Genomic DNA, 144179 nt, shown 5'->3' on the forward strand with positions numbered 1-144179 from the left:
CCTCAGGTGAAGACCAGGTCTGTCGGGGAGACAGCGTCTGAATGAAACAGCACCATGCTTGGAGCGTATATTTAAGCTGGGTTGGAAGGGGGGAAGGGCGCCTTGACAAAATAATTTGCATATATTACTGAAACTAATTAAGTTAATCCACGATCACAACACAAAAAAGCATTGGTCTCTAGCTTCCAATTTTGCCACAAAATGTGAATACTACAGTTGATGCTGGGATCTAAACCAGTCGAATACGACGTGAACAGGAGAGTGCATGATAATGTCATGTCCTGTGTTGGTTATTGTCTAGCCACAACATTCCAGACAACTCAAGTTACACGTTACACGCAAGACTTACTACCCAAGGCGATGCTGCCACAATGGTGTAACGGTCACCACGCTGGATAATTCAGCGGTCGTCGGGTTCGATCTCCCGGTACGGCAGTTGCAACAATGACGCAAGGTTTCTTAAATCCACCGTCCTCTGTCCACCCAGCAGTCTCGATGGGCATGCCACCGTCGCTGGGACGGGTGGGGTAAAGTGTGGGCACTCCTCACGTCTTCCAAGACGTCTGGTCAGTGTGGAAGAGTAGACCAACTATCTGCGAGGGGCTCTCTCGATATGAGCTCGTGGAGGGCTCTTCTGCCCAACAGTTGTATTGAGTGAGCGGCGTCTTCCCCATTCCAGCAACGCTCCACTATATCTATTGCCAAGTGTGTATGTGGGTCAAACTTCTCTCGCACCGTACGGACCCAACCGCGCTAATCGGAGGTGCGGAGAAGGGCCACAAACGAAACGTAACAAGCAGTTGTAAAGAGATTAAGTCATGAATTTACGTCCTCAAATCGTGTGTTTTTTTCTTGTGTGAGCTGATTGTGCTGATTTCGTGACAACTGTAATGACAGTAGAGTCAGCCTGCAGTGTGAGTGGACTGGTGGCCACGGCAGGTAATGACAGGGGAGTTAGCCTGCAGTAAGAGTGGACTGGTGGCCACGGCAGGTAATGACAGGGGAGTCAGCCTGCAGTGTGAGTGGACTGGTGGCCACGGCAGGTAATGACAGGGGAGTCAGCCTGCAGTAAGAGTGGACTGGTGGCCACGGCAGGTAATGACAGGGGAGTTAGCCTGCAGTAAGAGTGGACTGGTGGCCACGGCAGGTAATGACAGGGGAGTCAGCCTGCAGTGTGAGTGGACTGGTGGCCACGGCAGGTAATGACAGGGGAGTCAGCCTGCAGTGTGAGTGGACTGGTGGCCACGGCAGGTAATGACAGGGGAGTCAGCCTACAGTAAGAGTGGACTGGTGGCCACGGCAGGTAATGACAGGGGAGTCAGCCTGCAGTAAGAGTGGACTGGTGGCCACGGCAGGTAATGACAGGGGAGTCAGCCTGCAGTAAGAGTGGACTGGTGGCCACGGCAGGTAATGACAGGGGAGTCAGCCTGCAGTAAGAGTGGACTGGTGGCCACGGCAGGTAATGACAGGGGAGTCAGCCTGCAGTAAGAGTGGACTGGTGGCCACGGCAGGTAATGACAGGGGAGTCAGCCTGCAGTAAGAGTGGACTGGTGGCCACGGCAGGTAATGACAGGGGAGTCAGCCTGCAGTAAGAGTGGACTGGTGGCCACGGCAGGTAATGACAGGGGAGTCAGCCTGCAGTAAGAGTGGACTGGTGGCCACGGCAGGTAATGACAGGGGAGTCAGCCTGCAGTAAGAGTGGACTGGTGGCCACGGCAGGTAATGACAGGGGAGTCAGCCTGCAGTAAGAGTGGACTGGTGGCCACGGTAGGTAATGACAGGGGAGTCAGCCTGCAGTAAGAGTGGACTGGTGGCCACGGTAGGTAATGACAGGGGAGTCAGCCTGCAGTAAGAGTGGACTGGTGGCTATGGGAATGATCGAGAGGAGGAGCTTGGCCAGGCAACGAAAGAGGACGGTGGAGTCTGCCGGCAGAACGAGCGGTCTAGAACCAGCGAGAAGGTTCTGGAATGGGGGTGTGGCCTCGTGCCGTATATGAGGAGCTGTTGCAGTGGGGTTTCCGCCTGTCCGAGTGAACGCGTCTTCAAATAAAGCAACCATCTCAAGATAAGTGTGTCAAGTCGTCGTTACACAACGATGCAGCCACTCCTTGAATGTAAATAACTCGAGGCTATAGAATTATGGGCAAAACCATTTCTACCAAACACGAGTCCAATGTCAATGTTGTTAAAACAGCCGGTGGGCGGTGGAACCACACACACAGAGGCTCAGAGCGCAGATGTGGCTTCGGCGGATTTAAGTCAGGACCTGCCAAACAGGAATAGCAATCAATGTTCCAGCCGCATTAAAGCCTCTGAACGCATTCACGACTTGGCAACATTCGCCAGCACAGAACATTTCAACTAGCTGACATTCGTTGAAGAATTTGTGATGGCACGTGCCTTCACGCTCCGGAGCCCTTAATAGACAAATACCAAAAGCAACCCACGTGATTGAAGATTCCTGCGTGGCAGATTCAGAAGCACGGAGAAAGTCTCTTGAACCGCGCACCCCGCCGCTTTGCTCACCCGGCAGCACAGTTCTGGGTTCAACGCAGCCGAGGCAATCGGCAGGTCCAGCGCTCGGTGGGGTAAAGCGTGGGCACTCCCACGTATTTCAAGACGTTTGGCCAGCCGTGGAAGAGTAGGCCAAAACGCACTCTCTAGCGGAGGCCCTTCTGCCAGCGGTGGCGTGAGCAAAGCAGTTGCAGGGGCTGCGCCAGAGACGGATCATCAAATCGTCAAATAGGGCCGAACATTAAATAAATAAAAAACATTACATTGTCGGGATTGGGATCGTTGGGGATGAAGGAGGGGGTGTGGGGGCCCGGTGGGGGCCCACAACCCACCACCCCCACCGCGCATCCACGGCCTTCACCTGCTCTCCTCCAGCAGAGCCACCACCACCACCACCGCGCCACCGCCACCACCGCGCCACCACCACCACCGCGCCACCGCCACCACCGCGCCACCACCACCGCGCCACCACCACCACCGCGCCACCGCCACCACCACCACCGCGCCACCACCGCGCCACCGCCACCACCGCGCCACCGCCACCGCCACCGCCACCGCCACCACCGCGCCACCGCCACCACCACCACCGCGCCACCACCGCGCCACCGCCACCACCGCGCCACCGCCACCGCCACCGCCACCACCGCGCCACCGCCACCACCGCGCCACCGCCACCACCGCGCCACCGCCACCACCGCGCCACCGCCACCACCGCGCCACCGCCACCACCGCGCCACCGCCACCACCGCGCCACCGCCACCACCGCGCCACCGCTACCACCACCTTGGCACTGCTTCTCTCGTGTTCTCAGCGAGAGCCGCGCCTACACTCAGAGCCTTCTGGTAAGAATAAAGACAAAGATCCCCCGTGTAGTCTTAACAGACTGTTGGGGCAAGTGCTGTTAGCGAGTAGCACCTATGAAGGCCGGAACGGCACGCGGGGGGGGGGGGGGGCAGCAACACGCCCGGCCGCCTTTGTATCCCCAGTGGCGAGGTTAACACACCGCACCAGGTACTCATTCGAGTCTGAGTCGACCTAGGGGTGTGGCCCAGGACCGGTTCAGATAATCGTCACTGGTGTTGACCATGAGCGGGAATCGAACTCGGCTCGCTGGGTTCGTAGTGCAGCATAGCGCTAACCGCTCCACTAATAAACCCTCACACACAGACAGACACACACACACTGCCTATACACACACACACACTGCCTATACACACACACACACACAGACACACACACACACACACAGACACACACACACACACAGACACACACACACACTGCCTATACACACTCACACACTGCCTATACACACACACACAGACAGACACACACACACTGCCTATACACACACACACACTGCCTATATACACACACACACACTGCCTATACACACACACACACTGCCTATACACACACACACACAGACACACACACACTGCCTACACACACACACACACTGCCTCTACACACACACACTGCCTCTACACACACACTGCCTATACACACACACACACAGACACACACACACACTGCCTATACACACACACACAGACACACACACACACTGCCTATACACACACACACTGCCTATACACACACACAGACAGACACACACACACACTGCCTATACACACACACACACAGACACACACACACACTGCCTATACACACACACACAGACACACACACACACTGCCTCGACACACACACACTGCCTATATACACACACACAGACAGACACACACACACACTGCCTATACACACACAGACAGACACACACACACACTGCCTATACACACACACACTGCCTATACACACACACAGACAGACACACACACACACTACCTATACACACACACACTGCCTATACACACACACACAGACAGACACACACACACACTGCCTCGACACACACACACTGCCTCTACACACACACTGCCTATATACACACACACACACAGACACACACACACACTGCCTCGACACACACACAGACAGACACACACACACTGCCTATACACACACACACTGCCTCTACACACACACTGCCTATATACACACACACACACAGACACACACACACACTGCCTCGACACACACACACTGCCTATATACACACACAGACACACACACACACACTGCCTATACACACACACTGCCTCTACACACACACTGCCTATATACACACACACACACAGACACACACACACTGCCTATACACACACACTGCCTATATACACACACACACACAGACACACACACACTGCCTCTACACACACACTGCCTATATACACACACACACACAGACACACACACACACTGCCTCGACACACACACTGCCTATACACACAGACACACTGCCTCTACACACACACACTGCCTCTACACACACACTGCTAATATACACACACACTGCCTCTACACACACACTGCCTATACACACACACACTGCCTCTACACACACACTGCCTATATACACACACACACACAGACACACACACACTGCCTCGACACACACACACTGCCTCTACACACACACTGCCTATATACACACACACAGACAGACACACACACACTGCCTATATACACACACAGACACACACACACACTGCCTATACACACACACACTGCCTGTACACACACACTGCCTATATACACACACACACACAGACACACACACACATTGCCTCGACACACACACACTGCCTATATACACACACAGACACACACACACACTGCCTATACACACACACACTGCCTCTACACACACACTGCCTATATACACACACACACACAGACACACACACACTGCCTCGACACACACACACTGCCTATACACACAGACACACTGCCTCTACACACACACACTGCCTCTACACACACACTGCTAATATACACACACACTGCCTATACACGCACACTGCCTATACACACACACACTGCCTATACACACACACACTGCCTATACACACACACTGCCTATACACACACACTGCCTACACACACACACTGCCTATACACACTCACACTGTCTACACACACACACACTGCCTATACACACACACACTGCCTATACACACACACTGCCTATACACACTCACACTGCCTATACACACACACTGCCTATACACACTCACACTGCCTATACACACACACTGCCTACACACACACACTGCCTATACACACTCACACTGTCTACACACACACACTGCCTATACACACACACACTGCCTATACACACACACTGCCTATACACACTCACACTGCCTATACACACACACTGCCTATACACACTCACACTGCCTATACACACACACTGCCTACACACACACACTGCCTATACACACTCACACTGTCTACACACACACACACTGCCTATACACACACACACTGCCTATACACACACACTGCCTATACACACTCACACTGCCTATACACACACACTGCCTATACACACACACACTGCCTACACACACACACTGCCTATACACACACACACTGCCTACACACACTGCCTATACACACACACTGCCTATACACACACACTGCCTACACACACACACTGCCTATACACACTCACACTGTCTACACACACACACTGCCTATACACACACACTGCCTATACACACACACTGCCTACACACACTCACACTGCCTATACAGATGCAAGTGAATGCTGCTGGTGTGAATGGGACCGCTATCTCTGGCGCGCCCTGCGACATGGCTGACAGAGATAACGCCGAGACAAACATGGCACTGTCTATTTGCCTGTTGCTGGCAGACGAGGCGGCTGCACAAAGCACGGCTGACAGAGGCACGGCACAATCCTCATTGGCCGCGATGTGTGAGAGGTTCCAATCGCGGGGGTTGTTCTCCGTGTCGGCAATGCGCCGGTGTCGCGAGGGAGGGCAAGGGGCACGCGCGTGTCCATCGGGGGCGGCTGCTGCTGGGCAAGCGGTGCGCTGCAGACACCGCGACGCTCCTGCGCTTCGCTGGGTTTCAAGTTCCACTTTGTTGTCGTCGTTGTTGTCGTTGCGTAAGTGCTGTTTATTTGAATAAAAGTTGGTTGGCAAATCGCTTTATATTTTGTAAAAAAATAAAATGCAGTTTTAGAATGCGCAGAATGTTTTTTTTTTAATTTGTAGAAATAATAATAGGGGTTTACCCTTTTATCTGGCACCAAAACTGACACCTTTATACAAGGGATCATGTTTGCAATAACCTTGCAGTCAACATGCAAACAAAAAGAAACAACTCTGATAATGATATGCACTGTCCTTGAAATTGATTGGTCCACACCCGAGACGGCTTTTCTTAGAGCCTAGTCTCACATGGTGTTGGACCAGATGACTCCAAAAGACGCCTTTTCCCTTGTATAAAGGTGTCAGTTTTGGTGCCAGATAAAAGGGTAAAAGCCTATTACTATATCTTGCTACTGGCAAAGGAGGTCTCATAATTGTAAAAATAAGTTGAGCGACAGCGTCGCCCCGACGCGGTCAGTGACTGCCCACGACTCCTGCCCCGGGCTGCAGAGAGGCACCATTCTGTCTGTGTCTGCTGTCAAGGCAGAGTCGCTGAACTTTACAAACGGTGCTGTCGGGTTCTTACAGGTGTTGTCGGGCATGGTGTCCGACGTTTCGCTTCACGAGCTTCGCCATGGTTCCCGAGAGCTCTATATAGCACGGCCCCTTCAGGTTTACCGAAGAAGCTCCCCAGCACGCGGTGCGAAACGTCGGACGTTGTTCCGAGTCGACTGAGTGGGATCGTTTCTTCGACTTGTTAGGCCACCGACACAGCTGCCTCGTGGCTCTCCACGAAGCGGCGTCTCGTTGTTAGCAAGCCCAGGGCCTTGAGGGCTCGAGTCGTCATCGCCGCGACCCGGATTTCAATTCGCAAATCTTGTGATTGCGCGCCGCTCCCCTCTCTTGGCACGTGGCACCAGCCGTGCAGACAACATTCGTACATGCGGCACTTTAGAAACAAAAGGGGCGGGTGCTCTCGTGGGCACGGAGACATTCGCTGTCCTGTCCACACGATCGCACCATGATGGTCTTTGGAATGAGATGATGGCGGTCAGCAGAATCGGTGCCCCGGTTTAGGAGTTTCGGTTGTTTATGCCCAAATTGAAACTTGTCGACGAGTGCATTCACACATTTTGCAAAACATTCCATTTCCAAAAGATTAAATTGCAATGTCGCCGTAATGGGGTCTAAATGATGAAATAGTCAGTTTCTCCGTATCAAGAGTAGCTCCAGCAAAGATCACATTTCGAGTTGTTCTGTGTTCATTCATCGTTTACTCACCAGTTGCAGTCCGCTGTCAATCCACTGCTGGACGAAGGCCTCCCTAAGCTGTGTCGGTCATTGGCGTTGTTTGACCATACTTCACCACGCTGGCCCTGTGCAGGTTGGTGAAGGCGAGCTCAGGATTGGTTCGCCAGTGAAGTTATCAGTGGCCGGGAAATGTAACTGAAGGCCCCCCGGGCTCAAAGCACAGTGCGCCAACCACTGCACGACCTCTCCCCCTGGAGTGGTTCATCGGCTCCAAGAGACCACCATGTGCACGCACGATGGACAGTTTGCTACCCTCCACATTCAACACAGCCCGATCCTAAGCAGGAAATCAAATGACAATCTTCCGTTGGGTTTGATAAGCACACATTGGAACACGTTCTCTCTCATTACAATTTGCACTTCAAAGTCATCGCTGCGAAAACTCAACTAAACTCCGATGTTATTTTAGCAGGTAAGGCCCACTGGGCTATATCGTTATTTTTGAGAAGCCACCTGGCCACAAATGATAGCCCGACGAAGTAGCTTGTCATGCGGTAATTCACAGCAACTCGAAACACGTGATGTCGCTTCGAAATGCAGAGGGAAAACCCGGAGGAGACGGAGAAAAATCCACGCGACCACGGGAAGAACATGCAAACAGATATACAGCAGAAGGCATCGTCCTGATCGGGGTCGAACCCACGACCTCCTGCATGCCAGGCGAGGTAGTTAACATTTCGCTATCGTGGCGCCCGAAAGACACATTACCATCCCCATCATTGGCCACCTCGGAGTTGAATTAAGATAATAATAATGATGCCAATTCACAGCAGCCCTTGTATGGTCAAACTCGCAGCACTGGACTGTGCACACGCTCGCTTCACGTTGCGCCTGGGTCCCACTGACACCAGCGTCCCTCAATTAACCCCTTCCGTTACGTCAACGATTTGGGGGGGGGGACGGGGGGTGGAAATAGGGGGACATGGACGGGAATAAAGCTGGTAAGGGTCGCGTGGTGGGTTGATGACCGCTCGGTATTCAGGTATGTGGACCGGTGGTGGGTGGTGGTGGTGTTGTTGTGGTGGTGGTGGCGCGTTCCTCTGCTCGGGGCGTCAGGGGGTGTGCGTGCAGGCGTGAGCGCATCCCGGCCGCGTGATTGGACCCTCGGCGGAGGAGGAGACGCGCCACTTGACGCGAGGCCGTGCTCTGACAGCCGCCTGAATGGGGAAGTCACCAATCGGCTGCCCTGTTTGTGTCAAACGATTCCCCCCTTTGAACGACGGGCGCCACCGTCGGCTGGAGGACGTGGCACCACGGGGGGCGCGGGATGGGATGCCGCTGCGATGGAGCGAGATGCCCCCTGTGAGCTCGTGACGAACTCTGCCGTGTCGGCTCAGCGCTGCACGGATGGTTTCAGCCAGGGTCGGCCGGCCGGCAACCCCAACAACACATTTTTTTTCGTTTTTAGTAAAATATTTCAAGAGCCTTGTGCGAGCTCGGGAGGCGAAGGTTGCTGACTCGCGGTTTTAATAATTTTCGCGAAGCTTCAAAATTATTTTTAAAATGTTTTAGAAATACGTTATATTTGTTGTTCATACCTGCTTCTTTATATACGTAAAAAAATCGACTCACATATTTAATACAAATATTTAATATATCCTCCATTATCGCCAAATTGTAAAATCATGTTCAAAAAGTTAAAGTATGAGGTTTGTTGCACATATGTAAATGACTTATACGTTTAATCACCGAGCACACATTCAACCAACAGCTATTAAACATGCAATTGTCTAACATATGTAAATCTGCCACGTTTAAAAAAAGTTGTCGATAAGAGGCAATCACTGACGAGCGCGTGCAGCAGATGTCCGCGTGAGAGTCACCGCTCATCACACCGCGAGGCGCTCCCTCTCTGTGCTTTGTAATTAGCAGAGCAAATTCAAAACATCGATGGACATTGACTTCAACATCACACACACACACTTCACACACACACACTTCACACACACACAACACACTGGGAAGCCGCGTTGGGCAGTGGTGTAACAATCACAAACAGCAACACTCACACTCGTCACCGACACTGCCCTATAGACTAACACGTATATCATAGGCGACGTTTCAGGCAATGGGCCTCCATTCTGATCGCTGCTGCTATGAAGAAGGTCCATGACTCGAAATGTTTCCTATCGTATTTATGTTGTTTCTTGAAGGGCGGTGTTATGGACGAGAGTGTGTTGTATGTGCTTGTGCACCACAGCCAATGCAGTATCACGTGTGGACGGCTGAACGCGGGAGCGTGGACAGCAACACCCTGAATGTGCGGGTAGTTTGTGTGTCCATTGTCAATAATCATCATCATCATTCGAGCTGTCGGCAAAATCAAACGAGCCCCCCCCCCCCAACGCGAATGGAAAGACACACTTTGGAATCTTTCAAATCAAACCCCTCCCGGCAAAACCACAAAAAGCAATTTGGTCTCGAAGCGACATCCAGGAAGAGAACACGTGCCGGCGAGCCCGCGGGGTGACTGGTCAAGAGGAGCTGAAAACTCGAAAGTAAAGGAAACAAAATAAAACACCGTGATACTAACTTTACAGCATGATTAGCATGCACAACGGGGTGCAAGATGAAATATGCATGAGACTTCAAATCGACTGTGTTATGGAAAACAAAGCATAGGTTTTGCCTTTTCTGGCAATGAAACAGGTGTTAAGATCAGTTTAACACTTAGTCGGCTTTCGCGACCAATATAATCCACAATATAGGTGTTTTAGGTTAGATCGCGTAAATACATAAGTGTGTCGTTAAACCCGCCACCACCCGGGACTATCTGGCTGTCGCCTGATGAAGCTAGTTGTAATTACTGGCGAAACGTCGTACTCAGATTGTAAATGTTGTGGCTTGGCTCTCCCACACACCGGTTAGCGCTGTACTAGTGACGAATTGGCCACGTTCTGTTTACATGACAACCCTTACTAGTTGGCGGTGTCGGGTGGTGGCGGGTTTAACGACACATTTATATATTTACGACATCTAACCCAACAAACCTCTATTAAGGTGTTAAGATGTTCATATATGACACTGCCAAAAAGGTCCCATTTTATACCGTGTTATCCTTGACGTATTTTATCGTCTGTGTTGCATAATCCACTGCCAATGATGTGTTGTCTCATAGCGTGTGCCATGATCTACCCACTGCTGGATGAAGCCCTCCCCCAAGTCATCACCATCTCTCAGGATCCACCGAGTCCAGAATCCCAGCGGCTCCCGCTCACTTCGCCGCCGACGTGCCCCTCCGTGGCGACGAGCCTGTGTCGCCCAACACGTGAACTATGATGCACTTTCCCTTTGAAGGCCGCAACGCTCTTGATGACGTGTGTGTGTTGAGTTGCGTTGTGACGGTGCTGCAGCAGCTGCAGCACCGTCACCAATCAATGTGTAAATGATTGTTGCGTAATTAAATCACGTTTTGAGATGTGTTTAGCACACCTCAGCAACTCTCTAGCTCCAGTATTCGGGCAAAGCGTTGCAATGCAATCCTGAGGAATGAGGCAATTTAGCACAAACACAAGATAATGTTTACATCATGTGATTTTAGTTTTAAATGTAATAAGTCGATAATAATAATGATGATTGTGCTTCACACTTTGGCACCCCACGCCTTCATCCAGCAGTAATGTCCAGACCAATAGAAATGTAACATATAACACGTCTAAATGTTGAGACCAATGGACCAATTACACAACAAAGCAATGAGTGTTTGTCCATGTGCCGCACGCTTGGGGCAGACAACAGGGAACCACGTGGCAGGGCCGGGCCTCCATGGGCCATGTTCACGTGACCTGAACCGCGGGCCGTCTGGGATGCCGCATTCATCCCCAAAGGTCATTGTTGTTATTTACATGCATGGTATTTATTTTGACACATAAGTGCAGCCCATTGTTTTTTTTAGATCGTGCCCAATAAACGCAACGTATTTTTATACACACACACATATATAGACTCACACACATAACTATTCTCTGTTGAATTGTACTGACCTATTAGGTAACGTCAGAGTCAGAATCTTTATCGACACTGGAGGAATCCTATGAGCTATATAAAGTTATTTTTCACAGATGAAAAAGAGCTTCATGTCCAGTAAGTGCTGTCAGCGACCACCTATTTATGGTGGCACAACTCACGGCACCAGCCACGGTGTTGATGACCACAAACTTAAAAGAGTACTCATTCAGCAAAAAACGTACTGAATAAGATGTCCCTATTGAATAGCTCAAGATGGTGCTACCGAACATATTATCCTATTAAACATGTTCTTTACTTGATACAGCAATCGTGCTGTGATGGTTCCACCTATTAAACATGCTTGTGTTGCCTCCGAAACGTCGTGATTTTTTATTTTACTTTTATTAATTTTAATTTTATTTTTTACCTACGTGACTTTACCGAAAAAACCTAAGAGCATGAATCCTTGCAGTCACGAAAGCTTCAAATCTAGAACTATTAAACAGCTCTCCGATGTGTGTTTACGCTGTGGTGCGTGCTGTTCGGCACGACGTCCGACGTTTCGCTTCACGCAGCAGCAGCAGCAGTCGCTAAGGCACCAACGTGCCGTTCTGGATGTTCCTCCAGGTGCGACGATACCCCCCCCCCGCCCGAGCCCGAGCCAGGCCTCCTGACAGCCACGGCCCGCACCGTGGCGCGTGGCGCTGCGTGAGCCGCAGGCGTCAGGCTCTGTCGGGGTTTGTCTCGGATCTGATGTCGACAACTCGAGCGTGGGGCAAGGGGAGCCAGAACGTCCGGCTGTTGGAGGCTTTCGCCTGATGAAGCTAGTTGTAATTACTGGCGAAACGTCGTACTCTGATTGTAAATGTTGTGGCTTGGCTCTCCCACACACCGGTTAGTGCTGTACTAGTGACGAATTGGCCACGTTCTGTTGACGAGACAACCCTTACGAGTTGGCTGTGTCGGGTGGTGGCGGGTTTTACGACACATTTATGCGATCTCACCAATAAAACCCTCTATTATGTTGGAGGCGAGCTCCGGCACCCGAACAAGCCCAGACGTCGTGTGCGATGAGCCCCCCCCCCCCCATTCTGTGTTTGGGGGAGAGCGGTGCGGAGGGATGCCGCAACGCGCTTGATGACCTGTGTGTTGAGTTGTGTCGTTATTTGGTCACCACTGGCAGTGCCACGGTGGCATTCGTGAGAAAGTCGTTTACATCGCCGTTAACAGCGCTCATGGAAGACCACGGGAGCGCCTGGCATCACGACTCGAGTCGTAGTCTCCGGCTCAGAATCAGCATCTTCATTTGTCCTGGAGTAATCCCGACAAGCTATGAGGCTATTTTCCACAGAGGTCCCAACACAGGCCTCGTGAGGAGTCGAGCACAACTGCAAGGGGATGGCGAGCGTCGCTCGACGCGTAGCCGATGACGCAGCAGCAGCAGGAGGAGGCCAATGCCAATTCTCCATCGCATCCGCACGTCGCATCGACCGCAGCAGCGCAGCCCACCGGGGTAGATGGACCCCTCCACCCCCTCCACCGCGGCCCTCCGTGCTGGAGCGTGGCGGCTGTGGGACCCACGGACACCACGCTCCGACACCCCTCGTCTGGGCCATCAACGCACGGAGAGCCCCCAAAGGCCTCCGCCGATGAGCGGGGTCGAGCAAGGCCGACGGGCAATGGAACCCTCGTTCATCCTCTGAAATGTACATAATAATTCATGGGCCCAAAAAAAAATGTCATTGTTTTTGGGCCTATGTACGTGGCTTCACCTAAAAACCCAAAGAATATGAATTCCTGCAGTCACGAAAGCTTAAAGTCAAGATTTCGAATCAGCATATTTATTTATCCTGGAGAAATCCGATGAAGTATGAAGCGCTTTTTAACAGATGTCCAGTACACCACCACACACACTGGTCACATTCACCAAGACAAAAACAAATCCACTTCAGCATTCAGTTGCATCTTTTAAGGGTTTTTTTATTGTTTATGTACTGTTTTCACAAACGCTTCTTTCGATACAAAAACACCCAAAAACACCCATCTACACGTCCGAGGTGGTGGCGTCACAGTCTAAAGTTGTTTATTCACAACCGCACAACCCAGCAGAGCCTCACTTTCTTTCTCACGTGGTGATGCCACTGGGAGATTCAGCTGCTATCGGTATTAGGGGGCTTTAACAGAAGCACTTTAAACCCATGACCGCGAGGTTTTTTCTGTTTGCTTACATTTCCAAATGTCAAGGACCAGTACACGAGGCGCTTCTGAACACCAAAAGGGTGGCGGTGTAAATGAGGGTCACCAACACAGCCAATCGCGGTTGAGTATTCTCCACAATGTGACATTTTTATAACTGGACAAACGTGCTCTCACGCGAATCTGTTTAGGTTGACAAAAGTGCTCGCATTGGGGAAATGTTTCCTTCAACTCAAAAGGAGACTCGGCAAACTCAGAGGCCTGTCAATGATTTGAATTTTAAAGATGTTTAGCGCGCACACACAAATACATCTGGAGACACTTTCTGTCCACGATTTGGCAAGAGAATGGTGTTGGTGGCCAATACAGGTTCATATTCTCCTGAAGTACAGCAACAAGAACGTGGAAATACATTCAGTCGTAATACGTGCGTGAACATATACCCAACCACGTTCTCTTCAATGTGCCACGAAGTTTTCAATTCTCAGCGGAAGAAATGTTACGTTGCGAAATATCGCCTTCCTTTCAAATGCCAACCTTTGCAGCTACAGTTGCGATGTAAAATTATTCCGAGTTTAAATAAAATGTTGAAGGACCTTTAGTCCATGAAACTACATTTATGTAGCCGTGTTCAAGGCAGTTGTATACAGCGAGCGACGTTGTTTTTTAGATACAGGAACCTCAAAACATGATGGCCCCGTTCAGATGCACCCCACCGATACGTCTGCTTTTAAGTGACAACACGTTTGAAAAACATCGGTGCGCATGTTTTCACTCCCTCGAAATGACAAGGCCGTGCTGTTGAACGAAGACTAAACACGTTTGAAAAAAAGTTTTGCTACAGTCAAATAAGGAGAAACTCATTCCTGCTATTGCAATTGTTTACAAAAAGATAAAGTAGTTAATTTGGGAAAACGCCGTGCTTCCCAGCAACACCACACGTCCTAAAAGTCCACGAGTTCACACACAAGCCCAGCGACTTGCGTCCATAGACACGTTACTTACAGAGCGACACGGACCGTATATGTACAAGAGGGGAAATAAATAACGGCCAATGGGTTCACTGCAGTTCAACCGATCATAAATAGGGCATGTTGGCAAGGGGGTGGAGACGGAGGGGGGGGGGGGATGGCTAATGTTGGAGTGAAAAGTGATGTCACAACACTCGTGCGGCCGTCTGGAACGCTCTTCATTCCGGTATTAGGAAGAGACTGGCACTACGCACTTTCAAATTTAAAACTATTTTCTTTGCGACTGCTTTTTGCGTTTAGTTTGTTGTCCGTCCCTCGCACCGCCGATTAGCACTGTCGGCTACGAACGGTGCGAAAGAAGTTCAACATACATTAGGTACATGGTGAATTTGTCAATGTTCCTGTGTAGTGATCGTGTGAACAGCATGCCGAAACGTTAACGGACCGCACTTTCCCAAGTTTGCTTATAGATCCCGGTAGCTTATTCTACAAAACAGGTTTGTCAAACTGCCAATCGCTTGTACTTAACAAAGCAGTAATCACACAGAACTCCACTCCCTCATGGGCCCACACTTCTGATGCAGGTTTTTGTTACGGGATGTTTTGGTAAGCAGCCTTTTGTATTATATTAAAACAAATGTGTTTAAACTACATTAATACTAGGGAATGACAACCAATATCTGCGTTTCATTAGGACATGCATTCACCCAAAGAAATAAAAATAATGTACATGTTTTAACTGGGTCAGCCTTTGAGTCCATGTTCCAGAGCAGATTGGATACCACCAAAGGTCGCAACAGTTTAGTCCTAACGATTAAGAGTCAATTACTTGATAACCAACGCATTCAAAAAATGGTTATCACGTTATTCACTGTTGTTGTCCACGTAAACAAAAAAACTGAATTATGCCACCTCGGGTGGCACCGACGAGTGATGCGCCTGGTCCCAGCTCGTTGATCGTCATCTCAGGTGGGCCCTGTCGGCAAGCGGCAGGCCACGCGGCGGCCAGCGACGCCGCGCGTCCACTCGGGCCGAGTCCCCGGCTCCAGCGGCGACGCCGCGTCCGGTCGACAATCGCCGGCAGAGAGGACGTCGCGGAAGGCCGCACGCCTCGCACCGAAGCCGGGGGATATCGATCGACGGACTTGGGCAGGGTCAGGGATCACACCCACGCGGCCGAGGCCGCCAAGCGGTGCGCGTGGCCGCACCGCCGCCGACGAATCGCACCGCGCCCGAGATTCGACGAGATCCCAGCCCAATAAGTCGGTGTGTAGTACTTCACCACTACGGCTAGGCCTGTGTAGATGGCTCGAGAGGAACGTCCAACGGCAGGAGGAACTCTGGGAACACCACGATGCAGGAGGTTACGACTAGCCTAGGGATAATCCTACGGATGGGATGATGCGGTTTGCAAGGGAACCATCGCCCAGGTACGATAGTAATCCGTAGCTCCACGCGAAGTCACTAACTTTGGCAATGCTGTAGTTGCAAGTAGATTTTTGCGCGTTATCGATGGACAACACAGTGAAATGGACGCTTACGCTAGTTATAATTTGAACAGACCGAGTTGTTAAGGTAGTATAAAGATACTATGAAAAAAAACCGGTTTTATTTTCCAGATGTAGAACAATGCAGAGACGAATGTGCGTCTGCATTTAAACACCCTAATTTTATGATTCAGCACCGTATTTTACAATATGTACAAACGATACCAACATGCACGTCGACCAGTGGCTATTTTACAATGTACTAACGATTGCTGAAGGTTGTGAGCCGACATTCAAACAGTACCAACTAAAGCACAAAAACAAAATGAGCTACAGTATATCAGAAAATAAAGACCGAGTTAATTACCAAAATCGTTAAGCGATATAGTCCGTAAGATTAGAGTTAAGATACGTCTTAAGTGTATATAGAAAAAGAGCTAAACGGTTTTGTTTGAAATAGCTTAGTTAAATACTGTCTAAGGCATAGCGATCGGAGTTTATCCAGAATAGTCAAAGCACAATGAAACACTACAAGAGAACGACGCGAAAGCAGTAATTGTAGACAAAAACAAAAAAAGCCGTCTTGAGTCTTGCAATTGTGAAACGGAACTATGGCAGCAGTAAAGTCACAGATCCTGGCCAACTGTTTGATAACCTGCAGCATTAAATCGCATTTCCGCCGACAGTTGTTCAAGTTTTTTTCCGCAGCGGGGAAACTCGACTTGACGCGGCCCAGGTCGGGATGTCTTCGTGAATGCCCCCCCCGCCCCCCCACCCCCAGGCGAGGGGGTTTCCACTCCCGAAGCCGCGCCAAAAGGTCGGCACGGACGCTGGCCACAGCCTTGAAAAATTGGAAGACGATAGTGCACGGACCAAAAACATGTAATGCAGAGGTCGGCACATTTAGCGTTAAATACTCCTCCATCTGCACGTTGATACAAGTGCCTGTACGCCCCCACAGAGTATCGTTACAATTGTTATTGTTGTTGTAATTGTAAAACATGGGGCGTGTAAGCCCCTTTCACGAAACGAAAAAAAGAAAGGACGTGGTGTCTGTATGATAATGCAAGCCCTGCTAATATCAAAGTCGATAACACAAGGCTATCGTTTTCTTTATTAACTGGCAAAGCACGCCAGTTCACTACGTTTGCCTTCATTTACCAACCCACCTGCACCACATGATGAAATGAATACCGGCGAAACGAGAGTCGTGAGCTGAACAAACCTTCAAACGAGACACGATGACGAAAAAAACTAAAAAAGAAAATAACTCAAATCCTAAAAGGTAATAAGTCACGGGAATAACCGCTAACACTGTGTTACTACTACGGGTAGCTCAGGATGCCACGTGTCGAGCTCTTCTTCTCTGCGGGTTTCCAGTCTCTCTAGGGTCGCACTTGCAGCAGCCTCGCCTCTTCCTCGATTTTCAAAAGCATCGCCCGAGTCCAGAAAGGGCCGTACGGGCAAGCGGGTCGCTCAGGCCCTGCCCCATCACGGCGGCGGCGAGTGAAACGGTCCCAACGGTGCGGGGTGGGGGGGGTAGTGGGGGTCGTGCGTCACGCCCCCAAACACTCGCGCAGAAATCGCTCGCAGAGTGCGCGGTGGCGCCGCGTGTGCCATTGACCAAGACGGCCGTTGCCGTGGCGCGGGCGCGGTGGCGGTCGCTCCGCGTGGGGGGGGGGGGAGGTGCGGGATCGCCGAGGTTGCCCGGCTGGCGAAGGGAGATTTTTCCGGCCGACGTCTTGCTCGGGGGGTCCGTCCCCGGTCGGTTTGGTCTGGGATGGCTCTGGTATGGCTCTGGGATGGCTCTGGGATGGCTCTGGGATGGCTCTGGGATGGCGATGCACGGCAGGGCGGCTGGGGAGGCGGCGGGAGTTCTGTTGCTGCGAGCGGAACGGGAGTTTCCCCCCGCCCCCTTCTCAGTGGGCACCCCTCGCCTGCTGCACCCAGTCGGAGATGATGAGCCCCATGCTGGCGAACATGAAGAAGATGCCAGACACCAGGAATATGAAGGCCTGCGGGACGAGTCAAAAGCGGGGCTGTTAGGAACGCGCGCACGCACGCACCGCCGAACGGCGAGTTCAAACACGGAGGGCGATGTGAACACGCCTTGGGTTGTCATCTGCGCGCGGTTCGCTCGGTCATCGGCTTCGCTTACAGATTTTCGGACGGCGAGAATGCAAACGGCAAAAGGTAACGCGGGTAAATAAAGCGGCTACTCCAAATGTGCGTGAAGTGAAAATGTGGCTTTACTGGGAGATAATTGGTGGGCTTTTTCCTGCTCACAACGTTCACATTTTGTCGTATTTTTGCACCGGTCCTTGCACTCAACGTTTTGGCCACGCATTCTACCCCAGGCCTCGCCTTAAAATTTTTTTTTTTCTCAATGCACTCTTCGCCAATGTCCAACTATTATTATTTACTATTGCTACTACTACGGCAGGTGAGGCGATGGTGGACTGGATCATGCAGCTACATCAGTGGTGAGCAACATCCCCACTGACCAGGGTGGTGAAGTATGGTCAAACATGACCAAACAGTGTGGGGAGGCCTTCATCCGATAATGCAGTGATAATTGGCCCTACTCTCTTTTGTTACTAATTTACAATTAACACTTATTGTAACTCTGCAACTATAGCTCATTTTCAAATAATGCACATTTTTATTATGGCCTCAGTATACAAATTATCTACTGATTGCAAACCAGGTCATGGTGGTCCGAGTGTTCACTTTACCGCAGAGGTAGCAGCACACCGGCGGTATGGAACATAAGTACTCTTTATCACACTGGGGACTCGCAATTACAGAACACTGCCGACTAATCAATACCCGCTCTGCCAGCAACTTGCAATGTTTAATAAACCGGCGTTTGCAAACCGTTACCGAAGGGAGTTGCCACATACATTGCATGCGTCAAAAGGATTTAAATGAATATGAGCGTGCGTGCTCTGCTTAAACGAGACACAATAAACAAGACAGCTTCATGTCATGACGGTGGAGCCATTGCGGTTGAATTCGTGAATAAAACACTGTTAGTTTCTTTTTGGGTGCAAAACTTACTCCGATCTTCTGCTTGGACTTGAATGGGTATTTCTTGACTATCTTGATGTAAAAGGCGGACGGGAGGATGAAAATGAGCATTGTAGCAGCAGAGGCCCCTGTAAATAGAAAAAAATCCCCGAAAAGCCCAACCATCAGCATGAGTCACGGAGCGAGTACTCTCAAAAACTACAGCCGTTACGCACACGAGCGGAAATTATAGCCAGGGTTCGGTAGACTCTTCCGCTCATTTACCGCAAGGACATCCTTTCTTGTTACAAATTATATCCCAATTGCGCGTTACCTGCATCAGCGCACAGACAATGGTGGCGACAACGCAATTCGGAACACTTACATCAAGGCCACTGTGATGATGACACCCACTGACTGGCTTTCGTGCGACATCCCTACAATGGGTCTCTGTTACCAGCACGACGACAGTGGACTTCCCAACGAGACTGACGACTGGTTCCTACCCTAATGCTACATTCGCAATTTTACATCTGCCGAGCTGTACTGGACCGGATCAATCTGGAAACAAGTTTCCACGCGTTTTTTTTTGGAAAATTCAGTGATGTTGAAAGAAACTAGAACGTATTTTCAATCTTGAGTAGGCAACTGGGGTTTGAACACAGACTCTCAGTGGTGCCAACTCAAAACTTTACGCATCGTCATCATTGTCATCCTCGTCGTCATCACCATCATCTCTCCCTTCACTGCCACGCCTGTGGGGGCACCACCGATGCTGCTGCTGTCACCTCTCTCCACTTCTGCCGGTCCCTCTGCTGTCTTTGCCAGGCCTGGTATCCGCTTATCGGTCCACGTTCTCGCATTTGTCACCCGATTGCCCTGGGGTCACACCATCTCCTTTCCACCGCTGTCTAGCGCTGGGCCCGTAAGACGATGTCGGAGAGTCCCCCGTTTCGTGTTGCGTGTCCAACCCATCACAGTCTCCCTTTCCTCTACCGTTGTCCATGGTGGCGGTCAACGTTCTCCCATCAATTTTACAACCTCCTCTAAGAACCGATTCGTGCGCCCGGCGACCCCACAAGCCAATATGCATTCAACCGTCTCAAACGGACGTCGATCATAAAAAAAACCTAATCTGCGGCCAAGTATTTGTCTGAAATATCGGGCGAGTCTCAGGGTCAGCGGCACACGACTGTGGAGACACGGCGGCGTGCGCAGCGGTAGGCGCTGCGCGTGCGGATGGGCAAGACGGTCGCGTCGAAATGAAAACGTCGACTCACCAATGAAGCCGAATATGTCACGAATCGTCGGCACGAAGATGACCAGGATGTTGACGAACACGAGCAGGCACAGAGCGATGGCGATGTGGCGGATCCAGTTGAACTGCTTGTTCTTGAAGAGCAACTCCTCCACGGACGAGCGGATCTAGAGGGAGAGGCGATGACAAAGACGCGTTCCGTCACTCCGCCGTCGTCGCTACTGCTGCTACTGCTGCCACCGCTCTCAAGAACTTCGCTCAATTCCTCCCCCCATGTGGCAGATTCGGGTCACTCGGGGCGACCCCCCCCACTCGTGCAGACCTCCCCTCGGGTCACTCGGGTTGACCCCCACTCAGACCGCTTCCACTCATCAACGCCGTGCTCAACTGCGTTGCATAAAGGGCCGCATGCCGGTTCAATCCGTGCAACGTAAAGTGAGCAAGCAACATGCAATTCCTGAGATTAAAGGAATACTCTTGTTTCAACATGAATATATACAGACACAACAACAAATACCAAGAACGATAATGGGTTAGTACTCATTTCTAAATCTGAAACGGAGCACGATTGTGAATGGTCCAAAAGGATACAACTGAAAAGAATTTGCTTTGTCTCCACTCACAGTGGCTCCAGGTGTTTCTGTAGATTCACATTTTGCTTAGAATCTGGAAGGACGTGGCTCAAATCGCTCGCACGCGTTGCCGACTCAACGCGATACATTTGTTTCACCAATGGAAGCAACTGTGCTACGAAACGGATATTTGGCGTAATTTTTTAAAACGAATTATACATTCGAAAGTTCATATGTTAGGAGTGCACACTCCTGTCAAAGGCTACGCGACGAAAACTTTAAAGTACGTACATCACAACTCAATTCTTTACCAGAGTATCCAGCTGCAAGCAATTTAAATAGCTCGGGCATGCCACGTGATAACCTCAAATCGCCGTTCTTGCCATCGCCGCACCCAGCGCTGCCAATTTATTAACGCAGAACTGCATTCGCCTCCCCAAAAGCTTTGTGCAGGTTTAAACGATCGCATCAACGCACGTTTCTGCTACTTTGTTCTCAAAATAGAACGCCCGCCGTCTGCGATGGCACAACAACAACGCCGCTGCTGCCGCTGCTGCTGCCTTTCTAGCGAGGTCATCTCGGTGGAGGATTCCCGACCGCTGCGCACGACCCCACGGGATTGCAAAATTGCCTGCGGGGCCAATTTGCAAGGAAATGACCTGACGTTTGTATGCGCTAATGGCACCGTTCGCTCTCTTTTCGTGGAAAGTTTCTTCAAGGATTGAAAATGTATTATGTCATTGTGCCAGTTTATTTATTTTAATGAATGCGTTAATCAAACTGGCAGCCAACGAACAGAACGCGTTCCGAGGGTGACGTCCGCCGAGGAGATGGAGTGATGAAATCAAGTCGAGCACAAGGCCTTGGGCAGATTACTGCAGCCCAGGATCGTGAGATAATGGCAAAGGCTTTGGGGGGGTCCTCGTCCAGCAGTGAATTGATCGTGGCAATGAAGATATAAAAAATGTGTTGACCCGTCCAACAAATGGGCGGGGGTGTTGCGCTGCGTTGAGTGTGCGTAGTAAACTGTAGAGCAACAACATATTCTACACGACACGACATTTACCACTGGGACCACCGTGAAAACGAGATTCCAGATAGAGCAGCGTGCCATTTTACACAACCCATTTATTATTCACGCCAAGCGTCTTCCTGTGGCAACAGCCGCTTCGGGTTTGGCGAGTGCTGTAAATCCAACCGCACCTTGACCCAACGCCTACGTAATTACCTTGGGTATTTCTCAACCGGATCCATCTTTACCTTCTTCAACGATTTTTAGGTTTTTTTTTTCCACACGAATACTCTTTCAGATGACAACACCCTTCTGACGTTTAATGAAAGAGAAAAAAAAAACTTTAAACAAAATCGCCAATCTTCTGAAGATGAAAACGTGCCGCTTTATTTCACAAGCTCTTCCCTGCTGGTTGTTTACGAGAGGAGCAGGGCTGCAGCTGCCCCCCCCCTCCTCCCCTTGACGTCAACTTCTCCGTGACCCACACCGACAAACCAACAGCCCCAACGCGGCACAGCATGGCCGGGGGGGGGGGTGGGCGCAGGCCCAGGCGGTCGCAAAACAAACAACATCCGTTGTTCCAGCACTCTGCGAGTAAACAAACAGCTCGACTCGTGGCCTGCTCTTCATGGTGTCACGTGACACTCGCGTCCTCCTCTACTCCCAGACCGTATGGGCACCACGGTGGCTAGGAGATGTTCACTACCTCGCCTGGTCTACAGAAGGTCGTGGTGGGGGTTCGATCCTGACCCTAACGCCTGCTGTGTATTTGCAATTTGCGTGTCTCTCTCCCCGTGGTCGCGTAAATTTTGCTCCGGGTCCTCCGGTTTTTTTCTCCACATTTAGAATCGACACCATGAGTTTTACGAGTATTTGGCTGCTATAAATGTCCATACGACGACAAGCCGCTTTGTTGAGCTATTATTTGGGACAGCCAGGTCGCTTCTGAAAAAGAGCTACATAGCTCAGTGGGCCTTACCTGGTAAAATACAAAATAGTTTAGTTTTAGTTTCGGCAACGCGTACCCAAACGGCTAAGGCAAACGAGCGAGCGAGCACGCTTCATTTGACACCGCCCGCAGCACGGCGCCCCGGCGACCGCCGTCTGCTTTGTGTTACCAAAACGGGCGGCGTAGAAGGGGCGCTGGCAAAAAAAAAAAAATCGGTGAAACTTGAAAGCGAGGGGGTTTCACTCTCGCTTGGCGCAATCAGAAGAAGACCGGCGCAGCTGGTGGTGGGGGTTTTTGTTTACCGAGATGAGGGCAGAAAGGGGGGGGGGGGCCCTGGGCTGCCAACCACTGCCACCATCGCGTCCCCCCGTTTGACGGAGGAGCGCGGGGTTTTAAACTCACGCTTTGCCGAGACGCCAAGCGGCCAGTAACAAGCGGCGCACTGCCCAAGGTGTCGTTATTTTGAAATCGAATCTGTGGAGTGGTCACCGGAAGCCGAGAGTGCTCATTAGGAATCCGGGCCGAATGCGGGATCAAGATTTAGCTCCAGTGACCGGCACGAGCGTTTATTTACCTTTCAACCGGTGTTAACGCAGACAATTGGAGAAACGTACACATAAAAAAAACGCAGCGCAATGTGGTATGCAACTCAATTACAGGGGTTTGCATCAGCAGGTAACAAGATGGACAAACAACGCCTCGCACTTGCCTCGACACACTGCTGCATCGGCAACCATTTCCCAGCTCGAGAAAGACCCCGATGCATGAGAAAACCACCGAGCTCCAGCGCAACACCGCTCGGTCAGCCGCCCGGCATTCGCAGGCGCGCTGTGCACCACGAGGGGCGTTCAAGGGGCGCGGACGAGGAGGCTGTAGCGAGAGGCGGAGAGAGAGAGAGAAGGCAGGAGGAGCCGTGGCGAGGGAGAGGTGCCGGGCCTCACCGGGAAGAGCACGATGGGCACGGTGAGGGTGACGGCCACGAGCACGGCGAGGCGCACGAGCATGATGAGCAGGTTGTAGGGGTCGCTGTGCAGGAAGGTGTGCAGCAGCTCGGGCTCCACGTTCTCTGCACGACGATCACAGCGGAGCACAACGGTCAACACCGCCGCCGCCGCCAACATCGTCGCCGCCGTCGTGAGACTCGCGACACCCGCAGGGGAGAGCGACGCACGCACGTTGAACTTCTTCCGCACCCCAAGAAGCAAACCGTGCTAATCGGACGCGCGATTATAACGCCGTTAAGTGATGAGCATCCTTGACGGTTTGTGGGAGTAATGATGAAGGATGCGCATCGCTGATTAACGACGTGCCAAACTCTTGCAAGTCGGCGGGACAAACTGGTCCCCGTGACATCCTTTTGCGGTAAAGAATATCTGATTTTGGGAAGTAGCATTTTGTATTCAAAATGTTGAGCATGGTCGCTTAATTTTACATTTACAAGATAGTATTGGTGGACAATAATACCAATAAAACATATTAAGTCTGTGTTTTTATCCGGCCATTCATGCAAACACGTTCCATAAAGCACCAATATGTAGTCAGACATCCACCCCCACAACAACAGCGGCCATTTACAACAAAGTGGAGGTGACGTCACTACATCGCTTGTGCCAGGCTAGGTGCACTTTGAGGTTCTCTTGCGAAGTGTCGAAGGCTCGCTGGCAGGAGGTCACAGGATAGACCCAGTTGCTACTCGTCAACCGACTCCTCCTCCTGCTCCGCCAGAGCAACACAGGACAAAGATCCCCCCGGTAGCCTTCAAAAGACTGCCGGGGCAAGTGCTGGTAGCGAGTAGCGCCTACGAAGGCCGGTACGCCACACGAGGGGGCGGGGTGTGGTCCGCGTCATGCCCGGCCGTCTTTGTCTCCCCGACGACCGGTGTTTAACACGCCGCACCAACGTGCGCTCACGAGGCCCAGTCGACCCAGGGGGAAGGGGCCCACGACCGGTTCGGATATCCGTCGCCGGTGTTGGCCGTGAGCGGAAATCGAACTCGGGTCACCGGGTTCGGAACTCGGCTACCCCACCCCCACAGACACAGACAAACGCAGAGCGCCCCGCAGGGTTTGTTCGCTTCGGCACTCACCGTAGAAAGTGAGGTATCCAAAGACGGCGGTGAGCAGGTACATGATGAACATGAAGAAGATGGAGATGTTGGACACTTGCTGCATGCGCGCACGTGTTGGCCTGAGGCGGAGAAGACACGCACGCGGGGTGAGCCACGCGGGGTGAGCCACGCGGGGTGAGACACGGGGGGTGAGACACGGGGGGTGAGACACGGGGGGTGAGACACGGGGGGTGAGACACGCTTATACTGGAAGAATCCGATGAGCTACAAAGTGGCTTATCACGTGGGCACTCCCAGAAACCCCCCGTGTCACGTGACCTCGTTTAAAGGTGGCGGTGGGGGAACGTCCACCAACTCAGCGGGGCGTGAGACGGCCAATCACTCGGTTCGAATAATTTAGAAGGGAGGCTGAGCCATGAGAGGGGGGGGGGGTGAGCCCCCTCCAGTCAACCAACCCCCGCGACGATAGCGGCGGATGAGACGCTGCCCAGGTGAGGAGCGGACAGCCAGGAGGGACGGGGTGTGGCGGACGTGTGCACATTGACGCCGACAAATGCCTTCAATCAACCACCCACCTGTTCATCGGTCAATAATGAGGCTAAGACAGACAGCTGTGCAATGGGCAATGATGCCTTACGGCCCCGTTGTCAAAACCACATTAAGTCCACCGTCCCATTCTTTATGTAAACCAAAGCAGTGTCAAGATAAAGGCAAATTTATAATGAACAAACACACGTTTAACCAACGTCGCCGGCATAAACAGAAACCAAAGCTCGTATACGCCACGTAGTTTTACGTCAAATCTGAAAGCCATTCCAAGGAAGAATATACACGCGGGACCGCCGTTCTCATTCCGCCAACGGGGTCGAGCCGCGTGGAGTTTCATTCGCAGCGATGGGCAACGGCGGGGGCATTATGCGCGCGACGACGCACCTCTTGAGCTCGGTGTAGATGGGCAGGACCTCGGGGTGGCACACGAACGCAAACGCCAGGATGGGCACTGCGTACGCCGTCTATAAAAAAAAAAGGACGCACGAAACACCGGCGCAATAACGTTGGCGGTTTTAAACACGCAGCTCGGCATCCTGTCGGCTTGACAGAGCAGTTAAACAGTTCGCACACGTACGTTGTAAAAGTCAACGGACTACTTGGATAAATACAGGTTTCTCTCGCTGTGTGCGGTAGGAGGAGGAGAGGGGTTAAAACAAAAGGGCGCATAAAGCGAAACCGCACGAGGAGGCAGCTGCCTGCCTAGTCGCACACACAGTACACACACAGTACACACACAACACACACAGTACACACACAGAGTACATAAACAACGTCCCACTGCATGTGGGGTAATTCAAATCGCATACAGAGGATATTGTTTGGAATTAAGTTATCCGCATATGTACGCAAAATCGCACAACCCAACCCCGCATTAAGCGAGGGGAACCTGGTATTGGTAAAGGTTGACAATGAAATGAAGAAAATTAATAAATTGGTTCCCTTGTAAGACGGCAAGCCCAGTCTTCTGCCTCCTACAGATCTGAAGAAGAGCCACTGCACAGAATACTGTTGATATATTTTTACTTAGAAAAAGGCAATATTCGTTATTAAAGACAAGGATGTTGTTTTTATGTTCACGTTTCTATTACAATGCTAACGCATTGCGTGACATTTTATCTGTAATAAAACAAACCGAAAATGTCAGCTCTCCTTCTAAAAGTCAGCAAGCTTAAAGCAGTAAGCCTGATGGAAATAAATAAATAAATACATAAATAAATATAATACGGCCAAGTCAAAGCTTCTCAATGTTCAAAACAAACACGGGGCGGCTCTCATTTCCGATGGCGTCACCGAGTTAGCCAGTGGTGGAAACTCCACATTCCCATGGCGCGACACAGCAGTAGACATACACGCACACACCACACGCACACGTACACACACACACACACGCATACATGCACACGCATACATGCATACGCACGCACACACAAGGCCATGGCCCCAGCCGCACAGCTCTCATAGTGGAATGCAAATTGTAAATGTTGTAGTGCGTTTACTCTCCAACACACAACAGGTTAGTGCTGAACTAGTAACTAAATTGCAACTAATATTATACATCAGAGGTTTTTTGGGTGAAATCGCGTAAATATGTGTCGTTAAACCGCCACCACCCGACACAGCCAACTAGTGAGGTTTATCACGTAAACAGAATGTGCCAATCAATAACTAGTTCAGCACAAATCGCGTACGACATTTACATGATCTAACCCATAAAACCCTTACTGTGAGAATAGCATCGTTCGCGTGAAGCCCGCTACTACCACCACCACCACCACGGCGTGTTGGACTCACCTGCGAGTTGAACACAAAGTACTTGGCTGTGCAGGAGTCATCGAGCGTGCCGTTGAGGTCGCCGCTGCCGTGAACCTCGCCATTGGTGTACAGCTTCTCCACGCCGTGTGCCGGGCCGTGCAGCGTGCCGTTGAAGGTCACGTTCTCCGCCTCGTCCTCAAACGGGCACGGCAGCGTGAACTTCTTATAGATGATCTGACGGAGCGCGCAGAAGGGGGCAGGGAAACATTCTTACGTTTGGTCACGGTTGGCGCGATTGCGGCCGTGCGACCCAAACTGCGGACCGGGCAGTAAATCATCGTAGTCTGCGTTCCTTCAACGGAGGAGGAACAGCTGAACTATACAGACTCTCTCTCTCTCTGTGAACGGTGAGGTTCTTTTGCACCATACGTAGCCGACCGTGGTCGGAGGTGCGGAGCTTGAATAGAAAATAATAATAATTCACTAAGTTTATTGCGGAAAAGTCTCACTGAGAAGAGAAGTATTCAGAGGTTTTTTTTTCCATGAGGTGTCTGCAATGGGTTGGCTGACCAATTCCTAATAAGGAGTGTTGTGAGATGTGGAAGGAAACGAGAGTTAAATATAGATAACAAGGGAATAACACTCAAGGCTACGCACAGGCGTATTCGAGAATACACCGCTGTAACGCAACATCTTGGCAAACTCACAGCCCGCGCCTGCAACACTTTGGTATATCCAGGGGCAGTCCACGCGTGCGAGTACTGTTCAGCTTCAACCCCGCTTAGCTTTCGATGAGATCGAGTGCATTCGGGCGATTTGCACATCGTCGTCGGGCGTGGAATTACGAGCGTCAAACCCGGTGGAGCACACCGGGCGACGCGTTCCAGTCGCAGCTGCCGCTGTTGCCCGCCACTTTGCCGCGTTAAAATTCACGGGTACCGGGGCAACCGGCTCTGCGGTGGCTCACGTCCACAGGAGCGAGCGCGAGCTCGGCATCTTGGGTCAAAGCCCCCAAGGGTAATGGTTTTCCGTGACGGGCCGTCGCAGCCAGCCGGCGAGCGACTATATCCGTCTCAGCCGAGTCACCAAAAGGATATCCGCGTACCGAAATTGTCTTGCGTGTGTAAAGAGAGAGGATATTAAATATATATATACGTGAATCCGGTGTAGATAGCTGCGAGGCCGGACTAACCGATGACAAATGAAGCCAGAGGCGCTCTTGACCAATGCGGCAACGTGCCGTGCGAGTTTAGATGCCGGATGAGAGTGCGTTTTTAAGTTGCTATCGTGTGCAGTGAATGACGGAGTGATTGGGGCCAATAACAGAAGGCACTATGAGATCTCTACGTTTGTTTTGTTTTCAAAGCATTTTCTACCACAAATGAACGGACTTGTCATTTATTTATTTTATTACTAAAATAAGAAAGGCATACATACCACTATTTGGAAGAACACCATGCAGGCCAAGGAGAAGGTGCTTGTGTATCCCAAGTAACCTGTGAATGAGAAAAAAAACATAATTACTTCACTAAAACATGGCATCAATGCTCATTTGACAGTTCAGTTTCATGCATGTTCATGTGCCGGTTACGTAAACCCTCAAAGATGTGTTCATGCACGATTTTGTTGAGATTCATAGCTTTGAACTCTGGCTAAACACAGCAGCAGCAGCAGCGGCTCACCGCATCAGCCCCTTGCTGGATTTTCCCCAGTACGGTGCCAAATATAAATGTGGCTTTCACATTTCCTGGCTCAACACGAACCGACTGCGGAAGCCAAATCACACGGGAGCGGTGGGGCGTCGTCATCACCGCTTTGCCAAAGCCAGGGTTCGTGCCCCGACCTGCCACGTGCGGTGGTCCCCGTTACCCCCCCCCCCCCCCCGGCTCCGCACCGTTACCGGGTCACCTTTAGAAGGGCGCCGATGCGCCGGGCAGGCCCATCGACCGACAAAAAGAAAAAACGGCAACGCAAAATCCTGGACTCACCGATATTCTTCATGAGCGAGAGGGGGAGGATGATCGCGATGCTCACGAGGATGACCAAGTAGTTTCCATTCAGATACCAGGGACTGAGAACACAAGATTTAAATTGCGTTAGAACGAGAGACCGATCGGTAAATGCACGAGAGAAACGCTACTTTTGCGAGAGGAGGAGGCGGAGGAGCAGCGATTGGAGTTTGGGTGCGGTGGGGGTATGGGTTGGGCTCTCGTTACAGAGCCCCCCCCCCCCCCGTCACCCCCGTGTGTTGGGGCTAACCCTCATACCATATACAAACAAGGCAGCCAGGCAGGCAGCAGATCCGGCCGGTGCAAGAAATAGCTCATAACGCGAGTGCCTGTCCCCTGCGTGACGATTGCGGAGCGAGCGCGTGACCGCGGCCAGGTCAATATCAAGAGCACCGTTAATCATCACGACAGCTCTCAAAGGAAGGCGCGATGAGGGTGGACACTATAAGCAAATGCACATGTGAATGCAATTTATTTATACTTAAAACATTATTTCAGATGGTGATTATTATATAACACCGAGGGCTGCGAGTGCCGTGTATTCGACACGCACAAAGACAAACGGCATCCTCGTAGCTTCGCTCACACAAAATTATTAATTAAAGTGGCTGTTAAAGTTGATACAGCAGGCGGGAGAGGGGGTGGGGCAGTCTCCAGCGCCAGGCATGGCTGCTGTTGTCTCTCTCCACTACCCGAGGTTGCCACACCACCAATTAATTTTTTAGCCTCTATTAACCTTACGGGGCAGGGCAAGGTCAGATTCAGAATCCAATTGTCAGTCGTGGTCTGCTTGGCCAGAGTTGAAGCCGTGTAATCTGGGATCTAACTGGGCGTGTGCTACCCACTAAGCCACCACGACAGCGAGGTGCTCGCACGCACATCCACACAGAAACGCACCCAGACCAAACGCAAATGAGACGTTCAATCATGCTCCATATGGGGAAAACAATCAACACGGTATGAACAAAGTCAACTAACGTTTCAAAACAGAGCAGACCGCAGTGGAGTTTGTCTAGACGCCTTCATGGGGTGGTAAACCATGTCACAAATCACGTGTAAATCTAGCCACCACGAGTCCCCCATTACACCGTTACCGTACCCAAGTGCACTTGCAGAGTCTCGGCCATCACCGCTACCGCTCCGGGACATTTACCCCGCAGTGGCAGCACCGCCTTGCGTCCTCCGGTGGCCAGGGGGCCAAGGCGGGGTCACGTCGCGTCGCGAGCGAGCGATCGCAAGCAGAATTCAATCGCCCCCCCCCCACCACCGCGTCTCAGTTACAGATTCCCCGCATAGCGCATGGCTCACCGACGCACGCGGCTGCCAGGGCATGGTGGGGACGAGCCCGGTGCTTTTTACAAATTTATATTTTCCTTCCACCACTCTCCCTTCCCTAAGCGACAGGGCACCATCCTGGATAGAAGTCGAAGGGACTTGAGGCCAGCAGTGCGGACAAACTGTCAAGGCTTGCGCGGTCCCACGCCTGCGATCCAACAGGTTGGAGGATCGCGTACGTTTGCGAAACTAAAAAAACTCACCGGGGCTGCCAGCACGTGGTGGGGTGAGCCCGGCGAAGTTGGTTTACTTCAACTTGCACCTTCCCATAGCAACCCACCAAGAAGTCACAGGGCTTCGCTAGCGCGGAGCACAGACTGTCGCGGTTTGTGTGGTCCCCGTGTGGGTGAAGGTTGGCGGATCGTGTCCGTCTCTCAAACTCAAAGAGCTTGCTGGGGCTGCCCACAGGAGGCCGGGAGATGGCAGCGCAGCAAGTGGGTGTCACAAAATACGTCTGTGGATCTTTGAGTGCTGTTCCCTTTCTCTTTGTGTATCTTAGTTTGTACCAGCAATAAAACATCGTCACTTGAAACTAACCATGCCAAATATCTCAATGCAAGACCCTGCATTGGTAAAATAAATTACAGGGTAGTCCTCTACTTACGATGGAGAGGCGTTACGACGACCCCATCGTAAGTCGAAGATGGCCTAGCCTACCCACGAGTCTTAAAGAACGGTGATAATTTAGCAAAACAGAGCAATTTACAGGACCGTACTGTATAAACTATATACTGTATGTATTTATTAATTACAATACTGTATTGCACAGTAAAATGTAAAGTAAAAAAAACCAAGGTAAATTCTTAGCCTACCTATATGAACTTTTAACACGCGCTAACACCGAGACAACTTAACTCCGTCGACCGCTGGTGAGAGTGAGAGGTATCACCACACAAGGCGGGAGATGCGTACGGTACATCCTGGCAGCGTCCCAACGTACAGTATCGTACCTCGTACGCTGCTGCGTTTGGCTGCCGCGCGAAATGTAAAATATTTTACAATTTTGTCGTATGGCTATCGCCATCGTAAGATCTAAATATCGTAAGTTGGACCATCGTAACTCGGGGACTATCTGTACAACTATTATTATTAATTTCCAATATTGATTTCCCCAAAGTGGAACTAATTTCTTCGACCTGAGCATAGAGAGGTGTGGGGTTGGGCCGACTCCCGACCGGGTATTGAACTCATGCGCTCTGCTCTTACAAGTTGAGCACTCTCTCTGTGGCACTACAAGGTCAGACATTATTGTTACAACTTAATACTGCAATGCCAGAGAGCAAGGAACGGGTTTCTGGCCGCCCTATACTTGCGATGCTCAGACAGAGTTAGCCTCTCCACCTCGCTAATCGCCCGTGGCTGGAAGTGTTAAGCCTGCGGGATAAAACGGAATGCCAAAGCCAGGCTAGCGTTTCTGCTGCTGCTACATCTGCTGCTGCTGCTGCCCGTGGATCGTGTTGCACTAAAGGGAGCTCAATCGTCGCGCCAGCAAGAAGAGATGTTTTCTACGGCTTGGCAAAGCTACCTGGGGAGAGTGAGAAGGGCCAGGTGACAGCCGACGCTATAAATGTGGAAAACCCAAATGTGAAGAGCAAGTTGGTAAATAATTATATGCATTCTAAGCGGACTCATCACTGTGATGTCGTGCACAATGGCACTAGAATGATACAACGCTCCAATTAAAACAACGTTTCATGGCTGTACATTACACACGAGATAGAAGCTGCGCCAACAATAAGATCCATCCAGGGAACATTTCAAATGTGATGGCCGTGCTTAGTAGAAGTTATCGGCGTTCAACCATTGAATGGAAATTCTCAATTATTGTCTCAACAAACATTCGCGAGACGAGCGTCTCATCGGGACGTCCGGGCTGCCGGCATCTCCCGCGTTGGGACTTGTTCAGCAGCGGCGCTCGGCCGTGTCGCCAAACGGCACCTGGCGTCTGGGCTACGATAAACAAAAGCGGCGATTCTCTCTCTCCCAACGAATGGCCACCGCTGCCACCAGCGGCGCCGTGACATCATTGCCTTCTCGTGCCTGCGCAGTCGCCTCCATTCGAGGAGGAGACAACAACCGGTTGAATGCCAAGTGAATGTTCATTGCCGCAAATTATACGTCGTCTAAACCAAACCAAAATATATTAACACCCAGATGAAAATAAAACACCGCTCAGGACGGCGCAGCTTTGTTGTACCAACCAATCTTGAAAGTCGGTGTTCATAAACTGACGCCAAATCAACTCATCCATTGACCCACTAACCTACTCAATATACCCATAAACCTAGTCAATATACCAACTAAGCTAGGCAATCTACCCATCTATCTCGTAATAACCAGGAATGCAAGTGGTTGGTTAGTGTTTTGGCAGCAGCAACAGCAGCTAAACTATGGACAGTTGGTAAAGGAAAAGACACACAGTGGAATTATCACAAGACAATTATAACAATAACGCATATGCAAGTAAATGTTGCCCATCTGCAAGATGACATTAAACTACCAGCAATAAATTCCGCATCTGGTGTCAGGAATGCCATACTTATAAACGTGCACCTCTTAAGATAACACCATTGTGCGTGACATGGCGATCATTCTCTGTAAATAGCAATCGGGCAGAAACCGGAATTCAATTTAATTTTCTGTAAACCCATTTGGGTTCCGTGACATTGGCAGCACCATCCAAGACTGGGGGACTCACTTTCCAAGCCACCGAAAGCCAAGTCTCGGGCAAGTGCTATCCATCACACTTGCCCAGCAAGTCACTGGGTTGTGAATTAATAGCATGCCCAAGGTGCAGACCTCACGGTGTAGTGTCCTCGGCTGATTAGCTCCCTGACACTCTCATTACGCGTGCACACTCACACAAGGTTTATATTCGAGTGGCCAATTTGTTTCTGGATTATTGAAAGTACAAAAAGTGTGCCCATTTATTACACCGTCGACGAACCACGGGTAAACTCGCTATGTAGTTAGCAGATTGCCATTTACCCAGAAAGCATTTAGAAGGGAAATATGTCAACGTGACTCTCCGTTTAAAGGAGCGTCACACGGTGGGGGCAATCTGTTTCATTGGCGCCCCTATACTTGCCGTGGGAATGTGGAACATTCCACATTCCCACAGCAAGAGCCAGTCTATAACTCTGAATTTTAACTCATCACATCACAAATGCTATTTGTTTAACAAGGCAAGTCCTTTGCGGCAAACCCTCATTGAGTATACGCATGCTTAATCTACTGTACACATTTATTAGATGCCAATGGTCAAGATTAATGACGCAGTGGCAGTCAACCGGGGAAACGGAGCGATGAAATCAGCTTGCATGATGACATCAGGTGGGTCGTTTCATCGCAGCATCGAGAGAGATGACATGGGCTTGGGGAGGCCTTCATGCAGCAGTGGACGGACCACGACTCACGATGATGATCATGAATTGCTTCCGAATGTCGTCATAGCAACAAGACGGAACTCAAGACGGAACTCAAAGACGGTCACCGCATCGCGCGGCGCTCTCAGATGCACTTCTGGAGACGTCCGGAACGCTCTTCCTTCCGACACGAGGAAGCCACTGGAGCTATTATGCACTTATAAATCACCGAGATTTAAAACTCATTTCGCTACAACTGCTTTTTGTGTTTAGTTTGTTGTCCTTCCTCCGCACCTCCGATCAGCACGGTTAGTAGCTACGTGCGGTACGATAGAAGTTCAACGTACGTACGTACGCGCATACAAGGTGGACGTGTGAGCGAATGGGCCGCGGGCCCGCGGCAGCGAGGCTTGCCGCTACTCGCTCGTACTCACTTGGCGTCCAGGACGGACTGGTCGCACAGCGCGCGGATCACCGCCGGGAGCTCGTACTTCACGATGAAGAGGTAGCTGGACATGGCTGCACGGAAACAAGTCGGGGCGGGGGGGGGGGCACAGCGACAATTCAACGAATGCGTCACACGGCGCACAAGTGGGGCTTTGAGCGTAACATCTCTCGAGCCGCTTCAACGCAGGCGGGGATCTCCACAGGTGCACAACTTTGCCTTGCCTCCCACACAACGCGCGAGAGGAGGGCGCAAGCGCCAGGGAATGAAACTCAGCCATCGAGTTGGGGCGCGAGGCACCGCATTTGCCGTTTAACGTACCCGATTATAAATGCGCGCATTAACATACGTAACAAAACAAACTATAGCGGAATAATAAAAATAACAGCAGCATTGCCCGTAGGCAAAAGGCCTTCACAAAATACGAACAAAGAAAATGGCAAAGATAAATGATATCGTGTGGCGGAAGAAATAATTCCATCACGTTGCTGGAAAAGGGCGCATCAATAATGAAATAGCACGCTGCAAAGGAGCTCTAATTTGCATCTTTAAAGCGTGGGGCTCCGACAGACGCGGGGGCTGTTGATGCACCGTGGAGATTACCAGTGGCCTGTTCGGGGAAATTTGAGGATTTCTGGAGGCTTTGCAAAATAGTAATTATAAAAATATATAACATTTATTTCAAATGTATAATACGACAGCAGAACAAGGGATGCCAAACACGAGATTTTATAATTCACTGCACGTTGCAAGGTTGGCTGAAGTAAGTTTGAAGGCAACCCACTTTGGTGCTTAAAAAAGAACAACAAATTTAACCCCAATCTACGTTTGGGGATTAAAAAAGGACATTAGGCGGATTATATTTATAAACATTTGCATTGCATTTGTAGCCGTCCCATAAATTGTACTTGCCCTCGCCATAGGAACATGGAATTACCATCACGAGCAGAGAACTGCAAATCCGGCAACAAAGCACCACTTATTTGAACAGCAGCCTCACACACGCACGAACACGCGCACGCACACGCGCACGCACGCACACGCACGCAAGCACACACACGCACGCACGCACGCACACGCACACACACACGCACGCACACACACACACACACGCACGCACACACGCGCACACACACACACACACGCGCACACGCCGTGCAACAGCGGCGGTGCCGAGTTGAACCTGAAACACCCAGCGTGGCTCCGAAGGGCCCCTTCACAACAACCAGGGCCCCCCCACCCCGCCCACAAGGGGGGTGTAGCGATCACAGGGGTTCAGCAACAAACCTTGCTGCGCTCTCAGCAATGCTCGAGTGGGGTGGGCTTTAGGAAAAACACGAATATTTCCCTGAACGGAAGGCGGTAAAAAGAGCGGAAATGACAATGAGCTCACCTCCGACATTCTGCAAGGTGATAGCGCCGGCTGCAGACAGCTTTCCAGGAAGTTTGAAAGCAAGGAAGCCGAGCTGCTCGTACGACTTTGTGCCTAAAACAACAAAATAAACGGAGCAGTGGGTGACGTTTTTGCGAAAAGATTTGTCACCACCAAAACAAACTTCCTAATGACTGTATCTGAACATTGTTTTGATTGAATGCATTTTTTAGATGTTGATATTTATTTATTTTGTATTTCTGTAGATTAAGACATTTTATTTTCTGAAAAGGACAAAGCAACGTAGAATGGTGGCGAGTGAATTGCACCGAGAAGCTGGTATCTCAACTGGTTCTGGACCACCCCTTGACCAACCAACACGGTCCACCATGATGAAGGATCGTCAAACAACTGCCATGACCACCAGGTACGTTCAACTTCTTTCGCACCATATGTAGCAAACCGTGCCAATTACAAAAGGACTGTAAATTTTCAAAAGTAACAACAATGTAAAAAATATACATCTAAATTACCTCTTGCTTGATCACTGAGCAGTGCTTAATGTAAATTGTTGTAAGTCAATAGGCAAACGCTTGTGGTGAGGTGCAGTGTGGGTATCACCAGCGAGAACGGCTGTTACCAATGAGCACAGGACAAAATGAACTCATTAGACAGGGCGCCCCCCCCCTCCCCCGTCTGTGTTCAGAGTTTCACAAGCACCCAAGTACAGCTGACTTCATTAAAATTCAGCCCTTGACAGAGATCTAGCAATCCAGCCATATGTTACAACACTGAGTAGAACATCGGTACCACTCCACACACACACACACAACGTCACGTGTGCGTATCCTTCGACAAAGTTCACGCCCACAATCAAACATGTGCATTCATACAAACAGAACGACTAGTTCCAACGCAGTGTCACGGTCACCACGGTGCAGCCACATACAATAACAGATGTCACTGTTGCTGCCATTAGCCAAGCTAATGGGTCCCTTAGTGCGGGAGTGTGGACTCCACGTATATGGCTGCTCGACGCACACTTTGCATCAGCGTCGCATTCGTGGCTGTACTGTACTGATGAATCCTTATGAGGCCGAAAGCAGCCTGTACCACTGCTGCTGTCAGGTCGGTCACATTTACCCATTCAGGCCTCCCTCGCTCCATGTCGGTTCTGTTTGTGCAATGTCGCGCTGTAAATGCGGCCAACCAATTTCTACCTAAAATTTGCTCTATGCGGTTTGAATTCACTCAACATGCGGATTTGTGGTCGGACGTGGCACAACGTTGTACTGTGTGTGTGTACTGTGTGTCCTGTGTGTGTGCTGTGTGCGTGTGTACTGTGTGTGGTGTGTACTGTGTGTACCATGTGTGTGTACGGTGTGTCCTGTGTGTGTGCTGTGTGTGGTGTGTACGGTGTGTGTGTACCGTGTGTGTACCGTGTACGTACTGTGTGTGTACTGTGTGTGTGTACTGTGTGTACAGTGTGCGCGACTCGGCAGGCAGCTGTCTCGTGCAGTTTTTCTTTGCGAGCCACTTTTTTTAACGCATCCACGACTGCCGCATCTAGCAAGGGGAACCTGTATTTATTTTGATGGTGGCCTTGTATGTATGTATGTTGAACTTCTTCCACACCGTACGTAGCCAACCGTGCTAAGCAAGAGGACCACAATGCACTTCTTCAGGAAATGATGACGCCTCCTTGAAAAGTGCACAAAGGCCGAGTGTTTTTTCCACATTTCTGCGTGTTGTTCGAAACTCAAGTACTGTTGCAACGTCGACAAAGAGTCTGGCGTCTGGTGTTTGCCACGAGCGCCGGCTTACCGGCAGTGTCCGACGTGACCAGCAAGAGATGCACCGAGTACAGCGACAGGACAGCCACGCCGAAGAGCAGAACTCTGCAACGAAGCGGCCGCATACTCGTAAGGCACAAGATCAAACAACGATCTTCAAAGCACTGAACGGCAAAATGACTCGACAGATATTTCACTTAAGCAAATAGTCATTCAGGTGATTTTATTGGTTACCGACAAACTAAAAGTGCACGGGTGTATCGCGAGGACAGGGAAAGCAGGAATGTGCAAATATTGCATGAAAGTTGAACTCTGAATGCCGGATCGAATATCCACATTTCAACAATTCTAGTACATAGGACATTGACAGCATAATCGGACCTGTACCTAGTGAACCATTCCATTTCCCTGAATTCCTTGACCACAATGCCTGCCCCTCCAAAGCAAAATAATCTTTCCGCATACATTGCGTCAACACGATTGTGCTTACCACAACCCGACACTCGGGTGGCAACACACCGTAAATAATTAACGATGACCACGAAGCCCACCGCGTCGACATTCTTTCTAGGCAAATGCCGCACAGCCCACTTTGCTCCCCGACCGCCTTCTGATGCAACACTCGCACGGGTTTACGACAGCGGACGACTCTGCGGTCGCGCGCCACGTTCCCTCCCGTGGCCCCACGTCGTCACAGGCATGCCCCCCCCACCCCCCCGTGACATAACGGTGCCCGACTGTGGGCTGTTGAGGGGGGCCCATCTAACTCGGGAAAGGATGAAGGTCTGGTCACGTGAATGTCGTCGACGCGCACCGCCGGGCTGCGCTAGGAGGCAGCTGCGATGTACGTGAACAAAGGATGCCGAACGGCGACGTGAACGCAACTCGCAACTCGCCCGGCGCCCTGCGTGCAAACAACCGACAACAACCGTCGACTGCCCCCATGCTCCTACAAGCAAATGGGTTGTTTGTTTGTACTGAGGATCCTCAGCCACCCGGGACATTTTCCACATATCCGTGATGACTCCCCCCCCCCACACCACGCTAACCAATGTGGTGAAGCATGCTCAAACAACCCCCCCCACGGTGTGGGGGGGGGGCTCTTATCCAGCAGTGGGTTCACAAATGGCTACGCACGTCGTGTGTGAGACAGCCTCTCCACAGAAGACAACACACCCTGGCGGTGAGACCCACTCGGCCACTGCCAATGTGCGAGATTTGCGATCTCAAGGGCGATGATTTTTCCTGCCGTTCTGACCAACCCAGCTACGTCCCAGCCGTGGCGGTCTACGCCGTGTCGACGTTATTCACCGTGGACGTAGTGAAAAGCGGCTGCCTCGGCAGGCAACATAAACCTGCGGGCGTTTTTAACGATCCGTTCTCAGGACCTCTTCACAGGCTGCGGCTCGCGATGACCCCCACGCGAGGCTCCTGGCAGAGAGGCTGCGCTTGCTACAGTGGGTACATTATCGCATTACGCAGAATCTGACACGCCGCTTGTTTTCCCAAAAGCTGCTACGCCAATTTACACGCAATTTCTTCATCCGTGGAGGAGCGCCAATGTCCACAAGCTGTCGAATCACAGCGACTGTTCATAAGTCGGGGTGGGGGGTGGAAGGAGGTGGCGGTGGGCGAGGAGTACGACAACTGTGGACCTCGCTAAACCGTGCCCCAATGGCTGCGTGGGAGACGTGCCCACCTACCACGAGCGGAAGATGAAAGAATCGCCAAACTGCGACTGCGGTGAAGACCAAACAGTCGAACGTCACCGGACGAATTGACCGTCCGTGCAACACCGTGGCGGCGTCGCTGCGATCCATAGAGCATCTAACCGCCTCCTTGGATCGGTGGAAGAGACTTGGGAATTCGACTGATAACACGTCTCAAGACTTTTTACTTTTCTCTCGTGCCACACACGAGAGAAAACGGCGGTGGGCGGGCGAGTTCCGTTTTCATCTCAAGCGCCAGTGCGGAGGCCCCTCTGTATCTCACTAGTCGTGGGACGGAGCAAAACAAATAAAACTGCGGTGTCGGGTTGCTCGAACTTCGTCAATGAGATACAACACGCTGGGCAATAAGTCTTCCGCAAGGTTCGCTGACGCACGCGTGGGACGTGCGTCAGCGACGGACGAGGCAAGTCGGATCGCTGTCACCCTCTCCGGGCTGCTTCTCTTCATTCGCAGCCTCTTGGTCAATCGCTTCCCCCCACCCATTTCCGCACACTGTACACAGGTGCCACAGACGTGGACTGTATCTACAAATGAACGCACAGTCCGCTCGCGTAAGTAAAACTTTTAATCCGAGCCGAGAGCACGTGCGCGATAACACGGACGCGGCGCATGTTTGCGCAAAAGATGACGGACCGGCCTTCGATGTAATGCTACAAAGCCACTCTTTGTATATTTTAGCAAATCGGTGTTGTCCATGTACGGGACGAGTCAAGTGTGGACTTGTGGGAGTTTTGGCACTTTTTACTCGGCAGCAGAGGGTACATATAGAGAACAAATTGGACTTTAGAAGAGATCTGTAACTAAATTTATAAATATGTTCGTGACACAAGAGAGGCGATGACTATATTTTGATAAAATCACTGATGGGATATTTTACGTCCACGCCGATTCCTTGCCTGTTTGACCATTCTCACAAAATTTAGGATGACTTTTGAGCGCAACCGATGAGCCCTGGATTCAGAGTTTGGCCCTGTATGAAGCAGCGAGCCACAGGAACATGCTCCTGCTCCGCAGAGAGAGCACACCATCCCATATCTGTGATATCTTATCTCTTTCCCCACAGAGAGCTGTGCCAATGCCGCATGACAGCGGCTAGCCGGGTAACAAATTATCGCTCAGACTCGGTGGCGAGGAGCCATATTGATTGTGCCGACTTTCAGGCCCTCTTGAGTTACATAAAAAAAGTTGCTGGCTTTTAATGCATAGCACTGCACAGAAAATGTGCTCGTTGCATTAATGACACTGACACCAGGTTGGGAGTTGAGTGGTGGTGCAGCGGTAGCCAGAGCCAAAAACCAACGCCGAGTGATATCTGAACCAGCCCTAGCCAACCCACTACACTGACAACGCACTGGCCATCGTGTTGAAGTATGGTCAAACCCCCACGACGACACGGCATGCGGGGGGGGGAAGACTTATCCTGCAGTGGATTGACAAAGGGCTCTGAACCGCGATTATAAATTTTATTCTGCTGAGATGCAAGCGAAGAGCGCTGTCCTTCAAACCGGACCTACGATCAATACGCAAATGTTAACCTCGCTACAGCCATCCCTGACGCACAGGCCCACCTTACAAGTTGTTTCATTGACAGTAAAAACCGCTATCATGGCAAAACATTCCATACGGTGGAGAGCTTAAAGCGTTAAGACATTGGCTGCAAAACGTTAAGACAGAGCATTAACGTTAAAATCTCTGTAGGATTGCATTCCTTTTTCGGATGTTTCTTTTTTTTCTTTGCACATGTCAAATGCACTGGTGAACCAGCTGTTTCAATTAAACAAATAACACACTTTGAGGTGATGCCTCCGTGGCAAAACGACATGTGCCTGTCTTGATTCCCCCCCGGCTCACTCGCCACACCGAGAGAGAAGATGTGCAGCGTCACACGCCAACATCGCTGCACGCCAGTGCAAGCGGCGCGTCTCTCTCCGTCTCGTGGTGGCCGGAAGCATAAAGATTTCACGCGAGAACTCTGCATTGTTGTGGCGGGGCGGAAAATTACGAATGTGTCATAATCAAAGGTGACCTGGCGGCTTCTCAGATGTCAATGCCCGTGACAAATCATACCGAGTCAGCATTGGGTTCAATTTCCATCCTCCCCTCCCTACCTGGTGGTATTTGTACAATTATCTATGACTGCTGCTCAACGAAACATATACACACCGTGAAAACATTTTCACAAGAAGGACTGCGCAGCTGTGGGCGTGCGTGGTTGTGTTGAGACAGACACTTGAAGGCTAACTGGTGAATAAACCTATGCAAATCCAAAGTTATGTTTGTGCAGGTACAAGTACGATATATCCACGTCAGTCAACCTGGTATGTTGGTATGTTAGTCTCGTGCCATTGCGTTTCAATCCAGGACCGATTTTAACTAAAGCTCACGCTTTATGCCGAATACTTACGCATCTACGTTCAAAACTACATACAACCTCTAAACGTCCAGCATTAAATACACAAACAATAAGACAAAGATCCACCATGTAGCCTTAGCAAGCTGTTCGCGAGTGCCTATGAAGGTCAGCACGGCACACGAGGGGGTGGGTGGCCAGCAACATGCCCGACCGCCTTTGTCTCCCCAGTGGCGATGTTTACACACCACATCAGGTACTCATTTGAGGCCAAGTTGACCTAGGGGAGGCTCAGATATTCGTGTTGGCCATGAGAGGGAACCGAACTCGAGTCGCCGGATTCATAGCGCAGCTCCCGCTCCCACAAACGCACACACACACACGCACGCACACACACACGCACACACACACACATGCACACACACATGCACACACGCATGCACACACGCACGCACACACACGCAGGCACGGACACGCACACACACACACGCACGCACACACACACGCACGCACGCACGCACACACACGTCGTCCGCCGTGTGGCTTTGAAGCGCATGGGGCGCCGCGAGCGACGTTCTACGGCGGCAGTACTCACATGAAGAGCAGGATGCCCGTGTTGGCCATGGCAAACGAGAGGCCCAGGATCCCGCTGCCCATGATGGCGTTGCTGAGGTTGAACACAGACATCCCAAAGGACTCTCTGCCCTCATGTTGCTGAAAACACAAAGAAGAGAAAAGCTCAACGTTTGCAATGGGACAGCAGCCGGATGATCTTGCGTCTCGCCAGACGTGCCTGAACCTTGCACACTGGCGAGTGCCGTGGGAGTCGTCGCACAGGTATCCAGAGAGAGCGGGCACACTGCTCACTTGTTGTGCTGGCTTACAAACGCCAATCGCACTTGGCCAGAAGTGTACGCATATTAAACTGAAAGCAACAACTTCCGTAGAGGTTTGATAGGTGGTCGAATTTATATGCCTAATAAATGACTCGTAATGTAGAGTATACAGAGTTGTAAATGCTGTTCTCTGCATTTGAGCTGTCACAAGGCTTTATTTAAATATGGGTTTGTTTACTACATTTTCAAATACAATTATATTTATAGACAGCCTTTTCCGTTTACAGCAGATAATGACGATCAAAGTCTTGACATCGATCAAATGATGGTGGAGGAACAGAACTTTGATGGTCTACAGAGAGATTCGTGACCAATGTGCATGCACTGAAGAGTGCCAATTTTACTTTCTGTGAAGCGTAATGTCAACTATAACTTTATGGCATCTCCATGAATCAAAGTTGGAACGATATGGAGTACAGTTCCACATTATGGACATGAAATAGTTGTTTTATCAAACATGCATAATTTAAAATAAAGGGCAGTACAGAAATATAGCGGAATGGGAGGCCCGACACATTCCATTTTCACGTTTCATTGCAGAACAGCCGAACAAACACACGGCTTCACGATGCAAAAACAACATTTTGCAACTGCCAAAAACCCCACGTTTGCTCGTACGCAAACATAGAAACTCGACACCACGACTACGGAGGCCACGATAAACAGCAGCACACACACACACAACTGTATTTGTTTTCTCTCTCAAGTTGGAATGCGTGACCATGCTCGACATCCCCTTAACGATGACGGCCACGGCGACGATGGCGGGCGGGTCAGAGAAGAGGATCTCGGAAAGACGAAACGTCGGGCGGGTTCAGAAACGCGAGTGGTGAGGTCAAGCGCACCCGATTTCAGTGAGGCTCTTACAAGTTACAACGCCCGACAGGCCCGCACTTAACCCATGATTGATAATCAACACATGTCTGTTTACTGTAACACAGTTTATACGACTTTTAAATTGACGGTGTGTATTGTCTAAACAGGTAAATGTGGGTAAGAATGTTGGAAACAAAAGACTTACATCATATTTCTTTACTCCACCATTGAGAAAGTTGGCACTTTCAGTTTCAAACTGTTCATCGTATTGACTGCGAAAAGAACGGACAGCAAAGGTGGCAATGAACTTTCCTCTCATACAAGGATGGGCGGTGCAACTCAAGGATTAAGCAAACATCCCCAACCCCACGGCAATGACACATCCAGCAATAAAACGCAATCTCAGAGCTGTGTAAACACAGAAAATTAAACAACAATACAGCATCGATAACATTTACGTGTGGTGTGTACCAGATGAGAGGTTGTATAATAAAAGGCACGCTGCTGTGTACGCTTCCCGAGTGTTAATAATTAAACGGGTGTGCACTGTGCGTGGCCACCAGGGGTAAATTACGGCTATTAGCACCGTCACGCACACACATCGTGATTCATGGAAACTGAATGTACACACCTGCTCAACATTTCAATTACTTATTTAACTCTTCTCCTAGCGGCAAGCCATTGCCTTTCTTTCAGTACCAAATTGTTTTAATATATAGCTTGAAACTTGGGTAATTTACATTGAAAAGCATCCTTCAATTGTTGCACAGGTGTTTGAACAAACACTGACATTTTATGAAAGTTGTGACTCTGTCCTGAACTTAAACACGATGTTGTTAATTTTGCTAACGGCATTCCCAGCAGCAGACAAATCAAGCCACTCGCTTCGTGATAACTCCATTAGCACGGTCACCGCTCTCCACAGCCAACCGATTCTTGTTTGTGCAAACTCACATGGCGATTAAAACCGTTTCTGATTCTGATTCCATACATCATTTAATGTTGTATATTGGCTGTCTGATCATGATGAATATTCTCTTCTGTCAAGCGCTGCACACTTATAAATGAAATCTTTCCTCAATATCTAAATAATTTAATCATCTTTAATCACCGAGAATTGCATTGACTTCACTCAGAGATCATTGCCGGCTGGGTGCAATTTTAGACACGAGAACGACGGGTCCAATCTTGTCGCCAGCATCCCCACAAGGTTTCATCCCAATTACGACATCGGCGGTGTCGTAAGTCTCAGAATCCTCCAGAACTCTCGCCGCGCAGCACAGCATGCTCAAGAAGAGTCCACGGGAGGAGACGTCGCTCAACTTTTAGTTTCTGAAATCTCATCGAGTGACCCTCCTAGCCGCACTCGGCGTCACACTCCCCCACGCGCACTGCCGAACAGAGGAACGCCAGTCACAAGAGTCGAGCCCATGTATTCGTTTTAACTCTCAGAGCTGGAATTCGGCCAGATTAAGTGCAAAAACCAAATCTACGATGACATGCTGTTTTTTAATGCAATTATTAGTGACCGGAACGGAATTCGTCTAAATCACAGTTGGCTGACGGTGTGAAAATCGAAACCAGGCTCTCACCTTTCCAGTGCCATTACTTTTGACAAGGAATAAAAATCATGCAGACGCATGAACTCTGTAGCAATGTCCAACGTGTGTCTGCCTCTCACAAGTATTTAGAAGCACCATGGAAGCGGATGGGTAGCTGTTAGGGCACAACCAGTTGTCATATTTGCCTCGCAATCTTATTCACACCTTTCCATCAATTGTGGCTGGCTTTCTATAAAGCAAAGTGCCTAACATCACCACAAGTTTAAATAAAAATTCCATGTAAACGTAATCGTCTCGACAAGAGGTTATCGTGACCCCACATTTCAGAGATAAAAAACACACACACACACTGTAGTAACCCGCTGTAGTCTGCGCCCCTTTTAACGGAGAAAAACCAAAACGCCACAAACTCTCTCCTGAAGCCCTACCCGTGGTTAGCGGACCTCGACATTGGCATTCGAGCTCCCGAACGCATTGCTGCCGTACGCAAGAATAGAACAGATAGAGACCGACAGAGCCTTAGTTGGAGTGAGTGGCAGTGGAGCGGTGTTGGTGCATCTCTCTCTCTCTCCATCTACCTGATGGTCACTTTGTCTGCCTCGGAGGGCACCGGGTAGCCATCCTCTCCGCTGTCCCTGCTGTCATTGTCATTGACGAAGATGTCCGAGCGAAGTTCCAGCTGGTCCTTTGCCATGGTGATGGGAGCTCGATGTTGGAAACAGGCTGCGGGCGAATTTGGCGTTTGTGCTTTCAAAACGTTATCGTTTTATATGTTTTGGAGAGAAGACGAAATTTTCCAATTGAGTTAAGAAATGTTTTGTTATTTGAATGTCAACGTTTTGCCTGCTACACAGAGCATATAGTAAATGTCCTCGTCCTCCTCCTCGAAGATCGCGTGACCTGTTAACACACACAAAAAACAGCACACAAGTGGCATTATTAACAGTTGGTGGCCGCTGTGACTTCAAAAAGTCAGGATCATTATAAAAAGTATAAATTATCACGTTAATGTAGCTCTATAGCAGCACATAGGCAGTCGTGCCAGTCTTAGCAGGTAGCCAACTGAAGTGCTCCTCACAGTACCAATCCACTGCAGATTTAACAACACTACCAACCTCAAACACATTTGTCAATAACACCGTGGCCTTAAAATAAATAAATATAACCGGCGACGTTTCGGGCAATGACCCTTCTCCATGGACAGATGCAATGCAGCATGACGAACACAAGTCGTCGGCAAGAGTCCCGACTGCACCGCTGTGTGCGTGTGGCACGACTGATGTTGACGATGTGCTGGGATCCAACCTCAGCGGTGGAAAGGTTCAAGCCGGGAGCTGGGGGGGGGGGACGTCTCCCTGTGGCTGAACTTAGCATTTAGCCCTTTGCATGACAAACAAAGTTAGGCTAATAAGAGTACTGTAGAACTTAATAACGATGATAGTGTAGGAGCTTGCGTTAATCCCATTGATCAAACAACATTCAAAACGTGTTGTAGCTGTACAATGTGCAATACTATATACCAAGATCACACCCCAACACAAGTAACGTTTAAAACAGCATGTACAGCACTGCCTACAACCAAACTACACCCAACTACAGTTATTAAAAGACATTAAACAAGAGGTTAGAAACTTAATTTCGTTAAGTGAAGTACATGACAATTCCTCGCGATAACCTCGATCGTGCGCTATGAACACAGCGCCTGTAGTGAATGAAACACACCAGATACAAGTCTACACACACAGCGCCTGTGGTGAATGAAACACACCAGATACAAGTCTACACACACACAGCGCCTGTGGTGAATGAAACACATCAGATACAAGTCTACACACACACAGCGCCTGTGGTGAATGAAACACACCAGATACAAGTCTACACACACACAGCGCCTGTGGTGAATGAAACACACCAGATACAAGTCTACACACACACAGCGCCTGTGGTGAATGAAACACACCAGATACAAGTCTACACACACACAGCGCCTGTGGTGAATGAAACACACCAGATACAAGTCTACACACACACAGCGCCTGTAGTGAATGAAACACACCAGATACAAGTCTACACACACACAGCGCCTGTGGTGAATGAAACACACCAGATGCAAGTCTACACACACACAGCGCCTGTAGTGAATGAAACACACCAGATACAAGTCTACACACACAGCGCCTGTGGTGAATGAAACACATCAGATACAAGTCTACACACACACAGCGCCTGTGGTGAATGAAACACACCAGATACAAGTCTACACACACACAGCGCCTGTAGTGAATGAAACACACCAGATACAAGTCTACACACACACAGCGCCTGTGGTGAATGAAACACATCAGATACAAGTCTACACACACACAGCGCCTGTGGTGAATGAAACACACCAGATACAAGTCTACACACACACAGCGCCTGTAGTGAATGAAACACACCAGATACAAGTCTACACACACACAGCGCCTGTGGTGAATGAAGCACACCAGATACAAGTCTACACACACACAGCGCCTGTGGTGAATGAAACACACCAGATGCAAGTCTACACACACACAGCGCCTGTGGTGAATGAAGCACACCAGATACAAGTCTACACACACACAGCGCCTGTGGTGAATGAAACACACCAGATACAAGTCTACACACACAGCGCCTGTGGTAAATGAAACACACCAGATACAAGTCTACACACACACAGCGCCTGTGGTGAATGAAACACACCAGATACAAGTCTACACACACAGCGCCTGTGGTAAATGAAACACACCAGATACAAGTCTACACACACACAGCGCCTGTGGTGAATGAAACACACCAGATACAAGTCTACACACACACAGCGCCTGTAGTGAATGAAACACACCAGATGCAAGTCTACACACACAGCGCTTTGTTCTCTACCGACACACACACAGCAGGTTTACATAGTTGTGCCATTGCAGGCACGAATGGTCCAGAGCTAAGGGATATCACCTTACCTCGTTAGTTCTGGAGCTGTTCGCCAAATGTAGTAAACCAGAGAACAGCAGTTATTACGTAAGTCCGATGGCTATAAAAGAATCAAATAAATGAATAAACAGCTTCGTACTTAAGTGGAAACCAAACAATATATATAAATCAAACCTCACTATAACTGAAACCGAACAAACGTTGCTTTATTATTTTGTGCCGCAGCAGATATTTGCAGATGTTCAATTTTACGCCTTTGCGTTCTGTGCAAACTTTTGCAACGCACGGGCGAACAACAGAGAATGAACACGGCGACTGGTATTTATATAGCGAGGCAGCCCCGCCCCCACACTCAGCCCCGCCCCCAACACGCCCAAGCCCCGCCCCCAACACGCCCAAGCCCCGCCCCCAACACGCCCAAGCCCCGCCCCCAACACGCCCAAGCCCCGCCCCCAACACGCCCAAGCCCCGCCCCAACACGCCCAAGCCCCGCCCCAACACGCCCAAGCCCCGCCCCCAACACGCCCAAGCCCCGCCCCCAACACGCCCAAGCCCTGCCCCCAACACGCCCAGCCCCGCCCCCAACACGCCCAAGCCCCGCCCCCAAACACCAAGCCCTGCCCCCAACAGCCCAGCCCCGCCCCCAACACGCCCAAGCCCCGCCCTCAACACGCCCAGCCCCGCCCTTACACACCAAGCCCCGCCCCCAACACGACAAGCCCCGCCTTCATCTCGCCCCGCCCCCAACACGCCCAGCCCCGCTTTGGGGCCATCCATTCAGTACATACGCATGGAAGGGGGGAGGGGTTAATACTCTTAGGGAGGGGAGGGGTTAAACCAAACGCGGACCGCTTTTATGGGGGGAGTGGGGGGCTACTGACAATGTACGCAGAGGAAACGGGGGGGGTGTGTGAAGCCTCGACAATAATGTGTCTACAGCGGCCTGTTCAACTGAGTTAGATCGTCCGGCGGTGAACTGTCTGTTTGCTTCAACACGTAAATAGTATTAATATTATTACGTTATTAACACGTTAATACTATTATTACGTATTTTAACACGTTATTAATAATATTACGTTATTTAACAGGTTAATGTTATTAACGAGCTTGTTTGCCCCGCCCCCTTGCCAAAACGCGAAAAGGCACACACACACAGTGTGTCTAATGTCCTTCATGCACAAGCGCAGTGTCTGTGTGTGCCTGTCTCTCCACACGCACGCTCAAAGTACTTCTTACATAACCTCGTTGGCCCAATGGCCTGCTGGGGAGTGTACACGAGTTCAGCAGCATTCATTCCGAACGAGAAACAACAACAAACATCCACTTTTGTTTGACACGCAAGTCAGGATTATTTGCATCAGCAGTGTCACCCTTGCTTTCGTTAATGTTGGTGACCTGCCAGACGTAACAGGCAAGGTAAGATTGGTCTGTCGGCACGAGGTCGTCAAGTAGAGATATATTCACACCCAACAAACTATCTCCCACGCTCTCCCACCAAGCCATCATCAGCCACGGCCAAGACAGCCAGATGAAGGCCTCCCCAATCCATCACCATCTCTCACTATGCTGCCATAGATCCACACCTAGCACCTTACGCGCTCATTTAGTCGCTCCGTCTCATTGAAAGGCGTCCTATTGGACTACTCTCCAACAATTAGCACCTCCGATTAGTACGTTTGGCTACGTACTTAAAGCTTTCGTGACTGCAGGAATTAATATTCTTTGGGTCTTTCGGTAAAGTTACTACGTGACTTTACCGAAAGACACAAAGAATATACATACTCTAATTTATTCAACTTGTTTATTGAGTATTTACATGCCTACCCTACCCACTACAATACCCTGGGGGTGTGTTGGCATTCGTAGCATTGAAGTATGTGGATCGAGTCATTTATCTACATATTTAAAATCATGTCCGTGCCACAAAATACAGAATTTACATCACCCAGCGACACGATTCTATCACTCCCTCCGGGGGGGGTCGTGCAGTGGTGCAGTGGCTTTGGTAAAAAAACGTAACCTGAACTTGATTCAAAAACAGCAGTGTATTGAAAACGGGACTGTAAACTCTTCTCAGAATTCAAAATCATGAATGTGTACTACTACATGATACTGCACACTTTATCATAATACATTCTATCTTAATGGGTATATATATGTTGCATGTAACAGCGAAACGCGTTGGCGGTTCTTGATGTGCACCCTTGATTCCCATGGCGGGTGAATGCACCACGGTCATGCTGGGTTCGGTCTGACACAAGCGGGCACGACGGGAAGTTACATAGCTCAGTGCGCAAGAAACGACAACAAAGGAAAGATGCTTTGCATACTTTCGTGGCTCTCATTTGAGTTGCTAAAATGGTTGGAAATATGTACATACCTCGAGACACCGTTCGTCGTTGCACCCCAGATGCATGCCAGATAAACAAACATTGGTTGGGCACAGCACTTCAGACCTGTATATGCAGTATAATAAACACATCCCTTATCAACGAGAAGTGCATTCATTTACTAAAGATTCTGCAGTAAAATGTCGAATTCATTCCGCACGCTGGTTGAACAATGACTCACATGATGAGTGAAAATTTGAAACGATAATTTATATATTTATTATGCAAATGTATCCATTGGTTTTGCACTAAATACATATGCAGGCCCTGCATCCCATATCCTATCATGTTTCCACCTCCCATGTACAAGTATATCTCCTGTATTTTACTTCTATAAATATAGTTCTTTGGTCACAAAAAAATCTTGCAGAATAACACACTCGTACCGCTGATAATAAGGGTGGAATGTCTTATCGATCATCATCACCTATACAAATACAATAACATGCAATGAGGAAAAATATTTTTAAAAAACGCCAGCATCTCAAAATACATCAAGTGGACAACTATCACGATATAAACTTAGAGGTGATTTGTGTCCTTCACGATTTAATAAGCTAAACAAGCTTCTCCAGAAGCACACACACACACCCCCATACAAAGAGAAACGCAAACACACTAAGAGGTTGCATCATCACCCACTTAGGGAGTGCCGTGTGCCCACGCTGCCCGACAGAGGTCAGGCTTCACTCGACTGCCCTGGTGGCCAGGACCAGCCACACGGTCGTGCTTTGGGGCAGCCTCACTTGTAGACACAACACGACTCAAACTTGGTGCGCAAATGCAACGTGACCGCTCATTTCAGTAGCAAACCACTCGCAGTTTTAAGAACAGATTTCACACACTCTTTGGTTCAGCAATTTCTCCTTGCTGTGGTTGTCCCACCTGATGACGGACGCTTGTGTTGCGCCCAAAACGTCGTGATTTAATTTATTTTATTTTCTACCCACGTGACTTTACCGAAATAACCAAAGAGTATGGATCCCTGCAGTCACGAAAACTTCAAATCGAGATTAGATTTCACACACAAAACCACGTATTTGCACGTCACCTTCATTGCAATTTTAATTGTATATTTGCCAATCTTTGTATTTCAGTTTTTTCTGTCAGTTGTTATTTTTTTTAAGTCGAATGCAAGTACAGCTACATTCGATGGGAAGTGTTTACATCACGTTTGGCAAGGTTCCTCAATGGAAACATACTTTGCAGGACCCTCCTGAAAAAGTGTTATGCCAATCGGTGACGAAGCTTCCCTTGGTGAGCGTAGGGATTATAAAATTTGACAGCGTTTAGTTTATCTTCAGTGCACACGATAGGATTACAAACAGGCGAATGTGAACAGTGGCGGCCATTCATGAGGCTTCCTCCAATGGAGGAAAGCTAACACGGACAAATGAAACAGCGCCAAACTACGAATTGTAGATGTTACAAAGTGCACAGTATTACAGGATCGTGACTGCAAGTAAGGCGACAGACTAGCCCCTTGCTTGGTAGGCACGGAGCCCACAAACCACCACCTCCTGTGAAGCAACAGCACCGATTTAGAGCGGATGCTCCCACTTGCACTGCGTTCTTTTGTCGGGGCAATGAAGGGACACAGCAGCGGCCTTGACCACTTGCCTGCTGCACAGTTAGACACTGCTGCTGCATATTGTTAGACACTGCTGTTGCACATTGCTATACATTGCTGCTGCACATGTACTTGTCAGTTACTCGACTTAAACCAGATATCCACCCCACTCGCTCTCACACCACCAACAACAGCCTCTTTCCCAATGTCCCCTCCACACCCCGCTTGAATCAATGTATTGTGTCATTAGCCCAAGAATCTATTTTGATCGACGGAGAGATGCACTGTGACACGCCAACTATAGCCGATGCTTCGTCACGCCAATTTGCACAGCGCTCCGCTGGGGCGCTCATCACAACGCCATTCGTCACCGTTCGTCACCGTTCGTCACAACGCTGGGCCAATCGGCAGGTGAGAGGTCTGCTCGTTTCACACGTGGATTGGTCTCCTCGTGACAACGGCGGCGGCTACCCTTGTGGTATTCCCGCACGTGGAGGGCCGTGATCTCAGGTCGACCACTAAAGGTGGGTCAGCGATGACCGCTGGGTTAGCCCGCCGTGTCACGCGCTGCCAAGGAGCAGAATAACAACGCCCCACGTTATCTCCTTTTTGTCAAAGCGTCCCAAATATTAATAAATAAATAAAGCCGCAGGGTCTTGTTTTTCACACAATGTCAACATGCGCCATCACCAGCTGCCCTCTGCAAACCGACGTTATATTTTCCAATATCATGTACATGCTGACAAACAATACGTATTTCATCGCCAGGTATTGCCTTTGCAAAAGTTTGGACAAGTATATTCATCTTGCGACAGGCACGAATTACTTCCGCAAGCATTCAATGTTCATTTTCGTACATTCATGTACAACATTATTTGCAACCAAACTTTCAAATGTGTTGCATTCGGTGACATGCCTCGAGCTCTGCTTTGATGGAAATCGAAATAATAAATGAGCCATCTTGTCTCATTCGCCTGGCGCCCAACAGCAAGCGATGCAGTGCAGAAAGCGGGTTGCTGGCCAATTTGTGTGGCCGCTGAGTGCTGCCTCGTCATTTGCGTGGGGTTGTTTTTCTTCCAGCAACTCCGGTTTCCTCACAAACTTTAAAACAAACCTAAAGAATGTCGTCCAACATTTCACTGCCCCCATAGGGAGCCGTGACACCTCAGCGAGAGACCATTCTGAGTAAAATTATTATTCTAATTCAGTATAAAACCTTTGGGCCATGACAATTTCACACAAAGACCTCCTCTGAATATTGCATTAAAAACACACACACACAACTGTTTACACCTAATACAAGTTTTAATTGACGTTCGCCTTCTATTCCATCTGGCACCACTCCATTTGGCAAGGGAATCCATGCCAGCCTTTTCAATTCACCAGGGCTTAACGGAATGTTCAGATGCCTTTGTAATTAGTGCAACTTCGCATGTAAACAACGAGCACTAATTGTATGGCACGAAAAAAGTTCGCCCGACGGGCAATGCACCTGTTCACAGCAGTTCCGACCGCAGGGGGGGGAACTGCACCTCCTGAAAATTATGGCAGCCACAATAATTGCAACCGTAATCACCCTACAAGAGGCACTTTCCGCCACCACCACCACCCTCCCCCCCTGTATTGCGGGTGCGATCTAGAATGTGGTGCGTGTGCGTGTGTTTGATAAAAGTTCTGCAATTGCATTAGCATCGGACGCACGTTTTGGGTGCGCCTTACTTTTCAAAGCGTCTTATAATCCAGAGCATACGGTACACGGTGTGTCCCTCACATGAAAAGCCTACTCTGACCCTCTGTCCACAAACATGTATTGCAACAATGTTTGTCCTTTCTCAAACCCAGGGTTGTTTGTCCTGTACATATGACAAAAACACACACGCGCACAAACCCAGAGACAAGAAACGAGACCCGTTACAATAACACCGATATTTACCACGCAATTTAAACAGATTACAGAGTTGCTAAACATTGTTGTTGTTTGAGTAGCAATTCAGCAAAAAACACGAAATCCAGCAAACAGCCATTCAGTAAAAATATGTTTTTGGAAAGATGGTGTCCCACATCATGTGATACTGGGTGGTCTTGGTTTCAAAATAAAACGCACATGTTGAAAATTGCTAACACGCGTACCGCGAGATGCGACACACTGCAATTTAATATTCAACAGCTCAAAGCAGCGTTCGTTGTTTTCTGTAAAAAAGTAGCTTTGCTTTGTAGCTTCGGGCCAGAGACGAGACATCCAGCTCGGTTTGAATGTTTAAAATTAAACTAATTGCATTTTTGTTTCCATTTTTTATGTTACGACTTTGTTGTTTGAATGTGATTAGATTTTTGCTTAAAAAAATGTGATTTTCACAAAGTATTCATCACGACTAACCGGATGGATCGCTGCCTGAGAATGTGACACAAAGCAGACAAAGTAATCTGAAATCACAAACTAGACCACAAGCGTGCCCTTAACAACGGCAATCGCTTTTAGATTACACGACATCTCACGCATGACGGTGCACTTCAAAATGAGACGCAATACACGTTCACAGACCGCTCGTATAATCGCCAATGGTGATCATCGTCGTCATCATCGTCGTCATCGTCGTCAGCCAGGACTAATCCACTGCTGGAAAAAGCCCTCCACAGTCCGTCACCAACGTCCCGATTATAATCGTGTGGGCAACGACTTGACCTTCAAGGCATAGGTTTCGCCAAGGAAGTAAATAAATAAATATAACTGGAGCGTTTGTGTTGATCTCAACACAATCACCGAAACTAGTATACGTTTTGTTTATTTATTTTATCCGAAATGTGAATTCAGACTTGCTTCAGTTGTACCCAGTTACATACATCGAAGGAGACATGGGCACACATCGTCTGCTGTCTCGTGCTACAGAATATGAGTGATGCTGCCCAGGATGTTCTGTGCTCTGCCACTGATGGTAGTGTGGGGGGGGGGGTCTTGTGATGGTGGAATACAACTTTGTTCTATCATTCATGCCGGCAGAAGCGATTTGCACACACACGCACACACCAACAAATCTAAACAGCAGCGCTGTACTACAAGACACGCAAAGGTTTCAACAACGAAGACACGACAGCCATAATCTCTCTCTCTTCCCCAGCTTATGTTTAATCTGCACTCGCTTTTACAAACACATGAATGCTGACACAACGCGAAATACATTTCGAGATTTCAAGCGGCTTGTTATTACAAAATATTATTACAAAACTGTGTGGGCTCTAGTCGAAGACTGACTTTGGTAGCATGCCATGGATAAATACAATTTATCTCTCTATCCATGACACGGAAGTTAGGTGAGGGTGATATTGCATATTTTGTATCCTTTTTACAATTGTCCATGTCGCACTTTTGAATGCAACATTGTACCCTTACGGACGCCACAAGCTATCACTCCTAAGCACATTTCCCCAAACAACTGCAGACCCCTCCAGCCGATTTGACCTCAAAATCCGTGGAAAATTTCAACTGCAATGATCTAAGCAATAAATGTAATGTGGGCTAGCTCTGAAGAAAGTAGGTTACGATCGGTGAGATAAATACGCGAATAAATAAAATAACGATGGCAAAGTGTATTTGCGATTGGATCAGCGGTGACCAACTGGACGCGCTCGACTCGACAGCTGTAGTTTTCCACCGTCCGCTCGAGTGAAGCATTCACGGCCTTTTAATTTCACAATTAATCACCCGGCAAGAGTAGCACATTCGCTCACGTCAGGTTTCCAGTTTGTTCTTACGCAAGCACTCAGCCGGCTTTTGGTAAGGAGATGTAGGTAGGAGCGGTGAGGGGTGGGGGCCTGGGTCTCGTGGGAGGCAGTAAATGGGGGTAAAAACAGCAGCACGGAGAGGTGAGAGAGGGGAGATAGGTGAGAGAGGTGAGAGAGGGGAGAGAGAGGGGAGAGAGGGGGGAGAGGTGAGAGAGGGGAGAGAGGTGAGAGAGGTGAGAGAGAGGGAGAGAGGGGAGAGAGGTGAGAGAGGGAGGAGAGAGGTGAGAGAGGTGAGAGAGAGGTGAGCGAGCGGGGAGCGCGGGGAGAGAGGTGACACGAGCCTGGTGGTGTCGTCACTCTGGCAGCCGGCAATCAGTGGCCGCCTGGCTCTGGGGTCAGAGGGCTGAGCCGCCACTGCTGGGGCACTGGGTTGGATTCTGGCTTCCAGCCGCCTATGATGAAACCAGATTGTCAAGCATAGCGATTTTGTGGTCTCACCCGGTCACCGATGACTGCAGACGAAGCCATCGTGTCGTATTCAATTTGGCTTCTGCACCTAATTTGGCTTATCCCAACTCTGAGAATGAAACCATTTCAGTTCGATTGACGTGCAACAGTCGCTCTTGTTCAGGGCATTATGAAAAGTGTGGCCACCAAAAAATGGGCAAAGAAGACGTCGATTGAAGGCGACTCCAGATGCAGTTTGGCGACACCATCTTCCGAGATTGTTCTTCGACGCAGCGTGATGCACTGCTAGCTGCAGACTTTTGAACAGAAACGTCTTCGCCTCGTAGCATTACGGCAAAAGCGTGCAATTCTAAACGGGGACCGAATTGTAAATGTGGGTGTCCGTGGCCACGGTCGCGCCGCACGGCTCCCCGGCGCGCCCTTGGGTCGCACCGCTCGTTGTTCGGCACGGCGTCCGACGTTTCGCTCCTCGTGCCGGGAGCTCCTTCAGGAACTAGAGCCAGTTCCTGAAGACCGCAGCACGTGGCACATCCCGAAAATACGTTTGTGAGTTATTTTTTCGTGTTTTTCTTTTTATCAAACTGGGAAAGAAATGGGCCTGCAAATTCGGCCTGACGGTCACCGCGGCGGGTGAGTGTTTGCATAAACCCAAAGAAAGCACGGAGCCGTGTGGACAGCTTGCTGGCACGGAGACCAGCTGCAAGCTAAGCAACTTGCCTGTTTTCTAAATAAGCATTGCAGATTCCCCCCGCCTCTTCAGAAACAGGCGTAAGACCTTCTCGTGTGCCTCTGCCCAAACCCAAATTGAATTGTGCTCCAGTGTTCCAAACAGCGAAAGAACTGCGTAGTGGCACCGTGAAACACACACACACACTCTAGAGTATTTAATGAATGAAAACAAAAACCCTCCATTTACCAAATAATGTATTGTCATTGGTCAGAGTTGAAGGAAAACTAGATCTGCACAGTAATTATAGCACGGATAGTTGTGATCAAACGGGCCTTGATGTAAGAGGGTCCAATGTGTTTTTGAGTAATCAATGACGAGGCTGAAGCCCTGCAGGGAAAGTAAAAGTTTGGATTTCCAAAACTGTTCTGCAGCAGCTGAACCCTGCACACAGCAACGTGGCCTCGTCCGCGACGCGGCCACACACAGCACTTCTTCGGAGTCAGTGGTCTGATTGAGGCCGAGAGCTTCCCTGCGCGCCATGCACCTCTTTGTGCGTTGTGAAATAAACAGCCCTGCAAGGTACACATTATTTTTTACTGGCGGAAAACTGCTTTTATTTTGCTGCAAAATCATCGCAGAGTAGTGATGCCCAACACTTTCCTTGTCGTGCTTACTGCTACCAGCGCTATCGACTGTCCGTACACTGCTATCAGACCTATCACATCACCTCTGCGTGTACCCCGATCGGGCTATCACCTGTCCGCGTACCCCCACAGGTCTGTCAACTCTCCGTGCAAATGTCACAAACGGGATGGAGCACAATCAGAGCACATGGATTACAGAGGCGCCCAAGCGCATGTACACAGCTAAGCGTGTCCAGCGTCAGAATTCACACGTGCAATTCTAACGCTCTACACGCTATTCCAGCGCGAGACTGTGAATTGAAGAGTGGGGCATGCTTGGAGATGTTGAGAGCAGAGGAAAGCGCGTGTGGGAAGGTGGCAGTTAGTCAGTGCGAGATGTTCAACACCTTCACGGCTGCAATTGCTGCTAAAAAAAGAAGCACCCAATGAGGCATTAATAAGGAGAAAGAGTGAGCCAGATGGGCTACGAATATAATGTTCTTGGCCGAGTTGAAAAACAAACCACGATCGAACAACACGTTATCCTCAACCAGATTCATGACCGACAAAAGTATGCAATTGTTAAAGCAAACAACACCGAAGGGCGTCGTGGTGTCGGTGTGAAGCCCTTTATGGAACACGCAATTTTATTGTCAGATTTAATCACCGTAAGAGTAATTTATTTGCCAATGGTGAGCCTCCGCGTGGCTAGGCATCTCTGTCGTTCTCTGGTCTCACTCTATGCAATAGATATCATGTTTAAGGATTGAAGAGCTCTAAATAGCTATTACTGGAGCCGAGCTTAGATAAATTAAGCGTGTTAGAGAAAGGATTTTGAGAGAAGGCCAATACTAACGTGGAAACATTTTTAAACATTCACATTTTTATTTTATATCAAAATAATAAATAAAGCCAGATATCTCGTTCAGGCTCGAGTTAAACAACTGTAATAATGCTGTTTATTTACCCTGGCATTCCGTCATGAGTCTCAAGGCTTTATTCAGGAGGATTCTGCATTGGGATGTTTGGCCTATGTCGTTCATTTTTGTTTGGCTCATGGAAAGAAGTCGGAGTACCCACAAAAAACCGCACGCATACGAGGGGATAACAGTCAAAGCTCTGCACAGATGGATTCAAGAATCTATAGCTGTACGTCCTTGTTTTTGCCACCTTGGCAGCAAAAGCCTACAACACCTGGCACTAGGTAGTCTTCCACCCAAGTACTAACCAGGTTCAGATCTGCTTAGCTTTCAAACTCTGAGGAGATGGGACACATTCACGATGATTTGGTCATACGTAGCCATTGCGTTGAGCATGCAATGTGTGTGGCGCTGTGTAAAATTGCCATTTTTAGTAAATATTTTAAAGTAAAAAAAAATATTTTTACCAATTTTAATAAAATTGTACTATCAAATGCCTTTACTCTGACTGCACAGATCATTGATCTGTGGGCCAATTCCTGTGGTCTGCAGAAGGAGATAACACATAACTACGTTTGAGATCTCTTCAAGTGACCTCTTATCATCCACACTAGGAGAGGGGTGGAGAGCTGCAATGTCTCCTATACCTTGCTATAGAGATGTTGACCCCGTGGCTATCAAACCGAGACTCGTAATTTTCAGTGACAATTTTTCCTCATTAAGTTAACAACCAAAATATGAATGACTGCTAGGGGTGGGGGGGCATTCCGATCTTAATACCATTCACTTGCTACAATTAAGAATCCGGATTAATCATGGATGGCTGGAATCTGGTAGTGAACCCTGCAAGTAAGTGAACACTGCAAGTAAGTGAACACTGCAAGTAAGTGAACCCTGCAAGTAAGTGAACCCTGGCAGTGAACCCTGCAAGTAAGTGAACCCTGCAGGTAAGTGAACCCTGCAAGTAAGTGAACCCTGGAAGTAAGTGAACCCTGCAAGTAAGTGAACCCTGGATGTGAACCCTGGCAGTGAACCCTGCAAGTAAGTGAACCCTGGCAGTGACCCCTGGCAGTGAACCCTGCAAGTAAGTGAACCCTGGCAGTGACCCCTGGCAGTGAACCCTGGCAGTGAACCCTGGAAGTAAGTGAACCCTGGAAGTGAACTCTGCAAGTGAACCCTGGCAGTGAACCCTGGAAGTGAACCCTGGAAGTGAACCCTGGAAGTGAACCCTGGATCTCAGCAGTGCCGACTCAAGCGATCGGACCGCCTGGGAGGCAGCCACCTGGCCACATCATGGCCAACATTTTTGCCAAAATCACTACAAATTTAAACAGCTTCCAATTAAAACTCAATTACATTATTTTTAAAAAACCCAAATTAATCACGAGGTAGTCATGTATCATTAAAATCGCATTAGTGTATTAAGTTGTGTTCATACAAAGGTGCTAATACAATGCGCATTGCAATTAAATCATGGGTCTCTTCTGCGGAACAGGAGGCTATAATAAAGCGAATGAGCTGTCACCCGAGGTTCAAACCAGAAAGGGTGAATGCACCACTTTCATTTTAGGCTCTTGCACGGGGTGGCGTAGACTGGGGCGGGACATCCACGTAAGTGGTGAGGACACAGATGGGGGGAAGGGGGCGAAGGCCCAGCCACGGAGGAGCGGCTGCACGGTGACCCACGGCATCTGGTGCGTATCTCCCGCAACTCCACTGGTCCGGCCGTCCCATTCAACCCCTCGCAACTTACGCCGGTGCAGCTTTAATAACAACGGCCTCGCCGCCCGTAGCCCATCGCTGGCGACGCTGCGTCAAACAGACGCCGCGCCGCGATCCTCGCCAGCGCCAAGCCCGGCGGGCTATTTATAGACGCCACGTGACGGGGGCCACAGGATGAGGCCGTACGCACGAAGCGGGTCGGGTGGCCGTGAAGTCACGAGACGCGGCGGGGTGTGCGCTCGCCGCGGCCTCTCGGCAACGTGGAGGGCGGACGCCGTGCGGTGGGGCTGGCTTACGGGGCTCCGCTGTAACGTTCCATGCCCCGTCACGGACTGATGATCCCGTGTTGGAGTGAGGTGGGGGGGAGAGCTCCAGTTACAGCGATGGTGCTTGCCTCCTGCTCCAGCGCCCCCTTGATGTTAATCGAACGCAAGGTGCATTATCAGGTTCACGCACCGTTCCCATGACAGGAACATCTTGTGTGTGTTGACGTGGGGACTGGAAGATGTCTCTTTGACATGGTTTCCCTGGTCGGCGAGGTTTATTGTATTTGTGTCATTGGGAAAAACAAATCGCCTGGAAGATCTCACGAAAATATTGAATTGACCACTTGGAGGGGATCGTTGTCGTGAATAATCTCGTCGCGTGTTCCATGAGCCACATCATAATAATAATATAATCCGAGGGCGAACTCGGGTTGCCAGCACAGCGCTGCTGCGTTTCCACAGATTTGGTCAATGTGACTTGGTCGCCATTTCGAACCAGAGTCAGAAAAACGAGGGTGGCATCAAAACTCACGCTCGACATGCAAGAAGGTGGCGAGGATGTCCGCTAATATTACGATCATGCGCCGATTCTTCGGTTCAAAGCGAGTCTTATGATCACGAAAACAGGTGGAATCGTGAGCGAGCATCAGTGACTGCCGATCCCGATGTGTTGACGCTGACCCCTGTTGCCACCAAAGGCTGCTGCATTCACCGTGACCTTGACGTAGAATAGATTACTTAATCAAATCGTGACATTGATTCGTGGCAATTCATCGAAACACGTGGTGGAGGGGGCGGCGGGGTGGAGTGGGGTCATAGTTAAATGGTTAATTCACACGTGAGGATTTCAGCCCATTATCAACGTCAAAGGTGAGTGGAGTCAGGGCGAGTGGAAAAACTCGCGCGTGCGGTCCGCTCTGTTATTGTATCACCGCCCACCTCGTAAAGCGTCACTCGCGGAGTCCAGGTGAACGCGGCGGTGTTGTCACAAAGCTACCTGGAGCGGCCACCTCGTGCTGTGATTGGTAACGCTAACCGTGCGGACAGCGCCGTCTCCCCTCCAACGCTGGACGCTACTCGCTAAGATCGTCTTGTCGCTCGGGATTAAGTTGGTGACCCAAAATGACCTGCAAGTATAGACCACGTGTCCGACATGAATCCCTCATTTCAGGAACAACAATAAAAAAGTGTCCAGGTCTGCCCCAGCTGTGCGATACAATCCAGCAGTCCAGACTGGATTTAGACACGAATGTGAGCCGGCCTCAGACTGACGGTACAGAGGAACAATGTACGTAGAGATGATGATAAAAATGGGTTGGAATTTGTGGAGGGTATGGTGGGTGTCACTTTGGCGAGATTTATGCCTACATCCACGGCAGTACTCGCATTTATTTTCTCGAGTCGAGTTTGTCATGGGGGGAACGGTTGTGTGTAGATGTATACTGTTGAGTATTTTATGATTTACACAATGAATGGGAAACCGTTGTAATCATTTGTACGAAGCTTGCGTGAAATCTCTACGTCAACAAAAATTCAAAGCAATAACTACAACTTCTCATCTGTGGTTTATGCAACAAGAATTGCACATCTTGAAATTATCAGAAAACAAACCGAACACTGCAAAATAAAAAATAAACCCAAATAAATTATTTTCTTTCCCTTATATTTGACTCAATTTGACACATCTACATGAACAGGAGGGTTTCCCTTGGCAGTTAAATGTATTAATTTGCAACGTGTCCAAGTAGTTCAGTGTCACGCCAGGTCCCCCGTGCCAGTAATCACGACAATGACACACACTTTGTCCACATTGAATGTCCAAAGCATCGGACACGGCTTGAGTCACGTGCGTGAAAGCTTGTCGTGAGTGACCGTGGGTCAACATTCGTCACACGTGCGCAGGACTAAAGCGCCCCTAGACGCGTGACCGTAATTCACGGACGGAGACCCACTTAGCTTCAATTTGATTCCTTTAATGTTATTGTGTGAACAGGAAGTTCCGATGCAACAATAAAAAAGTCCTGTAACTCTGCCAAGGCCACTAAGCCTGTCTGCCGCCATATAACAGTAATCATAAAATAAAGGCAATGTAAAATTACTTATCAATCATGCCAAGAACAAAGTAGTAAAACACCACTATCACGAAAATTACTTATTACCACAATGTAAAATAAACCCGTAACAATCGCAGCATTAACCAATGACAACGTTGACATGCCATGCGAATGGTCATAAATGTGGACGTTCGTTTGGCCGGTGAAGATAATGAAGCTATATTGCGCTTGCAAGGCAACCTGGGTAATTGAAGAGTGGTGGGTAATTCAATCTGTTGTGACAGATACCACGAGGTTGTAGCCCCTTTAACCCCTGGATTATGGTGCATGTTACTAAAATGGAACCGTCGGAGATAAGAGACTCTTATCTCACTTCTGTGAACGCGCACGTACCCAATCTAATAACGACAACGAAGAGTTCCTTCTTCTCGCACCGATCGACGAAAATGCCACGCGCCTCGAACTGTTCTCCACCCCACTCTCCTCCCCCGCTGCGATTTCATGAATAGTCACGATTCGGATTTGCGATTCGAGCTTCAATTACATTTCGTCCCCGTTGCTACCCTCTCTGTTGGGATATGTTTTGTTTGCACAATTTTGTTTGCTCCATGGGCCCGAACGTAACGTGAGCAAAAACATTTTCGGTAATTTGCAAGATTTGTTGTAATTCGTACGATTCCGATCACGTCTAATATTCTGAAACGCCTACATTCTGCCAAAACCTTCCTTTACTCAACTGGTTTTTATCTTGACATACACTTGGCCACATCATAAGAATCCATGGATACAGTTATTGTTTACAAATGTTGAACGCTCAAAGCAGATTGCAATCATCAGATCATTCTGCACGATGTTTGAGAATTTATGTCTCACCGCAGACGGTGCAAGGATCAGCGGATCATGACAAGCAGATGATGATGATGATTTATTTGAAGGAAATGCTGCAATATGTGCAGCCACATTCAATGCTGTGCTCAATTTTAGGGAAGTGAATTCATGGACATCACACTTTTTAAGAAGACTTACAGTAACTAAAAAGCCTCCCCGTTTTTAAACATTTTCACCCACTGAGTATTTAGGATGGCGATTAGTTAATGTAATAGTGTCCTGATAATCGCCATCTTGTTATTGTAGAATATGTGCCAAAACGATTGAGGCATTGTCTATTCAACGCCAAGCACAGTTCAGTGACCGCAGCAGCTACCTTGCTGTTGTGACCACAGCAGTGACCACAGCAGCTACCTCACGGTGACATCGGTCACGACGCACGGTGCAGTCGCCGTGGAGAGAACGGCTCATGACAGCGACGGAGTGGCGACAGGGACCAGGCAGACCCCCGGGTGAGCGGGGCGCATTCCAGGGAGAAGAAGAAGGAGCGGATGACGAAGAGGAGTAGAAGATGTCAAGACACGGATTTTCATTTTGAAGCGACGCAATTGTTGATCTGCTGCTCGTCAGCATGGACGTCTGAAAGAGAACCTCGGTCGACACGGGAGGAGGCAGTGCTCAACACCGTGCGCCATTGCTGCCACTTGAGACCCAGCCGTGAAGATCTCTGGTGGGAAGAGTGCGTCGATCAGCAGTCACAGACCTCCACCAAATGGGCCTTGTAAACTAATCAAACGCATTGTCGGGGCTTCATCTCACGGCATCGATCGATTGGCTTACGGAAACTCTCGTGGCGAAGAATCAGCGTCATGATTATCAGCAGCCATGATCTATCCACCGCTGGATGAAGACTTCCCAGAATCAATTGCCATCTCTCTCAGACCCCCGATGCCACAGTCCATTTAATCTTTTTACACAGAGGCCCATCTCAATATCTTCATCTCCGCAGTGCGCATACTCGTGGGGGTATATGTCTAATTTATCAGTTTTTCCTTACATTTATGCAGGCTTTGAACACACACCGTTATTATAGGCCATTCTCTATCCACAGCTGGATGACGCCCTCCCACGTCGCCACCAAATCTCACAATCCATCTTGCTCCTGCACACGAGCTGATATTGTCCCTCCATCTCCACAGTGGTCATCCTCTCGCGAGCGTGCAAAATTGTGTTTGCTCTCCGATCAATGTGTTCCTCTGTGTCTCTCAATGGAACTCTGAGCATGCATCTTCGTGGCACTTTTCAGCGTTTGTTCGACGTTCTTTGTGAGTCCATGTTACTTTACCAAATGTCATAGCAGCTAATACGAACCGATTGAGTACTTTCCATTTTTACCAAATTGGTATAAAAAGTGAACGGATCTTTAATTAGTCAAATTTGCCACCCTTTACGAACGGTTCAGTGACTAATGTAAATGTTAACGACCGGTATACATCGTAAGACAAATACACACGCATCGGCGTCACCGTCGTGAAATATCACGGAGAAGATGACGAGGACGCGAGCGTAAGCCCAGCGACGCGGGGTGAAGCGGGAGCTCGCTACGAGTCCCGCTGCCTGGCAGCGCGGTGCAGTCACACCGACGACGGAGAGCACACAAACATAATCAACACGGAGGGGGGCATAAATGTAGCGTCGATATCGCCAAAAACCTGCAGGTTGCAGGGTCAAGTGAAGAGAGAAATAAATAGCCAGAAAGAGCTCCATCGTTTACGATGTGCGTACATGGCGTGTGGCAATTTTCATTTACGTTTTGTGTCCTGTGCTATTACAATCTCGCACGCTTGTGTTGTGAGGACGCCTTCGTTTGGATCTGTGTGTGTCCGCGCGTATGTGTGTGCGTGCGTGTGGGCTATATACATGGGGAGCGGTAGCATAACGGTCAGCGCGCTGCGCGAGTTCAATTCCTGCTCACGGTCAACACCAGTGACGATTATCTGAACCGGTCCTGGGCCTCCCCTAGGACGACTCCGCCTCAAATGAGTACCTGGTGCGGTGTGTAAACATCGCCACTGGGGAGACAAAGGCGGCCGGGCGTGGTGGTGCTGTTCTGGCCTTTCAAGGTGCTCGCTAAGAGCACTTGCCCCAACAGTCTGCTACAGGCTATACGGGGAGTCTTTGCCTTTTTTTCATGACATACATGGTAAAATCAATAACCCAAGAACATATATATTTTAAACTAAGCCACGTCTATCACAAAGCCAAGTGTCAGTTAAAATCCCCAATCTGTTCCCGCTAAACTAATGGTTGTACCTGAAATTATATTTATCGGCCCATTTTCAATCCGCTGCTGGATGCAAGCCTCCTGGCGCCTTGTGGGCCATGGTGGATGTTTGACCATACTTCACCAGGCTGTTCAGGGCGGGCTGGTGGAGGGAGGGCGCGACCAATCGATTCAGATATCACTCGCCACTGATCTTAGACGCGGCCGGGAATCGAACTCGGGTCACCGGGTTCAGAGCAGAGTGCGCTAACCGCCGCACCGCCACCCTGCCCTGCCCGGACCCACATCGATACGCGTCGCCTCCACCATTCGGTGATTTTCTGAACACAGCAATAAACCAACCTGTGCATTCGGGTACATTAGAGAAACTTTCATGTATATTGGTAGAAAATTTGCACTTCAGGAATTCTGACAGTGGTACATAAACCTGATTTCGGAATAATCGCACGCATACGAAATGCGGTTGTCGCATAAATAAAGACGCAGCATGGACACAGAGAGCGCTACACACGTGTGTTAATATACGTAGTGTATATATGTACACACAGGTGTGTTTTAAATCGACCGCGGTTAAAACGCAGACCGACGGTGCACAGCGGTGAGCGTTGGCCGCCTCGCGGTTGCGTCATTAGACCTCCGCTCTAATGATGACCCCCCCCCCCTTCCCGGCCGAGCGGCGACGCAGTCGGGGCTCATCAGAGCAGCCCTCGACACGGCGAGCTCCGGCTCTCACGGGCACGCTCCTGGCCAACCCCGGGACGACGCCTCGAGCCGCCCCCGGCGATGCGAACGACCCCGGCGAGAGCGGCACGCACGCCGGGCGAGCGAGCGGAGCCGCGGCGGCCTTCCTCCTGGGACGTGCGAGGCGGCCCGGGGGGCCGCGGCTGCGGCGGCGGCGGCGGCGCCGCGGGGGGCCAAGAGCCGGGGCGGACGAGACGGCGGCGCGTGCCGAGTTCGATAAGCGAGGAGGCGAGAGATAAATGGGGCGCGGGAATGCGGGTTAAGGGCCCTCTGTGACCACCGCCCACGCGTCGATGTGGAGAGGTCGGGAGGGTTCAGTGGGCTGCGGGCGCGTGTCACGTGGACCCGCAAGCCCTCCGCGGGCCTCCGCGTAACAACGGCCTGCGTTGACGGGGACACCCGATCACCAAGCTCCCTCTCCGCCCCCCTCCTCCGCTACGAATGAATGGAACGTGCAGGCAGTGGGGTTTTTTTTGTAAGCGATCCTCCTCCTCCTTCTTCTGTCGGAAAAGTACCGGGAGGTGGGGTGGGAGCCCTCAGAGGGCAAAGAGGACGCGGCTGGGGGTAGGTTGGGAGGGCGGCACAGGGGACCGTAGATGCCTCGTGATATCTATCGAGCTAGAGTGAGAAAAGTGCCGCAATTAAAGATAATCTAGATAAACGGAAACGTACCGAGGTATAAAGTGATAAAGGTCGATGCCAAATCCGTCATCCGTTCTCGATCGTGCGGATTAGGTTCCACACTCAACTGCGGTTTTTAAAGCTCGACGCGAGTCAAAAGGTCAGTGCAGGGTCAGTTAATGCGGAGGACACGGCTGTAAAATTAGCTGCTTTACGGGAACATCTCGCAGCGGTGACGACAACACACGCAGCGGCACGTGGTCCACAGCCCCCTTTGCGTTTGTGTTTACAAAGCCAGAGCTGTCGCCAGGCAAAGGCCACGCTTGCTTATTTACTTTTTGCTTCACGTGCATCGCGTTATCAGCATTCCAGAGGCCCGTCAATCCATGGCGGCTGGCGACTCACAAGCAACGCGCGTGCGTCACGTTGGGAGATTTTGTCACCGGCTTTAAATGGGGCCTCTGTTTTTTCTTTTCCAAGGGACAACTTGGCCCCTGCCGTGGCCCAAGCACAAAGTGCCACAAAGTGGCACACACAGACCGATGGGGGGGGGGGGGTGAAACGGCGCTAACTGCGGTGTCAGTTCAGGTTGCGCTCTGCTGGGATGGAGCCAGACGCTGGGGCACAACTTGTACGGCACCCCCCCCTCTCTCTCTCTCGCTGCCAGAAAAAAACACCCCCCCCCACCCCCCCGTGCCACAATTTTCTCTCTGTTTTGTAAAACTCGCGGACGTTTGTTGCAGGACTTGCACACACTGCACACAGTTCACGGCCACGGCAAGCTCGACAGGCGGCCCTCTGTGTCCCTCTGCGTGCTCGGCGCTCCGAGTTGGCGGCTTTGTGACGCGCTCGCCGGAGACGCGGCGTCGCGGACGAGCCGTGCCGGTGTCCGCGGCTCCTCGCACGGCTCCGCGAGCGCCGCGTGGCGCTGCCGTGACAACCGCTGGTCATCGCGCACCGCTGCCAGGCTGCGACGTCCCGCGAGCGCACGGCGTGCCAGGCACGCCGTGCGCCCACCTTGGGTTCTCCCACGGTGACGTTTGTCCGGCGCTGATGTTTACACACTGCACCTGGTACTCATCAAAACAAATACGTTTACCGAGGTGAGGCCCCGGGCAGGTTCGGATATCACTTGCTACTCGAGTAATGTTGTTATCCATGACCAGGAATCCACCTCAGGTCACCATTGTTCCTGCACCGCGTGCCTCCCTTCACAGAGACGAAGACCATCGCTATGCAGCCAAAGCAGCGTGGCGGCCTTCAGAGGCGCTCGCTCACAGCACTTGAACAGTCGACGCAGCGATTACCCCGTATACAAAGATCCCCCGTATAGCCATAACAAGCTGTTGGGGCAAGTGCTGTTAGCGTGCTGCTATGAAGGCCGGCACGGCACACGAAGGGGTGGGTGGCCAGCACCACGGCCGATACCTCCCCAGTGCTGATGTTTCCACACATTGCCCCAGGTACTCGTTTAAGGCTGAGTCGACCTAGGGTCGGTACCAGTTCCAGTCGTTGTGTTAGCAATGGACTCGCTGGGGTCATAGGGTAGTGCGCTAACCATTACGCTAACCGCAATGACACACACACACATGTAAATAGTGTGTGTGTAAATGCACATTTACTGCAATAAAATTAAGCACAGAAGCAAAAACAAGCCTTAGAATTAAAGCTGTTCAACGGTGCGGAATGGACGCTTCGTTTTGCCGATACCATTTCTATTCCGCATAACGGCCCGTCACTGATACCGCATCGCCAAGCTTGTTTTTAAATGCGTTTCGTAAAAAAATAAACCTCCACCATTGAAATAACCCCCCAAAAATACTTAATGAAGTGTGTTCCTCTTTTCTTTCATAATTCACAAACTGTCTCGGTGTGCTTGTCCTCACTGGGGTTTCTCAACTCGCGTGACTGGCGCGAGGTTTTAGTTTATGACGATGGAGCCAGGCCAGCGGGAACAGCGGGAACGATGGGAAAGGTGGAAACGGTGAGAACGGTGAGAACGGCGGGAAGCGAGCAGGCGGAAGGGACCGAGCAGAGGCACCGCGGCTGGGTGGCGGGGCACGTCGACCCGTCGCCAGTGCACCAACACTCTGGCTTTGAGCCACGACTGCGCATTCCACTCGGGCTGTACCTCTGCAACTCTGTAGCCTGCAAATCTGCCCGTCTCGTCTGGCCATACGCACGATCCCTCCTCTCCCTCCTGTCTGCCTGCATCCGACTACGTGGTGCGTGCGTCGTCTTCCTCCGTTGCGTGTGCGTCTGTGGGTGACGTTGGCCACCCCAGCCTCTTGTGTGCCGGTCCCCCCCCCCTTCATAGGTGCCGCTTTCTAACAGCACTTGCCCCAACAGCCTGTTAAAGGCTACAAGGGAATCTTTGTCTTTGTAACGGTCTGGCTGTAAGAGTGCACGCACAATCTCTCTCCACCCAATGTGCTTCTCTGTGCGTGTGTACCTGGCTATATGAATGTGCGCATGTTCTATGTCCCTCTGTGCGTGTCTGTGCGTGTGTCTGCATGGCTGCCTGCACGGCCTTGCCTCTGTCCTGTCTCCGTCTGGGTGTGTCATCTGTCTGCATCCTCTTGATCTCCCACCTGTCTGTTGACAATGCCCGTGCACGTGTCTGTCTGCATGCATGCACGTGAGCGTCTTTTCTAGAATCAACTTCAGCAAAAATGTTTTCCCGCCTATGGAGTTGAGCAGCAACACGATGCTCTTGTGGCCATGGCCACACACAACCGTTTTTTCTTCATTAAAAAACATTAAACAAAGTACGCACACATTTCACACGAATATATCTTCGTACACAATAAAAAATTATATATGTATATGTCTGTAATAAGTGCCAATTGCAAAAAAAGGTAGGATGCAGAATACTAAATATCAGAGGTGGGACAAAGTCATTGTTATGCAAGTCACAAGTAAGTCTCAAGTCTTTGCTCTCGAGTCCCGAGTCAAGTCGAGTCAAAGATGAGGCAAGTCCAAGTCGAGTCTGAAGTCATCAAAATCATGACTCGAGTCTGACTCGAGTCCAAGTCGCATGACTCGAGTCCACACCTCTGAGGTGGGACAAAGTCATTGTTGTGCAAGTCACAAGTAAGTCTCAAGTCTTTGCTCTCGAGTCCCGAGTCAAGTCGAGTCAAAGATGAGGCAAGTCCAAGTCGAGTCTGAAGTCATCAAAATCATGACTCGAGTCTGACTCGAGTCCAAGTCGCATGACTCGAGTCCACACCTCTGCTAAATATGGGGTCAATTTGAGCTTTCATTCGTGCTGAACATCTGCAAGATTTGATGAATACAGCAGACGCAATCGATTAATTGCTGTAGCGGGGGAATGCCGTCCAATTCTTTTGTACGCAGGGGGGGAAAGAAAGGGAGTCTGGGTTTCTAGGATTTTGGCAGAAGGACAACCAAACATCGACGTTTGATACACCGCATTTCGGAAGTGGCTCACAATACACGCCTCGCTGAGACACATTTAGATTCCAAACAAGGGATTGGCGCTGAAAAAATATTGTTTGATCATTTCGAATAAGCTCACGGAGCCAGTAAACAGTTTATTCAAGTTCCACCCACTACAATACAACTCTAAACTAACAATAGTCTAGACGAGAGCCGGACAACTCTGAGCTCCATGTCTGGATATTGCTATGAAAGGGTAAGAATTAGTGGGATTAAGCGCAAAAAACGGGCGGTTTTTGATGTTGCGCCAATCATATCTGGAGTGTTTTTTAACCCAGACGGTCCGGAATTCTGGAGCAGCTGGGCTTGTTGCACCGCTCCGCACGGATTTAGAGGCGGGTGGCCAGAGGACAGCACATTACGGTGGCTACCCCCCCTCCGCTCTTCTGCCGTCCCCACGCTTTTGTTCCGATTGCTGAGCGAGCGTCGAGGTGGGTCAGACGGCGGCGCGCGGCGCGTGACTCCCCGTTGTGGGAGGGTAATCGCGCTGTGGGAGCAAGACCCGCGGAGCCGGGAGATCAATGGCGGCGCAGGAAAAACGCACGAAGCCGACGGTTATAAATCACCCGCGGCGCTAATGCCCACCGCCGCCACCGCGCAGGGCTTCACGGTTCTGCCGCATTAGCCCTGCGAAGGGCTCGTGAGCTGCGACGCGCGTCGTTCGAAGCTCCCCGGCACGCGGAGCGCAACGTCGTCGAAGGGCGTCGTGCTCGGCACCACGTGGCCACGGCCAGAAAACACATCGGGGCGGTGGGGGGGGGGGGATCTTGCAGCGGTGGACGAGAATCCCAACAACCACAACAACCACAACAACAACCACAACAACCACAGCAACAACAACAACAACCACAACAACCACAACAACAACAACACTTCCACTCCAAGCACACCGTGGCCAGACCCTGGGTATGTTGCCAAGAATCGCAAGGCAACGCTGTTACGTAAATTTAAATATAAACTTCATATAATCGTGACCAGCTCTCCAAGTATACCTTCTACGAATAAATGCGGCTATGTTTGGATCGTTGAGACATCTGCTGAATGTTTTATCCGACAGCGCCTGAATAGAGGCATTACGTTCAGTCCCGCTCTGTACCGCCTCTGTGTATCAAATCCCGTCTGCTGAAAAGATTGTGCAGAATTCTTGAAAGCACTAAACTCAATTTTACATGTATACGTCGTTGCGGTCCGTAGAGTAGAGTGAGCGTTCTTAGTCACCATTCTGAAGCAACAACAATGGGCGTGGAAAAGGTGCAAAACGCGATTCTGGAGAGCAGGCGATGAGCTCCGACTGTGACAGTAACGACCCTCGCTGCGGTCTGAGACGTGAGGAGGGGGGAGGAGGAGGGAGAGGAGGAGGGGGAGGAGGAGGTGGAGGCAAAGGGGGAGGAGGAGGAGGTTTCTGGCGGCAGAACCAAACTTTATCCCTAACCAACCCCAGCTTCATATTTGTTTAAAACCAATTAGGCAGGTTTCTGTTCTGAAACTTCGACTTCGGGTTGTATAGTGCAGTGGAGTGCAAGCACACACACACGTGGCAAAAACTCTGTCAATCATACGTCCCGAAAAGGGAAGTAAATAAATAAATATATAATGACGACGTTTCAGCCAAGAGCTTGTGTGCGATAGAGAAGGACCACTGGCCACATTGTCACCAGAAAGAGAGCGACGAGGAAGGGCTAAATACATATCGAGGAGCTTACTTGCACCTGCAACGAGCGATTTACCGGTGCATCTTGCTCTTAAATGAGTTTGTTTAATTTGCGTTGTGTTTCGTTTATGACATTTAAACACCTCGTCTGTCAGTTGTCCAATATTCCTTAGTGGCCGTGTACTCGTTCGCTGCAATGTCGCCGACGTTGACGCCTTCCTTCAGTTGTTGCTGCCACGCTCACGCACCACGGAGCTCCCTTGCGAAAGACGTGTCGCCAGGCAACTGGCTAAGTGGGATCATCCGTGTGTAGAGGAGTAAAATGGGGACGTGACGTCAGGTGTGCCGTTCAGTGCGATGACGTCACGTCTCCTAGGGTACTTAAGGGAGACCCCGTGACGTAAGCGGGGTGACTGTGGGAAGGGGTAGAGTGAGAAGGGTGAAGAGGGAACCAGGGGTAGAGAGAGGGATCGAGTGGTGAGTCTGGGGAGAAGCCGGTGGTAGCCGTAGAGGTGCTTCTCTCTCCGCTCGGTGGAGTCGGCAGAGTCCACGATCCGACACGAGAGAGAGACAGACCGGAGCTAGCCGGCAGGGACCCGGACTCAGAGTAGGAGCCCTAGCCCCTGGGAGTTGTGTACCCTTGTGTGTGTTTGTGAAGTCTTTAATAACCCCTGGCGAAAGCCCTGAACTTACCTTCGTCTCCGAGTGTCCGTAGGAGCTTCTCTACACGTGTAAGAAATTAAAAAAACTCAAACTCATTGCTGTGCTCTTGCTTACAGTAGTGTATTTATATATATTCATATTTCGTCCCTTCAGGCCAGTGTTAATGACGAATGTGTTGATTTTTTTCCTGCTATTTGTGCAATTTTGATGAATAAGCACGAATATGTGCCCCCACCCGCGAGGAGACAGACGGCCGATTCACGGCAGCGTACCTGATCAGAGCGCGGGGCCCAAGGCCGCGTCACTTGGGGTGATGCTCTCCCTTCGGGACGCTGCAGGGAGATGGGAAAGGGAACGTGAACTCAAGGCGGAGAACTGTGGCCGCTTTGTGCGGGGAACACGCGCGCGCAACGCGAGGCTTTTCATTCTGGAGCAATTCGGCAATTGCAACGGCAATGCACGTTGCAGGAACGAAGTGCAAACACGAAGGCGTGCGGTCATCGTGACCTTGTGGTTTTATGGGTTACATAAAAACTAAAGTCAACTCTCCTCAAGGCTCTCGGGGGGTTCGGACACACACGGCTGACATTCTCCGAAGCGGAAAGGGCATTTGAGAAAGCCTCAACGGCACACGACGAAAGCTCTAAGCCCACCGCGCTGCCTCGCACCTTTTCAAAACATTCAAATGTGATCACGCGCGAGTCCGGGCCACTCAAGCAGGGACGAGCACAAAACAGAACACGCCCGTGCGGTGCAACGCAAAGCATCGCCAATCTGACTGGAGCACAGTAAGATGTGTTACTGGTAGGAGCCTCCTGGTTACATCAGCCCACAGGGGATTATTGTGTCCGTCCGTCCGTCGTGCATCCGAAAATGGGAGGGGTGGGGCTGGGTGGAGAGGGGAGGGTGGGGAGGGGCTGGGTGGGGAGGGTGGGGAGGGGCTGGTCACCCCGTGGTGCCCTTATAAAACTCAACGTTTAACCTACTCACGCCGGCTTGTGCCCGCCCTCACAGTCGGCCATATTTGCCGAATACACCACGCCGCCGTTGACCCTGGCCATTGACCGAGCAACCCAACGTTCCTACCAGCTCCCTCCGCAGGAATGTGTTTAAAAAAACTTTTTAGGCAATTCGTGACACATATATAACGGTCGCTCAGCAATTTACTGCAGGGTGAAGACCGCTCATGTCGTGCGAATCCCGAGGGCTGTTTGACCATACTTCACCACGCTGGTTCGTGTGGTTTGGTAAAGGGGGAGAGGGGGAGGTTCATGGGCGTTGCCCATGACGTGGGCCGAGATGGATAAATGTCGACACAACTGGATATGTCAAATACATTGATTATGATGCAATGACAATTAGTGAAGGCGAGCTAGAGACAATTGTAAACAGAAAGATAAGTTAAAACCAACACAAGTGTAAAACTTAAGAGGTCTGAGAGCTTAATTTAACCTCGGATGTGAGGTGAAAACCGCTTTAAACAGGACGGCAAAATACGCAAGTGGATACAATATATATAGTGCGGCGGTGACACCGCCCACGGTGTAACAGGCCCCGTGTGGAACGAGGTGCCGGGAGAGTGCTCGACGTTACGGACGACGTTCTACGCCAATGTCCATCGAGACGTTAATTCCAATGAACGGTGAATGTGTAAAGCGCACAAGTTGAACATAAAATAAGACTCGCAATATTTAAGTTAAAGAAGATGAACGTCCTCAGATTTTGGTGAGGCTGCTGCGATGGCAGTGGTGCATAAGCCGAATAACAACTAAAACTTAACACGAACTCTATGATAGGTGACGTTTCGGGCAACGACCCTCTTTCTTGAGAGGCCATAGAAGTTGAGACTGGACTGTTAAACATGGGGAGGGGGGGGGGATCAACCTGTAGGCTAGCACAAATATAAATTAGGCTTTTAAGAATTATTGTGGAAAAAACCCTCATAAGACTGAGTAAAAAAATCCATTGACTTAAGGGAAGAGTTTGGAAGTTGATGAAATCCTAAAAAAATATAAGAGTAAGATTGAAATGGTGTGGACGCCCAAAAAGGATGAAAAACGGAGAGGCCCAAAAGCGAATTGAGAAGAAACACGTCAAGACAGCTGCAGGGGCCTTCCAGAAACACGCAGAGTGGCATCTTCAGGAAGCACATGGAAGAGAGAGGCGAGGTGAAGGCTGAAGATGAGGAAGAGGAGAGAGACGGGAGGGAGAGGCTACCGTGGGCAGGAAGCGGAGTGCATCAAGCGACCTGGCGACACACCACGACCGACGATGACCAATGTTCCACCCTCCATTTTAAAACATGCAGTCCTCCGTGGTGGAATAAAAAAAAAACCTGTATTGCCCATCAGTTTATGGACAATAAAGCACACGACTGTCAAATATTATCTTAAAATAATAGCTACCAACTATCAGACTGCTTATAAAAAAATATAAATATATAATACAATTAAAACTTACAAGATTATGCCCACGAATTTTTGTAAAAACGGACAGGACTTTCCCACACAATTCTTGGAAAAAAGACTTGGGGGATGTTAAATCATTAATCGCAATGGTTGCCAACATGTAAGCACACTTTGTTCCTTAAGCCGCACATCAAATCATATGCTCTTGCAGAAGTATGAAGCGCTTTGAAATGACATGGTCGAGTGTGGGGGGCGGGAAGCGTTATTTAAAATCCCCAGCAAAAATCCGCGCAGATTTTGTAGCTCCGCAGGAATACCGCACAGCACGGCTGACACTTCCGTGTGAATTGGCGAATTTCCCATCTGTCCAGACGCGAACATCCAGGGGTGGGAGGCCGGGAGGGTGGGAGCGCTTCGCCACTCAACCGCAACTCGCGACCCCCACGAGCGCTGCAGCGGCGCACTCCTCGCGTAAGCGGCAAAGGTGCGGGCCCTGCAATTTCCCGTTCACGCCGCTGCTCCTCATGGAAGGGCCCTCCAACTATAGAATCAGAAATATTTATTTATACACAGATGTCCAGTCGGGGAGCTCTATAGTTCTCCCCTCGAGAGTTTGTTTTATCCGACTCTTCCACGGTGCACAGATGTCTTGGCGTGGGTACTAACCAATCACAGAAAGCTACGCTGACCAGCAGGGAGAAGTATGGCCAATCTCACCTGACCAAGATGGACTGGGGGGGGGAGCTTTATCCAGCAATGAATTGACGAAAGGGGCTGAATTTAGTCAATGTTATTTCATCTAGAAACCTTGCAGACACAACATGAACATAAGCTTTGTTAAGCTTCTTTAAAAAATAATAACTTAATCTATTTGGCTGGCCATGAACTTGGTTCACTCGCCCCACCCCCCCCACCAGTGCAGGGTTTTTCTGGTCCACGTCCAACCCGGACCTCCTCCTGCCCGTCCCCCTCCTCTCTCGGTGTCTGTGTGCTGGCACCGTGACCTCTCCTCCGTGTCCGTGAGAGGCCACGTGGCCTCCTCGCTCACAGTAGCAGCAGCAGTAAGCCTCTGTGTGCTGACACTCCGGCCAAATGGAAAGACTTGCCCCCAATTACCAAGCGACTCGATTATTGTCCCACTTTATGAATGCTTGCCAAGGGCAAACGCTCCCTCTTCCAACCGAGCTGAGTACGTATGTGCATCGAACTTCTTTCTCGCCATACGTGGCCAACCGTGCAAATCGGAGGTGCGTGGGGAAGGGCAAGAAACTAAACACAAAAAGCAGTTCCAAAGAAATGCGTTTTAAATCTCGATTCTTTAAAAGTGCATAGCTCCAGTGGATCCATAGTACCGGAAGGAAGAGCGTTCCAGATGGCTGCAGAAGGTGCATCTGAAAGCGTGGTTTGCCAGAAGCCGCTGCTGCAAGGATGACCCAAATTCGTGATGGTTTATGCTCCTTGACAAGATCAGCAAGGTATTGTGGTTCATTTGTGGCAAGCACTTTAAGTGTGATGAGTGCGACCTGATAACGTATTCGTCCAGCAAACAATAATCGAATGCAGCTCAGCGAGCACCGGACGAAGTCTACGGAATGGGGCTCGCAGACTCGGTGCGGAGGACTCGGAGACGCCGCGTCCACCGTGCAACCAGAAACCTCCACATTCCATAGCTGCAGTTGGGGGCATTTCCACGATTTACAATGCACGTTTCAGATGCTTTAAAGATGTGGGTAATCGTTCGTGTAATCGTGAAGTGGCTTTTTTATACTTGGGAATACGTCAACCAAATTGCACTGTAATTAAGATGGAAATAATGACCACCTTTCTGGATGATGGACAAAGGTGCAGGACATACCCTCGCGTTGGACGCACTCGACATTACTTCTTCCTCCGTGCCGAGATTAAGATGGCGAATTCAACGATGTGCATGTTGCCATACCATTGACTTCATATTGTGAATATCACTATTTTCGAAAACGCGAGATACATAATTACCTTTAAAAATAACACCCCATCATTATTAGGATAATTTAGAGTTTTTCTTTGGTATTTTGACTTGTGAGGTTGCCCAAATTGTAGAACTGCCGAAGGCAGGAGCACATTGTTCAACGAAAAGAGCAGGGAGTTTCAAACAAAACTGCATTATGTTCTTCGCTCTGATGATGACGACGCATTCGTATGTCGTAGGTTTTTGTTGCTGCCATGTCACTGAAATGAGTCAGCACCTTCCCTCTCCCACAGCTCTCCCCCACCTCTCCCCCACAACTCCCCCACACCTCTCCCACACAACTCCCCCACACCTCTCCCACACCTCCCCCACACCTCTCCCACACCTCTCCCACACCTCTCCCACAGCTCTCCCACACCTCTCCCACACCTCTCCCACACCTCTCCCACAGCTTTCCCACACCTCTCCCACACCTCTCCCACACCTCTCCCACACCTCTCCTACCCCTCTCCCACACCTCTCCCACCCCTCTCCCACACCTCTCCCACACCTCTCCCACACCTCTCCTACCCCTCTCCCACACCTCTCCCACACCTCTCCCACACCTCTCCCACACCTCTCCCACACCTCTCCCACACCTCTCCCACACCTCTCCCACACCTCTCCCACACCTCTCCCACACCTCTCCCACACCTCTCCCGGCAGGGCCTCATTGCAGCCTCGCGAGAGGCAGCGGCACCTCGGGGTGACGCCTTCATCCAGCAGTGGATCGGTCATGGCCGACTAACATCCCATTTTTGACCGAGTGTCACTAATGCCTGCTTTGCAAGATTCCAGATTGTACCCATAAACCAAACCAGTTGGCACTACTGCCCATGTGACAACTCGAATTGATTGGCTCTGTCGGGTGCTGGGTGGTTATCGTTAACCAAGTGACATAGCGACACGATTTAAGTCCTTCCAGACAACTCACCTCTTTAAACCACCCTATACACCACACTCGTTCTGGTCACTGACCCTGCAGGTTCTATTTCCTTCCTGCTTTCCATACATGGCGTATGAAATGCGCGTTAGAAATGTTAATAAGAAACATTATTACTATTTAACCCCAAAGAAAGTAATTACGAATGAGAGCTACGGTGTTTGGCAATGGTTCTTCAACGGCTTCCACTGTTAGTAGCCCTGCCGTACAGAGCCCAGCCTGAGGCCATAACACATACGCACACACTGATACTTACAACTGCACAAGGATTAAAATGATGAAAGAGTGAGGGAGAGACACACCGCTTCATCACATTTAATCGAGGATCCCTATCGGGAAGGGTCCAAGCTCACAACATTGGCACCAACAAGGGTAACCGTTACCTATGACAAGCTCCGTGTCTTTCAAGAACGTGGTCCAATCTATCCTTGTTGTTGTTGTCATTGCAACTTCCACTGCTTGGTAGTTCAGCATGCCGTTCACGAGCTGCTGAATACGAGACGATCATTGAGAATGTGTTCATATCAAGTGATCAGATGGGTGCTGCCTTTAAAACATTCAATTCCAGCCCCCACCCCCAACCCTACCATTTTTATTCAATGTATATATGTATTTTATTCAGCAACGTTTTAACACACGGCACCAGTTGAGCCGCCTCCTCCAACGTGGGCAGGGCAGCACATTGTCAATCCACTGACGGACAAAGGCCTCCCCACACCGTGCGGGTAGCTAGCGGGGGTTATTCGACCATACTTCACCACGCTGGCGAGCGCGGGTTAAAAGTGGGGGGATATGGACGTGGGAGCACAGAAGTGCAGTCCAACAGTGTACTACTGTGCTGCTCTCTGCTGCCCACAATGTCGCCTCGCAGCCGCCGATTGCGTCTGCTTTGTGGATGGTCGTGCCGATTTGACAAAGACATTTCTGTTTGGAACTCGGTGCACTAAAGAGCCAAAGAAGAACTTCAGTAGTAGGGCCTCTGCATCCACACTTGGGGCACAATTTGTCTTCGCTCTGCGAGTGTTCGTCACACACGGCCAGAAAACCACTCTTTACTTCCACGAGCTGGGATTTATTAACTAAAGGGAACAAACGATTACAAACTATCATCTATTTTATTTTTTTACCAGGTAAGGCCCCACTGAGCTACATAGCTCGTTTTCAGAAGCGACTTGGGCTACCACAGAGTGGCTTATCATCGTCACGTGGAGACTATTAGCAGCAGCAGCAGCAGGCAAATACTAAAAAAAATGTTTTTTTTAGTCGGCAATGGTGACCGGGTTGGGACGAAATGTGCGTGGGTTTTTAGGTCAACCTTGTTAACCCGACTCGGATGTTGACAATAATGGCCTCCATCAATCCTCAACCCTTTAAGCCAGGGATTCGCAACCTTTACTGCAGCCTTGCACCCCTTTGGCTCTCAATCGTAAAAAAGGTGTACATAATGTTAATATGTTATGTGAAACAAAGTAGTTGTGCTTACATGCCCGTGCTTAATTTGTGTTTCGATGATTTACCTTCTAAAAATATTTTGGCCATGTCTCTTACCCCCAGCAAGGGCATCTCGCCCCCCCAGGGGGTGCAGGGTGCCCCCCAGGATAAGAAGAGCCACTGCTTGAAGCCGTTCCTTCTGCAAGCATGCAGTCTCTCCTCCTCTTCTAAGACCCGGGGCATTAAACAAGAATTAGAGTTGCCCGAGATGCCGAGTGACAGGCTTCAAGCGACAGTGTTCTTTAAGGTGGAATGGCCAAAGAGTTCCATTAATTGAGAAAGGTTGTGATACGATTGACCGCGTGAAAATAATATCCTGATGTCAACATTGGTGCGATTGGAGTGACTAGAATTATAAAAAGCAGACTAAATGTTTTATTGAAAAACAACACGAACAAGACAGTATAAATAAACAAGACATAACATAGAGTTAATTTCGTCAATTTCATTGTGATCCTGAATTGCGACGATATTTTTGCATCGCTGCCGAGGTGAATCGTTACATGCCAAGTAAAAACGTAAAACAGAGACTATGTTAATGAATCACCCATGATGGTATTATTGTTCGTCACAGGATGTAACCCCTCTTAGCTGAGTTGCATGGCGTTAGTATTGTGCATGTGCGCAAGTCCACGGTAAGGGTATTACAGCATCATAAACATTTAACAGCATCACCGAGGCTTTAATTTATTCTCACTATTCATACACACCAGGCTGATGCAACACCCAATTAATCGCTGTGCTAAATATTCCTCCAATTTTTTTTGTAATTCTACTACCGTGAAATAGCCCAATGATTAAAAATACTACAACATCAGAGGCCTTTGTGAATCCACAACTGGATGAACGCCTGTTCATGCTGCATCAGTCATGGGGGCCGTCTGACCATACTTCACCATGCCGGTAAGTGCTGGTTGGTGGAGGGAAAGGCACGCAGAACCCGATTAGGCATAGCCCGCCACTGATGTTAACCATACGTGGGGAATTTAATTTATGTCACAAGGTCCACAATGCAACGGTTTAACCACTGCGCCATTGCTCCTTCCCTCCATACGCTTAATTAAATATAGCGGAAGTGCAAATCTAAACAAGAATGATTTGCTTTTTTATGTTTTTGTCCGAGCGTCCTTCCTACCGCGCCATCTCAAGAGAGCTTTACACGCGATGACTGACTTACTGCTCATCTCAAACGTGCGAAAGGGGCACCGCCAATGGCAGCTGTCCCTGTGCAGCACATGGTGACTCAGCACCTGGCCTGACAACGGGCATTAGTCAGGCTGTGATTGCTGCGATTGCTGTAATTGCTGTAATTGCCATGATTGTTATGCGCAATGCCAAATGATTCACTCTCGGATTTTTTTTATTTAAATGCTATGGAGTCCACGTAAATTTGGACCGTGACACTGGCCCACAATAGCCTTCTCGTAACGAAATGATGCCAGGGGATGCTTAAGCTCCACTGCAAAAGCAGACGGTGCAAATTCTTCCGGTCAATACACCACAGTGATAACCACGGCGGCCTGCCGGATTCGAACCTCTGCAGTGATACCGCTCTGCGCCCTGTCGCCACCATCACAGCTGCCCCTTCCTCTCGGTGTGCACGGGAAGTGGGCAGGATGAGGCCTGCGAGAGACTGTTCCTCTCCGGCCACCTGCTTCCTTGTCGGGGAGGGCAGCCATGGCTGGGGTGGGGGGCAGGTGTGGGGGGGCAGCCATGGCTAGGGGGGTGGGGGGCAGGTGGGGGGGGGGCTGCAAGACGGCAGAGCGAGCGCACCCCGGCACCGCTCCACGCTGCGCTCATCATCTTCTCTCGGTCGTCGTGTTACACAAACCCTACACTGCCAGGCCCCGGGGGGACGGCTAAATAGGGAGCCGCGACTTCCAAAACGGGGCGGCCGGGAGTAATCGACACTCGTGACTCGCAACGGAGCTACGGGGGGTGGGGGGCTCTTTCATCGTCGCAGAGACAGGCGCGAGCACGTGGAGAGGAGCGCGGTCACTCTGAGGCTTGCGCTTGCCCGTACAGTCGCCTCCACGGCGCTTGGTGCCTTGCCGCGGAAGTGGCCAATGCCACGGAGTCCACGCAGAGCCACCGGACAGAGCGGCTGCGGCCACGGAGTGACGAGCGGGTGGAAGTGTGCCCCTTGCCACCGCGGACCTTCCCCGTCAGCCCCACCTCCTCACAAGCCACAGCCAAGCGACCCTGCCGCGGTCTACCGCTGTGCAAGTTGACGTGGTGGTGCTGCACAGCTCTCCAATGTGTCTGTCACCCGGTCGTACCACCTGTTGTTCGGTGTGATGTCCGACGTTTCGCGCCGCTTGCTGGTGCTTCTTGTCCAGCGGCTTAATTCAGTTTCTGAAGAAGATCTCATCACGTGGAGCAAGAGCTCGGGACACGGTGCCGCATGATACGCCAGTGATGCTACCCCACGGTCGGGAACGCCCAGGTTCACAGAGGAGCGTGCTAACCACTGCACCACTGCTCCCCGACTTTCGGTCACAACACATTTGTGCGATGAAGCTGCCGATGGAGGTTGCTCATATACGATTGGACGTAAGTCCTGGTTACCCAGCCAGTAACGTTTGTTCTTGAGCAATAACAGTAATTACGTAAGGAGTAATGTTACAGCAAGAGAGTATGTACCTCCGTCATCTTGCCTAGAAGAGCAAAGGCCCTCTCTAGGAGCAGATAGGCCCCACGCAGGAAACACTCACCCCTTCATCAATGTGGAATTTCAGTTTAACTACTGAAGTGACACAGTGCGTGATGCCTTCTTTCTATGTCATTCTACTGACTCATCATATGAAGCCAATTGCTCTGTAATGTCATTGTTTTTTACCAGTCAGGAGGCTCAGCGGTGGAGCGAGTGGAAGGCTTACGAGTTCAATTCCTGGTTGGAAGTTGACTCAGCCCATCGTCCCTTTGGGGGGGGGGTTGATAAATTAATAATAAAATAATAAGCACCGCTTTGCTGTTGTCACATGGTGGGACTCGTCCTCCGCGAAAGGAATGTGGAATTTCCACCAACTGGCTCAGGGCTGCCAACGGGAGGTGAGCACCAATGCCTCAATGCTCACGTGAGCAGAAGTCACTCCTGAGTTTTGTTTTAGTCGATGTCCTTGCAGTGCAACGAAGACAAAGATCCCCCATATAGACTTCACACATTTTGGGGCCAAGCTGTCAGCGAGCACCATTTTTACCTTGACACCGTCCGGTGAGCTTCGAAGAGCCTCGACCATATTCTGGAAGTCTCAATGAATACTGCCCATGCAGACGGTGGGAGCAATCTTTAGCTTTTGTTTGGTTTCACAAAGGATTTCAAAGTCAGCCAGTATATGACCTGCTGGAGGTAGTTTCTCCCTACGTGTGTTTTGAATTTTAGTTGTCAAGTGCCGGCACTCTACAGTATTAGCGGGTACCATGAGCCATTGTAAGCTACAGCTTCAAAGAACTCCGAACATTAAAGCCAGTATCTTAATTTAAATAGCATACATAACATGATCTCCCTTTGGTGTTACGCATTGTGTACTGCAGGACTGAAATTATCTAGCATTGGCAACATTAATGGGCGGCCTTGTGTTGTATTACAGCAGAACCTCCTTCATTCTAGATTTGAAGCTTTCGTGACTGCAATGATTCACATCGCGGCAGACGACACAATCAATCTATCGAATAAAATAATTAGTGCACTTGGTATCCGCGCCATGCTATCGGCGCAAGGCCGTCGCGAAGGGCGCTGCGTTTGACGTGGAGCAGCAGAGTCTTGTCAGTAGCCGCACAGCCGGGGAGGGAGGGGCGATGTTGCTGTGTGGCCTGAGACAATTTGTTAACTTTGAGAGAAATGTTATTTTTCGATTTAAAGCTTTCATGACTGCAGGGATTCGTCTTCTTGGTTCTTTCGGTAAAGTCACGTAGAAGGGAAATAATAAAATAATACAAATAAAACATAATAAAATAATTCTGACGACGTTTCGGCCACAACGCAAGCAGCCGTCATCAGGTGAAGAACAGGTCTGTCGACAAGACAGCGTCTGAATGAACTAATTCATTAGTTCTGAATGAACTAATTCATTCATTCAGACTGTCTTTCCGACAGACCTGTTTTTCACCTGAGGACGGCTGCTTACGTTGTGGCCGAAACGTCGTGAGAATTATTTTATTATGTTTTATTTTTATTATTTTATTATTTCCCTTCTACGTGACTTTACCGAAAGAACTAAGAAGATAAATGTTCTTATTTAGACGCCCGCCAGTGTGCACACGCCACTGGCTCTCGTTTTGTTGTTCGAACAACGTCACGCGATCTTTAACGTCCACTGCGAATGATGCGGAGTGTGTATTCTTGTCCGCTCAGTACGCTCACAACACTAACCAGGGCAGCCGCCGGGATCGAAACCGCAAAACCTCCGCAACCAGCGGCGTACGCAACACCGCTCGGCCGTGTCACCGCCCCGACCTCTGGCGTCACTTCAACGGCCCATACGTAAATCATTTGATATGCCTATAAATGTTATTGCTCACAGCTGGGAAGGCCAAGTGAAGTGGAGAACCACATGTGTGCTGGCGGTGTTCGTGTGCTGCCCTAGGTGGGTGCGCTAAGATTATCAACTCCTTATTTAAGAACCGGATTTGAATTCAGTAACCCAAGATACTCAGCAGTGCTGGGTCAGGGTCTCAGACGCGGGGTCCCCCCCAAACCCTCCAGTCCCCCCCCTCTCCCCATGATTCAAATCAAGATTGATGCTCCCTTTTTGTAGTCGCTTTGTATTGTTTTATGCATTTCCCGTTTTACTTACAAAGGTTAGTTCGCGAAAATGAGCCTGAATGTCAAATTTGCATATCATGAGCGTGTGATTTGAATAAATCATTATTGGTTCTTACCCAGGCAGTTCGATGCACGGGTCGCGAGGCTTCGGGATCGATACTAATTGATGGACCTATTGCATCCTTATACCCCTAATTCCCCTGATCCAGCAGCATATTGATAAAGGGCCGTAGATTATTGTTTGTATTCATTTTATTAACAGATGACAGCATGGTCACAAACGCTATGGCCATGCTGTCAGCTCTTTTTAAAAATGATTTAACAAATATAAACATTTGCTCAATATGGCAATGATGATGATGATACGTGTCACAGCGACGTTCTCGTGATAACGGAGGCGGCTTAGTCGGTCAGAGAGAACCCTTCAGAGTCCATTACAAATATCATCACACACTACGCTTCGTTATTGTCCTTGACACGAGGTAAACAACGTGGGCGTGGATTCACCAATTCGTAAGTAACAGTCACACGACAGCAACAGGCAATGCATATATAACAATGCATATGTAACAATGTAACAGTGTGTGCAGCTCACATGAACCATGATCCCAAGTTAAAAGGAAACGAAGCTATTTTGCCCCATATAAAAAATGTGGGGTTCGTCAAAGCTTATGGCCAGGAAAAAAGGCATTTCCACGACCATTCCAAGACAATATCCATCCCTGTTTCCAAAAAGACAAAAACCAGCTGCAGCTGCGAAACGTAAAAAAAAAATCCTAAATCTGCTCAACACATTCGAGACGCCTGCATCGCGTCTGTGCATTTCTGACGAGCTAAACGCCAAGTGGATACTCGCCCGAATGAAGAACGTCATTAAACAATAACTGCACAGTTATTCATACAACACAGCAAGTCATTATCGCTGTATAAGCCACTCAATTCACCACACAGTACAAACTCCGACCATTCTATTCATCGTTATCCGTTTTGTCCAACCACCGTTTCAGAAATATTTTCACAAAAACCTCGTGCTTCGTTGCCGACACAATTAAAATACAATTAGCATCGTGGCAGGAGAATTGCTGCTGTGGGCACGTGACCCGTTGGCGACGCTGTGACGTCACCGCTGTGCCAACATGCCCCCACCCTTATAAGGCGTTGCCGCCCGTGACAGCTCCAGCGACAGCCCCCACCACTCGCTCGCTCCCTCGCGTTCACGGCAATTACCTCGCACGCAGATCTCACGCAACGATTAAAATATAAACGTACGACGAAGGTGTCCCCGGTACATACTAATCATATCGTTTTAGTTCGTGTAAAGAGGGAAACAAAAAAAATGTAAACATTCAGTAACGAACAAAAAAAATTGTGATAAGAAAAAGACGCCGTGCATGTGTCGTCTTAAAGAGTGTGTGCATCGTTAACAAATGACACTCGGGATGTGTGCTGCGTGCTGTGTGCTGCGTGCTGTGTGCTGCGTGCTTCGTGCTGTGTGCTGTGTGCGTGGAATGTGTCGCCCTGTCGAGAGCGAGTCGACCAACTCAAAATGCCGGTACATTGTCTCGCGCCGTTATTCCCTCCATCCCTCGCCATGAACAACAGTGCCGACAAGCACACGCGCCACACCCTTTGCGACATGGCAGGAGTCACATACCTTGCTGGTCCCTGGGTTGTCACAACACAGATGATGATGATGGTCGTGGTGGTGGTGGTGGTGAATCAGTCAATGGTGCTTCCGGCTTGTAAATGTAAATTCCCCCAATGAAACTGCCCTAATCTGCGTTAATGTTTAGCCCTTAAGCCACACACGCGCACTACACCCAGCACTGGGTCTAACCCGCTCGCTCGAGTGATCAAAGATAAGAGGAGATAAGAGAGATGAGAGAGTGAGATACGACTGGTATAGGTGGGTAGACGGAATGGTCGGACAGACAGGGGAAGTGGGGGTGGAGGGCTGTTCGTATTTAAGCTGAAAGCCGCGAGATGTCCTCTGGAGGGAATGCAAGAGGGTTGGTCCGTTTTTATAATCTGCTCTCTTGTCTCGGGCTCCCCGCGCTCTGCCGAGTGGAAATTTCCACCATGTGCACAGCGGCAGCAGCAACCACCACGCCAAATCCAGCCCACCACCACACCCCCTCACACGCCCTCCGTCGCTCTCTCCCTCACTCTCTCTCCCTCTCCCCCTGTGTGTGCACCACCAATAGTCGTCGTCACGTGTCGTAGCCTCGCTGCCCATCGGATGAATGATCGTGGGCGGGAGCGGTGGCGCAGTGGTTAGCGCACTGCGCGACGCGGAATATTGGGCGACGGATCCGTGGGGCGGTCACAGCTCACGGTGGACGCTCGCGACATCATCCACCGTCAGTGGCCTGGCGCGGGGTATCCGAACCCGTTCCGGGCCTCTCCCGGCAATCCCCCTCCCTAGGTCAACTCAACCTTAAATATGAATAGCTGTGATTGGGGCGGTGTGTAAAACAGAAGCATTGGGGAGACAAAGGCGGGTGTGCGTGCTGCTGGCCTTCAGGAGGGACTCGCGAACAGCAATTGCCCAAAAAGTGTAATATGTTAATTAGTATGTCGTACATTAATTCTAGATTTGAAGCTTTCGTGACTGCAAGGATTCATATTCTAAGGTTTTTTTCGGTAAAGTCACGTAGGTCATTTACTTGATACAGCAAGCATGCTGTGACGGTTCCACCTGAAGACGGAAGCTTGTGTTGCCTCCGAAACGTCGTGATTTTTATTTATATTTTAATTTACTTTCATTAATTTTATTTTTTACCTACGTGACTTTACCGAAAAAACCTTAAAATATGTCGTACATTGCCAGTAATTAAACAAATACGCTCAATGGCTTTATTGGTGAACGTTAATCAAACGTTAAGGGTCAACCGTGGCAACACACATGCCGCGATAAGCTATAGGAGGGAACTTTGGCTTTGTAGACGGTTCCACATTAGGGTCGGGCGTTGGGAGGGGAGAGTTCGGGGGGTATGGTGGCCTGCGGTGGTGGGGGCGGGGTAGTGGTGGTGGTGGTGGGGGCAGGGTGGTGGTGGTGGGGGCAGGGTAGTGGTGGTGGTGGTGGGGGCAGGGTAGTGGTGCTAGGGGTGGGGGCAAGGTAGGTGGTGGTGGGGGCAGGGTAGTGGTGCTAGGGTTGGGGGCAGGGTGGTGGTGGTGGTGGGGGCAGGGTAGTGGTGCTATGGGTGGGGGTAGTGGTGGGGGTGGTGGGGGCAGGGTAGGTGGTGCTAGGGGTGGGTTGCTGGGTGGTGGTGGTGGTGGTGGGGGCAGGGTAGTGGTGCTATGGGTAGTGGTAGTGGTAGTGGTGGGGGTGGGGGTGGCATGGTAGGTAGTGGTGGTGGGGGCAGGGTAGGTGGTGCTAGGGGTGGGTTGCTGGGTGGTGGTGGTGGTGGGGGCAGGGTAGTGGTGCTCTGGGTGGGGGTAGTGGTAGTGGTGGGGGTGGGGGTGGTGGGGGCATGGTAGGTAGTGGTGGTGGGGGCAGGGTAGGTGGTGCTAGGGTTGGGGGCAGGGTGGTGGTGGTGGCAGGGTAGTGGTGCTATGGGTGGGGGTAGTGGTGGGGGTGGTGGGGGCAGGGTAGGTGGTGCTAGGGGTGGGTTGCTGGGTGGTGGTGGTGGTGGGGGCAGGGTAGTGGTGGTGGTGGTGGGGGCAGGGTAGTGGTGCTATGGGTGGGGGTAGTGGTAGTGGTGGGGGTGGGGGTGGCATGGTAGGTAGTGGTGGTGGGGGCAGGGTAGGTGGTGGTGGGGGTGGGGGCAGGGTAGGTGGTGGTGGGGGGTGTAACACCCACACCCACCCAGTCGCGGTCGTGAACCAAATCGGGCCACGTGTGGCAGGGCAGAGATGCATGGCGACGAATTGGGAAGACCTTCAGCCAGCAGTGGATAGATCACGGCCTATGGTGGTGATGATGGTGATGATCACGGCGTAATTGTTCGTGGAATATTTCCCGGTACCCTCATGGTATGGTTGTTATTGTTAGTAGTAGTGTGTGTGTCATTAGCGTTGTCATTATCCGGTAGTCCCACAATCCCATCACGACATCTCGCCACCGTGACTCATGCCTGTGCCAGTGCACTGACATTACACAGAAGACGCTTTTATCTTTTTACGTTTTGCCTTCCCCCCCGCCAATTACATTCCAGCTGGGGTTCAGGGTCATGCCGTGACTCGAAGGTAATTTCTATTCCGAACTCTAACCGATAGCGGTGATTGACAAAAATAATACACATTTGACCACAGAAAAAGTAGCCGATTGCAAGTTAGAACCGATTATAACGCACGAATGGTCCCAGCTCCAATCAAATGTCAAACCAAACATTTGCACTTTGGCAAAGGAAATAATCCGAAGTGGGCGTCTCAGTTTGACGTCACGTGTATCACGTGACGTGAAACACGTGCGGTCGTCACGAATCAGGGATGAGATGGTGGACTATCCCTTCCGTGTGGAGGGGGGGGGGCGCTTTCTTTCGAACCCGCGTTCTCACTCGCGCTGCCCCCCTCAGTGCTGCGACCTCCTCGTGTCACGGTGGGTGGAGTTGCGACGTGAAAAGCGTCCAGTGTTCACGCCGCGCCTGTGGCGGAGCCAACACGGTTCCCATCAAGTCAATGTCCCGCCACCGTCACGCTTTGCATGCGACACGCACATCCGGCATGCGGTCACGTGTCGGTGTGTCCCCCCCCTCTTCAGGCGACTCTTCACCTTCACCGGCCACGCGCCCTCGCCACGCCTCTCGCACGAGCACGCGGGCCCTCGAGAGCCGAGCTCCGAGCTATGCCAACATCGCAGCGCCTAGCAACAAGCGCAATGGCAGACACAGGCAAAGCGCGCGACGCGGCTCTGCATCGGCGAGAGGCAAAGTCAACCTGGTCGGGATGATTCAAAGCCCCTCTTGTCCTGTCAACCAATCGCCGCCCGTGGGAGTTGCCCGTCCCTGGCATTCAGACGCGCGCACACACACACAGAGCTCCAGCCATGCAGGGGGGTCATGCAGCCGCAGTCCCCTCTCTCATCGCACCACGGGTCAACTCTCCCTGTTAAGCAACGACGCCCATTTGGATATAAAGCCGCAAATCGCGGCAGTGGTGTTGAGGTGTTCGGCACTCCGTGTGTACTCCCGGCTAACATCAGTGGCGAGCCGAAGGTGGAGCACAGTGGCTGCACTGTGCTCCGAAACCAGCCACCAGAGTTCGAATCCCAGAAAATGTCTAATAACATCGGTGGCTGAAAGAGACGTCGTTTTGTCGACGAGTGCACTTGAGTATTTCACTGCGGTTGCGTGCGGTGCCGCGGTGGTGGTTTGTCGCACTGCAACCCGGAAACCCGAGTTCGACTCCCAGCCACAGGGCTGACATGAGAGCCAAGAGGGGCACCCGGGACACCGTTCTGGGCCACCCGGCGACCTTCAGCGACGTCACGCCGATGAACCACACGGGCGAAGTATGGTCAACTCACCGCCGTGACCGAGGAGGCCTTCTACCAACAGCCGATGGACAGAGGGCACTCAATTCACGGAATGACGAATTTAAAAGGCGCCGTATGGTTTGTGAACACATTTTTATCGGACATCTGTTGGCCTCCAAGCCTTGGAGAGATCGATGTTTTCCGAGCAACACGAGACACTTGGACCGCTCTTCTCGTGTCACAAGACCTCCCTGTCAGCTGCACAATTGCCAAAGTGTGCAACAGCCAAAACACACACCCCGAGAGCCATCTCACATGTTAAGGTGCGCCTTCCATCGTGCTGCACGTACACAGTGTTACATAGCACACGTAGGTAATATAACTGTACACGATTCGAATTATGCTTAACAAAAACACTTTCTTAAAGATGATAACTATAGTTCTGCATCATTATACGGCACTTTGTCGCATCTATTGCTTGAAGGTTTCCACACAAAGCGTATGGTATTTATTTGTCTACCATACTTCACGAGCATGGCCAGTGCGTGTTGAAGGGGGTGGTGGGTCGAGGGGGCAGGGTTCAGACCGCACTCCCCACTAATTGTCGCCGTGTCCGGGAATTGAACTTGAGTCTGCTGGCTTCATAGCGGACTGTGCTTAGCTCTGCTTAGAACGTACAGTGCACACACGTCACAGTGGCTAGGCCCTCACCTGAAGGCATGCTCCTCAACATGCTTTCATCGATGGTGAGTGAATATCTTAGCCGAGGCTGGCTCTGCATTGACCAACGCGGTCAAGTGAGGTCAAACAAACCCCTTGGCAGAGGCACGGCATGGGGTTGCCTTCACTTATTGTTTACAAAAGGGATGTCGTCATTTGTATTATAATATATATAGGAACTTGGGCAAAAAGAAACAATGGGATTCCAAAGTTGAGCAGTACGCGGAAAGGAGTTGAACAGAAGGGGAACTCGCACGGAAAGTCACGTCCCGTGCGACAGAATTCCAGAGCGGGCACAAGACAAAAGACAACACTGTCCGCCGTGTCCCCATGTGCCTCGCCCAGCGAGGTGGATTCTTGTGCAGAGCGAGTTGACTATGCAACAATAAGAACGGGCGTTACCCTTGCAGGCAATACAACGGGTGTTACGATGTGCCATCACCAAATAGACACCGTTTGCAAGGAGTCAGGTCTGCATTAACCGCAAGCATTTGTGGTGAATGCAGACATGTTTGTTTGCATGTTCACCACAAGTACGTGTGGATAATGCAGACGTGATTCCTTACTAAACGGTATCTATTCGGTGTTTGAACATCTTAACACCTGTTTTATTGCCAGAAAGGGTAAAACCTAGTCTTATTTCTATTCTTATTTTTTCATACTTTGCCAAAAAGGTCCCATTTTGTCGCGAGTTGATTTTTCGCGTCTGGGTCTGGACCTTCTTCCACCTGGTCTCATCTCGCGTGTCAAGAAAGGCGAGTGCGGACATGCGTGTCTGATGAAAACTCATGTAAGCCGGGAGGGTTAGGGGCGTTTACGACGTCGCATGTTGACTACGATGATGAGCCAAACATGTCTGTGTGTCCCGCGCGTGACGTCACTCCACGTCGGCCAGCCCCCCTCATTAATAATCATGAACAGGTGACGTCATCCCCATGAATCCCCCTCCCCCGCATTAATAATCATGAGCGGGTGACGTCACGCCACATGTAGCACCCGCCCCCCTCATTAATAATCATGAACAGGTGACGTCACTCCACATCGAACAGCCCCCCTCATTAATAATCATGAAGAGGTGACGTCTTCCAAATGGACACCCCCTCATTAATATTAATTAGCGGGTGACGTCACTCCACATGGGGGGGCGAGGCGCCTCCTTCCCCCTCCTCAGCGTCAACTTACAACCCTCACTACAAAGGCAGAACCCTCACGTCACGCGGTCTCCGTCACGCTGTTGAGACATCGAAGTAAAAAGGACGTCGTGATGTTCTTTGGTTCTTTTCGTAAAGTCACGTCGATAGCAAAAGAGTAAAGTGAACAAAAACCCCCCCACTAATGTAGACTGTAGCCTGGTTCCCAACCTGACTGAGCGCACCGACAGTCCACCAGCTTAGAAACCAGGCTGCAGTCGACATTGTGGACTGCCAGTACACTCACCAAGTTTAATGGCCGGGCTGCAGTACACATTGTAGATTGCCGGTACACTCACTCCGACTGAGAGCCAGGCTACAGTCTAAATTCGTGTTTTTTTTTTAATGATTTTAATTTTTTGCTCACTTTATGTTTTTCTATCTACGTGACTTTACCGAAAGAACCCACGAATATTAGTTCCTGCAGTCACGAAAGTTTTAAGTTAAAATTGGACGTCATGATGAACACGGATCATAACCTTAAAATGAAATTAGTCTGTGTCACCGCGGCCTTACAAATTGCACACGAATTGATGCAATGAATATCACGTCTCGGGCTGCTTTTCGCTTGTAGGTTTCACATTTACTGAAATACACCCATCCTTGGACGGGCAAAAGGCACGTACTGAATATTCAAAGGCCCCCCGTGTAGCCTTAACAGACTGTAGGGGCAAGTGCTGTTAGCGGGCACCGATAAAGGCCGGAACGGTACACGAGGGGTGGGTGGCCAGCACCACGCCCGGTCCACCTTTGTCTCCCCAGTGGCGATGTTTGCACACCGCACCAGGTACTAATTTGAGGCTAAGCCGACCTAGGGGAGGCCCATTACCGGTTCAGATAATCGTCACTGGTGTTGGCCGTGAGCGGGAATCAAACCCGGGTCGCCGGGTTCATGACGCAGCGCGCTAACCACTACACCCACCGCTCCCCACGAATATACAGACACCGTAGACATACACACACACACGCACGTGCACGTGTGAAGTTGCAGTGAATGGGCTGTGGAGTTCAGCGAGATCTTGGCTAAACACGCGTGTTGTTACCTGGGCACTCACCTCATGAAGGGGACTCGACCTGACGGACGTGTTCCGTACGGGCCACACGCGCCCACAGTCTCTCGTCTTAACAGGCGCTCACTAACAATGCTCACTAACAATGCTCACTAACAATGCTCACTAACACAATGCCTACTAACACTGCCCACTAACAATGCCCACTAACACAATGCCTACTAACACTGCCCACTAACAATGCCCACTAACACAATGCCCACTAACACAATGCCCACTAACAATGCTCACTAACAATGCTCACTAACACAATGCCCACTAACAATGCCCACTAACAATGCCCACTAACACAATGCCCACTAACACAATGCCCACTAACAATGCTCACTAACAATGCTCACTAACACAATGCCCACTAACAATGCCCACTAACAATGCTCACTAACACAATGCCCACTAACAATGCTCACTAACAATGCTCACTAACAATGCTCACTAACACAATGCCCACTAACAATGCTCACTAACAATGCTCATTAACAATGCTCACTAACACAATGCCCACTAACAATGCCCACTAACACAATGCCCACTAACAATGCTCACTAACAATGCTCACTAACAATGCTCACTAACACAATGCTCACTAACACAATGCCCACTAACAATGTTCACTAACAATGCTCACTAACAATGCCCACTAACAACGCTCTCTCGCCAAACGTGTTTCAGCCTGAGGAGCCGATCTTGTCTGAGTTCATTAACAAAAACAGACGCGAAGGTGAATCGTATTTAAAATGCTGAACATCGATCAATAGCCGTCGCCTCCCGGTGTTTTACAGAAATAGCCGCGAGCACGCCACCGTCGCAATGAGCGCGGCATCGGTGTGAGCGTTTGAAGAACGTGGCCTTTTCAAAAGTTACTCGGCGGGCTTTCTTTCGCTGCTCACCGTGTCGCCAATGACCAGGGCCGTCAAGTGGGGGTGCGGGGCCCCGGGGCCAATCCGTGTTGACATTCTGACACCACTGTGACTGTGACGTCGAAGCGCGGGGGGCCCCCAAAGCGCGGGGCCCCGGGCGGCCGCACCGATTGGCCGTGTACCCCGGGGACGGCTCTGCCGATGACACGTTCCCAGTGACGCCTCCGTGCCCTGGTCCCACAAACGCGTGCCCCTACGGGCGAATTCCTCCACCTCGTTCCCAGCAAGGTTGGACGCGCACTATTGTAGGTTTAGGCCAAGACTGAGCGTTACTCCTCAAACTTGACATTCTATGCCGCATAATTATTCTCTGGTGCACCAAACATCACCATCGACATTGGCTTTTAAGTGTTTAGTTTTTCTACCCAGATACTTTATCTTGTATAGATTTATACGGTGCCTTAATCCAAGCCGCTTGACAACAATTATACAATTGTACCTACGATGACAGTGGTTCAAATAAAGAGTGTAGTTATTCGAAGTGAAGGCGTAGTTGTGGTGACAGGAGGACAAGTCGGATTGGTGAAGGAGTGGTTTGGGGAGTGATAATTAGTGACAGGGGTTGGGGTTGTATGTATATATGTATGTTGAACTTCTTTTGCACCGTACGTAGCCAACCGTGCTCATCGGACGTGTGGAGAATGGACAAAACACGAAACACAAAAAGCAGTTCCGCAGTAGCAGCAGGATGGTGATGATGGGCTAGGGGAGAAGAGATGGGGGTTGTGTTAAGGGAGGAACGGAAGGTGCAGGCTGCTGCTGCTGTTGTTGTTGTGAAGATGGTGGCAGTCTCTGTGCTGCAGTGGCAGCTAGTTCCAGTGGAGGGGAGCGAGAGGGGATCAGGAGCGAGAGGGGATCAGGAGCGAGAGGGGATCAGGGTGGCGAGAGAGCTGCAGAGAGGCCCGCTAGAGGCTGGCAGCAGAGAGGGCAGAGTGGGTTCTCACCCGACTGCTCAACGGCCCTCTGATGTGTTCTCGGGTTGTAGCTTGTGTATATATTGTTGTACGGCACGATGTCCAACGTTTCGGTCCACACACTTCGGCGACCCGATTCAACAGCCGATTCAACTCCACGAGGAGCTCCCAGACACGGTGAGGAAGGTCGCAGGTCACGCCAGACAGCACGCAGCACAACCCAAACACCCATCAGACAGCTTCACCCGCACTCTGGATGTCAGTGTTATTGTTGGTACGATGAGCACGGTTGGCTACGTACGGTGCGAGAGAAGTTCAACAAACATACACCACGAAAAAATGACGAACTGAAGTTCTCGTCATAGGGAGAATGGAGATTCATTTTGGTGCCTTTTCATGCTAATAATTAATGTTACAACCCCCATTTAACTATATATACATTCCATGCCCTGTCGACAGTCCTGCATGTTAACCTGCAGCAGTCTCTCTGCTAAGCATGGCTGGATGGGCGACCACCTCGCATTGAATTTGTCTTAGGTGGCTACGGGGCTGCATCGTGAGTACTCCGCTCCAAAGTCTACGCGCCCCGCCTTCACCAGCGCACACTGACCAGTGTGGTGAAGTATGGTCAAATAACCCACGTGACCCACGCAGCATTGGGGAGGCCCTTACCCCCCAGTGAACTGACGAAAGTCTGTGCACCATGTCCACGTGCGCTGCCAGAGGTTGGAGCGAGGGTCAACGTGCGACCCGCGGGCTCTCGCGGAATCCACGGCTGAAGCTGTCGCAGCCGGTGGGCAGCGTGAGCCAGCGACGGGGCGTTGCGAGGCATTGAGGAGCAGCGGGCAGGATTGGGCAGCGAGCTGGGAGGAAACGACGGTCAAAACTGGACAATGGTCATTGCCAGAGCTCAGCCCTGGCCAGTTGCAACTTACACGAAGCCCTAATCATAGCCATACTAACTATTACAACAGTATTAAAACATTGATAGGCTCAATATCACTATTGGCATTAGGTATAAGGAGATTATTGAATGTATTATACAGTATAACTATCCAACAATGCCCCTATCGAACAGGTTTGTTGTAATATATGAGCAATTGGCTGTACAATAAATATTCATGAACACGGGAGGGCATTGACGATTGTGATTCTTGAGTGCCATTGGATAAGCCGCTGGCGGCTCCACGAGTGATGGCGTGCCTGGCACTCGGGAGGCAATGGGAGGTTGGGGAAATTTGTTTTAGATAAAAAAAAATTACTGGAAATTTGGGCCAACAAAATGCTAATCCACTTCTGGATGAATGTCTCCTCATACTGTGTCATGGGGAGTTTGGTCATACTTCACCACACCGGTCAGCATACGTTGCTGTAGACAAGACTCGGATATTACGAAGCACTGCTGTTCGTCATGCCTGAGCAATCAGACTCGGATCGAGGGGTTCATTGCACGGGACATGAACGCACCACCGCTCCACACCCATAAACCCACATTTAGAAATGACCCACGCGTGAGATATGCGTATAACCTTAATAAACCCATCCCTATGTAAACATGTGCTTGGCCCATTTGGAAAGTATTTTTTTTAACTAATGACCTCTTACCTTGTTAAAATAAATGAAATTGGTTGACAGACAGCAGATATTGTTGTTTAATTAATTTTTCCTCCAATTTATTTATTAAGTTCCGGGAAAAATAGAACGCTGTCTCATTAGACTCGTCAATTTTTTTCCCTTTATGATAAACGGGTTAATTAATTTGTCACCTATCGATTGATTCATTGATTCGGCACGCATCGATCGATGAGGCACAGAGGAGCATGTCTTACCAGGACGCTGCTTGGACGTCTCACTTTCTCGGCAGACATTGTCCGCTTGCTCGCACGACGGCGAGGTTGTGTTGTTGTTGTCAGTGTTGTTGTCAGTGTTGTTGTCAGAGTTGTTGTCATTGTTGTTGTCAGTATTGTTGTCAGAGTTGTCATTGTTGTTGTCAGTGTTGTTGTCATTTTTGTTGTCATTGTTGTTGTCATTATTGTTGTCAGTGTTGTTGTCAGAGTTGTCATTGTTGTTGTCAGTGTTGTCCCCAACCGCAATGCAGCATCTCTAGAAGCGAAGTGGCACTGCGAAGGGCACTCCCTGCGAAGCGTCAGCTCCGAGCGGTAATGCGCGCACCGCGGTACACAAAGACAAAGATCCCCCGTGTAGCCTTCACAGACTATAGGAGCGAGTGCTGTTAGTGAGCACCTCTGAAGGCCGGCACGGCACACGAGGGGGTGGGTGGCCAGCACCACGCCCGGTCCCCTTTGTCTCCCCAATGACGATGTTTACTACACACCACACCAGGTACTCATTTGAGGCTAAGTCGACCTAGAGGAGGCCCAGGACCGGTTCACATAATCGTCACCGGTGTTGGCCGCGAGCGGGAATCGATCTCGGGTCGCCGGGTTCGTAGCGCGCAATGCGCTGACCGCTACACTACCGCTCCCCACTGTGGTCGGCCCCACACCACCACCACCACCACCCCCACCACCACCACCACCGCCACCACCACACCACCACCACCCCCACCACCACAACCACCGCCCTTCTCCTCCTGGCACAGAAGCGCGCACCGCACACCACGCCATCATGGGATTGGCGACGTTAAAAGTGGGCCCCCACAGCCCCCACCCTGTGGGGGATCAATCGGCCATGTAGAGAGTGACAGGATACAACGTAAAGTTGTGCAAAATGTAAAAGAAAACGCGACGCGTGTCCGCGCGTTATGCAACGCGAGGGATGCGCGAGCCAGACGCAGTCCATCTTTGCCGGTCACAAACTTGGCCGCGCTCACTCCGCACTGCCGCGACTCCGCGTCCGCACCCCGTGCTATAACCGCCCGTTATAAGGCCACTCTGGACGCTGCCACGGCGGTGTAAGGGTCAGCACAATGCCGAGGTCGCGGTTCGACTCGTTTTGAATTCCCGGCGTGGTGGTTGTTAAATTCGGAATGTTTCTGGATCAGCAACACCCCCTGCCGCTTCTGTCTGCCCAGCAGTCGAAATCGGCGTGTCCCGTGTGGTGGGGTGAGGTGTGGCTACATTTTGACAACTTCCACCACTTCCGAGATGCTTTGGCCAGGGTGGAAGAGTAGGCCAAAATCCTCTCCAGAAGAGTCCAGGCTCCCTTCTGGCAACTTGACCTTCTATTTAGCCGTTCCGAGATTGATTGATGAAGGCCACCGAAGATTAGATGTAAATATAGTTACCGGGAACAAAAATCACATTGCATGGATAATGATATTGCATTTACAATATGATGAGAATATGGCCTTGCATTGACAACAATATCCCCTTGCATCTACTGCAAGCAATGTATTTTCAAAACGTGTTCCCAACTCAGTCAAACATCTAAAAGTCCACGTGCCGATATTGTCCATTGAGCATTGGCTGGTGCTCCAATGGTGTAAATCCCACGATCTTACGACATGAATCTGGCAGGCAGGTCGCGTGGGTACTCCCACAATGCCCTGCAGACGGCTCTCTGGAGCAACTTCCAGTGGAGGCGCTTCTGCCAGCAGTGGCATCAGTCAGCAATTTCAGGGTTGCTCCTTTACCTTTTCACTAACGTATCACCTGACCAGGTGATAACATTATCACCAGGTGGTGCGGCCTCACCACGTGGTCTAGCCTCACCACGTGGTCTAACCACACCACGTGGTGTGGCCTCACCAGGTGACGCTCAACACAATGGACACGGATGGACAATGCAGAGTGCAGTGACGCGTGCCAGGTATGTAAAGTCATGCTCGGGGAAGTCTTCAGCTGCACACACTGCGCTCTGCCCTGCCATCACCGCCATCCGCAGGCATCACTCCACTGATCGGCTGCCCCACGCTGCGACCGCCTCGCTCTCGATCCCGAGATCTGTCCAGTTCACGTTTGCCAACTGGGCGGTGGACATTTGCGTCCGTGTTTGTTGATATCGGTCGGCTTGGAAACACGAAGCAGTGATGCGAATTTTAAACCCGCACGCAAATTGCTGCCCATCCCCTGGCCAAGACTGGACAGGGACATATGACGGTGGTAAACGCCTCGCCACAAAGGCTCGTGCACCACGAGCGTGTTCTCGCCTCTACATTCATTTGCTTTTGACGCAGGGAGGAGGGCGTTGGTCGGTGGTGGCTGGCAGGGATTCAAGGCGGGGGCCGTCGGCGCTAACAACTCGGCAGCGCGGAGAGGAAAATCACCACAACGACCTCGAGCGCGTCTTCAAAATTAAGTGACGAACCGTATTTCGTGTGACCCGCGCTGTCGGGAATTGTTCATGTGCACCCGTAAAGATGGGGAGAGGATTGAAGCGTGTTTATAAAACTGGCACAAATAACTACAAAAATCAACACATCAATACCACCGCCCTATTATATATACAATGTATAATAAGCAATGTTTATGGCAATGGCCTTTTTTTATAGCTATGAAGAAGGGCCAATAACCAACATTCTGCCTATTATAAATATGATTCCTTTGAGGGCAACATTGATCGAGGTGTTAATTTTCGTGTGATTTGCGCAAAGGGTTGTCTTGCTTCCGTCCCTTGCAATTCTCGGCGTGGAACAATGCAGCGCAGAACTGATCACGTCGACAGCAACACCGCAGGGTGGACGCCACAGATCCACCAACATGCAACGTACACATGGACTCGGCCTCAAATGAGTACCTGGTGCGGTGTGTAAACAGCACCACTGGGGAGACAAAGGCGGTCGGGCGTGGTGCTGGCCACCCACCCCCTCGTGTGCTGTGCCGGCATGTATAGGTGCTCCTCGCTAACAGCACTTGCCCCGACAGTCTGTGACAAGCTATACGGGGGACTTTGTATTGTGTAATATGTATGCATTACAGTATATTGTGCATGGAAACAGAATTTACTGTAGATAAAATATAGGTGGCCAATTGAACGGTAACAACATTACAAACACAATGCAAGCGAGTTATGAAACGGGTGGTTGTATGTATTGCACCGGCATGCTGTGTAAGCATGCTGAGAAACTGTAAATAAAAAAAGCCTAACTTATGCTTATCTCGTATTTTAGCCACTGTCAGCTTCTGTGCCCATGCTGCCATTCCGCTCCCGTGCACGGGGCCGTGCGTGCCAACAGCTGACAATGCGAGTTGTGCACTTTACCTGCAAGCACCAAAATAATTAAAATGCCTTGTGGCCTACACTATGGCTGATGATGATGATCACGTGCATACGCCCAGCTGCACGTCTGTGTGGATGCCACTTGGGGAGAAAACCGGACGCAAGTTTCCCAGCGTCCCCCGCCTCCGTCCACCCAGCAGCTTCACGGCCTCGTTTCAGTTCGTGCCGACCGCTGGGGTCAACTGTGGCTGCGTCCGGAGTGGACGAAACACCCTCGCAAAGTTCGCTGGAGGCCCTTCCGCCAGCAGTGGAGCGAGCAAGGCAGGGCCGCACTGGTGCCTCCTTGCCGCATGCTACCCCCGCTACGACGAGACCACTCCTGTGGACGACGCCTCATGCAGAAGATGGGACGCACGCTCAGAGGGCACGCAGAGAGACGCACGCTTGGGGTCACGCTCAGAGGGAGACGGCGAAGGAACGCGCGGATTCGGTAACGCACACGAAGTTAAACACCCTGCGTAATCTTGACTTGAGAAAAGTGCGCGTTTGGGCAGGGCACAATGACTGAAGCGACGATGGGCGATGGTGGTGGTGGCGGTGGAGATGAACGGCGAGTGGCAGCCAACGAAGAGAGGAACGCGCCCCAGCGTGAGCGTGTGAGCACGCCCTTGCCCACTGGTCCTTGCGATGCTTTAGCCCAGATAAAGGCCTTCTCACCTACACACTGGATGTTACACAATCGTGTAATTTTCCCTACACCACGAGCAGCTGTTATGTTTGAGAAATAAACAAACAGTTCTCCACGTGGATGACACACACGGCACGTGGCACTGAAGATGAGTCACTCTGCACCTTGCTAAGCCGTAACACACGAGCTCAGCAACATTCTCTCGTATTAACATATCACTCGGTTGAGAAAGTATATAAAGCCGCCGCAGCTTTAATAACCACTGACTTCATATTATAATAAACGACAAACGTTACGTGGGCTTTTCCAGGACACGTCGGTGGACAGGACGATGAGGCGGGTGACAGAGTGGCAGCAAAATGAGGAAACGCGCCCAGGGGGGCGACCGCTGCGGAGATGGAGCGATGAAATTGGAGCAAAGAGATCAGTTCATGCGCAAGAGTGAGAAGTATGGGACGCAAAACTGAGTTGGTGGCGGGTTAGGAAGGCCTTCATCCAGCAGTGGATAGACAATGGCTGGCAATGATGATGACTTAATCTCTGCAAAAAAAAAATCTGCAAAGATTTACACCGGCAGGTGCGGCAGGAACGTGCGCCGAGTCACTGCGTCGTGAAAGTACTACTCAGCTCGTGGCAACAGCGTTGTTTGAATGCTTGCTCCGTTTCCTGTCGGCCCAATGTGCGTGTAAAGGGACACATCGCCACCGCGCGGACACGTGGGTTACACTGCATTGAGTTGAGCACGTGGTAGCAGGCTTTCGCGACCAATATCATCCATAATACAGGTTTTTTTTATTTGAGTTACATCGCGTAAATATATAAATGTGTCGTTAAACCCGCCACCACCCGGCACAGCCAATTAGTAAGGTTTGTCACGTTAACAGACCGTGCCATTTCGTTACTAGTACAGCACACCGGTGTGTTGGAGAGCAAATCCACAACAATCTTGATTTGAAGCTTTCGTGACTGCAGGAATCCATACTATTTGGTTCTTTCTACCTACGTGACTTTACCGAAAGAGCAAAAAAAATCCACAACATTTATAATAAACTGCATTGATGCAGACCTCGGCCAGCCCGTCCACGTGTTAACTCCTGAATTGTATTATATGACAGGGAAGGCGCTTATTGATGTCTTCTTTCTCGCATGGAATGCGTTGTGACAAGTTTAAGAAGCTGCGGTCCTTTTACAATTGGCGATGAAGCCGGAGGGTTTGGCCACACATTTAAACGGCTCGGCATGCTCATTATTGTCTTTTAAAATAATAAATCCCAGCCTTTCTCAATCCACCAATGGATTAAGCCACCCCCATGCCAATGTCGGTGGGTGGGTGGGGTGGTTTCACCGTCCTTGGAGAATGTGTGTGGAGGGCAGGGCCGGTTCTCATATTTTTCGCCACCAATGCTAGCGGTGGCCATGAATTGAACTCAGGTGAGCGGGGTTCATGTGGCAGCGGGCCAACTACTTCTGTGCGCAGCGCGCCACTCCTCTTGCGGGTTTCTTGTAGTGATGGGCGAAATATCCTCCTGGGTGTGCCGGTAAACTGCATCTCTTGATTATATCATCAAATTATCCCTGACGCCCCAGGGGTAGTGCATTTGCCATTTGTTGTTAAGGTTTGTATTTCTTTTGAGTCCGAATATTTATTTACGCTGAAGGAGCAGCTCTTTTTCACAGATGTCCAGTCGAGGCAGGTCAGAACGTTACAACACAACAACACAACGACACGACAGGGGTGCAAAGCATAGGAAGGTAAACAAATTACTGAAACAGGTAAGGCCCACTGAGCTATTAGCTTCGTTTGCAGAAAAGACCTGGTTAATACTGCGGCTGTGTGAACCACAGAAAACACATTGTCTGCTTCACTGTAGATTTTTGTATTCTTTAATATCTCTACGGAACACACCAGGTTCCGAACCGGCCGAAATTGCTGCAACCACGTGGTAGCTTTAACACGTTACACTGACAGTGCATATCATTTAACACGTTACACTGACGGTGCATATCATTATCAGAGTTGTTTCTTTTTGTTTGCATTTTGACTGCTTGTATTGTGGTTATTGCAAACATGATGCCTTGTATAAAGGTGTCAGTTTTTGTACCAGTTGAAAGGGTAAAAACCTATCACTACGTTACACTGAGGTCAGTTTCGAACGCCAGCTCAAAAACAGGAGCAGCATTAATTGAAGGACCTTAAGATTCAACTGTGACCTCTTTACAAACCGTTGCTTACGTGCCGTACGGAAGAAGAATCTCTTTCAAATAGAGGGCCGTGCGTGCTGGCGTATTGGTCCAAACTCGACTGAATTGTGGGAGCTGCCACAGCGACGTTGCCCCTGCTGGGAGACGATGTTCTCGCCAGTGCTGTGCTCAGCAGGTGCCGCAACGGGAGATCTACCGCGAGTAGTCTCCCTCCTCCTTTGTGTGGGTGCTCGGGCTCATCGCACGTGCTGGCACGATGCGGAGAGGGGCCGTGGGATCAGAGAGGATGGGCGGAGCTTGAGCCGTGGATCTTCCCTTTGGCCAGAGAAGATTGATGATGGGTTGCAGGAAATACCAAAATGTAGCAAGGCAAGATAACGTCGCATTATTTTGTCCTCACAATTCTGTTCCAGAAGCAAGCGTGGGGCCATCCCGTTGAGAATTGTCAACGGTCGTCAACTCGTGGAATTTGCCACACCCCTCAAGTAACTTGACAGGCTCTCACATGTCCTAGTTGAGAGTTTATCGTCATATTTACCACTACGAGACGGGCACATTGCTTGACACTTGAAAGTGACACTCACACTTGTATTATTACTTCAGAGTGGTACAACAGTAAGAAGTATGGATATGCAGGTGCTGTGTTGTCAGAGGGACCTACATACTCCATAATGGGACATGCAGAACCTTTAGAGAGTAAATGAACTTGCGGTGTGAACAGGCTGCAGCAATACTGGCTGATTCAGCGGTTCCACTGCTGGATTGTATGTTTTCTGCCTGAGGACGACCGCTTGTGTTGCGATCGAAACGTCGTGATTTATTTTGTCTACCTACGTGACTTTACCGAAAGAACCACGAAAGCTTCAAATCAAGATTGAAGCAATACTACGTAGACTATTGAACTGTGGTAGTAAAATCAACTGTGGATGTGTGAACATATATATTTTAACAATGTTTTTAATGTATTTAACACCGCTTTCAAATCTTGCATTGCTGTTTCTCTGGTAATGATCTTGCGAGCTAACCTGTCTGCTAAAGCTAGGAAAATAAATCAGCGAGCACGTACCTGTGATTTACATGGGCCCACAGAGCTTCAGTGACATTCCGATTTATCTCTGGATTGAAAGCATGCAAGCGAGCAGCAGCTAAAGCCTCTGCTGTGACGACCTCTTTGTGCAAGCCTCTAATGGGACGAGCCACAATGGACGTGTCTCTCTGATATGAAATTTAATGAAGGCTTTCCATGGGATTCTGGCAGTAGCCGGACCAAGATCCAACTCTGCTTGCAGAATATTAAACTAAGGACTTTGTTAAAGTTCCTGCACGTGCTGTGTGATCAAAAGGCACCAGTTGTTTTTTTTATTCTCCTAAGTACATGTCCAATAATGCCATCATACTTATTGTTAACTGAACATACCACCAGATGCTTTGGCTGTACTCTCTATTAGTGATCAGAATATATGTAGCCAATGCTGAGAGCGTAATTGCTTGTAAACAATCGTTTATCAAGTTTAAAGATGAATTACCAATCCATCAATTTGACAATTGAACAGAAAATGGTTACATCACGATCATGAATGCATCACACTGATAACAATCAAGCGGCGTCCTAACAAAACTACACACCAAATTGTAGAATGTAAGACGTTTGACATATCCAATATCAGGATGAAAGTACGGGATGCATTGTCTTGAACACTGCATAAACTGTACACACATATCCACATTTTGCTCAATTCCGAAGCAGAATGTCCTGTTAATAACGAAAACATTTAAATTCAGTTTCTAGACACTTTCCCCAAATACTTATATATAAACCGTGAACTAAGTGTGCAAGTTGTAAAAGTTTTGCCCCAACTGCCCTCCACACATTGTATAATTTTCGCTGAGGAAGTTGTGATTTTTGCGGAATTCAGCGAGACGTGTTCACGCCCCACATAACTTGTGCATTCAGCAGGATCTGCGGTGTTTGGTTAGCAGAGACGTTCCCACACCCAAGCCGAGAGCTGTTCTGGGCCCACAAGCCAAACGCACACACTCTCGTGCCTCTCGGTGCATTACTTTTTGTGCCCAAGTTAAAACCACCGGTTGTCCTCAAAACTACGTCTAGGGGATGCAGCTGTGCTGTCTCCTAAAAGGACAATCACGTTCAGAGATCGTGTCCCACATTAAGTGCAACACTTATGCATGGATGAAAAGCAAACCCAAAGTACACTCCCCCACGACAGTGGACGTGACTCACACAACGGCCAAAAATGTTATAGAAAGGGTACGTTTCCAATCACTGCAACTTATTTTATCTTTTGACAAACTCTGTTTATGCAATGAAAGATATGACACAAATAAAATAAAACCCATTCAGAAGACAAACAATAATCAATTGTTTTCGGGTACAATTTAAAGTATTGCTGCGAACATTCACACCATTTTACGCTAAACAGCTGATAGAGCTGCACGTACCGTCGCGACTTCTCCGATCCGCTGGCTTACCTCTGCTCCACGTGCCCAGAACTCGCCCTCTGCACCTGTGGTGGCCGAGCCCTGTGCATGCGCTGGGCCAAGATCACGCAACGCCCTCCCGCCAGTGGTGACCCAGGCGAGCTCACTCGCCCTGCCGAGGTCTTCTCTAAACACTCCGCTGTCTCGCCTGCCCTACACTTCTCGTGGACTCTGCACTAAAGATCTTTCCGAAGTTCGCGCGTGGCGCACTGAGATCCCTGGATTAATTGCGCCTTATAAACGTCAATTATGATGAGTATTAAGCTGCCTATGTAACGATTACCGCCACTTATCGGGGCACCTCGGTGGCGACGTCTCCCTTGCCTGGAATGCAGGAGAACCTGAGTTCCATCCCAGCCGTGGCCATGCCTCCATCTTTGGACTTCACATGTTCTCTCTCCAAGGCCGTAATTATAATATATTGGGGGGGGGGGGGGGCAATGCTTAATTACCAGAATTACAGAGAAAGAAATGGTTATGTAAAGTGTAAACGTTAAGATCATTGTTACATGCCAATCAAAAGAAGGTGTTTGGTAATTTCCCCCATGGTAATGCTTAATTTTATCCAAAGTCGTAAGCAGGTTCTCTTCCTAACAGGAAGCTATTTATTGCGCACGCAGAGCCGTCTCTCGAGGGTACGGCGAATCGGGATGACCGCCCCGGTCCCCGCGCTTTGGGGGGGGGGGGGGAGCCACGTTTCGACGTCACGGTGGTGTCAGATGCAACTCCCCGTTTTAGTTTCCAGAAAAAAGGGGAAAACCTTTTCTCATATAATTACGTCTACCTCATTTGTGGAACTTTCTACCAAGGTCTTAATAAAATTAGATACGTTGTAAATAACCATGTCATTCAATAGATTGCCACCGTGCCTCCAAATATAGCAATTCTGAATGTAACTTGAACAAAGTCTCAAAAAGCAAGCAGCCTCAGGTTCTCAGGTTTCATTGGCTATCATCAGCAGATTTAATTGTTTTATCCAACAATACAAGGAATTGCATGGAAAAGTACACCAGTAATTTACTTGACACATCGTTTACAACATCTGGAGAACACCGGACCGATTTAATTCCAAGTCGTGTTTCTAAACTAACCCCCTGCATGACCACAATCATAATATACACACCATTTTTACCGACGTATTTTAGTTTAAATGACTCTTGATTAAACTGTCAGATGCTTTTATGGCATATTGTTTATAGACAATCACATGATTTACAAATAATAACCCAAACGCAAAATCTAAACTCCACTTATCTCTCCCATGACTGACAATGGCTTTAAATTGCACCCCACCATTGAAGTCTTCCTTCACCAAAAATGCAACGTGTATATCTTGACCAAAGCTCACCAGCACAGGTGAGGATGATCACAATGGCTTGATGCTAATAATCTGTTGATAGAATCGCCCTTCACGCCTGGGCATCTCAAACCACAGTACAAATAGCGAGGCTTTGCCTTACAATTGGCATTACAATACATGCATTCCACTGCTTCCCACGAAGCAACATTTACTAGCCACTCGATTTGCAGACGAGTTCATTATTAAGTAGGACTATCCAAACGTTAACCTAAAAAAGACTTGGCATGTATGCCAACGATAACTGCATCTGTCACTTTTGAATAAATTGAGTGAGGCAACTCCTGCACAACAATCCACTGTGTGCGTGTCTTCCCTTGAGGTGTCTGCTGAAAACAGAGCTGTTGCTCGATCTGCAACCTCAAGACTCAAAAAACACGAATCTCAACTCTTACCCTCGGTATTAATTACACAGCATGTATCCAAACGTTTCAGGTGCACTCCCAACCAATTTGTTTAAGTTGTGTTCCATAGCACAGCTGTGTACTTAAGGCACTCCACCTTGAGACTACCTGAATTGACGTGGCCATCATTAAGACAAGGCATGTGGGGATCAAACTGGGGTCCTCTTAGCCATACCTATAAGGTAGCGGTAACAACTGTGGTATGTCATTTGTCCAGCATCTAAACGATGCCAAATAACGAGTATTGCAGACAACTGTGGATGTGTCTTACAAATAAAGATCACATCATCATGAACAGTGCATATCAACGGTCACAAACACTGAGAATGTGTGTCCGCATGAACAGGTCCACAAAACTCATCTCTTCTCTGGACAGCTTGCTCAGATTTTTATTTTGTTGTTGTAATTGTGCAACATCGAGGAATCAACAAAAATAAAGTTAACATTTTAATCAAACCTCTCACAAGTTAGTTTTTTCTTACATGACATTTATTTACCTTGAGTGCCCGAATTTCTATATGACGAGAATAAAATAAATCTGTGGAAATTGAAAAGAACTTGAGTCAGTATTTTACACAGCCAGTTTGACTAAGCAGCTCCACATACAACCTTTGGAGGCAAAGGTTGTTCACATTCGGCGTTGTTTAGTTTGTTGTCCTTCCCCCCGCACCTCCTATTAGCAAGGTTGGCTAAGTACGTACGATGCGAAAGAAGTTCAACATACGTATATACAGTACACGAGTGGGTAAGTGCTTGCTACTAACAATACAGAAACAGTGTGTGTGCACAAGCCTGTGCATGACTGGAATTTGTACAAAGATCAACATTCGTTCACATATTAGTTTCTCACTTGAGGTCAACAATAATGCAGGTCCTTATATCTCATCCACCTGTACATGAGGATATTACACTTACAGCATAAACCTTTTTTATTTTATAAAGTGACTTCTAACAACATACCTCACCATGTACTACAACGGTCATGTCTAGGATTCAATTTTAATTGCAAGGAATTGCAATGTCTACTCTACAGATAACTTTATGATTTCCAACCATGGTTCATTACATGTGTGAATTCTGCACAAATAATTAAATAACAAGTTAACCTGTCAAAATAAGATAAATAAATTAAACACAAAAATGGAATCCCAGCATCACCACACATTTTCTAAATACCCCCTTTACAGATGTTTGTCTACATCATCATGCTGAGAGATGTTAACCAAACCCTCCAAAGCTAAAAGAACCACAACCAAATATAGAAGCATGCTCTGTATTAATTATTGCTCAATGAAAACCCCAACCTTTGCATAAGTGCAGACAAGCAGAACACGGATTCCCATTCAGTGCGAGGACTGTTTGTTCCAATGTACACCACAACGTACAGCTGGCAACTTCCGCCAAGACACGTCCGTCGATCTTCTACGACCTGGCAGACACCAAAGTAAAATTCACTCGTGTGTAGTTTCATTGTCTCGCAGATTGTGGAACTCGCTCTGTTTTTAAGGTCACCGTGCCAGCCAGGCTGCAGCAACAACCCGTCAAGTTGGGCTTGGAGCTTGGTCCGTGGTGCCAGTGCTGCTGCCCGGGGCAACGGCGTCGCTCTGCGGGGCAGATGACGCGACCGAGGTTGGAGCGTAGAGCAGAGCGGCGCTTTCCCTGCTGTCGCCCCCCTCTTTAGGGCCACCGACCCCAACCTCTTCCGCTTCGTCCATCGCCGGCCACGCCGTCTGCTCCTCCGACTGCCTCAGCCTCTCGTTGAGAGCCTTGAGAGCAAGCTGCCTGCAAAGCGCACAAACAACGCAACGACCGTTCAACCGCGGCACTCGTTATTACACGACTGTACTTATAAAGCAAGGAACAGGGAACATTTCTGTGGCGTAATCGTTCACACGATGGACTGACAATCCAGAGGTTACGAGTTCGATTTACTGGCACGGCAGTTGAAATGGGCAAGTTTATTAAATCCCCCTGCCTTTATCAATCCGGCAGTAATTATGAGTACACATGTTAGTCTATCAGCAGGCCATGTGATGAGGTAAAGCGTGGGTACTGTTACCTCTTCAAAGATGTCTGGCCCATGCGAAAAAGTAAGTCAAAATACCCTACGTTTTACTAAGAATTGTTTTTCTGTGAGGAAAACGTTGTTTTTTAATAGAAATGTGCTCCCCCATGAATCATTTACTCATATCCAGACAATTTAATACCAAGAATAGGGTAATAGCTCTATTGTAAAGAACGACCAGCGTGTTGAAAAAGAGATGAGATCACAGCCTAATTGCACGTTACATTTAAACATGCCAGTGTCCCTCTGATGAAACGAGCGAGGGGTGAAACTCGTCCACGCTGGTGGCCCCGAGTCAGCAGCGGGGAAGTCCACATGACCATGCCGATGGCCACACTTCCACAAGGTGACCACTGCTGATTGCCCACAATGAGGAACTCATTTTATCAACAACGGAGGAATTATGAGGCAAGGTGACCCACGATCAGATTTTATATAAGACTTGCATTTTTTTTCATGTAAAGTCAAGCATTCTATAAACATTAAGACCTGGCCGGATCCGGTGGCCAGTGTCTATTCGTATTTGTACTCCCAAAGAAACTAATTTGTTCCCGTCAGAGAACATGTTCCCACCTATTTAACTGTAACCTCTGAGGAATCACTTAATTGATTCTACCAACTCACATTTTAGGCGTTAAGAGTAAGTCTGGATTAATTACGGCCCAGTAAAGGTCAAAAAAGGTCTATTGGGGATAACATAGTCAGAGCAACACGGATGGAATGATAAAAGATGTAGACTGAAAGCTGGCCTACTGTTTGGCAAAACAAGTTTTTTTTAATGTATATTTTAGTTTAACATGTATGGATAGAGACCTATATGCAAATACATATTATTTTAAATTTTAAAGAGGATACATATAATTGGAAAGGGAAATAAAATGCCTAAATATTGGTTCCAAACATGAACAAATATTCATTGTTGGGGGAACAAATCCTTGGGTGGAGTACAAATATTAAGCACCGGGGTTGATAAACGTCTCATCCGAGGTCTGTACAACAGCGCTCACCTCCTCCTCTCGGCATCCTGGGCGTCAATGCCGGGCAGGCTGATGGTGACGGAGGACGGTGCTTCCACCGTGTAGCGCTTGCCGGCGCCGCGGCAAACACCCACGTGCACCAGCGCCCGCAGCAGCGCTCCGGCCGCCGCATCCACGGCCCCTCGCGCCACCGGTGGGAAGAACGAGGCGAAGGCGAAGTGCTCCGACGGGTCTCCCCGCGCCGGCGCGGCCCCCGCGGCCCCCGGGTGCCGCTGGTAGAAACGCAGGTAAAGCCATCCCGCGATGCCGCCGTACGCGAACGCCAGCGGCACGCGGCCCTCCGCCACGTTCAGCAGGCGCAGCGCGACCAGCAGCGCCAACGAGGCGGAGGGAAGGTGGCGGGCGCGGAGGGGCACGGGCCAGCGCGCCAGCACGGCCTCGCCCTGCGTCTGCTTGAGCGCCACCAGCACGGCGGCGGAGAAACCCGCCATGCCGTGCACGCGCAGCCAGAACAGGTAGTAGGTGTCGAAGGAGGAGGCGACGTAGACGAACAGGTAGGTGATGCTGCACAGAACGCCGGAAGCCACGGTCGACACGCCGAAGTACAGCAGCAGCTCGAGCGCACCCCACAATGGCTCCAGCAGCCGCCCGGCCGCCGCCACCGTGACGAGGCTGGCCGCCAGCTCGATGGCGCGCACCTCCACGAAGGGGTGCGTCACCAGCGTCCAGACCCAGAAGTTCGGAGGCGCCAGGTAGCCCGACGACACGCCCAGCGCAAACGGCGTGTCGGCCACGAACGACAGTGCGTAGAAGGCGAGCAGGAGGGCGCAGGCGGCGCGCACGGGCACGCTGGCGCCGTTCAGGGCGGCGAGCAGGCGGTGCCGCGCCGCTGGGAGCGAGCGGTGAAGCATGGTGCGTGGAGGCTCTCGCTGAGACGACCTGCGAGGCACGCAAAGTCAAATAAACCTCACGCGTGGTTACAGAGCGTCACGGTAATTCGCAGGCTTTTAGTCAATCCACCGCTAGACGAAGGCCTCCCGTTTAGCATTGCCACCTGATGAAATTGGGACGTATCTTGGAAAGTATATCTGACAATCACAGAAGATGGGAGAACTACATGCAGATGGTGTATTATGTAACTGACAGAAACAAGACTTGTGTTCTGGGAAGATCTCAGGACGCAAACCTCAAAATGAGGACGTTCTGTGAAAACCAGAACAGATGGCAACCCTGTCCACAGTGTCGGTCGGAGGGATCATTTAATCATAATTCACCACGCTGGTCAGTTGAGGTTGGGTCAGACATCACTTGCCATTGTTGTTAATCGTGGCCAGGAGTGGAACTCAAACGGCTGGGGGTTTCACAGTGCAGGAACAATTTCACCACTCTCTACCCTATGACTCGTTGTGGCTAAATTCTTAACCGGTGAACTTCCTTGTGGCGAGGGCAGGTAAACGGCCGCGTGGATTTATATTTGCTGTTGCAAGCAAATTCGTGCAGGAGGGGAAACTGGCTCCACTGGTAAAGCCCAGTGCGGCTGTATTCTCCGTATGACATGTTCTGGACTCACCTCAAACTCGTGCCCGTTTCAATTGAGTCATACAAATCTTACGTGGAGAACGGTAAGGGCAATCCGAGTGAAGTTTTGCCTCATGTTGGTCTAAAACTGGAGATGATCACGCTCAATAATAATTTGGCAATGTGATTGTAAAGCAGAACCCCAAACGCCTCGCGCGGCCTGCTTGCTTGCAGTACAAGCTCTGCCATGCTGACATGTTTTTGTTAGAGTTTGTGTTTGATGTGGACCCCATCTGCCTGATTAGTGCGGAAGTGCTTTACTTGAACATTATAAACACCAAGGGTTCACGTTTAAATTATTTTACAACCTGATCAATAAACTGTGCTTTAAGATCACGTGTGTACAGTGGTATACAGCACTACGCGCATGGCAACATTCGCCAGCACTTTGCTCCAAATATCATTTCCGATGAGTTCACTCCTTCGTTGTCAAAGGTCACCATTATGGTAAAACAAATACTTTTGAAAAATAAACAGTTTAAAGTAATTGTTAATGTAGGTCTTCTATTCCCACACCCAGCCACTACTGGGTTCCCAACTCTTGTTTACGCTCCACTTGTCACACAAATGGTGATTGCTAACGCGGTCACCTGCAGACTTACCCCCACCCACACCCGCTTACTGCCATTAGGACCGAAGTGATTATCACAGGAACTGTGAGCCAGAGGCCTAAATACACAGTAGTCACGACGATTGTATACCCCAGAGTACACATAAAGACATTATTCAGTTTCCCTTGCTGCATTAATAATCCATACCTGTCAACCTACACGATTTAGCCGTATTCCTGTACAGGGCAATTGAGTTAAAACGTTAGTTTGTGTTTCTCCCTTGTGGTGGTGGGACTTTTCAGGATGAACTTTGAGGTTTAAGGGGGCACGGGGTGACCAGTGCGGTCTGAAGTGGCCTGTAGTCAGCCAGAGTCCCCTTGCTACAATCTCAGCGTCTCCTTCGGGCAACAACTCGCGAAGTCGACCCACGATCACTCCGACGACACCAGCAATCACCGCGATAGGCCGACACTATGTACAGTATGCACTGTACGTCGAACTTCCTTCGCACCGTACGTAGCCGGCCGTGCGGCGCGGGGGAAGAACAACAAACTCGAGTTCTGTTCACGCCAACGTCCCCCCCCCCCTACTCGTGAACACCGTGAACACCGTGACCACCGCGAGACCCTCACGACTCAAGCAGCAGCCGCCACCACGACCCCGGTGCCCCCCCCCCCCCGCGGCTCCCATCGCCATCACCGCGCGACCGCTCAGCAGCTCCTCTCACTTCAGAGCCCCGCGCCTCTCCTCCTCCTCCTCCTCCCCCGCGCTCAGCAGCAAAGCGCCCGCGGCGAGCGAGCGAGAGGCGCCAGGGGCTTGCGGGGCTGCCGCGGCCGAGTCGCCGCCGTCGCCGCCGCGGGGAGAGGGAGCGGAGTGAGTGAGGGAGGGAGCGGAGGGAGCGGCCGAGTCGAGGCTCGGGCGAGCGAGGGCCGCGATGACGTCGCCCCTTCACCCGACGGGGGCCGAGAAGGCGCGAAGCAGCAGCAACGACACAAAAAACGCGATTTGTAATTGGAAGTGAGTTGAACGTGGAGGCAGCAGTCCGCCGCCCACTGGCCGTGTCTGTCCCTGCACGTCAGTGTGACGTCACCGTGATTTGGGTGATTTTACTTTACACATCCCATCAGCCATGCACAGCATGAATCAACGTTCAAGCAAAGTATTACATTCCCTCCAGCACACATCTAAAATCGACGTAACACGAAATAACCAAGGGATAGGGGACGATGGTCAAGACTAATAACGGAGTGGTAACCTGTGAGTGGTAACCAGGGAGTGTTAACCAAGGAGTGGTAACCAAGGAGTCGTCACTAGGGAGTGGTAACCAAGGAGTGGTAACCCAGGAGTCATAACTAAGGAGTGGTAACCAAGGAGTGGTAACTAGGGAGTGGTAACCAAGGAGTCGTCACTAGGGAGTGGTAACCAAGGAGTGGTAACCTGGGAGCGGTAACCAGGGAATGGTAACCAAGGAGTCGTCACTAGGGAGTGGTAACCTGGGAGTGGTAACCAAGGAGTGGTAACTAGGGAGTGGTAACCAGGGAGTGGTAACCAAGGAGTCGTCACCAGGGAGTGGTAACCAAGGAGTGGTAACCTGGGAGTGGTAACCATTGAGTGGAATGCGTCTGAGAGGACAGCTGCCGATGAGATGGAGCCACCAATGATGATGAATTCACACGGATCTTGCCAAGAGGCCCTGCATTTGCTCATGGCAACCACAATTCCAAGCCAGTGATTATTTTGGCTCAGACGAGCAGAGGCGGTGCTCAGCTCCCGCTTACAGACCTGAGCCAGCGGTGGAAAGTCCACGTTCTCATGGCGGGGGTGATTCTGACCATAGCATAAACCTAATTTGGAGCTTTCGTGACTGCAGGAATTATTCTTTGGTTCTTTCGGTAAAGTCACGTATAAAGATAAAATAATAAATTTCGATTTAAAGCTTTCGTGACTGCAGGGATTCATCTTCTTGGTTCTTTCGGTAAAGTCACGTAGACGGGAAGTAATAAAATAATTATGTTTTATTTTTATTATTTTATTACTTCCCGTCTACGTGACTTTACCGAAAGAACCAAGAAGATAAAATAATAAATTAAATTAAATACTAGCATACTAGTATGCTAGTATTTAAGAATAGCATGAACCTTCCAGGTTCGTCCTCATAATATCGACCCCGGAGGAACGGTGGGCTGAGTCCTCCCCCAACCAAGACGTGAACTCGTAACCTGCCGCTTGCGAGTTCACGGAGCCACCACTTGTCGGATGAAACATTCACTGACACAAGCGTGGTGAAGTATGGTCAGAAACTCCCATGACTGACAGGGCATGGGGAGCAGGCTTTATTCAGCAATGGATTGAAACATGGCTGTCAACTACAGTACGGTATAAAATAGATTAAATCACCCTTTTTGCCCACTTCAGCAATTGCTTCTTGCTGTGGTTGTCCCACCTGATGACGGACGCTTGTGTTGCGCCCGAAACGTCGTGATTTATTTTATTTTATACCTACGTGACTTTACCGAAAGAACCACAGAGTACGGTGTTCTTCATATCAGTATTGTATAAGGGCGTTCTGGAAACTACAATGTTAAATGCCCCACAAATAATGCACATTCTAGTCTTTGATTATCAATCGCGAAGCACAGGACCCAAGGGGCAAAACGCGAAGCTGCCAGTAACAAACAGCACCACTGATGCCGACATAGACAAGGAAGTTAACAGTGAAGGATACACCCCTTGAATTGAGCGAGGTTTCAGTTTTCAGTTTCATGTATTCGGTAGAGCCCTGTGAGCCATGCGGCTCTTGACTCGGGTGCAACCGCAACAAACAAAAACGTGAACATGGAACATCTTAAAGTGGCTACGCGCAACAGAAAAATACGGGAACAAACAGCAAAAGTCTTCCACAAAAAGCACCGTATATCAACACTGTGTGCAAAAATCCCAGTGGAATGCAAGTCAAACAATAACAACCACAAGACAACTTAGATTAAAGTTATCAGTCGAACTCTGTACTACGACAAACAAATATGGCTAAACCAAACGTTTTCGAAATCACCAAAATAAATATATAAAAACAACGTAACAGTGATCATAGGAACTGTGATTCTAATTTAACAATAAACGATATACGTAACGTGTAAGAACGTGGCGACGTCGAGATTGCGGGAGGGGAATTGCAGTGGAGCGTGGGGTCTATAACACTCGCAGCCGCCAGGTGGAGGCACGCGACTTCGTGAAAACAGCAGGAACACAAAGTCGTGGCCTTTTAAATAAAATGCCCAGGCACGTGCAGCAGTAGTAGGAGTACTGCATTTGGGAGGGGTTAAATGAGTTACATAACCTAAGGGCAATCGTTTCCAAACTTTAAAAAAAATTTAATCAGTCCGCAGTAATTATACTGCAAGTTGCATTTGTTTGAAGTGTGTTTTCCTCTCTACCGGACTGCATTGCTTCATTTGCAAATGCAGCCCCTGCAGCCACAATGTGGGTCTTGTTTCATCACACGCCTCCTTGATGTAGTATTGCACCCTGGTGTAAGCACCACACAGGCTTTGATTCATTTGATCATCAACGGTGGTGCAGTGGTTAGCAGCACTGCGCTATGAATCATGTCACCTGATCACGTATATATTTACAAGATCTAACCCAAAAAGACCTTTATTTTAGCCTGTCACCTGAGTTCGATTCCCAGCCATCGCTAAAGTCAGTATTATTACCCCTTTTGCATCGTATATCGATGACCAAGGTATTTAATGTTGTGTGTATGCATTCAATAAAGAGGTATGCTATATGTTTTGTAGCTGATCCCACTTATTTGATATTCACAGTTAAACCATCTGGTCCAGGAACCTTCTCTTGTCACCCTGCGACGGGCATAGCTCAATTATTCTAGTGTCGCGTCTGGAACTTCCTCCTCTTCAGCTGACGAATGGTGTAATTCCTGTGATATTTGGGATTTTAAAATATATATTTAGTGATGAAGCTGCATGCAATGTATTCACTAATTTAAAGATTTTACATTTATCAAGTGTGATGGGCCCATGTTTCTCTCCAAGTGTTACCATTTTTGAATTACCAATATATAATCATCCTTTATTTTGCTGCTTTCGTGCTCTCATTACTCGCTCTAAAATGTTCAATGAAGTGTTTGTTGTATTCTAAGATAGCTTTCCTTATTATTTTCCTTATCGCTTTACACAGTTCTGTGTGTTCCACCTTCAGTTTTACATCCGTCTCTTTTTTACATTTTTCCTCTACTCTTAGAATTAAAATTAATAATAATTTTACTTTTTACCTACGTGACTTTACCGAAAAACCTAAGAGTATGAATCCTTGCAGTCCCGAAAGTTTCAAATCTAGAATTGTCCCTCTAATGTGTTATATAATTTGTTCTCTATTCGCGTTCTCAACATCCCCACCTCTGACAATTTACTAGCCATTACTCTGCTAGTTTATGTAATATTTCAAGTGGTGACATCCATGTAATACTTTGCTCTTCTGTAACCGTGAACCTATTGCTCAGGAGTCAGTCTAAAATAAAATAGCTGCTGACCTACATTTGTATGTTAATCAGACAGGAGTTCTCAGCCAGAAAAGACATGACAATAATGAATACCTCTTTCAAAGAGAAGGAATCTCGGATATTGATGTGGAAATGCCCAGATGGTGAAATTAGAAACACGTGTGACTTGATTCTAACAGACAAGCCCCAGATTGTCAGACACGCCTCCATCCTCCAAACATTCAACACAACTAAAGCCAATCATTACAACCCTAGTATGATTATGCAAAATAAATACATTTAAACTTTTAATTCTAGTTTTCAGAGTCGAGTGGGTGGGTGAGTGGTGGTTCACACAGCAATAAATACACACAGCTTGCCTGAGGTGAGGTCTTTTAGGGGATGCTTGTTTAGTTCCATAGCCACCGCATAATCTCCGTGTTGACTTTTGACCGTGCAATTTTAAGACAGTATCTTTGCTTTTATCAAGCTGGGTTAAAAAGTGATCGGGCTCCGAACAAAGGAACAACAACAAAAAAACCATGGAGACAGGAGACCATACAACTCTCCATCACAGAGCCACGCGTTTACACGGCCGGCCTCGAAAAGTGGCGTCATTACCACAAACAGCTCGAAGTGAAGGTAAATTGTTCCAAAACGTTTTTCATTCTCAGGTTCAATACAGAAGATAAAACGGACAAATTCTGATTTTTTTTTCATAGAAAGTTTGAGCAATGAATATAAAGGTGCACACAGTCAATTTGTCAGCAGATCGTGGGTGGTGAGGCAAATGGTGGGTTTTTCCACCTCTTCCAAGACGTCTGACCAGCATTGAAGCACATGGCCAAACACCTTCTGGAGGGGCTCTTTATAAAGCCCTCTCTCGTGGAGGCCCTTCCACTAGCAGTGGCGCCAGCAAGACACGTCAGGGCAGCACCTTTACCAACAGTGGAGCTCGCATTCAAGACAGATCTGTGTTTTGTTTAGACAACGCACATGCCCGGAGGACCAGCCTGCCACCCTCTCACATTTCATAGTCTCGTGAGGTCTCACTTTTACACATAATATATATACTAAAGAGACCAATCATTGTGCTAATTCATCATGAACCAGCACATCAATTTGATACATGAATTGTCCCAGGCTGTTACAACCATTACATTTCTAATGCATAATTAAAATAAGGCTGTAAATTGCTCCAACGCGCCCGGTTATCAATGATGTTTCCTTTACTACGTTACATTATTTTTTTTCTTCTAATTTTGGATCACGCTGCCTTTGTGGATGTACAAACTACATGTTGCGCATACGTACACATCCAACCTGTACGACTAACACACTTGCAGTTATTATATTTCCTCTAAAATAAGTGCACACTGAGACCTCATATCAATAAGTGACCCCACCAAGAACAGGTCTACCCCATTGCAACCAGTTGAGTCCCTTAAGTGATTAGGGTTAAAGTAACATTTCGGGTTGAGGTTAAGGGTCAGGGTTCGAGGGTTATGAAACTGCCTTGTTGTGATCCAATCATGAGTGGGTTGATCGGATCGTTTTAGCCAGTGTAATGCAAAAAAAAAATGTAAGGCTCCACATGGACAAATGTGGAAAAACCAAACACTCTATTTAATACACAGTGCGTGTGAACATCCAGCATAACCCTTGCCTATGACAGGCAGAGCGTAGCAGGCAGTGACGAGGTGTGATGGCATCAACGACTTTGATCAAGGTGACATCTTGATCTTGATGACCACATCACCCAGAAATGCACCTAATCACGACAGAGGTCTGCACTGATGCACAACAGCAGTGCAGAACAATCCACGATCTTACGGTATCTCTATGCTCCCACATCTATGCTCCCTGCCTTCACCAATCCACACTGACCGGCATGGCGAAGTATGGGTAAACAACCCCCCTGACGGAGGCAACATCATGACCGTTGTGGATAGTAAGTAGGCTTGGGCGCAGTACGTTGGGTTGATGGTTTCTGGGTGAGATTGGCAAAGGAAAGGCGGCCACAGGAGGAGACGTGTCCAAGGGGCCGGCCACCACGGAGATGGAGTGGTGGGATCAGCTCAGGTGCAGCAGCGAAGTGGAGTGTGACACCGTGGAGTACTCCGCGGCGAATCCCGAAGTCTGAACCCAGCAGTGGATTCAACATGGCTGCTGATGTTGACGCTACGTTCTGGTGGTGGAGTGGTGGCGCTCTGGTTAGCACACCGCACTGTGAACCTCATTTTCTTGATTTGGTCTCCCAGCCCGGCCAACGTGAATGTGATTCATGGCCATGGCTAACAACATTCGTAGTTTCCTGATATCTCAACCGATTCTGGTTCCCCTTTCACCAATCCGTACTGACCAGAGTGGTGAGGTATGGTCATTACTGACACAGCATGGGGGGGGCTTCATCCAGTCGTGGCTTTGAAAAGGGCTGCACACTCGTTTTTTAATTATTATTACTGCTGCTGCTATATTTTTCCTGACGCCTAATATTAATTATTGCATTTGCAGTATAATTAAGTATAATTATGAAAACAAGTCATAATTACTTTCGTATCTTACTTATCTATTTTACATATCCTGCCATTCCAGCGTACACGTTTTTCTAACTTACAAATGATGCGTGTAACGCTGGTGAAAACACAATGATCTTGTTTGATTTCTGACCAAAAGATAACTTTGAAAAAAACAGATGCAGTTTTTATATTCGTGAAATCAGAAGACAAAATAGTCATGTGAATTGTGTTTTATCATGAGCTATGAAAATAGGTAATTATTTACCACACTCCAATGTCTTGCGATACAATTACAACAGCATTCAATAATTACATTTTACATTTTTTTTACGTGTACAATTCATACATAGATTGGAGGTACCGCCATTGTTTGAGATGAGGATATTAAATATCAGAACCATTTTAATTTAAAATATAATCAAAGTTTCCCTGCATTCAAATAAGCCTTGCACCGTTATTATCACTATAAGTAATTGCTAATTTAAAAAGGAGCATACGAATAATGAAGCAGATCCTTTTGAATGCTGTCTCCAACTTTATTCACATTTTACTGGCAATTCACTCTGAATATGGCCCACTGCACCAAGCGTATTTTAGGTATGATGGGATTGTTTTCAAATTGAGAAATAAATTATCAGCTCGTGCAAAAGCGTTAGGTGGATTGCTAAATATCGGGACCGTGAGAGGTTTTGACGGCTCAGGGAGGCCTTCAATAAGCAGTCGATTGAACATGGCTGATGATGAAGACGATGTTTGCAAATGACAATGGTGATATATGATTTGCAGGCTGTGGCTCTTCCACCACTGCCAAAGGAGTCTCTGTCATGTCAATGAAAGAAAATCATATTCTGAAGTTTAAGTTTATGCTGCTTAACCAGATGAGAACTCAAGAGGCCAGGATGAGTCATGTTCAAGAGTGAGGGCAAAAATATGAAAGAAACTTAAAAGTATGGAGTAAAATTGTAGATGCAATTACATTTTTCAGATTCTATATCCATCTAGAAACTCAGCCACAGACATTTTAGCCACTTGAATATAAAACAATGCATTACTGCACTATCAGTTGAGTGACCTGAGTTTAACTCCTGGCAACAACTAACATCAGTTGCATGTAATATCTGAACTGGTCTTGCCCTCCCCTCTTCGCCAACTCAAACACACATACGAGCGTGGTGAAGTATAGCAAAGCAGCCCGTGTGGCTGCACGCCGTGGCGAGGCTGTCATCCAGCTGTGAACTGGCAAAGGATTGTAACTTTGGCTGCTGTACTTCGGGCCGAGCGAAATTTCCCGGCTCACAGTTCGATGGCTAACAAGGCCTCCCCTAAGCTCTTGCACCCGTGATCTCACACAGCTACCTCCCAAACAAAGAAACTCAGCAGGTGCTCTTGTAGTTTGAGACACGAGTGTCTGGAAAATGAATGTTTGCGCTCGTGCTCACATCACGATTTCATGAGTGGCCCTGGGCACAAGACACACTGCGGATTTTTCAACGAGGAGAGAAAACATTGGTGTGAGTGGTGTTCCCTCGACAGAACATGAATTTCGTTTTAGGCGGAATCCCCTCACAGCTGGCAGGTAATAAGTTGATTTTAAAACATGTAGATGTGTATTTTATTGCATTAGGAGTAATGGTTACACTGTGTAACACTTTTTTTTGTTCCTGGGCAGTGTTATTTCATAATTGCTTATGCCTCAAAAGTACAGAAATTTTTATTATTCCCCACAAACTTTGCTTTTGTGACCATGACAGTGATATTTTTAAATTTACCTATTTTCCAGAACATTCCAGATATATTCAGTGCTGAGTAAACTTGGAGTAACTTCTAGAACATTCTAGAACTTTCCAGTAATATAAATAGTAGTATAAATACAGGGGCCTTCAGCCCACCAGTTCAGTTTAGTTCCAGCTGCCTAAGTGGACACATCTCTGCATTTTTCTGAGATGGCATCAAGAGGCTGCAAGCATCCGGCAGACGCATGTTGCGATGTCTGCGGCCAATTTATCAAGACAAGAGCGAAAAAGTGCCCTGTGGAAGCATCTGCTAAGATGTGTGAGGCCTACAAGGCATATGTCGGCATGCCTGTCGGGGATCAAGACAAACCTTGGGCACCTCATTTCACCTGCGAGCACTGCAAAAAAAACTCTGGAAGGTGAGGTGGACAATTGTTGCTTGCTCAGGTGGAACCGACACAGTACGATAGCTGAAGACGGAAGCTTGTGTTGCCTCCGAAACGTCGTGATTTTAATTTTATTTTTATTTTACTTTTATTAATTTAATTTTTTTACCTACGTGACTTTACCGAAAAAACCTAAGAATATGATTCCTAAGCGTCGCCCCTCATCAGTGGTTGCACCCATTTCTCCTGCTGGGTGGACAAGGGCAGTGTGAGCTGCCACGCCGGGAGGTCGCACCGCTGACCGCGGAATTGCGAGACGTTTGTCTTTAATGAAGGGAATTATTTAAAGTGAACAGTTGTTCATGATTTATTTTTCATGAACAAGAAATGCACGCGCATTGGTATGCATACAAAAACTGCCATGGAACAAGTCATGGAAAATTCTGTGTTGCTTTTAATTATTCACTCCCCTTAAGAGCCAAGGGATTGTGATGATTTAGGGTCACGATTGGAGTCAATAATCCAGTGCCTCGAGCGATTACGCGAACCCCTGGAATACAGCGTATACAACACTAAACACACACTAAACACACACACACTCTTTGATGCGTGTTCCATGAACTGTGTGGGTACACGCACCTCTCCAAAGACATCTTGACCAGCATGGAAGAGTCGCCTCAAATGCCCTTTCGAGGGCCTCTCTCGAGCCAACAGTGGCATGAGCTCACAATTACAGAGCTGCACCGTCACTTGTTTTAATTCACTCATCAATCGATACATCAATATGCCCCAGATATTAACACGAAACTCGACTTGGCATCAGGATTTCATAAATTGTGTGTAAGAAGATCGTGCTCTTAAAAGTTACGTTCAAGGTTAAGGCTATCAAAAAATATATATTGCAAACGCCTGAAAAGTTCCCCACTGCGATAATTGTAAAGATAGTTCCCTTGCGATCAATAATCTACCTTCTGAGACACACTCGGAATGCCTCGGGGATTGTTCCGGGTGGAAACGGTAAAAATTAATACAGCATTAGTCATCGTAGGTACCTCTCGTTTCCCACTCATTTTCATTCCCATTATGCCAGTGTCCGTTTCAAAGCGGGGCTCAATTCCATTAGAGGAGCCCCCCCAATCACAGCAGGGGCCCCGCTGGAAGGCAGCGGTAACAAAAAACGACAATATCCAAAACCATCTCGTTCAGCGGTCGCTCACCGCTCCTCCTCGTCTTCACAGGCAGCCGTGCACACAAAGTGCAGCCTCAGCAGCTCGCACGTTCGAGACTGAACGATTCCACCTCCAGGAGAGAGTAACTCGCAATTTTGTAAGACTTGGAGAAATTGCTGTCAGTGCTACTGACAAATGCATCGTTTGGCAAAAGCTTTGCCCACATTTGTCTGACCCCAGAGGCCGTAGCCCCATAGACTTTACCTGTTGTACCTGTCGCAATGCATATTTTACAACTGTCGCGGTTACATTTGCACATTTGTGGACGCACCCACAAATGTGGAAATAAAACAAGTAAAAAATAACCTAAAATGACTGCAATGCCATGAATAGGTTGCCTTCTCTACGATTAGCACGATCAGCACGCTTGGCTACATACGGTGCGACAAAAGTTCAACATACATACATATGAAATATTTCAAAAATGTTATCTCAAATAATGATCAGGACAATTTAACGCCCTTTTTTGATTGACTGCTGGATCGAGGCCTCTCCAGGCTCCCTCCGCCACGTGCTTTGTTCGTCACCACGCTGGTTCGGGAGGGCTGCCGAAGTGGAGGCCCAGGAGCTGATGAGATCTCACTCGCCACTGATGTCAGAAGTCAAAATTCGGACAGTCAGGTTCATAGCACCACTACCCCCCCCCCCTCATAATGTCATATACTATCATCATATAATGTCATGTAATATCATTAATAATAAACTTTTTGGGTTAGATCGCGTTATTTATAAATGTGTTGTGACCCTCCACCACCCGACACGGCCAATCAGTGGAGGGTGACGACACATTTATAAATAACGCGATCGTACCAAAAAACTTTATTCTGAATAATATTTGTCGCGAAAGTCTACGTGTTAAACATATAATATCATGTTCCAAATTTAAAACTCATTAATTTAGGACTGATTGTTGGGTTTAGTTTGTTGTCCTCCAATTATCACAGTTACGGAAGGAGTTCAACATACAATATATTGGCATTGTCGTTGCAACAAATATTTAATGCCTAGCCAGGACTTTTTGTCAGTGGCTCGATTTGTATTTACAGAGACACGGGCCTCTGCGGTAAGCGTCGAGAAGAGTCTCAGCGCTGCTTGTTGATACTTGTTGTCGATTCAACTCACAGCTTTTGCACTCTCCCACAACCCCGAGGAATTGAGGCCAGTATCCCAGAGGGATTATTCTGACAGCAGCCTCTGGAGTATATAATGCGTATACAATCTCTGTGAATATTAACATTTAATGTTCGTATCATTCTTCTTTGACAGCTTTAAGCATTTTAGTTGAATGCTGCAAAGTGATTGGGAGTATGAGAATGTGAAAAATAATAGTTGTACTCATATCCATAAAACAATAAATTGCTTAAAAACACATTTCCCCTGAAGGAATGTGCTTTGGATTGTTTTTATCTTGTATGTGGTGATGCCACGCAATATATTCTTTACTTAGAACGTCTGAAAACCAGAAATGTTAGTGGGCAGTGTTGGCATAATCATAACATTATGGGCATCGTAACAACACATATATCTCACGCATGCTACTAATTATGATCAAGCGTAAATGATTATACTGCATACGCAGCAACAAAAACGAGCCGCGATATATTCACTGCTGGAAGAAGGCCGCCCCTTGCCGCCGCAATGCCTCCTCGCGGCCCTGCGATGCCACGATCCATCTCGCAGCATGAGCTCACTAAAGTGCTGCTCCATCTCCACGGCAGTGGTGCACTCCCAGCCACGCGCTCGCCGTCGGCTGCCAGTCTATCACCAGCCTCGTCCATTGATCACGTTTCCTGAGCGTAGCAACATAACTGATAGATTAACAAAGAAACTAGATTGTCTTTACTCAGCACATTTCCAACGCATGATACATGTCAACGATAACCATGCTCTCTGGCGTCATAGGGTGGGCGCCTTCTTATTGACAGAGCTCATCGCTGGAGTTGGACAGGGTTGGCTGAAACTTACTCGAAATGAGCACGCGATGGATGGAGAGAGGGAGGTGGTGGGGGGGGTGACTTGTGGGCGGACTGCTCATGGGGGCCGTATGGGGGCTTACAGGGAGTTAAAGAGAATAAAAGACAAAAATAAACTTTGTATTATTAGGAATTGACCAAACAGGTTTTCTTACGTAAAAAATAACACATGTATATAAGACACATTGTATACAAAGATAGAAAAATTTCTGATGGTGCGAAAAAAATCATGAACACAGGTTACATTAAATTAATTACACAATGTAAATTATTTAAAAAAATCAAAGATCCAAAATTGCCCCTATCATTCCGAAAATGTAAATTCACGTTTAAAAAAATCTGAGACTCATAACTAATAGATTTTATCCCCATTTTTATCTAGACGCATGTATGCATTTTATATTCTAAAATACACACCACACACTGCATGTACAAGTAGCGATGCAGAAGGTGAACAAACACAGCACACGGTTGTAACAGAGCATGACTTAGCGCGCCTTTAAGCCTTTCAATATGAATCCGTGTCCACAGGTATCATCTGTGAAGAGGGCCGCTGGGTAAACCGTAAAAATAGACTGCAGTCAATTCAGATGAACGCTCACTGATGAATGTCCTGGCACTCTAATTGCGTGCCGCCCTGCCCCTGAGGTTGCCAGACTTCAGTGGGGGTCACAGAGAAGCTGCCTCGTCTGACATAAATAGAAAAGCCAGCGTGGATCGGAGAATATATCTCACGATGTCGGAAGAGGGAAAAGTGCATATAAATTGAATTAACTTGCCAATGTTACAATGACAGCGATATCATGAAATCAGACAGCAGTGGATAGAGAATGTGTGATGATGATGGCGAGGAGAATGTGCCTATCTTTGTGATATTGCATGATTATGTAGTGCGAGTTGCTGTGCCTCGGCTGTTAATGTGCATGAAAAAAATAAATTAAAAATGTTAACAGAATCTATCCACATGTGTTGAGCACCGCCATAATGTAATGCACCGGCCTCCAACAATCATCACGACCTCATTCTGCTGCCTTCATCTCCCTCGCTGCTGCTACACTGTGAAGAATTGTCGAGAATTCTCTGCAAAAGCTTCAAATTCCCAGCCTCCCAAAATCTGCAAGCTGACAGAATTGGGAATGTCGTTGAGAAAGCACAGACTATGTTACGGTAAAATCTACACAAGAACCCCTGGGGAAAGTCCGTGAGAAGAAGAATGCCTCACGACACCAGAAGGGAGGAAAACTCCGCAGGAGCGGATGGTCGTCAGTGATGTATGATCGTGCCACTGGAAACGAGAGGACTTAAATATCCCGGGAAGACTTCCAACTTTTGTCGAAAAGCAACTTATTAAGTCCCAACAGTGTAGAGGCGGGAACTTCAACTATTTACCCTTTCTCTCTTTGCTCTGAAGAATGGCCATTGTCCAATATCTCAGCCTACCATATATATCATTCTGTTATACGGCGATGTAAATTATGAATGTGGAGATTGTTGTGTTGATTCATTCTGCCTCACCACCGGGTGCATTCTCTGCGGGAGGCGCGCATTTGGCCGGCACGAAGCTGTCGGCCCGGTGGGGATTTGAAGCCAGCAGCAGCAGCAGCCTCACACCTGGCCGCCTCCTGCTGCCGCTCCATCAACCCACAGTGGGAACCCCCGCACCAACACAAAACAACACGAACTCACGCTAAAACCATCATCTAGGAAATCGTTGGGAAACCAGAGATGGCATGCGATTGCTTCGTTTGTTCCTACAAGCCCCGTGCTCATTGCAAATCAATTCAGTTCCAGTTTCAATTTCTAATTGCCAAAGCAAAGGCCATTTCTACAGCCCAGAACATCCATCATGCAGAACCTGCTTCTTTCCATCGCATGACACGCAGCGTGGACTTTTTTTTCTTCTTCTCCTCCTAACAAACGCTTCCAACCCTTAACCCTTCTGCACGTGGAGTACAGTGTCACACGCATCCCTCAAGGACACCTTGACAAAATGTGCTCAGGCATCGTTTAAAATAAACACGGCCACCCCCCCCTCCCCGGGTAACGCGCGCGTGCCGATTCATTAAGTCATCTTCACTTGGCGAACGCCGAAGTCGTTTCTCTCGCTCGTGCCATCCAGCGTGAGCCTGGCAGCCAAGGCGCGAGCGCTGAGCCGCCGCTTGTTGAGACGTCGTTTCCAGGGCCCAGATGATGCCGCTACTGCGGGCGCTGTGCTGTGACGGACAGCAACGCAATCCAGAGGTTCCAGGTTCGATTCCATCTCCCGGCGTGGTGGTTGAAGCTTTCTGCGACTTTCCTAAATCCGCCCTCCTCTGTCCACCCCCGACTATGCACGGCACCTCGCGTGTGGTGGGGTGAATTGTGGGTACCGCCACCGATTCAAAGACCTCAATAAGCCTCTCTCGCTCTGCGCCAGTGCTCCTGCCCACGGCTGCAGAGTGGTTGACCTCTTGTCTGTTACATCAAACACATGTCAAACCTTCACCCTCCACAGGTGAGCAAGGCTAAATTAAGTCAAACACCAAATTGATTACACAGTGGGGGGCTGCTGTGTGTGTGCACAACCATCGGTGACTGGGCTCGGACCACCAAGTGGCCCCGCGTGAAAGCCCTGCTTCCATCTGAGACTGGGATTCTAAGCCAGAGGCGGCGCTGGCTCCACGCGCTCACACACGGAGGAGCGTTCACCCCCGGAGCCAAATGGCCAGTGCCTTGCCTGCAGTAAATAAGAATTGTTCTCATAATCTAAAGCCGTGAATTGATCTGATACTGGATTAAAACCTTCCCATGCCGCATCGGGTCATTGGGGATGTTTAACCATACTTCACCACGCTGGCCAGTGCCATTTGGGGGGGGGGGGGGAGAAAGAACTGCTTCCAATATTGCTCTCCACTGACGGCAGCTGTGTGGCTGGGAATGGAACCCCCCCCCGGTTGCCGGCTTCATGATGCAGCGCGCCAGCCTCTGCACTCCGACTGCACCAACCAGTCCAGCCAACGCTCGCAGGCGCCCCTGGTTTAATCTCCGAGAGCTGCTGCAATTTTAATCCAGTCTCAGCGGCGCTGGCTAACTGCTCTAACGTGGACAAAACATTCGCCTCCGGAGGCGAAAGGCCACATTGCTGCGGTAAATACAGAGAGAGAGAGAGCCAGCGCTGACCCAGAACGGCTCGCTTTGGGTCTCAGCCTGCGCCACGATGAAGCCCTGCGTGGCCCCGTTCCTAAAACAGGCTCTGCGTGGCCGAGAAGCAGCGGTCAGCAGAGGCCTCGTTACACGCGGCGATGCAACGCGGAGTTTATCTCTCGAAAACACACGCAAAAAGCAACAACAACAATCAGGGGCAACTGTTGCAGAACGATGTGTGTGTGTGTGCGTGGTGTAATATCGGGTTTGCGTCGCTGCTGTTACTGGTCCATTGCTTCGCGAAGCATTGGACGATGGCCTCTTGGCTGCCAGGAAGCCAGCGAGGATGCTCCTGGAATGTTCTTCATCCGGCAGCTGCCCCCAAAACCTCGCAACGCCCTCGTCATGGTGCATCCGTCCTTCCCCGGCACCTCCAATTAGCACGGTTGGCTACGTACGGTGCGAACGACGTTCAACATACATACATAAAGCCACGTGTATGAATGATTCTTATCGGAAGAGAAAAGAAAATTAAATGTCATGGCTAATTTACTGCAATTAACGTTCTTGCCTCGCTTCTGAGAGCCAATGGAATTCTTAAACAGTCTTAAATCAATCTCACAAGACCCAGTAGATCTGAAGTTGCTTCCCTCACTCAATTATCCTAAAACATGTCAGAGCAAATCCATGGCTACTCCCAGCAGTAACGATGCGATGATATCCCCGACTGGGCACTGTGTGCCCGGATGGAAAGGAAGGCATGTATTTGCATTGGCAATCATCGGTGTATATGTTGTATAGGATCATAAGCATGGTGGCCAATTCAATTATATATTGTACGGAGTGTTCCTACAGGCTTCATCCGATATTACAGGGTAAAAGGCAAAGGTGCAGCCCGGCAATTGCTTGCTCATGCTTCAGTGAGCCACTCTTCCCCAGCTACTCATTCCGTTCAGTGTTTACAGCTTGTTTCACGTTCACAGTTTCGTGATGCCCCCCCCCCCCCCAGTAAGGCCCTTTCTGTAAACAAGGTCACAACTCCAGGGGTTGGTGGACGGTGAGGCGAGCCAACAGGAGGAGTGACGAGACTCGGTAGCAAATCCATTTCCACGGAGAGTCTAGGGTGGCCGCAGTGGGCCAGGCGAGCGGCCATTGTTGGGCCGGAGTGAAATTCCAGCTGCATGTTGCGGGATACTCCTCTGGTCTCATCGACAATAAACCCAACACCCCCAGCGTCCACACCACAGACAGGACCTCGGGGCAAGATCTCGAATAAACTATAAGACTATTACTATGAACTATTTATTTTTATTTTACCAGGTAAGGCCCAATGAGATGTGTAGCTTTTTCAGAAGTGACCTGGCCACAAATGACAGCTCAAAGCAGCGGTTTATCATCATGTTGAAATGTATAGCAGCCAAATACTCTAAAGCGCATGTTTACTAATGTGGAGGGGGGGAAACCGGAGGACCCGGAGAAAAAATCCCAGCGATCACTAGAAGAGAGACACGCAAACTTCAAATATACGCGGGTGTCAGGGTCGGGATTGAACCCACGACCTCCTGTATATCAGGCGAGAAAGATAAGATATAGCCACCGCGAATAGATTATCCACTAACCAGGTGCTTCTTCTGAAAGGCAGAGTTCTGGCCATGTAATAAGCTGGCTTAACCTGGGTCATGGACCAGACACACACTTCAAATGTCTCTGTATTCTCTCTCCGTTTCAGCAAACGCTGACTCCTCCTAACCCCCCAGCAGTCTCCACACAATGGAAGGCGTCTCTCTCTCATGCTGCTTGCAGGTCTGGAAGAGCGTTCCCTTGTTTCCTGTTTATACTCAAAAATCTCAACCAACGTTTCAATCCCGAGCCACATATCTTCTCCATTTATCGTGAAATATTATCTTAAAACGTAACTGTTCTGCCTTATTATAAAAATGCATAAACTGCAAATAGAAACACGTACTGCCATGAATAAATCCACGACTGCAAGTGCGATGAAGAAGGGCTACTATATATGTAGATATGTTTCCTGTTAAGGCTGCGGTGTTGCTGACGAATTTGAGTTGTGTTGTTTTTGCCGATGCCGGATGAAGGCCTCTCACTGCACCCTGATGACACCGCTGCCAGCCGAATCAGCGGACATTAATCCGCCTCCTCCAAGCAAACGCTTCATTCTACTACATCACGTGTACTGCCCTTGCTATTTTTAGATCAGAATGTTAGTTAAAAAATTCGTACCGAAAGCGTGACAAGCAATCATAATAAAACTGGCGTTTTGTTTATATCGGTCAAATCAGAAGTTCAAAATGTTTTTATATTGCGCAACTCCTCAATGCCATTCTGTAAAATGGACATCATAATGGCGATGGCTGACTTACCATAAATCGTTCCGTGAATGTGTCGGGCGTAATTTATGCCATCAAGATATCATAAATATTTATTTAGTGACGTTGAGATATTCAGCGATAGGACAGCAAAGTTATTTTTGTTCAATACTCATTTCCATTTTAATACAGTACGCAAGCATGGCAAAGCCATCCATAAGTTTTACGACGGGCGAGAGAACCCAACCGTTCTGACATGGGGCCAACGATTCTCGACATCAACGTAACTTTGCGTTTTATTTGTCTGCAAATATTCAAAGCGAATTTCCTATTCAACGACTCGCGCAAGGGCTGAGCCGGATTTACGTATAGATAACGCGAGATTTAAACCATCACGCAAGACTCTTATTCAATATGCGTCTCGGTATTTTGGCAAATTCCGTGAAGGCTTACGCGGGTACGTGTTTGTCACAGAGCGAGGGTGGCGCGAGAATGGAGAGAGTTACAACTGCAATGCATGCATGGATTATTTGAGGCCCTCTCCTATTGCAACGGTTGGTTACGTATGGTGCAAAATAAGTTCTACATACGTACAGATCCGCGAACGCGATTGGTTAATGTATTCATTAAATTGTTTATTCATGCGGAGGCAAGAAGGCCTTGGGTTTGACTTTCAACTCGTGGGTCTTTCTGCGTGGAGTGTTAATGTTCTGTCTCTCTGTTCAGAATGGGGTCTCCCCGGTTTCCTCCCATAGATAAAACTAAAAAACAATAAACCGTACAACGTTACTGTCGCTGGCCAAGACATCGCAATGGTGAGTAGCACCCCACAGCATTGGCCACCCTGCCAATGCCATGGTCCCACTCAAAGCCAGTAGCAGCGGGGGTCTCAACATTGAAGGTGAACATGAATTTACCGTAGGCATCAATAAGAAGTCTACATTTGTTTATAAAGCCCGGAGTGAAACTTTAGCACGGCAGTTGGCTCCGTTATTAACCTCACCGGAATGGCCTCCTAACTTCAGTTGTGCCTCAGCAATTTGTATGTCGCTGTCTGAAAGTCAATTCTAAATTTGGAACATTTTCCATCACGTATAACATCTCTCACACGGGAAGCTTTAACGTGACTCCATTACAGTTATCATCTGTTCCGTTATATGCAGATTTCACTACTCTATTAATACGAATGCAAAAGTTAAGTTATTCTTGGATTTGAATTGCACAGCCATTTTGTCAATCGACTGCCGGATGAGGGCCTCACTCCGCTGTGTGGGTCACGTGGCGACCATACTTCACTATGCTGTGAGCTGGTGGTGGTGGAGAGCGCGGATGCGAACAATAATGGATGTTGCCGCACTGCCCGTGGCTGCCCCTAGCCCCGCAGCTACCTGCAGCAGCCGAATGTGGTATTTTTAGTTATTTGTTTACCTTTTCCATACTTTGCACTCCTATCGTTTTTTATTTTGTTTGTTGATGTTACTTTCTGAGCCGTGCCCGACTGGACATCTGTGAACAAGAGCTTTTTAGCTCACCGGATTTTTTTGCACGATAAATTAACATTCAGATTCTGAGATTGGGCACATTGTGACTGATTCGCTGATGTGTCTATTATTGTACACTGCGCTATGAACTGGAGTGGAAGTGTGGTCGTCAGCGCACCGTACTACAATCCTGCTGACCTGAGCAAAATCCCTGCGCACACACGCTGGATCTGAATTCAGATTCACACGCTGGAGTGTGAATCTGAATTGGGCCTCTGCTAGGCTTCCCCAACACTAAAACGACCACCAAGTGCTGTGGGTGGACATCGGCACTGGGGAGACAAAGGTGGCTGGCTGTTGTGTTTGCCACATCATCCCCTCGTGCGCTGTGTCAGCTGTAATAGGGGCCCATCGACAACGCTTGTTCTCACTGTGAACGGGCTAAATAGCAGACGACTTTGTGTCTTTCCATGTTGACTCTGGTGGGAGCGCTGGTCTGTGGACTATGCTACGAACCCAGCGACCTGGATTCCAGTCACGGAGAGCGTCAGTGGCGAGGGATATCTGAACAAATCCTGTGCGCCCACATTTCACCAAGTCACACTCATCAGCGTGATGGATTACAGTCAAACAACCCCCTCCATTTCCATGGGCTAGGAGAGACCTCATCCAGCAGAGTATTGACAAAGGGCTATATATTACTATGTTAATAAAAATTACGATATGAAATATAATTTATCAATCTTAAGCCCACATATTTAATTAACTGATATATATTTATCTTACATCATATAATCTTGACATTTCATTTCCAGCTATTATGTAATTTTATGTTCAAGCCGTCATTGGCTGGGTACAACAATTTCAATGCAACCTTTCCAGACAAATAAACCATTGGAGGTTCCAAGTGCGACTGGAATTACCGCTCGTCTGATTGCAGCTACAATTACGCACGCCCGTCATTCCGTATCGCTTCTGATTTCAGATTCGCGTTGAGGTTATTTGCGAGTTTATTTATTTATTAACCCCGTGGGCTTGAAGCGCCGCGGGCCCCTCTCCCTCCTCTCGTGTCCTCAGCATCACCTCTCGTGGAAGAAACAAAATCCCGCATCTTCACAAAGGGGCTCATTCATCACTTGATACTGTTTACATTTCACTTTCACCGTCGTCAACAAAGCACGTGGTGTTTGTAGAGTTGGCCGTGCACGCATTTGCTCAAACTAAATCATATTTACAGATAATCATCTCTTTTTTTGCCGACAAAAAAATCACAATGATTCTGTCCGATGTCAGAAGGAAGCTAAGCAGGTAAACTAAAGGTTCGGCGAGTAATTGGATGGGCGACTGCCACGGCAGACCACGTGTTGCTGCCTCGGGCCACGTGGTGGCCAGGAGGATGACAACACAGCAGCGGACTCTTCAATCGATCTGTGTGGAACTTCATCGCCACACACTCGTCTGTGTGTGTGGGGGGGGGGGGGGTTCTGTCCAGGCAACTCTGGTCGGCGATCGGTCTGTCAATGTAACAATTGCTGTTGACTCGCCACCAATTGTAGCACTTTTACTGTGTGGCGCTTATTTTATTTTACTGACATCAGAGAAATGAAAGGACTGGGCTGACCTCCACTGCGATTTGCACTTGTGACACATATCAGGGTCTTTATTCCTAGCAGTAGCCATATCAAATTGTGTCATTCAAATAGCAACACTTTCCCTCAAGAATACATAAGAATGCTGTAAACATTCCTAACATCACTACGACTGCTACGATTGATAAGAAATAAAAAAAAATGGCATCACTATCATCAGTCATGGTAAATCGAATGAAATCAGCAGCTGCACACGAGTTGACTTAATTACTCAATCTCCGCGGCGCTTAATGTTGTTATTATTATAAATAACAATGTAGACAGTGGACAATTCACTACATCTCACTGTTGCCTTCGTTGCGCAATGTCCACCACACGTATAGGAGATGCAGGTCGGGAGAAAACCCCGCACAGACCAGTTGGCGGCATCACTCACATCGCCAGCGGCGGTCTCGTCAGGGGCAATCTGCGTGCGTGTGGCCAGTACGCACCATTCGAGACAAAACGCAGGTGCCTCTCTGCCCAATGAACCAAGGGGCAATGCTTATCCTCGACAGTGACTATGAACCAGTGGTGTAAATTCCACATTACCATGGAAAGAGTCAGGATTTCCATGGGATGGTAGGCTAGCCATGAACGCAATCACAGAATGCAGGTGGCAATTTTTTTGTTTGTTACAAATTAGGGGACGTGACAAGCACGTGCACGCGATTTTATGAATACTACTATTATATGATCATGATAATAGTTATTCTAAATTACAGCGCTTTGTCAGTAGACTGCTGGATGAAGGTCCCTTTGTGTCTTGTCGGTCCATCGGGAGGTCGTTGAGCAAATTGGACCGCACTGGGGCGGTGCAGGTTGGTGAAGTGGTTCAGGTACCACCTGGCCTGGTCGGGAATTGAACTCACGTCTCCGGGTTCATAGTGATACTCATGAACACAATCAATACGTGTGTACATTTTTAGCAAAGGAAATAACGGTCACAGAATGACGGCTACAAGTCGTATAAATGAGACTATGGTAAGCATATCTAGATATTATAAATGTATGCAGTACTATGTATTAATAATTACAATTTACAGCCCTTTGTCCCTCCCTCACTGGGTGGGTTACCACACTTCGCTCTGAACCCGGCAACCACAGATTGATTATATACAGCACCATACACAGATATTTTTCTATTAACGCATAAGTAATTTCGCAGACATACATTTTACAAGACTTTGGATTTCGAAAAACCGCATGAGCCCATCACAAAATGTGAATTTCTGACAGCGCCAAGCCGATATTCTTGGAATCGCGTGAGCATTCCACGCTCTTTGACGACGTGAAATTGGAAATTTACCAGCACCTGGGGGTGAATTTGCGATGTTTCATAAATTGCATGCAGCCCGTTCTTCCTCTCGCCAGCACCTAAACAGCTCCTCTTAAATCCACTCCCACACCCCTCCCCACTCCGTCACCACCTCCCACCTCCACAGGGACTGACGCGAGGCTAATGGAGACTCGGACTCGACACACGGTTAGAGTTTCCATTTAGCGGTAAGCGAATATACGCGGCACGGGCAGGTATAGATTTCCAGAATCAAATGACTTGGTCAAAGGTTCAAGAGTTTGCTCATACTCCTATACCAGTGGCCAGTGGTCACAGTGTCAATAATTAAGCCAGGAAAGCCTTGGATGAGCGTTTGCCTTCACATGGGAGTGAGCCTCCCACATTTCGGCGACATAGATTATTTTGCTGCTAGACATTTCCACGTGATGACGATGCTGAGCCACTTCGTTAAGCGACCATTTGTGGGCAGGTCGCTTCTGAAAAGAAGCTCATAGCTTGGTGGGGTTTACCTGATACAATGCAAAATTGTTTAGTTTCATATTTGTAGTGATTGCTTTACTTTATTCTACTTTGCACTCCTGTTTGTTGTTGTCACGTTCTGACTCGCCGCTACTGGACATCTGTGAAAACGAGCTTTATAGCTCATCGGATTCTTCCACTATAAATACAGATTCTGATTCTGAGATACCTTGCATGCCAGTGGCGGACTAACACGAGTTGTCTGCCCCGGTGATCATCTATACAAGCACTAACCAGGCTATGTCCAGATTAAATGCATCAATTTCTATTAGCAATGCTAACATACGGGTTTTATCATCGTGTATTGACTGGTACTCAAAACCCTCGAAACACAAATAAATGATGTTTAAACTAAAACTATTTCACTTTTTATCTTACTAGGTAAGGCCCACTGAGCCACAAGTGACAGCTCAACGAAGTGGCCCATCAGCATCGTCATCATCATCGTCATCACGTGGAGATGTAGAGCAGCACCCAAATACTCTAAACGCGCCATGTTGATTCTCAATGTGGAGTGAAAAAATCCAGAGGACCCGGAGAAAAATCCACGCGACCACGGGGAGAGAGAGAGGGAGATGTGAAAACTCCCTCTGCACAACAGGTGTCAGGGTCTGGATCGAGCCCACCACCTCCTGTCCACCAGGCGAGGTCGTTAACATCTCCTAGCTCCACCCATCCCATTCCCCTGTTCACCCCGCAACGCCACGCGCCACAGCGGCCCTTCTCGAGGCACGCCGAGGGAGAGACGTGGGGGGGTGGCTTCCCCGTCCCCTCCTCGCCAGTGCGAGTGTCGGCGACTCCATCATTGGATGCAGTTGAACGTCATACCCGAGACGATCGATGTATCTACCTTGTTAATTATTGCCCGACATCTCTGCTGCAACTGAACTTGCAGATAAACCCCGTCGGTGACCCACAGCTTACCGACTAACATCCTAATAAACCCGAGGTCATAAAAAAAACCATAGTCACATTTAATTGGTCGCAGCATTCGCAAGCGACCCCGTAATTTTACTGGCAGCGCGTAATTTATATGCGGTACTGTATCTTGTTTAACTGCTCCTAATCGCATTATAGAGAGAGACCTTTAACATTCATCGCGTTCATTAATGTCACTCACGTCGCCTCTCGCTGTCACCTTGTGCCGTGAGCAAAGCTTCGGGCTGCCTTTAAAAGCCGCGAGAATTCCACATCAACGTCACGCCGGCCACAGTGTCAGCGGTCGCACGTGATGACTCTCCCCGCCACGTGTTCCCAGCGCGTTTGAACGTAAATAACAACACGTCGCGTGTACGCAGCGTGCACCGCACGGACACTGTGAACGTACGGAGCGTGGGGGGGTGGGTACCGCGCTGGGGGAACATTGCCACTGCTACGTGAGGAACATTGCGTTGGAGCGATGCCCTTAGTCAAACGTAGCGAATTTTATACTCTTAGGTTGGTTTTTTTCGGTAAAGTCACGTAGGTAAAAAATAAAATAAAAAATAATAAAATTAATAATATAAATAAAATAAAATAATAAATCACGACGTTTCGGAGGCAGCACAAGTCTCCGTCATCAGGTGGGACCCTCACAGCCAGATTTACTGTGTCAAGTGAGGCAGAGATTCCAAGATACAAGTTCATAAATACAAGTTAAGGGGGGAGGAGGGGGGGAGGAGCTTATCTGAGTGTGGTAGCCAATGAATGGAACGTATTGGGGGGGGGGGGCGGGGCCAAAAGAGAACAACAGGTCACATGCTAAAGGTGCACATGGTGCTAGAAGAGAACGACACTGCATATGTTGTTTTACCCAGTGTGGGTGGCCATCCAAATACAACAAAGGAGAGTGTTGTTAAACGCTGGGGATGTTGACACTCGGTAAAGTAGAATAGTACCTGTCAAATAAGATGGTCCAAAAATGTGTAGTTCATTTTTTTTACGCGGCGGAGGAGAGACTTGTCTTGAGAGTCAGAAGCACAGACAGCAGAGGAGAGGTAATTTCTGACATTAGGAGCTGCAGAAGAAAAGAGCCCCCCCCCCCACCATCCCATCATCATCCAACTCATGCATTGAATGAAAAGCCTTTTGATGTGACTCGGGTTACCTGCCACACTGCATTGAAGTTGCAGGAACGACCGGGAAGGGAACAAAACAATGACGCTGCCTGCATGCGGTGGATAAGGCTACAATGGGCAGTAATTTACGATTTCAGGAAGAAAGCACTCATACACAGCGCAGCAAGCCTCTCCTCGCATTGTGTAAATTCTCCAATTTCCTCGCGAGCTCTACTTGAGGCTCATCGGCGGGAGCTGAAATAAAAGAAATGCAGTCCCACGCCAAGCGGGCAATTTCATTGTCTGTGCGTGTGATGAAGAGCCGCAGACGTCACAATTACATCCCCCGAGTTTCTTCTTTTGAAATTAATGGGAGAAAAATTACGTGAGTGCGTTATGACCTTCGTGGTGTTGAAGTTTATCTTTTTTATATTCTATGTAGAAGTATAAAATGAATACCCGGTCATTCTCAATCCACCGATGGACGAAGGCCCCCCCTCCCCCTGCAGCGTCAGTCACGACTTTTTCATTATCTACCATATTTACCATATCTACCATATTTACCATATCTACCATATTTACCATATCAACCATATTTACCATATCTACCATATTTACCATATCTACCATATTTACCATATCTACCATATTTACCATATCTACTATATTTGCGACTTGGTCAAGCGGATGTAAAAGTGACGGCCAGATATGACTGCACTTACCGCTGATGTGAGCCATGGCCGGGAATCAAACTCGGGTCATTGGGTACAGAGTGCAGCGCCATAATCACTGCACCACCACTCCACACGTTTGCCGTTGTATAATTGCAGTTTTTCATGAGCTCAATTTTCTTCAATATCATGATGGTAAAAAGTTACGTAAAAAATAATTTTACTAACATGCAATAATCAAACGTTATGCAATCATTTTCACTGTGACACATTTTTGTGCGTGTTGGTGAACGTATTGGTATATCGGGGTGCTATTATGAGTGTTATTTATTAGAATTCAGAATTTACATCCCTTTGTGAAACCACTGCTGGATGAAGGCGTACACCCGACACGATGTCAGTTACGGGGGGGTGGGGTCGGGGAGGAAATGTGACCATACTTCATCGCACTGGTCAGCGTGGACTTGTGAAGGGAGAGATTGGGTCGGACAGCTTCAGACATTACTTGCAACCGATGATAGTCGTGGCCAGGAATTGAACTCAGGTCACCAGATTCTTGTACAGCGTGCAATCCACTGCACCAAGTATAGCTACGTATAATAATAATAATAAATTCCACTTCTTTCATGAGATTGCTCCAGAACTCGCGAGACGACCCTCTCGAAGGCGCTCAGGTTGTAGCCTGTCGCTTTTACTGCAGTGCGTTGCATTCTCGCGCCTTTCTAGCCACCGCCTTCGTACAGCAAGAACGCACCGTGCCGTGCGTGCATACGAACGAGGCGCAATCACTCGCCAACACTGGGGACTCCCCCAATTATAAAGTCCGAGCCAGGGTCATCCCGGCGCCTTCATCGCACACTGAGCGCGGGACAGCGGGCGGCAGGAGTCGTGCTGCAGCCGGCGGACACACTCCGGTACCCTGAGAGGTCTCCTCCGTCAAAATACAAAGAGAGATCATTGCCGTCTGCGGGCTCCTACCTGCTCGGGTAAATCATAATTAGCGAGATTGTTCATTCGCATGCACATTACACGTGAACATGTGAAGTTTCATCTCTGGCTCCTTCCGACGCGTGTGTTGAGTTGCATGGCGTGCCGTTCGGCATGATGTCCGACGTTTTGCTCCGCTTTGCTGGGAGCTTATTCAGGAACTGAATTGAGCCGCTCCTGGAGCATGTGGCTCCTGGCACGTGGAGTGAAACGTCGGACATCGTTCCGAACAACACGGCACAATGGAGACAACCTGCGCAGATCTGTCAACGATGAACGGCAGTTTATTAAGAGCGCGATTCCACAGCGTGGCCGTGATGGCCGTGTTGATTGAACTTGATGCGAGCCACATTCTGGCAATCACTTTGCATGCTGACAATAGTCCCCCCCTAGTGCTGACAATAGTCCCCCCCTTAGTGCTGACAATGCCCTTGTTTAATGGCGTCCTTCACGGCAAGCGTGGATATTTACCTTAGGCGTGCTCAAAGTACAATGACTCTGTGTTCGGTTTGAATTGTCCGTGTTGGAGCAGACATTAGCATATCTATAAAAAAAAACTAGCTCCCCCTAGTCCAGCCAGACGCGTAAAATCTGAAATGTGAACGGGACAACGTACACACTTATCAGCCGCACAATTCACGGCGTTGTCCTGGCCAATTAAATTGCTAAACACATTCCCTTGCAAAAGCTTTATCAGCTATGGCAGGGGCAGATTACGCGTTTGCCGCAATGATTTAAATGTCACCGGCTGTGGTGCAGAGCGGAGCCCCGCTCCCCCGAGTGTGGCCAGCGATGTCACGGGCACCGCACCGATCCCGCACATTGCACGCCGCTTTGCGCGCAACCCACACGCGCAGTGTGAAGGTTGAACACTCGTTGTTTTAGAACGCGGGGTTGTTTTTTTTGGTTAGTTTGTTGTCCTTCCCCCGCACCTCCGATTAGCACGGTTGGCTACGTACGGCGCAAACGAAGTTCAACATACATACACAGTGAACAGGCGTTGGGCAGGTATGAATTATCCTCGTCCTTACGTCCGTAAATGTTGAAACGTAACATTCAGCGTTTTGTCAACTCGTTGATCCACAGATGAAGGCCTATCCTCCACCGTGTGGGTCAGGGGGGTTGTCTGACCATACTTCACCACGATGGTCAGTGCGGGTTGGCGGTGACGGGCCCATTGATTGGCTCAACGATCACTCGCCATGTATGTTGTCCGTCGCTGGGTTTAAAGCGTGAGCCACTGCACCACCATTCTACTGTACTTGTCTACATTGTAAGCCAGTTCACTGCGTTCTCCTGTTCATTTTATTTCAAACATTGCCACGGATCAAGTGATTCATCATCATCATCATCCTAATTAGCCATGGTTAATACACTTCTGCATGAAGGCCTCCGTGATGCATTGACATAAATAAACTCGCAAGTGATTGACGTGAAATTAAAGTGGGACAGGCCTCTGGCCAACGAGTTTTCACTCACCACCGATGTTCTCTGTGGCCGACGCCCTGGGTTTACAATGCAATTGCCAAAACCACGGCTTCACTCTTCCTCATATACAGACAAAAAAACAATATCCTTTGTATAGCCTCAACAGATTTATTTGAGGCATGTGCTGTTAGCGAGCAGCACCTACGAAGGCCAGAACAGCACACGAGGGGGTGGGTGGGCCAGCACCTTTGTCTCCCTAGTGGCGATGTTTACACACCGCACCAGGTACTCATTTGAGGCTAAGTCGACCTAGGGAAGGCCCAGGACCGGTTCACACACTTGTCACTGTTATTGGTCATGAGCGGGAATCGAACTCGGGTCGCCAGGTTCGTGGCGCTGCGGATTAGCCGCCACTCCACCGCTCACATACGGATACACGCGAAATGAAAATGCTGTGTATCTATTTCTCATCTCTAAAACTTTACGGAGGAAATAGGCAGCCTAGTATATGCCTGTTATTAAACATCCTGGGCGAAAACAAACTTTGGAGCATCATGAATCTCATCCGGATTATCTCAAAGTCCTGTACCCTCCACTTTGCAAAGCTCCACTGAGTCTCAAGACTCATTTTGAGGAGGCTCCTACATAAGATAAGATAAGCATCTTAAGCATTAAAGGATTTCTTATTGAGGATTTGTCTGTGTGGGAGGAAACCAGGTTGCTGGAGAACTGGATACGCATATCTATCTCAAAAATGACACGCACGCATATGCAGTTGGTTTAAAGCTTACTATATATCCTGCCATCTATGCTCGCGGTGTACAAGTACAGGCTTGCACTCACCGGCAAAGCCCAGCCGCTGAACATTTGATATGCAACTAAAAAGCACGTGTTCACGATCCAAGACAGCGGACGAATGTGACGACACGGAGCAGCCCAGGGGGACACCGCGTGACGCGGCGAGGGGTCGCGAGCCCCACGGCGCCCCTCTCCTCCTCCCGCGCGTCCGCGTCGCGCGCCTCGCCGAGACGCGTCTCCCTGCGGACGCGCGCACGGCCGCTGCGACGAGCGCCGTGGGACGGGGCAGCAGCTGGGAGGCGATGCGACGACGAGGAGGTGGACGAGGAGGTGGTGGAGGAGGTGGTGGACGAGGAGGAGGTGGAGGAAGAGGTGGAGGAGGTGGAGGAAGAGGTTGAGGTGGAGGAGGACGTGGAGAAGGTGGACGAGGTGGAGGAGGAGGTGGTGGAGGAGGAGAAGGAGGTGGAGGAGGAGGTGAAGCAGGAGGTGGACGAGGAGGTGGAGGAGGTGGAGGAGGAGGTGGACAAGGAGGTGGCGGAACGTTGTCGATGCTTGCGATTTACGTTCTCAGGTGAAGGCCGCCTCGTGATGATGGCATCACCTCGTGATGATGGCATCACGTCGTGATGATGGCATCACCTCGTGATGATGGCATCACCTCGTGATGATGGCATCACGTCGTGATGATGGCATCACCTCGTGATGATGGCATCACCTCGTGATGATGGCATCACGTCGTGATGATGGCATCACGTCGTGATGATGGCATCACCTCGTGATGATGGCATCACGTCGTGATGATGGCATCACCTCGTGATGATGGCATCACCTCGTGATGATGGCATCACGTCGTGATGATGGCATCACCTCGTGATGATGGCATCACCTCGTGATGATGGCATCACGTCGTGATGATGGCATCACGTCGTGATGATGGCATCACCTCGTGATGATGGCATCACCTCGTGATGATGGCATCACGTCGTGATGATGGCATCACCTCGTGATGATGGCATCACCTCGTGATGATGGCATCACCTCGTGATGATGGCATCACGTCGTGATGATGGCATCACGTCGTGATGATGGCATCACCTCGTGATGATGGCATCACCTCGTGATGATGGCATCACGTTGCCGCCTGCTCGGCACCTCACGCACGGGCAAGGTTCGCCAACAGCTTTGGGCGGAAAAACAACCTGAATATGAGGAGACTGCGAGTCGGCTGCCGGTGTTTAATTGTGAAATGGGAGGTTTGGCGCCCTCGTTCACAAGTCGACTTGCCGCCTCTCCGCGTTGGGCCCAGGGCGTCGTCTCTGTCAGGCAGCCGTCCGGTGGGACATCTCTTAGGTCGTCTTTACCCGGAATCTTTACAAGTCTCGGGTTTTTATTAATTTCACAAAGAGACACCACACAGTTCGTCCCAGTTCTCCTATCTTGAGAAATTCTTCGTCTTCTTCCCATGATATGTCCGGGGATTTTTGTGTGCCTCAGATCATCCAATTTCACTACTCGTTCGTAAAAGTGTAATTCCACGAGAAAAAAAGCCGAAATGTAATTCCAAGTTAATCACATCCGTTGTAACTTTTATATTCATTCACATGTTTTATTAAGACCAGGATCACATAGAAATGCAGAGTAAGAGAAATGCAGAGCCTATTAACCAGTTTAATTTCATCACGAGCACTGACAGATATAAATGGTCCTCAACTGAAGTGAGGTGACCTAGGACCTGTTTTGGAAATCACTCGCCACTTATAATCATCATCATAATCATCATAATAGTTTAGTGCCTTTGGAATTCGCGCCATTAGTCTTGTAGCTCAGGGCTATCGCGAGGGTGCTATGGCTCACAGCTGGCTTGCGTCTGTCATTCTGGGGCGACTCTGCTCTCTATAATCCGATTTTGCAGCTGATTTTTTTCATATTTTTCTTATTTGAACCGTGGCCTTCTTTTTTTTAATGACATCAAGAGATGTGTAAAATCTACTGCGAAGTAGACGGCACATCTTCTACGGTCAACACGCCCGTACTATGAACCAGGGTGGCCCACTGGATTATAAGTACAAGTGGCAAAAAAGTTGCGAATGAGATACTGATTTCCCACGCTGCCACAAACTCGCTGATGTCAGCCGTGGCCAGAATTCGAACTCAGGTCACCGGGTTCATGGCTCAGTTGCTCTCTTTGGCACTTCAAGGCTTGCCGGGTGGTCAAGGCGTGCCAGGTGGTCAAGGTTTGCCCGTGGGTGTTACCCTGCACTGATACTGCCAGCTCTGACAAGCCGCCACACGCTGGCAGGCAAGAGTGGCTCAGCGTGGAGACGTCTGCAATGTAAATGTGATCATTAGTGGGAGACGCGCAGCCCTGCCATTGCTCTCTCACGCTACGGCTGGCCGAAGGGCCTCCACTAGAGATAGCGCTTGAGGATGTTTGGTCTACTCTTCCACGTCGACCGTGATATAAGAGGTGGGCGTAAGCACACTCTATCCCATCACACGTGACCTGCCTATCGGCGAGCTGTGGTGCACACAGTTATACTGCTGGGCAGAAAGTGGCAGGATTTTTTTTAAGAAACTTGCACAATTGCATCAATCGTCGTGCCGAAAGTTGGAATCGAACCGATGCCCTCTGGATTACAACTCCAGCGTGTTTCCCATCACACCACAGAACCTCCATAAACATTATAACAGCAATCATAAATAGTGATGTATTCACCTGACAGAATAATAGTTTCTCAATTACTCAATATGAGTCATATTGTTTAAATTAGTTTTTGCTAATGTTCGTAATGCGTTGTGACTTGTTGGTATTTGTTTCTCGTTATAATAACAACAACAACACCACCACCATCACCACCTACCATTCGCTCTGTCCATCCGTCTGTTTGTTCGTAACGGGGGTCAGAAGACCTCTCGTGCAGGTGGTTCAAAATGAGCGCGCCTGTGGTGTGACGTTGTGGTGTGCCTGTGTTGTGCCTGTTGTGTGACGTGTTGGGACTGTGGTGTGACGTGTTGTGTTGTGTGACGTGTTGTGTTGTGCCTGTGGTGTGACGTGTTGTGCCTGTGGTATGACGTGTTGTGTTGTGTTGTGTGACGTGTTGTGTTGTGTTGGGCCTGTGGTGTGACGTGTTGTGTTGCTGCTGGGAGCCGTGGCCTGTCCAGAACTCGCCGAACTGATCACGGGCTTTCCCAAAACTTGTAGACACAAACCAGAGCAAAACGTGGCCATTGCAATATCAGTGTAGCTTCTGCACCACAAATAAAACATTACTGAGGATAGGGGCATGTTGGACGTCTTTGCATAATCCACATGTATATACGTTTTATTTTTACATTCGAAATGTTTTTGCCACAATAATTTAATCCCTGTGTCCGTAG

The 144179-nt window shown here is 49.2% G+C and overlaps 2 protein-coding genes across 4 annotated transcripts; both read right to left on the reverse strand.

Moving 5' to 3' along the window:
- Window positions 1-16552: 16552 nt before the first annotated feature.
- LOC144943776 (sodium-coupled neutral amino acid symporter 2-like) lies at window positions 16553-86556 on the reverse strand. 3 transcript variants are annotated; one of them, XM_078871603.1, is made up of 17 exons: window positions 86148-86556; window positions 73172-73231; window positions 45876-46197; window positions 43941-44007; window positions 42619-42737; window positions 37975-38048; window positions 36172-36264; window positions 34768-34852; window positions 29613-29695; window positions 29062-29120; window positions 27664-27858; window positions 26254-26333; window positions 25339-25439; window positions 24194-24318; window positions 20742-20886; window positions 19513-19610; window positions 16553-18467 (listed from the first exon to the last, which is right to left on the reverse strand). In XM_078871603.1, the coding sequence occupies exons 3-17, from the start codon at window positions 45989-45991 to the stop codon at window positions 18372-18374; spliced, it is 1536 nt and encodes a 511-aa protein (XP_078727729.1). In that variant the 5' UTR covers window positions 45992-46197; window positions 73172-73231; window positions 86148-86556; the 3' UTR covers window positions 16553-18371. The 3 variants fall into 3 exon arrangements, with proteins under 3 accessions (XP_078727729.1, XP_078727730.1, XP_078727731.1); XM_078871604.1 differs by lacking the exon at window positions 73172-73231; XM_078871605.1 differs by lacking the exons at window positions 73172-73231; window positions 86148-86556 and adding an exon at window positions 48279-48534.
- Window positions 86557-106172: 19616 nt separating this feature from the next.
- LOC144943775 (transmembrane protein 115-like) lies at window positions 106173-113106 on the reverse strand. Its single transcript, XM_078871601.1, has 3 exons — window positions 112893-113106; window positions 110067-110975; window positions 106173-108776 (listed from the first exon to the last, which is right to left on the reverse strand). The coding sequence occupies exons 2-3, from the start codon at window positions 110945-110947 to the stop codon at window positions 108536-108538; spliced, it is 1122 nt and encodes a 373-aa protein (XP_078727727.1). The 5' UTR covers window positions 110948-110975; window positions 112893-113106; the 3' UTR covers window positions 106173-108535.
- Window positions 113107-144179: the final 31073 nt, after the last annotated feature.

The sequence above is a fragment of the Lampetra fluviatilis genome, chromosome 32 (assembly GCF_964198595.1).
Source record: "Lampetra fluviatilis chromosome 32, kcLamFluv1.1, whole genome shotgun sequence".
In the NCBI taxonomy this organism is placed as follows: Eukaryota; Metazoa; Chordata; class Hyperoartia; order Petromyzontiformes; family Petromyzontidae; genus Lampetra; species Lampetra fluviatilis.

What these genes read in the sequence shown, in the direction of transcription:
- LOC144943776 (XM_078871604.1), bottom strand. Translation starts at nt 45,991, where the DNA reads ATGGCAAAGGACCAGCTGGAACTTCGCTCGGACATCTTCGTCAATGAC. An exon ending in CACCTTGCAGAATGTCGGAG is followed by an intron (nt 34,853 to 36,171) that starts GTGAGCTCATTG and finishes GTTTCCGTGCAG; the next exon opens with CCATGTCCAGCTACCTCTTC. An exon ending in CTCGCTCATGAAGAATATCG is followed by an intron (nt 29,121 to 29,612) that starts GTGAGTCCAGGA and finishes TCTCATTCACAG; the next exon opens with GTTACTTGGGATACACAAGC.
- LOC144943775 (XM_078871601.1), bottom strand. Translation starts at nt 110,947, where the DNA reads ATGCTTCACCGCTCGCTCCCAGCGGCGCGGCACCGCCTGCTCGCCGCC. An exon ending in CAGGATGCCGAGAGGAGGAG is followed by an intron (nt 108,777 to 110,066) that starts GTGAGCGCTGTT and finishes TGCGCTTTGCAG; the next exon opens with GCAGCTTGCTCTCAAGGCTC.